The sequence below is a fragment of the Tamandua tetradactyla genome, chromosome 7 (assembly GCF_023851605.1).
Source record: "Tamandua tetradactyla isolate mTamTet1 chromosome 7, mTamTet1.pri, whole genome shotgun sequence".
Taxonomy (NCBI): domain Eukaryota; kingdom Metazoa; phylum Chordata; class Mammalia; order Pilosa; family Myrmecophagidae; genus Tamandua; species Tamandua tetradactyla.
The window spans coordinates 113,901,417-114,041,436 of record NC_135333.1 but is presented as its reverse complement, the minus strand read 5'-3'; the positions used below and the strand labels follow the sequence as shown (position 1 = coordinate 114,041,436).

Genomic DNA, 140,020 nt, shown 5'->3' with positions numbered 1-140,020 from the left:
ATGCATGCGTACAAACATACCCACCCCTCCAAAATGCTAGAAGGACGCGATTGTGCAGTGATATGTCTCATGAGGGAGTATGCTGAACTAAAAGCGTTTTGATTGCCTGTCAGAAGATCATTAGGCAACAGTGAGTACCATGCCAAAACCATCCTAGTCCTCATTGTTCCCAATTGGGAACAGGACCTGGATTACTCATTCCCTCAAGAGATGGTTGGTTTGGAAGCCCAAGGATGCTGCAGAGGGTTAGGGCAGAGTCTCAAACAGCAGTGCCATGGAGAAGGGGAGGGGAGAGAAGAGGAGCAGAGATGTGAGGGGCACCTTTTGGAGGAGTGCATGGAGCATGAACTGTGGGAAAGGAAGCAGGACAAGGCTCCACAGAGAGAGCAAAGTGGAGACGACCAAACTGCAGCTCTCCTGGTTCAGAAGCACCGAGCCATGGTCTTCTTAGACTCCCTTTCTTGTGCATACCTTGTATTCTACAGTAGAGACTTCCCACACAGGCCTGTGTTTTACTACTAGCAACCGCCACATTGCTGTTTGGAGCCAGCTGAGTTTAGAACTGGCTGCTCTCCACTGAGCTTTCAATTCTGTGTTTATATGCAAGTGCGGAAAGCAGATCAGGTGTCTAGGAATTCTCAGAATGAAAGTCTGTGGGTCTTTTCTTATCTCAGTGCCACTACTATCCATTAACTTTGACCAAGCGCTGCTCTCCAGGAAGGCTCATTGTAAGGCGTGCTGGGGACTTGTGCACCTGGATGCAAGCAAAACCTCCTCACTGAACTCTGTGCTCCAATCTCCCCTCCTCATAGTTAACTGAAGAAATATTTCCCAAACACTTGCCATGTGCTGGGAGTGGAAGACTCAAAAATAATGTAGACCTCCTGCCTTTGAAGTTCTCTGCAGTGGGATGGCATCCATACTGATGCTATATAAATTGATGGCATCCAATTTATATCCTTGAATTTGGCTCCTGGGCTGTCATACAACATGCTGGCTAGGATCCTGCACACTGCAGCCAGGCATCCTCACTTTAAATTCCAGCTATGCCACTTACCGTCCGTGTAAACTTGGGCAGGTTATTCAGTCTCTCTACCTAAACTGCCTCATTTTAAAAATGGGGATGATAATAGAATCTATCTCACAAAGTTGTGAGGATTAAATGAGTTAATGCCTGGAAAATATGGAGAACACTGCCTAGCATGCGGTCAGTTTTTAAATAAATGTTAGTTGTTAGTGTTCCTAGTATGCTTCCAGAAACAATTTAAACTTCTCAGATCAGGCTTTCCAGGCTCCTGTCATTGTCCTCCCTTCCAAATCTACTTCCTTCTTTCTGTAGAGTCCAATGTGAGGCTTGAACCATCAGATCACAAGTCTCACTTCCACACTCTTGCCTTACAAAATGTATCCAATAACTCCTCTCTGTTCATTTCACTCCTCCATATGCTTTTTCAACTGCTGTTTGCATAGTCCCCATTTGCACGTGTTTCAGTTGCTGGTGTGTCTGTCTTGCCTCTGGTGTCTGTGTCCCGGTGTCTGTCTCCTGCACTGGGCTATCTTTGAGGAAATGGAGCACCTGGGAAACTTGAAAAATAACACTGCTCTCTTGGGCCCTTTCAGAAAGCCTACCCATCCATCCTGCTCGTAGATATTCCTTCCTCCCCGGATATCAATGCAATATGTTTACAGAGATTACATGTCGAAAAAGCTGTCTTTTAGTTAGTTTTTTTTTTTTTTTTTAAATCTGTTAAAGCTCATACCTGTGTCAGGAGATGTGACTGGCTGAGATCTGGGGTGGTGAGGACAGATCTCCAAAAAGAAATGGCCCAGGGAGTTCCCTCTGAGATTCAAGAGTGAGAAATTGCACCTGCCATGCTTGAGTAGCGATTACAAGGGCATGGCAGGAATGGAAATGTACTTATCTCTGTGACAGGGGGTTATGAAATCCTACCAATAAGCACCAGGTAGTAGATGCAGGGTCCTACTTTTCCAGTTGCATGCTTGAAAAGAGATTGTGTCTGATAAAACGATTACCACATGAGCTGATCTTGTGTGCACAGCAATTTTAAGGGCCCATCCTGGGAGCTAGGCGTGTAGTGTTTATCATATTGTTGAGGCTCGTAAAAATCTTGTATGGCTGCAGGCAAGCCAAACCCTTGAGAGGCACTACGTCTGCGCTGACTCTGGAAGACCAAGCCCTACTTCTTCCCTATATAAAGGGAAGTCTCTGGGCCTGGGGTAGAGGAGTATTTGGCTCCTTCCCTCTCTCTCTCTACTTTGCTCCTACCTTTCTCCAGCAACATGAGTAGACAGTTTAGTTCCAGGTCCGGACACCTGAACCGAGTAGGCTTCAGCTCCGGCTCTGTTGGGGCAGTCAGCTACCAACGCAGGAGCACGTCCAGCTCTGTGAACCGTATTGGGGGAAGTGGTGGAAGATCTTCAGGCAGATTCTGTGGTGTTGCGAGTGGTGGTGGTGGTGGTTTTGGGAGCCAAAGTCTTTATAACCTGGGAGGCGGTAAACGCATCTCCTACAGTGTGGCTGGAGGTGGACGTAGCAGTTTTGGTGGTGGTTGTGGAGGTGGCTTTGGTGGTGGCGGATTTAGTGGTGGCAGCAGATTTGGTGGTGGCGGCTTTGGCGGTGGCAGCAGATTTGGCGGTGGCGGCTTTGGCGGTGGCAGCAGATTTGGCGGTGGTGGATTTGGTGGTGGTGGATTTGGCGGTGGCGGCTTTGGTGGCGGTTTTGGCTCTGGTGGTGGTGGCTTTCGCAGCGGAGGTGGTTTCGGTGGAGGTGGTTTTGGCCCTGGCTACCCTGGCGGTGGCATACACGAAGTCACGGTCAACCAGAGCCTCCTGCAGCCCCTCAATGTGGAGGTCGACCCAGAGATCCAAAAAGTAAAGGAAAAAGAGAGGGAGCAAATCAAGTCACTCAACAATCAATTTGCCTCCTTCATCGACAAGGTGAGTTTATTTGTTCAGCAGACTGAGAGTGCTGTACCAGATCCATCGGAGATTAGTGCAGTCAAGAAACATTTGGATGTCAAGCTTCAAGTTTTTTGTTGGGACGATGAAAAGAATGTTTTGCAGGATGGTCTTCTAGGACCCATGTTAGAACTTTGCTTATGAATAGGCTGTCTCTTGGAGAAGGAGACCTACAGGTGGAGTCAATTGCACATTTACCTTGAAGAGTTTTTTTTTATTCAGCTCTAGAACTGAACTGAGACTCACCTCTGTTGAACGAAGGTATTAGAAATGGAGTTCACTGAAACTTCTGGGGTGTAAATGAGAACCCTAGAAAAGGCTTCTTAGCCATAAAGCGGGAGTTGAGTATAAACGGAATTCATTGTGATATTGTAGCAGAAAGTATGCAGTAAGTCTGTACCAAACATCTTTTTGATGAACTCTACCCTCTGGGAATTTTACATTGGTAAAGGATCAGGTTGGACTTATTATTATTATTTTCTAAATACTTATATTTCTAAGCATCAGCTCTGGAATAACACATTGAACATTTATATAATTTTTGCTTAATCATCAATAATATCGATTCAAGGTTATCCATAATAAATTTGGAATCCAACTTAGGATTTTCCAACATGCTTTTGAGCTGTGAATGAAAGCCAATTTGTATGGTAATCTACTGAAAAATCAAATTGGAAAGCAAATCTCTTCAACATCATGTGTCTAGTTCAAACCATAACTGCAATAATTCTACATGCGCTTTGCTACTTGGTACTTGTGTAACCATTTCCTTTGAAAATTAAACCCTCTCTGAATTTAACAGGAGTTGGGTTTTGTTATGAAGATGATGCTAACTTGATCATCTTCTTCTTATTTCTCTGTAATAGCTAAGATAATATGAACTGAAATTCTTTTCAAATGAGGCATGCACCTTATTGTGTGGTGGTCCTTGGCACCCAGCAGCTGTGGGACTCCATTTCTGCACCAGGAGGTAATGAGGTCTTGTGTTCTTAGGTGAGGTTCCTAGAGCAGCAGAACAAGGTCCTGGAAACAAAATGGGATCTGCTGCAGCAGATAGATACCACCACGAGAACTCAGAGCTTAGAGCCACTCTTTGAACAATATATCAACAATCTCAGAAACACAATGGACCAACTAAAGAGAGAACGATCTCAGATGGATACAGAACTGAAAAACATTCAAGACCTGGTGGAGGAGTTCCGGAACAAGTAAGGAAGCCTGGCCGGGCAGTTGTTGACCCTTGTTCTAAAAGATTTCAAGAAAGTGACAAGCTAAGGCTAGGGAGCAGGATGTTGCAGCACATTTTCACAGGTTGGGGGCAATACAGATTGACTTTTGCAGACATTTTCGTCTTCTCAAAAGCTAGAAATAGTTTGCTGGTTTTAGTCCTTGGAAGAAAGGAATGGCCAAGATGTTCTAGGCTAGGAATAAGAAGCAATGGCAGGCAATGTCACTTGTAGTCTCGAATGTCTGGACTTTTGTGTCTCCTAATCACTTCTGCATTCCTGCAGGTATGAGGATGAGATCAACAAGCGCACAAATGCAGAGAATGAATTTGTGACCATCAAGAAGGTGAGCAAATTCTGTAGAATGGAACTCACCTCTGAAATAAATAATAAAGGAGGTTCTCTAAATACTAATCAGAAAGAAGCCATGATGCAGAGAACCAAGTAGTGGGCCCAATGAATAGCTGAAGCAGATTTTTTTTTCTCACATTATCATGGATCTGGACTTATGCAGAAGTACTCTGCTTCTCCAGATCTCTCAGCCCCTTATATAGAAAACAATGAGGCAAGTTCTCAGCAAATCAGACAGGCTCCCTTGATTATGATACCAAGGGGTGGGGCAATCCAAGAATTGTGATCTGTCTGGGGTAGAGAGATGCAGAGTAGACCCTAAACTCCTCTTTTATTTAGAAAATCCCCAGAAGGCTGGTGAGAGTGACCCACCCTAGAAAGGACATGGCTTCACATTGTTTGTTGTTCCTCTAGGACGTGGATAGCGCTTACCTGAACAAGGTGGAACTTCAGGCCAAAGTTGACCTGTTGCAGCAAGAAATTGACTTCACCACAACACTTAACCAGGCAGTAAGTCCTCTAATTTCAACCAAGTGTAGCTGTGGGGAGAGTCTTTGTGCCTAACCTCACCACTATCCAGAAGAATGCAGGTGTATCTTCCATCTCCTGATTCCTTCCTCTGCCTAAGCAATTTTTTTTTTGTCTTGCAGGAGCTGTCTCAGATGCATACTCACATCAGTGAAACCAATGTAACCCTCTCCATGGATAACAATCGCAACCTGAACCTGGATGGCATCATTTCTGAGATTAAAGCCCAGTATGAGGATGTTACCCAGAGAAGCAAGGCTGAAGCTGAGTCCATATACCAGAACAAGGTAAATGACTTAAATGCCTAGCTGGACTTCCTGAAACAACTTGTCTCGTCTTGCTATCCTGTGTATCACTTATATTTGTGTGCTTGAGCCATGGTGTGCTCTGCCCACATCTCACTCACCCGATTCACCATCTTTAGTATGAAGAGCTCCAGATCACAGCTAACAAACATGGGGACAATCTGAGAAACACAAAGATGGAGATTTCTGAGCTGAATCGAATGATCCAGAGACTTAGAAGTGAAATTGATAATATTAAGAAGCAGGTACTTGTTCTTTCTTCTAGTGCTTAGCTTATAGCTGGGGAAACTTCAGGTCGTTTTAGATAGCTTTTCTAGTTTTGAATCTTGCAATCCATACTGAGGTTACCTTATTATCCCGTTTCTGGGGTAGTTAAGCTGGTTTCCAGAATTCACCCATCGTGCTGGTTTTATCTAGAGAATTGTGTGAAAATGAAGTAGAGAAACAGATTTGGTGGCCAGTATGTATGAAGTAGCTCATGAGCCAAAGTGAGACATAAGAGGTGGTAAGAGGAGAGGCAGTCAGGAGGCTTTGGGTTAGGCATTTAGAGGAACATCGAATTTATAAGGACCAGAGGAACCTCGGCTCAGGGCCGAGAGGCTGTTGCATCGCCTTTAAGGGATCTTGAAGGTAGCTGACATGGTGATATGCTAGGTTGCTGATCTCCTGACATAGGTAGGAGGGTGCATGAGATATGATCCAGTGATTCTGTTGGATTCTGTGTATGAGCTTCACTGGGGTGGAAAGATCAATTTAGGAGGAGAAGGCAAAGGTGAGATCAGGTTATGGTGAGATCAGGTTATATGAGAGACAGGGTGTAATGTGCAGGACTCTCCTTTCTCAGAATGGTCAGATACAGCAGTCCATCAGCGAAGCTGAGGAACGTGGTGAGAAAGCCCTCAAAGATGCCCAGGAAAAGCTGCAGGATCTGGAGGATGCCCTACAGAAGGCCAAGGAGGACATGGCCCGCCTGCTGCTTGACTACCAGGAGCTGATGAACACCAAGCTGGCCCTGGATATGGAGATTGCCACCTATAAGACCCTCCTGGAAGGAGAGGAAGTCAGGTAAGGAAGGGACCCTGGGCATTTTGGTCATTGTTTATGGGTTTCCTTCCTTGCAAGCTGACTGTTGAAGGTGCAGCCATCTGACTGCAGCTTGTCATGGGCAGGGAGAAAGGAAAGGTTACATGGTGCAAGCGGATAGACTTGATTTCACTTTGGGAGCCAGAGGTCCAACTATAGTTTTAAGGAATGCAACATCTCCAAGAAGAACTTTGAGATGGAACAACTTATTCTTCATCTAGGCTGGGCTAGATGTCACCAGGCTTAAAGGCAAAGCCTTTTTATTTTTGGCCTGGGCAGGCTCTGGAAATCAAACCCGGGTCTCTGGCATGGCAGGCGAGAATTCTGCCACTGAGCCACCATTGCACCGCCCAAAGGCAATGTGTTTTTAGAAGTGCCCCCCTCATTAGCCACCCAGCTCTTGTCTAACTTAGATGGCGATTTCTCATGTTTGTACTCATGCTGTGAAAAATGACAGAGGTTTGGGAGGCCAAAGAGGACTGGAGTGGGTTTCAGATACAGTGGATTGGAGGAGCTCCAGATGGGGACCCAGCTTGCAGGGAAGGGTGTTTTCCAGATGGCTCAGAGGACAGGGGGAAGACATTTGTTGAGCTGGGAAAGTCATGAGAGCTTCTCTTTACTTTCTTCTACAGAATGTCTGGAGAGTGTCAACCGAACGTGAGTGTGTGTAAGTACAAGCCCATTTCTCCGGGGCATGCACAAATTTTGGGTTGGAAAGGGAGCCAGGTTGGAGATAATCGAGTCTCTCCTTGCAGCTGTGAGCACCAGCCACACTAGCATGAGTGGAAGTGCCAGCCGAGGAGGTGGTGGATATAGCTCCGGCGGCGGTGGTAGCTACAGCTCCGGAGGTGGCGGCTACAGCTCTGGAGGTGGCAGTCACGGCTCCGGAGGTGGAGGTGGCGGCAGTGGCAGCTACAGTTCCGGAGGCAGCCTAAGAGGTGGCTCTGGAAGGGGCAGCTCTGGCGGCCGAGTTTCTGGTGGCGGGAGCTCTGGAGTCAGCTACAGCACCTCCGGAGTTCACGAATCTAGCTCTGGCGGTGTCAAGACCTCTGGTGGCAGTTCCAGTGTGAAGTTTGTCTCCACCAGTTATTCACGAGGGTCCAGATAAAAAGGTGCTTTCTACCCTATTAGCTCTCTCTCCATCATTCCCAAAAAGGCTAGGCAAGACCAATGTCAATTGCCCCAACCTTCTTGGAGAAAAGAGCTATGGTTAGTTATATGTTCCCCAGCTCTTTCTTTTCTGCTCTGCTTACCAAAGAAGTTTTCAGATCAGTGGCAATCTCAGTCCCCTGCCTTCAACCTTGAAAGGTGCTTTGCCTGAGAAACAGTCCAGCAATTACCACTGCACACATCCAGCTTCAAAGCACGTCTTAAACCAGCCAAAGGAGGGCCAGTTAAACCCACAGCTTCTTTGCCATGCACCGAGTGCATGTCCTGGAGAGTGCCTCCTATTTCTTGCAGCAAGTTTTGTGCTGCTTTGGTTTTGTACATAAGGAGTAAACCAGTTATTTGCCTTCTGTGGAGAGGTCTTAAACTTCCTGTTTCTTTGTGTTGCTGCAATAAACTGCATTTGAAATTCTCTCTGAGTCTCAATCTCCTTTGTTCATGGTACGGCCTATCTCGAGTGGGTGATTTGTGGGAATGAAAGAGGAGTGGAAGAACACACTAAGGCCACATGGCATAGTGGGGAGTTGGGGCACACAAACGTGAACAAGACAGTGAGGCTGATCAGGCAGCATTTAATCAAGGTGGAATAGTAGCGGGCAAGTTTTTTTTCCCCAGGGGGTGGAGATGTCATGGACAAGCAGAGAGACTGGGGTGGCAGATTTCATCTGAGAAAGTTGTCTTGATAAGGGCAATGACCAAGTAGGTTGGGAGGGAGAGGTTTGACATTGAGAAGAGGGGAAAGTATTGCTTGGAAAAGTAATCACTTGTTTGGAGCAACTAATGATGGCAGGGGGGTGAGCAATGCGTAGGATCGGCAGCTATTGCAGCCAGAATACAGACTTTGGCCTGAGCAATTCAAGGAGAAAGAAGGGTAATGAAGAGTTGGATACTCAGTTTCCTCTCACATCCGGGCCACCACCCAAAGCTCTGCTTAATCTAAGAAGTTTCCTTCTTGACACATAGCATGTAATTGTGAAATATTACAAGAGGAAAGCATAGTGATTAGAAGCATGGATATTTGAGTTCGGGCACGCTTGTGTTTGACCTTATCACGCCCATTTACTAGATCTGTGGTAATGTACAAGTCACAGACCTCTCTGTACCTCAGTTTTATTATCTTAAAAATGGAGATAATAATATCTTCCTCATGGACATTATTATGAGAAATTGAAAAAGATAATGAATGGAAATGATGTGGCACATAGTAAGCACTCAGTAAGTGCCGATTTGAATGATCGATGTGTTGATGGTGATAATGATGATTAGGATGATGACCTGACCATTGTAACATTGCTTCCTGGTTCTCCAGACAGTTCAGCAGATGCTCGTCCCAAGGATTAAGTGAACCTCGCTTCCCAATGGTTCTGTGACCATGAAAAAGTCAATTAGCTTCTCTGAAGATTGATTTTCTTAGCTTCCAATTAGATAAAGTTTTTCTGGCTTCAGTGTCAACCAGGGCTAAGGGGAATAAAGAGGATTTAGATCAATGAGAGTATTGTTAAACACAACTTGGGTGAGCCCTAACCTTGCTTTACAATCATCCTTTCACCAGAGCTGTTGCCCACTTGGACTTATGTGAGTTTGAGAATCATTATGGTAGAATAGAAATAACAAGGGATTTTGATCCAGAGGACCTGGGTCTAAGCTGCTCTGATATTTAAAAGACAGGTAAAGCAAAATAATCCACAGCCTATGTGTGGATGTGTGGGTAATTGGACAAGTCACTTGACTATCTTGTCCATCCACCCAATCGTCTTGTAGGTGAAGTGTGGGTAACAATATTTGCCTCTAGATAAAAAAATATATAACGTCGGGATGAGGGATGGTGGAAGGGAAGTGTTTATTTGTAACAAGGAAAATATATAATGTGAAAATGCTTTGTGAACTGTGAAAGAACTATATGGAAGTAGTTGCAAAGGGAGTGACAAAGCAATGGAAGAAGGAGGCTGGCTTCTCAGGGCTATCAAAGAGAAAAGTAACTCGACAAGGTCAATGTGGTCCAATAACAACTCTGTAGGGACAGGAAGTTGATTTTGTTAATGCACCAAAGTTGAATCTGTGTGTAAGGATGGGTTTAAGTGAAACAAACACACACGTGATGGGTGTGTAAACCAGAATGTCCATGTATTAGCTTGTGGAAGAACATACATTTTCAGTAACTGTAATACCTGAACTCCCTCTCCTATTATTAAGGTACCTGGGAAGCTGAATTAGTCACAAAGGGTGGCTTGGTGTTTGTGGAATTAGAGCAGTGGGAATTGGGCGTCTTGGAGAGAGACGGTTTATCCTCCACGGGAGAGTGGACCTCTGGGGCCATCACGTACAATGCTTCTCTCCCAGGGACACTACTAAAATAATAGTGATTTATTCTTGTACTCTGATCCCCATTTCATAGGTTATTTCTTAGGTTACAACTTTCTTCAGTAGCATTTAAGTATTGGGGATAGCCCTGTTCATCTTGTTTTGACTTGGGTTTCTTGGTAGGTAAAGCATGAAACAGACCATTACAATACACAGTGAAAGTTACCAAGGTTTGTAAGGTCACAAGGACTAAACAAAAACTCTGTGTAAGTTAATATTAAGGAAGAACTAAATTGAGTAAGAGCAAATGCCCAAATGCATAAGAAAGGCAGTGAAGAAAAATCTGGACTCAGTTCTGTTCAACAAATATTTCCTGTACACTTAATATGTGTCAGGGACTGAGTCAAACATTTGGGGTACTGTAATGAGTAAGACACGGTTCTTGCCCTCAAAGAACTTAGGGACTTGGCAGTGGGGGCTTGTAAACATGTCATTACAATGCATGTGACCCACGCAATGGTGGAAACACAAGGCACAGAAATGGTACAGACAGAAGTGAGGGTAACTGTAAAGTGATGCCTAGGGGGTTTAAAGGATGAATAGGACTCTTTTAGTGAGACAAAGATATTCAAGGAAGAAGGACATTCAAGGCAGAGAAAGAATAAGGACATTCAAGGCAGAGAAGGACACTCGAAGCAGAGGGCATGATTTGGGTAAAGTCGTAGAACAGTAACATTGCATGAAGTAGTTGAGCATCCGAAGGAGCATGAAGTTAGTGACCAGAAATGAGGTTGAAGAATTAGATCCAATCAAGAATAGCTTTGTAGGTCATACTAAGGTGTCTGAACTTTAGTTTGTGGTTCAGAGGCTCTCAGATGGGGTTTTGGAACATACTGGCTTATTAAAACTTACTATATAGTACGCCTGTGGGAGAGAAAGGGGCTGTCTTACTGCTAGTGGAATAAGCATCAGGCATCAACCACAGCTTATCTTGTTCTTGAGTATTCCCCTCCCCTTTGCCTATGGGAGATACTTTTCAGGGAAAGGTCTTTTTTTTTCTCCCAGCTAAATTATAGCTGAAACAACTGTTTTGGCCATAAAGGGATTTATGTAATTTTAAAGGGATTTAATAAGAGAGTGATAGGTCAGATTGATGGTTATGAAGGTTCACTCAGATTGGAGGGATTAACTTGCTATGGGACAGGATAACTTGTTAGAAGATGATGGCAAAGGTATAGGCAAAGGATGCTCGGGGCTTTCACTTGAGTTCAAATCTTTAGAGGTGATAAAGTGGTTAAAAATGAGGGTGTACATTCCAGAGACAGGCAGGAGTCAAATTATTGGGGTTTGGTGATAGACTGGATGTGGCGTGGAGTGGAGGGAGACAAAGGGAAGAGTTGAGAATGGTTTCCAAGTTCCGGCTTGTGTACTAACATAGAATGTAGCAAGAGGCCCAGTGGGGAGAGGTGAGTTATTTTTTTTAAGGTGCCTCTGTTCTATCTATGTAAACTGAAGAATTATCAGCATCTGAAAGAGTAAACCATCATATAACTCAGGAAGAAGGGGTGGAGAGACAGGAGCAGAGAACCCACAGTAGGAAAACCAGGTATATGGTAGATACAGGAGATGCTTGCTCAAATGACGAAAGCTGAAAGGACATGAGACGAGCCAGAATCTTCAGGGGCTATCCGGCAACGATACTGAGGTTCCTTATGATCATCTATGATAACCTTCCACAATCTTAGACTCTGATATTTCAACCATACCTCGTCTTTGGGTAGGTGGAGAGTAGATTTGATACTTGGTGCTTATGTAAATAATACTATTCAGAAGGAGGGAAATTCACAACTACAATTGTGCTGCAGAATTCGACCCCTTACCAGTGTTCTCTTTCTCAGTGGCAATTACAGCCCTCAGTTTCCCGAGCGTCCTTCCAAAGATAGTCTATGCCTGTTCAAGCAAAATGTGTACATACACACATGCACACATTCTTCTTTTCCAGATATCCTGCCAACTCAACCTTCCTACCTCAGCAAATGTGACTCTTCTACTTGGGTGGGGCTTCAACTGGATGTTCTTCAGCAAATTAGCCTTTTGAAATTAGGTTGCGGCTTCTGCCCAGGTGCTACAGTTTATATCCCAACGTTTGCACGTTGCTCTTACCTTAAGATGTCAACAGACACCTCTTGCCCCTGAGTCTATATCCACATGTCTCTCCCATAGCATGGCAGCTGGAAGGACAGATGCTGCCCTCAGCCATGTGTCTCCCTCTGGGCCATTCTTCTTCCTTGAATGGCTATAATTCTGCAGACTTCAGTTCAGTGGCCCATTTTCCTTCCAAAATTGACAAAAATTTTACTCCACAACTGTATAGGTCTTATACAGCCACTTCCTTCATAGAGCACACTGGGATTCATCTAACTATAGAGTATATTGGATTTTCCACCTTCTCCCTAAACTGCACCCTCCCCCCACTGACTGATCCCTCTCCAGGCCTAAGACAATGATCTGGTGCTGCGAAAACAGCAGAATCCAAGAACTTAAATCTTAATTCAGCTCAGCTCAACCCTTCCATCCCTATTCTTCCTTTGGGGGAGGGTCTGCATGGGCCTCAGGGGTGCATTAGAACTTTACAAGCTAGAATTCCAGAAGATAATCTTGAACCAGAGCCTATGGATTTCTTGGAACCTAACCTCCCCAGGACAGACTTCACTGGATTGGGAATTGTGATGGTTGAAATCGTATGTCAACTTGGCCAGGTTTTGGTGTACAGTTGTTTGGTCAAATGTGCACTGACCTGATTGTTACTGTAAGGATATTTTGTGGACTTAATCAACTTATGCTGATTGCATCTATGGCTGAACACATCTACAGTCAGCTTGAGGGGATTGCCTTCAACAATGAGAGGATCAGTTAAAGGAGAGGTGATGATTTCAGCAGCCAGGAGGAAGAATTTCTCTCTCTACTTTAGCCAGCCTTCTGGGGAATTCATTGAAAACTTTCACTGGGCAGTGGCTTGCCCTATGGAATTTGGACTTGTCCATCCCCACAGTTGCATGGGTCAATTTTTATAATAAATCTCATAATATTTACATATATGTACATGTATATATATGTATATCCACACACATTATATATATATGTAATATCCTGTTGGTTCTATTTCCCTAGAGAACCCTGATTACTACAGGAGCCTTTTGTTGTACTCCTAGAGGGACCATGAAGAAGTTCCACATAACTGCTCATTTCAACCAAAAATAGGTGTGGAAATGCAACAGGACATTAAATTTATGGACATTGATAAAAGTTTCTTAGGAAAAAGAATATTCTCTCTTTAGGTCAATAATTCTAAAGGTATCCATCTCATTACCCTTGTTTTGTAAGAATAATTAAAGTGACACCCTTTTAACATCAGGAAAGTAAAAACATAGATAATATATCTTATGGTCACATGTAGTTTTTAAGAAGATCAATACAACGCCCTAACTGTAATGCAAAAAAGACACAAAAAGGAACCAGTGGCAATACTATCATACAGATTTCACTTTGGAAGTGTTCAGGCAAGACTGCACCAGAAGGTACAATGAAGCCGTCAGATGTCTGCACCCACAGGCATCACCATGGGTTCAACAAGCTACAATACAAGTTGATGCAGGTATGTTGAATAGGCAACTTAAATACTATGGGCAGTTTTGCCATTGATGATACAATTTTCCAAAAAGGCAAAAAATTCCTTTAAGCTTTCCTATGAAAAGAAAGTGCAGTCTTCCTTTGATTTACCCAAGAGTTGCATTCCTCAACAAATCAGTATATCTTAAAAATCACGCAAAAACACTATACATCTGTATGTGCTGGGGAGTTGGGTTCTGGGCTCAACAATTTAAATGGTAGGGAATTTAAAATTTGTGTAGGCGGTCTAGAATAATCTGGCCTCTGTTCATGAAATATCAGTAACCATTTTCCACATCATGGTGATAAGAAAAATGTGTCCCCAGAAATTTCCAAAAAGATTCCTAGGGAGGTACTGCTGCTTTAAGACATTGTTGAGGATATTATTGTGGCTGGGACATTTTTAGAGCATTCAGGGGAGAATGAGAGGCACGTATCATCAACTCTACTATTTTCTTTGCATGCATGTGCTTGAGGGGGAAGGGGCTGTAGAAAGACCATCTCTCCATCTCAGAGTATACTATGCAGACCCCTGAACTGTGTAAATGTATCCCTTGGTTCCGGTTTCTCTTGCCATTAAAGAAATTTATTATTATTTTTTTAAAGGCAGTGAAATAAGAACAGAACTCAGGGGCCACTTTGTCCAAACATCAGACAAAGAAAAAGAAATCAGTAAAGAGTGTAAAGGAGAAGTTCTTGAGGACGAGGAAGAGTGAGTGAGCATGGTATTATGCGAACCAATAGGGAAGCACATTTCAAGAAGCAGCCAGAAAGAGAGGTCAACATGAGCTGAAGGTCCACCCAGTTGCTAAGAGTTGAGAAATGTTGATTTGGGCAGTTGGTAGTGAGAAAGTGGGCACTACAGACCCCTCCTCTGGTGAGGAAGGCATAGGTAATCGGCAGATTACAGTTGGAGGTCAGAAGTGTGGTCTATAGAGTTGGTTCCTGGGGAGTCTCATGCCAGACAAAAGGGAGAATAAAGATGCCCATGAGATATTTGGGTGGCACCAGCAACTTTTAGTCCTTTGTTGAAAGGATGGATGCCTACGATGTTCTGGGCTACTATGTGCCACTGTGTTTGCCCCTCCCACATCTGCTGGAGGGAACATGGCACTCCCTGACAATCCATCATTGGAATGGCGCAGCCTTATTCAACTTGTGACCTTCCCAGGTTCATGTAGGGTTATCCCCTCCCCTCCCTCGTGCCCACACCCAGTTTCCAATCTGTCAATAGGTGCTGTTTGTTCTGTCTAGGCAGTATGGAGCATCCTCTGCTGGTACAAATGCTCATTTATACTTAATGATAGCACCTGTGTGGGATTACCATAAGGCAGTGGCTCTCAGAGATGGGAAGGATGAGAAAGTACATTATTTAGATATTTCAAAAATCTTTTTGGGAGCAATATGAAGTCAAAGACTTTTTCTGAATACTGTTCATTTGATCATAAATCCAAAAAGAAGCAGCTAAATCATTTTTGGTACAAAGAGTCCCTGATAGTAGGAGAAAGGTCTTATTCTTCAGAGTTGAGTACAGCCCTAAGCATTTTGAAACTCTGAGTGGCCCATTAAAAAGCTCATGTGGGCTCAGAAGCAAGAACTGAAGCAGATTAAGGACTTGAAAACAGATCACAGAAGAAGACTGAGGGTGAGACCTGATGCTCACTTCCACTGAAGATGACCCGTGCTATTGCTGTGAAGAAGAGGGTCGGGCTTGTGTTTGCTTGGAAGTTATAGGGGTTATTCTAAAACAGCACTCTCCCCCAGGTCCAGCCATCCAAGCCTCCGTCGTGAGCTGGTGACTTACTCTCCATTGAAGCTATGCAAGTAGAATGGCCTTTCCCCAGGCAGGGATGCTAGAGAGAAGATTCAAGGGCTGGCTGTGAAGTCGGATCACTTCCAAACCTGAGACCCCCATGGCTTACTCTTTTCCCTATAGTTTTCCTGAATCTCCCCTGTTCTTCTTCCTCTCCTTTTCTTCCCCATGTCTCAGATTCAAGTTCCAGAACATTTGATCAACTGTTTTAAAAAGCATAATGCTTGGAGCCAATTCGACAGGTATTTTGGAGAACATTTATGTTTGTTCACTTGAGAAAATGTTGGCATTCAATCATTGAACATGGTTTATTTACGGTTTGATTCAATTCTCTCAAGTTCCTGCTGCGCACCCATTAGGAACATTGAGTGCTGGCCCGTAGGGGCTTCAATGGAGGAAAGACCAGGCTGGGGACGCCCCTGCAGTCCTTTCCTCTCAACCATTCAGGTCTTTGTAGTTTTAGAATGTGGCAGGAATTCTGGTTAAAAAACTCACTGTGAAGGAGCTACAGGTATTTGCACTGCCATCTCTCAGCCACTCCATGAAGATATTTGAAAGGAAGGGGTAAGAAATACTTTGAATGAGATTCCTTGGATTTTTTGAAATCTTCATTTAAAAAAATTGCATAAACAGCAATTATTATTAGTAATAACACTAAAGAAAAGTAAAAATGAAAGGAAATTTCACCTCGCCTAAAAACTATTCTTTTCATTTTTATTCTAGATGTTGTTTGTATGTACATATGAATTGATGCAGCTGCAATCAGAAAGAGCTATACCTACTTTCCTACGGTCATTTCTGGGGATGCAGCTCGATTCCTCACTCACAGCATGGGGTGTTGGTCTTTACTAGGGAGATGGGCAAAAAGGCCATAGAGGCTTGGCCTCAGCTGTGGACAGTTACTGTTGGCTAAGTCCTTACGATGACCGGTCTTCGAGCTGAAAGATTTGGCATCCCCTCCTTTTCTTTAAGTCCCATCTTTGCAGGGTTCCACGTATGGAATGGTAATGATGAACTGTAGAGAAGAACATCTGACCGAACTCCTCTCTGGGATGCTACCTCATCAAGACAGCTGCCCCTCGATCAGACACCCAGAGGGTTCTCTCAGCACTGGGCCTTACAGGGGCCGGGCCCTGTTGGAGCGAGTTGTATGGAAGCAGGTTGCAGGTGGGAGCCAGGGTCATCACTGAAAACCTGTATGGAGCACCTCTGGTGGGGGTCCTACTGGTAGGGTCAATGCCAACTGGCTTCTCCCCCGGGGCCAGGCGTAGGAGAGGGGTGGTTGTTCTCCAAACACACCAAAGTTTTAGGTGCATTTATGCTAGTAAGTCTTGGCAAATATCAATCTTCCTGAATGTTTCTTCTTCTTCTTTTTTTTTTTTCCTTTTCTGTGCTAAACTCTCATTTATCCTTCAAAAGTCAGTTCCCTCCTTCTAGAAAGTCTCCTTTGATCCACTTTTCTATCTGTGCTTCCTTGGCTTCTGGAACCTACCTCCAGCCAGGTGCACGAGGCGGCTTGCACTGCGGGCGAAAGCCAATTGCTTGCCTCTCTTCCCAGCTCTGTATTCGGTAACATCTGTGTTTATAGCTTACACCACAGAAATCATCAAATCCTTTAAATCAGGGAACCTGAGAACCCGTTGCTCAACACCGACCAGCACATCACTGCCTTCCTCTGCTGCTGTGCAGTTGCTTAGCACCCTTGCTTACGAGTCTCTCTCCCTCTTTATGACAATGAGCTTCTCGAAGGTAGGGACTGTGTCTTCCACATCTTTTCATCCCATGGATGCAGCAGAGTGCATGTTCCACAGCAGGTGATTAGTTAATTCTTGTTCTTTAAATTGGAGGAACGACAAGCATAGGAAGTGTCGTCCGGAGGAGATGACATTGGAGCTGGGTCTTGGAGAATGAATGGGCTGATCATCATGGGAAAGGAGGGAGGTGGCAGGTAGTCTCCCTGGGGCTATCACCAATTCCGTGTAAGGGAATTCTTGTCTGGGGAGAAGATCCCAAGAGACAATCTCCACTGTCAGTTGCAGTCACTTGTCTGCATGCAGAAGTGTGCATGAGATAAAAGACTGAGGTGAAGCCATCTTGCCCCCTGCCCCAGCTCTAGGTCCTTAATTAGCCTTAAATAAATGGAAGATGGGAAAAGGTGTGCTGGGTACAGTTCTCTGAGTTAGTTTTCTAACGCAACAATGTCTCTGATCCTACTCTCCACATTCTTACTCTGCATGCAATGTGATAGTTGGTTAGTCCCTTTTATTATCAGCTTTGAGTTTCTCCTGTTGTCAGCACAGTTGATTTCATTTTGTTCTACGCCTGGTGGAGCTAGATGAACACTCTAGGCAAATGGAGAACATGACACAGTACCTCTGTGTCTCTGAAGGGTGAATGGGATGAGCCAGTGGTTGAAATCATCTATTATCAACAAACACTGATGAACATTTGAGTGTCTTCACTCACACTGTGCTATAACTGTTAGGGCATGTCTGCTTGAGATTAGAGAAACTTCTCTGGGTTCTAGGGGGTGTGCCCCATTTTTGGCTGCCTTCTGTTCAGTCATCCTCTCTCTTGGCTTGATAAATAGGGCTTAGCATGGTAAGGCTATCAGGCTTTGGGGCAAGGTGATATGGCAGGTCCCATTGGCATTGGGACCTGCCACCTACCACCATGGAGGGACATGTGCTGGCAGGACCAGGAGCTATGCAGTTGATCCCGTAGCAGGACAGTCACTAGCTTGGAGCAAGGGCTGGATTGTCTTGGCCCTGAACCCACCCTATTGGCCCCTTTCCTAGTCCACAGAGGTGTGAATAGGAAGTAGCACTGGGTCGACGCAAGACTGTCCAGGTGGTGTGGTGACCTGCCAAGTCACCAAAACTGTTTCTTCATCGTAAAAATTAAGGTATTGGCTGGGTGGTCGCTGGCATGTTTCTGAGCTGGCAATTACTGTGGGTGCTAGGCCGGGGTGGAGAGCCTTTCAGAGAGGCACAGTGCTCGGCTCACATCTCTCCGTTGTGAGCAGAGTTAGGTGGAAGAAGGAGGGGTGGGCGGAAGGGGGACTCACGGAAGACCTTGGATTCTGAGGACGTTGCTGCAAGTCCTGGGCTCGCCACAGTGCTCCCCTTGTGATCGTGGGCTGGACTCTTCACTCCCCCAGAGGCTCGGTCTGCAATTGTGTGAAACGGGGCTATTAGTAGTGCCCAGCCTTTTCCTGAAGGGGATGCCAGTGGAAGTACACGTGCGAGGGAAATCGGAAGAGTTACACGGACGGAACTATCCTCACTGCTGAAGGCACCCTCGACGACCTGGGGGAGCCCCCGTGTGTGTGTGTGGCAGAGCCAGTGAGCAGGCGCGCAGCCAGGCACACCCGCTGAGGGGGGTCCCACCCCTTATTCTTCCCTATCCTGTGGTCTTGAAGCATCCAAGATTCCTCCTTTTGAAAGAAATGCTCATTCATATGGGGAGGCCTCATGTCCTAAAACCATCACCTCTAGCTCTGTCCTCAATGGCCAGTTACTGCCTGAGCAGGGATGAGCTGATCATCGGTGGGGGGAAAGGGGGGAGCTTCAGGGAGAAGCAGGGACAGGACCCCCTTGCAGGGTCAGATGGCAAGATGCAGTCTGGGACACAATGCTGTTTTTATTTTATGACCACAGTGGCGGAATTTCTAGACACTTTCTACCTCTTCTGCAGACAATGGGTAAATAGAAACATTTGCTCTGTGCTGGAAACTGTGCTAAGTCCTGCCCATATGATTTTATTTATGTTCATATCAACTCTCTGAAGTAGGTCTACTTCCTTACTTCAGCACTCACTACCACTGTCCCCACTTTATGGATGAGAAAATGGAAGCCACGAAAGTGTAGGCAACCCTTCTAAGGTCCGGAAGCTAAGACATAGTGAGGACTGGGGTCCCTCTGGGTGTATCTGACACAATCCATGTCCTTAACTGGTGCACAGGTGGCCTTTGTTTATTACAAGGCACTGGGCAAGGGTGAGTCATCATTACAGCTTTTCTCCCCCTAAACAGAGAACCCCTCAGCACTTTTTCTCTCAGGACTCTGCTGTCAATTTTTACACTGTGAGAGATGGCAAGGAGAAGATCTAAATGTGGGAGGAGGTCCAAAAGTCCAGGTTTTGGAAGCCTGGGGGTTTTACCACCCCGTTTAGAGTAGGGCAGCTCAGCCTTGGAGCTGAAAGGGCCTCTGGGGAGAGGGGACTTCTCCCCTAAATGCCAGGCAGAGACCTAAGTGTCACTGCTGAACTTCCAGCGAGGTTACCTAGCCAGGCATCTCCCATCTTATCACCAGGCCCAACCTAAATCCTGCCTCCTGCCTTTGCCTGACATTTTCCTTTCCTCCAACTCTCGGGGTAACCAGGGGGAGAGTTCCCCACTCGGCAAATGGTTGTCCAGGTTTTAGGGCAAAGGAAACGTCCGCTTTCCCAAGCACATCGAGAAACAGAATCTAAACAGCCGGCCTGCTCTAGTAGATGTTCCCCAGTTTGATGTCTGGGAAGCAGGTGTCTCCAGGAAGGTCCAGTGTGGCAGGCAGTACCGCAGTGGTCCAGGTGAGGGACCGGGAGTGAAGGACATTTCTGCAGAAACAAGAATTGGGAAGATGCAGAGTAACCCTTGGGACCCAGCTGAGTGCAATCTCCCGGCTACGGAGGGAAGTGGAGGTGAAAGTCCAGAAGGAAGGTGCTGCTGAGGAAAAGCACAAACCCCAAGGATGCTGGAGCTGTTAAGCAACAGTGCACATGGCCCAGGACTTCAGCAACTCCCCCATCTACCCAGATGGAGATCAGGATCCCTCCCACCTCAGGGTGTCCCCCTGCACGAGCTGTTGGCCCTCAGGACACCAAGCTTTCCATCTCCCGGCCCCCCCAAGGCAGCTAAAACCCCCACCCCACGGAGGCTTTGGGGGCTTCTGTAAAATACTGATGGAATATCCACATCCAGCATCCTTGATTTACTCTTTACTTCCCACTACACTCAGCATGGGATTCTGGTTTCTTGGGCAGTGCAAGTGCCTCTCCTGCTAATACTTCCTGTTCATGGTGCACCATGGGTCAGTTCTGAGCATTGCTTTTGTGTCAGTGTCTGTGCCCCAAAGCGAGTGGGCCTCTTAAACTTGCTCTTAACAAGGTCCTTGGTTGTTCCCTGTGGTCTCCTGCAATGACGTCCCAAAGGGGCTGTGAGCTGAATTCACCCTTGGGATGAAGGGGAAGTGTTTCCCATCCTTTCTAGGTCATGACATGTGGCCTCCCTGGGACACACGGGTGAGAGGAGGGGGTCTGTCTTCTTCCTCAGTCCCCAGTTGATAATCCATCAGCCACCTTTCCCCTCCACCTGCCCCCCAGCATCCCTCTGGACCTACATCCGCAGCACACCTCCTCCCTCATCCCTGGGATGAACGGAACCAACACATCCTGGGCACAGGCCCTGGCTTTGCCGTTCTCACCTGTATAATTATAGTAAATCCTTTTGATGTACCTGTGCCTTGGTTTCCCCATCTGTAATGATTCTTATCTCATGGGATCATTAGCAGATTAAATGAGACCAGAAATGCAAAAATAAACAAATGCATACACACCTGGTAAAGGACAAAATGCTGTGCAAATGGGAGATATTTAAAGCCCTACCAAGGAGACCAAACAGAGGTGAACAAAGTTCTCCCATCCCTGGGAAGGGTCAGTAACTCAGAAGTTGCCAAGTTGGAGGAGGTCCCAAAGGAGACAAAAATCGACGCTTCTTTTTGCTTTCTGTGGATGAAAACACTTGTGCTCGGTTAGTGTCTACACAGAGCAGGGCCAAGGGAAATGTCAGCAGTGAGGGAATTTCCTGGATTGGCAGAGACAACTTTAAAACATTCCCAATCATACAACTCTGTTGTTATCGTCTCTCTCTCACCAGAGGAGCATTATTTCTGCCTAGTAGTGAATGGCTCAGGGTTACACCCTCAATAAAGAAAAGTGCGGCCATTACCCTGGCTTCTGGGGGCTCCCACAGCTAGGACAGTCCCCAACCCCACGGATGGGTTGATGGGTCTGCAGATGACAGGTCCTGACCTGAGGGTGTGGCTCCCTGAAAGGGGTGGTGGGGGCTCCCGGGAAACACTCAGCTATTGTACTCAGTGTTTAGGTGCTGGTTGGAAACCTGAGTGGGCAGATGGGTGGGGAAGGGGGCATTCCACAGGACCCAGCTCCCCCGAAGTCCCAAGGAACCCCTTTGAAAGGATCAATGTGATTTCCATCTGTGGGTTTTGCTCTGTGTGGAAGAGACACAACACAGAAACAGGCAAACCCACATGAAGCAGGGCATTTAGACAAATAGCAGAGACAGCAGAGGTATTTCTGCCCAAAGGAAGAGAGAAAATGTGGAGATTTGATACTCTCAGAAACGCCTGTCAGAAGAGGTGACGAGCTCTGCCTGTTCTCAGGCCTGCTTGTGAGCTCTGATGCCTAAGGAAAGAGAAAGAATAAAAAGAGACGCCACAGACCTGGAGTTTAGCTGCTTTGCTTGGCTTTTGGGGGTGGTGAAATATTTCAGACAGACAAATATTTATCAGTCAGTGGTATTTCTAGGCAACTTTGAGAAACAGAGACTTAAACCCTCAACCAGCTTCCAAATTGGAGAATCAAGACACGATGAAATCACACCTGTCAGATCCCACTTGCCCAATCCTGCAGGCGACTCTCAGTTCCTGCCTGACAGCAAAACTCTCTTTAACTTCAGCACTGTCTGATTCTCCCCCTTTCTCTCTGGCTTCTCTCTGCCTGCTTTGCTACCTTTTCTTCTCTTGTCCCTCAATGAGAAAATACACGAAAGAAGGGCCTGCGCCTATTGCTTTCCAAGTTCTCCCAGAGTTTGTTTCAGCTTCCAGGGCTTTAGCCACGAATGTCTTGTTGAGGAACAAACTGACATCTGAACTGGAGGGACCTTTAGGGATTTCGAGTCCAGTGCGTCCATCTTCCAGATGAGGAACCCAATGCCCGGGAAGGCCAAGAGGTGCCCTGAGGTTCCAGAGTTAGGCGGGCTCAGGGCTAAATAGAACGCAGCTCTCCCGACCCCTCATTTAATGTTCTTTGCATTCTTATCGGTTTCCAAACACAGGTGAGGAAAGGGAAGCCCAGCCACGGGGGTGAGGTGCCAAGTCACACAGTTGCTCCTGGCACGGGGACTCGACCTTTGCTCGTAAACATGCTCTTTCCAGTTTATCACCCAGCTCCCCCCATAAAAGCTCCACTAAACAGAGACAAATACACTGCTTTGAATACCCAATAGGCTCTGAAGTGTGTCTATAGGTTATAAAAATATAATTTGTGTCATAAACTTAACACATCGCAAATGAATGACTGTGCTAGCCCTATTAAACGTAAACCAATGGCTTAATGAGCAAAAATTTCACTTCCTTCTCTAGAATTTAAAGGCCTTTGAAGAAGGCTATGGCTTTTGGTGTGAAAAAAAATCTATTTAGATTTTTTTTTATTTCTTTCTTGATAAATATCCTTGTAGCAGGCAGGTCCTCCAGAACCAAGCCATTGACCATTTTTTCCAAAAGTGGACATCCCAGCACCAAAGGTCTGACGGGGCCTTTTTAAAAAATTTATTTATTAATTAAAAAAAAAATTTGACAAATGAACTAAAACATTAACATATATAATCAGTAATTCACAATATCATCACTTAGTTGCATATTCATCATTTCTTAGAACATTTGCATCAATTCAGAAAAAGAAATAAAAAGACAACAGAAAAAGAAATAAAATGAAAACAGAAAAAAAAGATTATACATACCATACCTCTTACTCCTCGCTTTCATTAACATTTCAAACTAAATTTATTTTAACATTTGTTCCCCCTATTATTTATTTTTATTCCGTATGTTCTACTCATCTGCTGACAAGGTAGATAAAAGGAGCATCAGACACAAGGTTTTCACAATCACACAGTCACATTGTGAAAGCTTTATCATTATTGAATCATCATCAAGAAACATGGCTACTGGAACACAGCTCTACATTTTCAGGCAGTTCCCTCCAGCCTCTCCATTACATCTTGAATAACAAGGTGATATCTACTTAATGCGTACGAATAACCTCCAAGATAACCTCTCGACTCTGTTTGGAATCTCTCAGCCATTGCCACTTTGTCTCATTTCCCTCTTCCCCCTTTTGGTCGAGAAGGTTTTCTCACTCCCTTGATACTGAGTCCCAGCTCATTCTAGGGTTTTTCTCAATCCCTTGATGCTGAATCTCAGCTCATTCTAGGATTTGTGTCCCACATTGCCAGGAAGCTGACGGGGCCTTTTGCAGCTTTGTTGCAAGACTTCGAGGAGCAGGAGTTTTCATGCTTATTCTTTGTTTATATTTCCCTACCTGTCTCTTCCTATCATTTTCCACTGCCGGTCAATACGGGAAGCCATGAAAGAAGTCTTAAGGGATGGGGAAGAGTAATGCGGTAGGTGGGGAGGGAGGATAGGGGTGGACTAAAACATCAGAGAGAATTTCCTCCGTCTGTGTGCTTGGCACAGGTGTCCAGATAGAGGCACTGCAGTGTGAATGAGAGTTGATGATGGCAGCGATGTAAAATAGAATTAGTAGAAAGTCTTCCCAGGATTGAGGGGTTGGGTTAGAAGGGGCAGCATTAAGTCTGGGAAGCCTGGAGGAGAGTCTGGACTGCTGGAAAGCCGTGAGTATTGTAATTGTGATGATATTATCTTCTGAAATCACAACCAGGATGGGAAGGAATATTTGATAACTGTGTTGACCTGCCATATTTGGATGATTATATTACTAATGGGCCAAAGTAAGAATATTGAGGCTAGAGGGTGGAGAGAACTTAGTCTAGGGAAAGAACTTGGCTGGAATGAGTTTTGGGGCTTGGGGCAGTAGCTTTTCATGGACTGCCCTTTTATGGTTCTCTCTGGGCATGGGAAGGCATGTGTGGTTGGAAACATATGCGTGTATCAGAGCAATCTCATTACTAGATAGCATTTTAGCAAATAAAGAGCATGCCCCATTTAGTTGTAGGCAGTCTAAAGCATGAAACAGTTAATTCAGCTGTAGGTCCCTTGAAGTACAAAGCTAGACTGTCTAACTTCCTATCTTCTGGGTCAAGTCTGCTGGGACAGATAGCAAATTGTAACTTAACAAGCTGTAACTTCGATGGCAATAGGAAAGGAAGCAAAAATTGTTAAGTGCCTATCATGTACAAGGCTCTATGATGGAGCCCTCATTCACTGGTATGTTTATCACTGCTTGATGAGTTGCTTGTTAGTGCTTTCTTTCCTTTTCATAAGGTTTCCCGAGGGGTGTTTTCCTTCTGCATCTCCAAAGGTCTCTGGCTGTGTGTGCTCTGCTTTCTCCAAAATGTTTCATCTTTTAGAGGACTCCAGTAAACTAATCAAGACCCACCTGGAATGAATTCTGTCACATCTCCATCTAATCAAAAGGTCACACCCACAATTGTGTGTGTTATATTTCCGTGGAGATAACATAATCAAAAGTTTCTGCCATACAATATTGAATCAGGATTAAAAGAAATGGCTCCTCCCACGAGGTTGGATCAGGATTAAAACCTGGCTTTTCTGGGGTACATAATGGCTTTAAATTAGCACACAGAGTCTCCTGCATCCTCTCAACAGAAAGTTGACCCAGAGACCCACAATGTGAAGTCTCAGGAGTGAGAGCAGATCAGAACTCTCAATAATGAATTTGCCTCTTTCATTGACAAGGTGAATCAAGAGAAGCTGGCTTCTTCTGATGCTCAAGATGCTGATAGGGCGGGCTATGGTGGCTCAGCAGGCATAGTTCTCGCCCTCCATGCTGAGTTTCTGGGTTGGATTCTGGGTGCCTGACCATGCAAAAAAAAAAAAAAAAAAAGAACAACAACAACAAAAAAAAACAATGAAATGACACAGATTCATTTTATTTAGGAGACATCAGTGTAGCCATAATAACCTGGGGTATGTGCGTCTTCCAAGGGAATAATGCTGACATTAGGGACTACATATTCCAAAATATAGTCTGCAATTGAGAATGTTTTGTCCCTTTGGCTTTCTTGTTTCAGTCCAAAAAGTAATAATAATAATTCTGAAAATCATAAAACTTTTATATAGGCCAGTTATGGACTGACTAGTTCATGCTGTGTGACAGCTGGTTTTAGAAGGGATTAGTAAGACATCTTCCTCTGAGATAGTCTTTCCTCCCCTAGAAGTTATTACTCTATTAAATTCCAAGAAGCTGAACCTGAAATATCTGCTTAGGAATGAACAAAATTCCAGCCTTCAAGAAACATGTTCTGAGTTTTGTGACCCATAAAGCCTTTATAGGTGTCGCTTGAGAGCATTATTGGATTTGCTTCTCTTTTACGACAGGTGAACCTGACTAAGGAATTTACAAGGCTCTTAAAAACCATGCCCTCTTATACTTGGCATCCCTAGGAGCAGTGCCAGCAAATGCCTGCTTTGGGTTTTCCCCAGAATTTCTGGGACCTCTGCCGGGAATTCAACTAAGATGGGGGAGGGAAATGGCCTGGAGTCTTGGGTGTAGTTGCAAGCAAAATAGTGGGCGGTGAAGTAGGAAAGAGAGTTCTTTGCATGGATAGGGCTAGATGTAGCATTAGGAATCAGGAGAACTCTCCAAAAGTGAAGGCAGGGAGATCAGCTAGTGAGGATGCAGGCTTGTCGACTTCTCTAAGTCCTGAAGCTGGACCCGAGCAGACCTTGGGGAGTGTGGTTTCCTGGGGATGTAGGGTATTCTGTGGAGCTCACGGGTTTTCTTTCTGGTCATGGCAGGTGTGGTTCCTGGAGCAGCAGAACCAGGTGCTGCAGAATACCTGGGAGCTGCTGCAGCAAATGGTTGTTGGCATCTGTACCACCAACCTGGATCCCATCTTCCAGGAGTGCATCGGCCAGCTAAAGCCCCAGGTGGGCAGGCTCGGTGCAGAAAACTCATGCCAAGAGTCAGAGCTGAAGTACATGCAGGACCTTGGTGAGGATTTTAGGAAAGAGTAGGTGGTCGAGTACACGAAGGGCACTAAACATTTGTGAGCTGGCAGATCATTATCTCCCAATTGCTTCTGTGGGACAAAGGGGAGAGGCATCCAAATTATTGTTAAATATTTGTGAAGAAGGTAGTTAAGGCTTTAGAAATCATATAGAGAGTTAACTTATAGAAAACCATCCTTATTTGGAATATAATAGTTTCAACTTAGACATTTGAAGACTGTTTAATATTCTCAGAGAATGGGGTATTTGGGGTAAATCCAGCAAGAAAAGCAAAAGTTAGAAAACTAAACAACAAAAACCAAACTAGGACTAATTCAATTATTATGTTCCCTAGGTCCCAACAGGTATGAGGATGAAATCAATAAGCATACAGTTGCTGAGAAGAATTTTGTGACACTTAAAAAGGTGAGCAAGAGAATGACATGGCTGGGGGTGCAAATGGGGGTGCTTCAGAACCCAGTGTGCCAAAACAGACAGGCTGGAAAACAACTGTGAGTGAAAGCTGCAGTAGCCAGAGAAAAGGATGAGATGTATCTATCTGTTGCTGGCTTTCTTGGAAACAAAGGTATCTCTGTAGTTCAAGCTCCTGGTGACAGTTTTCAAAGACGCTCTGTAAATTTTCTAGAATGTTTCTTCTTCAATAACCCACCTAAGGCTTGTAATGAATCATGAAAAATGCAAACCCGTAGGCACTTTATTCTTCAAAAGAGCGGAGGAGGAGTGGGACTTCCTTTAGAATGTCTGCTTAATGATGCTGTTGGTTGTGCTGATGAAGGTTTGAGTTTGAAGGCCAGAATCCTGGGTTCTCAGCCTGGTTCTTACAGAGGCTTTGGAGTACAATTCAAAGACATTCAGCAGAAGCTGTATGGACAGAGAGGAAGAGAGAGTTGAGGACTGTGCAACCCATTGACACTGCCGTTGATGGTGGCATTGATACAGCCATTGATACCAGTTACTAGAAAAACAGTGTCTCAATCAAGGGGAAGAGAATGATTGGAAAAGTCTGGTTCCACCAGAGCTCTGGTCCTGGGGGGTGTGATTAGTGAATGGAGCCCCTCAGCAGGGATACCTGGTGAACAACGTGACAGATGTGATCCCATGGAGATCTGGCTTACTTGGAGGTGCCTGGGATGTTGGAGAGCAGTTGACAGGGACTAGGGGTGGAGGAGGATGGCAGAGAGAGGGTGGTACTTTGGCAGGGACAATCTAGGGTGGGTGTGTGGGGTTGGTGTATCACCAGAGACCCTCAACCACTCTTGCAGAACACGGAAAATGCCTATGTAATTGAGGTGGAGCTTCAGGCTAAGGTGGATCTGATGAATCAAGAGCTCAAAATCCATGAAACTCCTCTGTGATGTGCTCAGGAGTCTGCCCCTGGACAGACCCTGCTCCCACCTCTCTCCCCAAAGAAGAGTCCTTTTCAGTTGGCGGTATGAATGGGATGTATGGACCAGTAAATTTCAACTGGCCATCATTCCAGGCCACTGGGGGTCTTCTAGCTCATAGGTCTTGTGGGAGAGGAACTTTCTTCTCTGATGTCATAGGAAATATGGCTCAGGAAACTCCAGAACAAATTCCCTTCACTCCATCCTGAAATGCCCAGCTTCCTTTAGGAAGAGACCTGCCCTGTTCCCCTCCTTATACCAATATACTTCAGAGGTTACCATGTATTATATCTAGCATCCTGTCCCCACCCCCTGGGCCTCTCCCTGCCATCATAGCCTCCATGTGTGTCCCCCATAGCGAGCCCTGGAGACTGAGGGGGCCGGGGGATGCTGAGTCATGTGCATGTGGAATGATGGTGGCGGGGTTTTGTTTACAACTCATTTCACTTCATTCATTCTTTTCATAACATCCTTCTGTCAAGGATTTTCCTCATGTGGGATCTTGCTTTGAAATCCACTATCTCACACCAACGCTAACAATCCATGAAACTGTTTGGATGGAAACTGACCTACTTTGTCAGGCTTTTAAGGTATGAGAACTTCCACAGGCAAAGGAGAGGGGCCATGGTTGGGGGGTAGGAGAATGGCCCTTCATACTCAGGATAGCCAGTATTTAATAGCAGCTTAGTGACGAGAAAATCGTGTTTAATAGAAGACATTTTAATATTCCAAAGTGGAGACTCAATCATAGTTTGCTTCTGGTGATTGCTAATCTTTTATGCTTATGGATTAAAATATTTAGAAATGCCTTACCAAAATATTGTTACTTTAGGAAATACAATATAATTTCTATGAAGCAGTTATAAACATTTTATGCAATCTATACAACTAATGGAAATATTTGATCTATTTGTCAATTTTGGAAATAATTACATCATAAAATTTTATTTTCCTGCTTTTTGTTTTGAGTAAGTGCAATTGTGAATATTTTAGCCACTTTAGTTTGCCCAGCAGAGGCATGGCTGGAAATATATAAGTGGATTCCTACTCCAGGACAATGAGCTTCATGAATGGTTATCTGGAAGCACAATAGCACAGTCATAAGGTATCACATTCTGGAAATAAAGTTTGACAGGCCAGGGTCTGTGCTAATTTCTAAAAACATGAATAATAGGCAGCACTTATTAGACCTAGAACATACAAAAGACTTTTAGAAAATGCTCAAATATGATCCTAAATATGCTCAAAATGCTAAAGGAAAACATTGACAAAAGACTAAAGGAAATCAGGGAAACAATAGATGAACTCAAATAGAATAACTAGAGAGATGGAAATCATGAAAAGGAACCAAACAGTACTGAAGACCACAGTAGCAGAAATTTGTAATTCCTGGAAGATTTCATTAGAAGATTAGGTCTGGAAGAACGATCAGAGAACTTGAAGGTAAGACAACTGAAATCGTCCAATCTGAGGAGAAGGAGAATGAAGAAAAGTGAACAGAGCTTGAAGAACCTGTGACACCACCAGGTGTATCAATACATGCATTGTGGGAGTCACAAGAAGAGAAGAAAGAAAGAGGAGGAGGATGTGGAAGGAAACAGTGACTGAAAGCTGCCTAAATTTAATGAAAGATATGAATATATACATCCAAGACACTCCAGCTCCAAACAGGACAAGCCCAAACAGATCCAGAACAGAGGATATTATAGTCAAACTACCGAATGCCAAAGATAGCGAATCCTGAAAGTCCCAAGAGTGGCACACCATGCCATGTCCAAGGGACCATCAATAAGATTAAGTGCCAGTTTTTCATAAGAGACAATGAAGGCAAGATGGCAGTAAAAAAACTGTTAGCCAAGAATTCTATATTCAGAGAAAACTGTTTTGCAAAATTGAGAGATAAGACTTTCCCAGATAAACAAAAACGAGGCTATGCCTACAAGAGATGCTAAAGAGAGTTCTGAAGGTTGAAAGGAAAGGAAATTAGACAGTAGATGAAGCCGCATGAAGAAATAAAGTTCTCCGGTGAGGGTAGCTACGTGAGTAAATATAAATGCCAGTGCTGTTGTCTTTTGGTTTGCAAATCAACTTTCTATTTCCTAGAGGATAAAATCAAATGCATACAATATGAGAAACAGTAGTTATATGCTCAAGAACTGCATAAAGGTGGGGGCATGGAAGGGATTAGAAATGTAGTTCGTTTATTCTATTGAAATTAAATTGGTATCAAAGCAAATGAGATTGTTAGATTTAGGATATCAAGGTTAAGTCCCATGATAACTATTAAATAGATATCAGAGAACACGCAAACTCACAGAGACAGAGTTTAAAAGTACAGTTGCCAGGGGCAGGGGGAGTTAACTCATAATGGATGTAGGGTTTCCGTTTGGGGAGATGGGAAAGTTTTAATAATGGAAGGTGGTGGGGGCACCCCCACATTGTGAATGTAATTCATCTCATTGAATAGTATGCTGGTTGGCTTGTATATGTATTCCCACAATTAAAAAAAGAGAGAGGGCGGGCCACAGTGGCTCAGCAGGTAGAGTTCTCACCTGCCATGCCGGAGACCTGGGTTCGATTCCCAGTGCCTGCCCATGCAAAAAAAAAAAAAAAAAAAAAGAGAGAGAGAAACTAAAGCAACAATGACATGGGTCCTGGAGGGGATCTACTAAGGGAGAAGAGAAGGCCAAAAGAACTTTTGGGGACATATGAGGAAACTGGAATGTAGACTGAAAGCTTTATATCAATGTTGAATTTCTTGAATTTGATAACTACAGTTATGGTGGTTACACAAATGAATATCCTTGTTCTTAGGAAATATACAGTATTAAGTGTTCAGAGAACATGAAGTATGCATCCTACATGCAAGTGTTCAGAAAATGGATTGAGAGAGAGACTAATATGGCAAAGGTGACAAAGTGATCTCAGCATGAGTTCTTTGTATGGGGTTGGTGTTATTTTTGTAACTATCCTGTAAGTTTGAAAGTATCTCAAAATGAAAGTTTAAAATTAAAAAACATATATTGTATCTGCTCCTCTCTCCCCCAAGCACATGCCCGTGATTTCTAAACCAGGGAGTAAGGTATAAGGTGTTTGCTTCTTCCTGGGGGCACTTAATTGGCACAGGTGGTGAAATCTGTTAACCAGAAGGCTCTGAAATACTAGACCCCCCCCCCCCCCCAATTCTCAGGACAGCCTTGGCCTGGGCCTGGGAATGGGTGGCTATCTCCTTAGTTATCCCACCCAGTCTAGGCTTGGTCTGGGGGCCTGTGTATTTCCCCTGCTTGCTGAGTTGCTGACCCACGTGCAGCAGTGTCACTGATGCACCATCCCGCCCCTGGACAGCAGCCCCTGCCTGGACCTGGACAGCATCATGGCTGAGGTCAAGGCCCAGGACGAGGAGACAGTCCTGAAGAGCAAGACTGAGGCTGAGGCTCTGTTCCTGAGCAAGGCAAGTCCTGGGAGTACAGCATGCCTCTCGGCTGTTTATATAACAAGTCAGTTTTCACCCCAGCCAGAAGGTGTACAGAAAGATGACTGGTGTTCTTTTTGTTGTTTCTCTTTTTGTTAGTTTTTAAATTTTCTAAAAAATATAACAACAAACACAAACATTCTTATGAGCATTCAGTTCTACCTATATAATCAGTAATTCACAATATCATCACATAGTTCTATATTCATCATCATGATCATTTCTTGTAACATTTGCACTGATTCAGAAAAAGAAATAAAAAGACAACAGAAAAAAATTCATACATACCATTCCCCTTACCCCTCCCTTTCACTGATCACTCGATTTCAACAAAATTTATTTTAACATTTGTTCCCCCTATTATTTATTTATTTTTTAAAATTTTTTATTAATTAAAAAAAAATTACAAGAAGCACAAATATTCCCAACACATACACTCAGCAATTCACAATATCATCACATAGTTGCATATTCATCATCATGATCATTTACCACACATTTGCATCAATTCAGAAAAAGACATAAAAAGACAACAGAAAAATAAAACTAAAACAGAAAAAAAATTTTTACATACCATACCCCTTACCCCTCACTTTCACTGATCTCTAGCATTTCAAACTAAATTTATTTTAACATTTGTTCCCCCTATTATTTATTTTTATTCCATATATTCTACTCATCTGTTGACAAGGTAGATAAAAGGAGCATCAGACACAAGGTTTTCACAATCACACAGTCACATCGTGGAAGCTATATCATTATACAATCATCCTCAAGAAACATGGCTACTGGAACACAGCTCTACATTTTCAGGCAGTTCCCTCCAGCCTCTCCATTACATCTTGAATAACAGGATGATATCTACTCGATGCATAAGAATAACCTCCAGGATAACCTCTCGACTCTGTTTGGAATCTCTCAGCCATTGCCACTTTGTCTCATTTCCCTCTTCCCCCTTTTGGTCAAGAAGGTTTTCTCAATCCCTTGATGCTAAGCCTCTGCTCATTCTAGGATTTTTCTTAATCCCTTGATGCTGAGTCTCCGTTCATTCCAAGATCTCTGTCCCACGTTGCCAGGAAGGTCCACACCCCTGGGAGTCATGTCCCACGCAGAGAGGGGGAGGGTGGTGAGACTGCTCGTTGTGTTGGCTGGAGAGAGGGGCCAAATCTGAGCAACAAAAGAGGCTCTCTTGGGGGTGACTCTTAGGCCTAAATTTCAAGTAGACTTGACCTATCTTTTGCGGGGTTAAGTTTCATAAGAACAAACCCCAAGACTGGGGGCTCTGCCTATAGCTTTGGTTGTCCATACTGCTTGTGAGAATATCAAGAATTCAACGTGGGGAAGTTGAATTTCTTCCCGTTCTCACCACTCCCTGAAGGGGGCTTTGCAGATACTTTTCCACTCACTGATCAAATCACTCTGGGATTCATCGGGGCATCACTCTGGACGAACCAGCAAAATCTCATGTCCTACCTGAGATTCCAAGTACTTATGACATTCAATCAAACTATCTACATAAGTTATATTAGGAAATGCACTAGTCAAAATATTAATTTTGTAACAAATAAACATTTGTTGCTTTAGTCTCACACAGAAGGTGACATTTAAAAATATTAATTACCATCTATTTTCATTACCCTGCAATAATGACACTCCTTTGTTCTTCCTCATGCAAAAACATTTTTAAAATTGTACCTTGTACATTTCACTGCTATTATACACTCTAGGCATTCCTAGATTATACCATCTCAATCTTTAACATCTATCTTTCTGATTTCAATATGTCCCCAGCCCTCCTCCCTCTATCGTTCTCACCTGCAACTTCATTCAGTGTTTTAACATAATTATGTTACAGTTAGGTAGTATTGTGCTGTCCATTTCTGAATTTTTGTATCCAGTCCTGTTGCACAGTCTGTATCCCTTCAGCTCCAATTACCCAATATCTTACCCTATTTCTATCTCCTGATGGTCTCTGTTATGAACAAAATATTCCAAGTTTATTCACTAATGTCGGTTCATATCAATGAGACCATACAGTTATTTGTCCTTTAGTTTTTGGCTAGTCTCACTCAGCATAATGTTCTCAAGGTCCATCCATGTTGTTACATACTTCATAAGTTTATTCTGTCTTAAAGCTGCATAATATTCCATCGTATGTATATACCACAGTTTGTTTAGTCACTCATCTGTTGATGGACATTTTAGCTGTTTCCATCTCCTTGCAATTGTAAATAATGCTGCTATAAACATTGGTGTGAAAATGTCCATTTGTGTCTTTGCCCTTACATGACTGGTGTTCTTGTCTAATGAAAGTTAGGCATCATTTCAGGGAAAGTGTGTCCATTGTTTCCAAAATGTTCCCAGACAAGTCCTTCTGGGGACATGAGCTGATTTTTCTACCTCCTAGGAACGCAGCCACGACATTCAGCTTGGCCCAGTTAGTTACCAGCCTTTCCTTGGCTCGGGTTAAAGCATCCCCTTAGCTGAAACTCCCCTGTGAACTGTCTTCCTTCTCCCATGTCAGTATGAAGAGCTGCAGGTTACTGCTATGAAACATGGAGACTGGAAGGGGTCAAGGAGGAGATTGGTGAGCTAAGTCCCTTGATCCAAGACTGCAAGGGGAGATTGCCCACGTGCAGAGGAGGGGAGGCCCTGCCCTTCAGTTGGCCCAGTTCAAGTGGTTGAGTGGGCTGGAGTGGTGGTGTGAGAGGTTGCACATATGTGTGTGTTAGTGTGTGTGGGTGTGTGTGAGAGAGAAGCAACTTGAGAAGTTTTAATCTAGTATATACTGATCTCCAACACCTTGCACTTAATACAATTTAAGGCTTATAACAATTTTTAGGGTGGGCTAAGAGCCATCCTAATGTTTTAAGGAAAGAACTCCCCTCATTTTTTGACTGTTCACATGAGTGAAAGGGAATATTAACAAATAAAGCAAAAATTACCTTGACTTGCTGGGCATCGCCATCTTAATTTCCCATTTATGCATGGCACAGGCTCTAAGCACTAGCCAACTGGGTACTGGAGGGGGTGGGTGTGTTGGAGTTGGCTTGGGGTTGGACAGTAGCTTTGGAATAGATAACGTGGGGGAAGAGAGTTGACTCCATAAGCAACAGTATTTCTGCCAAGGAGCCAACATGGAATGTTTCCATTTGCATCTGGAAAATGGGATAATGGTTGTGGACCTGCGTCGTGATGATGATGGGGAAAGCGTAAGGGTCTAGTCCATGGTGACGTGCGAAGAGGATGCCCCAGAGACAGCACCGAGCCTTAGCACAGAGGCTTGTGACTTGCCTTAACTCCGAGGAGGACCCAACGCTTCCAGGTCAGTGCTCCTGGCTTCCTACACCCTGAGTAGGGTCTCTGCTCCCTCTCCTCTGCTGGCCACACAGACTCAACTCTCTGAGCACTTGGAAACCTTCCCTCTGTCCCATAGTGTAAGACCACGCGAGACACCATCAGATGCTGAGCAGAGGGGTGAGTACACCACCAAAGATGCCAGGAACAAGCTTTCAGAACTAGAGGAGGACCTGCCACAGGCCCAGGGGAGTACCGTGTAGCTGCTACAAGGACCAGGAGCTGACGAGCCTGAAGCTGGCCCTGGACTTGAGGCTCGCGCCTACCACAAGCTGCTGCTGGGCAGGGAGGACAGGGGAGGGGCCCCGGAAGGGGAGAAGCCTGGCATCCTGGTCCACCCTCACTTTTCTCCTAGAAGCAGGGCTGGAGTCCAAGGCGGGGAAAGCAGAGGCTGGGGCAGGCCCTCCTCATAGCAGAGCGCTCACCTTCACTGCATTCCCCAAGCAGGGATTCAGCACACAGAGCATTATTGTGGAGTTGTAGGTTTATCAATATGGAAAGCCTAACAAGGCAATTAAACTAAATTAAGTAGTAACTTCAAGAGCTTGGTCTTTTCTGAAAGAAAGAACAATTGATGTGAAAGCAGGTTAGTCCTAGACATTCTGAGACATTGGTCTCGAGGCCTCAGGGTGGGGGCCTCCCCTCCCTCCTCTGTGGGACCGGAATGGAGGGCAGGTCACACCTGGAATGTGCTGATTGGCTGAGGCTTGCTCACCTGCAGCAGGAGCCAGACCTGGTTCTCAGCAGGTTTTTACAGCAGTACACGGAACCATTCACTAACCCTTTCAAAGAGGGTGTCTAAGACCTTTGTCAGTGTGATCAGCCTCCCCAGTGACTTAATCTGGCTGAAGCACCTGAAAGAGGGAAAAGCCATCAGCAAGCGGAGATGCTGGCTGCTGCTCAGAAGTGAGTCCAGTCCCAGAGGAGGCAGTGGAGGAGGCTACCTCTGAGAACATTTTGGGGGAAAGATGCCCATATACAATTTGTAAAATATCTTCTCTCTAAACAAGTTAGAGCCAGTTGACACCCAGTGTCCTTCCAGGGGAAGAATCTTCATTGTCTAAGTCATGCAGCATTGCCATGTCTTTTGTTTGTTTGTTTGTATGCTGTATGGCGGGGTCACATTTCATTCTTTTTCCATGTAGGTAACCCATTATTGCAGCAACGTTTGTTGAATTTTTGTTTGTTTGTTTTTGGGAAGTGCATGGGCCAGGAATTGAACCCGGGTTTTCCACATGGCAGGCAAGAATTCTACCACCGAACTACCCTCGCACCCCTTTGCCATGGTTTTAACATTCTTTGTGCTTGCGGCTATGTGCCTACTCCCTGCCCCTCCTGGCCTCCCTGCATCACCTATTTGGTGATCCTTTCCCTGAGAGGTGTTCCATTGAGGATGCACGGCAGCCTGTTGATTCTATCTCCAAGCATGCACATTTCCACTGGGAGTGTCCCAAGAGAAGCATGTTTCTTGTGTACCTAGCTTCTCTTGTTGACTTTGCATCTAAAATCCTGGGGTCTTGCTGTCTACACAATAAGATTTGATTCAGGATAAAAAGGAATGAAGTACTGATATAAAGTTATAACATGTAAAAACATTATGCTAAGTGAAAGAGACCAGATACAAAAGGCTACATATCATGATTCCATTTATATGAAATATCCAGAATAAGCAAATCCACAGAGGCAGAAAGCAGATTAATGGTTGCTAGGGACTGGCAGGAGGGGAGAATGGGAGGCAATTGCTTAATGGGTATGGGGTTTCCTTTAGGTAATGAAAATATTGGGGAACTAGATGGTGGTGATAGTTGTACAACATTATAAATGTGCTAAATGCCACTGAATTGTGCAAGTTAAAGTAGCTAAAATGGTAAACTTTATCTTAAGTGTATTTTAACACAATAAAAATAAATAAGACAAAAAAGATCCTTTTTTCCCATTTATTGGGAAAACTCTGATGCTGCTATTTTTTTTTTAAATGCCTGGGGACCTTCTGCATGCCCTCCCCTCTCAGTAAGTGAGACTGGGGGGACCTCTGTGAGATCTTCCTTCTCTATAACTGAGACCACTGGGAACTTCTGTGTGCCCTCATTTCGCAATAAGTTAGACAACCTGGGGATCTGTTGGTGCCTTCCACTGTCAACACCTGAGAGCACATGGGACTTTTGTGGAGGACCCCTCTCCATATATGAGACCACCTAGGGACCACCTAGGGACCACCTGCTTGCCCTCCCCTAGTAATAACTGAGATCAACTTTGTTTTTGAAATGGTAACTTCAGGTCCTTGAGCCATGTTTGGCAGCCAAGCTAGTGTCATTATTCCTAATTAAAGGGTAATAGTGTTATTGTCATTAATGTTATGAAGAATATTATCAAGTAAATGGCCAGGGTGTGTGGAGCGAGAAGCAGCAGCCTTGAGAGCTCAGGTTTCAAGGCCAGCTATGCCATTTTGTCTCCTGCTTTGTCCCACGTGGAATTCCCAGGCTAGCACTGGCCCTGCAGTCCAGTGGTACTGAATTGGGAAGGGGGTCTCATCGCTTCTCTGTTTGAGCTCTGTTCTGAGCACTTAGGAGAAGGAAGATGGCCAGCGATAGGAGGAGCTGAGCTTTTGAGCAATGCCTGGGCTTCTGGGGAGGCAGATTCATTCATTCAACTGTCATTTACTGAGCATCTACCATGTGCTAGACTTTGTCCTCTATGGTGCTACAGAAAGGTGACCAAGACCAACATTTGCTGCTTTCTGTCTATTTGGAAGACAGACAAGTAAATATGGAATTTGAGTAGAGTGAGATAAGTGCTATTTTAGGGGAGCACATCAGAACAAGGGAACCAGGCTAGGAGGATAGAGGAGACTTCCTTGATGAAGAGCCCTCTAAACTTGAGATAGCCAGGGGGTGGGGATGTTCTAGGTAGAAATGCTATAACCCCTATGACCAGAGCCATGCTTGGCATATAGTAGGTGCAAAAAGTAATTACTGAATGAATAAAAAGGAAATTGTCAAGAACTTGGCTTTGTGAGCTTTTCTGAAGGACGTGAAGTCTGGCTGGAGCTTTGGAGAGCAATGTGGCAGGGAGGGGTGGGAGAGGGGCCTTCTGGACAGGTTGACCAGTGGGTTCCATTCCTGACTTCTGTGGAGATGGCTGATTGGCTCCGTAAGTCATATGCCTAATCTTTTTAACCAACAGTTGTCCAGCCACACCTTTGGCCCTATTTCCAGAGCACGCTATCTAGACAGCCTAAGAATTCTTCAAATCATCAAGTGTTGATTGCTTTTTGCCAAACAGTTCATTCCTCAATGTATCTCTTTCCTCTCATATTTTACTATGAGCAGCAAGGATAATCCAGGTTACATCTTCTACACCTCCACACTTGGAAATCGCAGCTGCATATCCAAGCTCATAGCTTACAAGTTCTATTTTCCACCCCTCAATGCTAAACACAATTCAGCTACGTCTTGTGCTGCTTTATAGCAAGGACTGCTTTTCTCCTGCTGTCCAATAACATAGTCATAATTTCCCTCTAAGTCCTCACCAGAAGCCCCTTTAACATCGTATTTCTACCCACAATCTCTTTAATATACTCTAAGCTCTATTTTCTGTCCTCAACATTCTTCCAGCCTCTACTCTTTACCGAATTCCAAAGCCACTACTTTCATATTTTTAGGTATTTGTTACAGGAACTCCTAACTTTCTGATAGCAAAACTGTAAGTTTCTTAGAGCTGCCATGACAAAATACCTACTGGGTGACTTAAAATAACTGATATTTATTCTCTGACAGTTCTGGAGGCTGGAAGTCTGAAATCAGGGTTGAAGTTTTAGCTCTCTTCTGACATTGCTCTAGTACGGGAAGGGGTGAGGGTGCAGCCTTGTTACAGTCACGTGGGGGTAAAAGTCCAGGCTCCCCACTTGGCCTCAACTGACAGCTGAGGCAGGGAGGTTCTCGTTTCTGTTGGAAGGGGGAGTCTGGGCTCCCCACGAGGCTGCCCGGGATTCCTCCCTGGCTGGGCAGGGTACGAGTGGATCCTCACTGCTCCTCTATGGCCTGTAGTAACATCCCGGGGAGGAGGTGGCCTTCTTACTGCTGGGCAGTGTTGACGTCCTGACTCTCCACTACCCCTCTTCTGAGGTCACCCCCGTGGCAGGGGGGAGGGTGACTTGTTATTGCCGGGTGGATGTGGGTGTCGGGGCCCCCCATGTGGTCTCCACCGATGCCAGCTGGGTCTGGGGCTTGCAATCACCTGCTGGGATGACATTCTCGGCCCCCTGCTTGGCCTTCCCTGACCCCACCCCAGTCAGGAGTCGGGGGACAATTGGGTCAGCTCATCAAAGTCTGGAAGCGTGGAAGTCCACGCCCCCCTCAGCCTTTGCTGGCGTGGGTGGGGATAGGACCAGGTCTTTTTCCTGTGGCTTTTAGCTTGGATAGAGTGGTTATTGTCTAAAGGCTTTCTGTCTTTCTAGAGTACCCCTTTTGGGTCCTTTGACTAGACATCTGTGCCCAGTGCTGGCTTCTTCGGCTTCAAGCGTGGAACATATGAAGCAAAAAGAAAAGCCTGGGAGCCCGAGGGCCCTAGCTGGTGTAACACCGTCTCTCCTTTCAGAGTCTTCTTATGTTTGTTTTGTATATAATGTCCAGGTTTTCACTTGTAATGAGTGTGAAAAATAGGGGAAAGTATGTCTACTTGTTTTTCCCTGGATGCGAAAGTACTAAATTTTTTTTTACGCTATGACTTTATTGCCCCTGGAGGGGATTTCCTGCCTCCATTGTGCTGAAAAAAGTCAGAAATGCCTGGATGGAGTCCAGGACAGGGCCTCTGTGCGAGCTGGGACTGACCTAGTGATTGGGTGAAGAGAAGGTAGGTGCCCAGTCGAGTTTCCCGTGTGGGCAGTGCTGGGCTGTGAAATGGAAGACGCCCGCTATTTAAAAACCCACTTCAAGGACTTTTAAAGACAGGTGCTAGGGGTCTTGGGGAATGATTTCAAGATTTTTGCTACCTCCTTGGTTCCCAGTTGAGCCCCTCACTCCTGTCGCTCTGGGGAGTGGGTAGAGAGGACCCAGAGGGAACATGGGACCTGGGCTCCCCCAGGAAATGTCCTGGCTGTTCGGGAAGAAAGGTACACGCACACCCTGGACGTGGCTGGGGACACGGAAGTAGGGCAGGCGGTTGCGGTGAGGCGCTTGTGAAACGGAAGCGTCCGGCGGGAGGCTGGCCTGAGAGGAGAGCCTGGACTGGGGTGAATGACCAGAAAAGGTTTCCCAGGCGCACCTTGGTAGGGAATCCGCAGGAGGAAGGCCAGGCCTGGGAGACGGGAGGTGACAACCCCATGGAGTGAGGGGCTGGCTTCTCCTTAGCACCTCCCACCACACTGCAGACCCCTTAGGAGCGATCACAACGCCACAGTTTGTAGTTTTGCTGAGACGTGGGTCTGAATCACGTGTGCCTGATGCTGGTTTGCCGGGAGGAGTCGTTAGGGAGCGAATCTGGAGGAACACTTGGCTGCTTCGTCTCAGTGCGTTTTTGTTGGACTCCATTCATTGTGCCTTACGAAGAAGGAACTTAGAGAAAATCTGGTTTTTTTTTTTGTGAAAAAAGATTGAAAAGATTGCCAGGTGTCATTGCTGGTAATGAATATTCTCAGAGGGTCTGAGAATATTATTATTCCTACCAGAAAATAGCTGTTTTGTATAAAAAAGACAGGACGTTGCCTGGCACAACAGTATTAGGGGCACACCTTATCCTCTGCATAGATATAGGAAAGAGGGGTTGGCAAACCGGTCACTCAAGCACTCTGATTAGCAAAATAATTGCATTTTTATAGAAGAAATTATATACTATGATAGATTTGTGATTTGGGAATTGGGAGCCTTCAGGGACACATCCTTTGGTAACATCAAGGGTCTAATGAAATTCAAGTGTCTGCCCTCCTCCATAGGCATGTGAGTTAGGTTTCTTTCTCACTGATTTATGACCCCAGAACCTAGCCCAGTACCTGGGGCAGTCAGCCCTCCACAGAAGTTTGTTAAATGAATGAGTGAATGGGTGAATGAATGAATGAGCAGATGGTTGGGTGGTAAGATGACGTATGGACTACATGTCCGACCTAACTCTGCACGTGGGGTCAGAAGAACAGCCGAGCACGGTCCTCAAGGCTGGGGTGTGTGTTTTGTTGGGCATTTAGTCAAAGAAGGGATTCATTAAACGTTTGCTAAAGAGATGACATCATCAGCTCTCTGAACCTCAGTTTCCTCATTTGTGAAATGCAGATCATCACAGTTCCTTGCCAGGTGTGCTAAAGATTAAGTGAGATTCCATGTGTAGAGAATTCTTTCAACACTGTAAAGAGCTGCACCAGCATTAGCCATCATGAGTGGTGGCAGTAACTATTATTTCAGAGTCACAGGTCAGGGGTCAGTGGAGGGAATAGGAAGAGATAAGTCAGTGTGTGTGGGTGATGTTGAGCGGGGAAGCCTGGCTGGTGCAAAGGGCCACCCAGACTGCCTGTGAGGGCACAGACGAGGCTAGCAGTCAGAGGCAGGTCCCTGGAGGCTGGGCCTGGATTCCTACTGGATTCATCTCCCATGGCCCTGCCCAGCCTGAGAACTCTCTGCGTGAGCCCTGGGAAGCCAGGCCATCAGAGTCTCTTCCTAATCACATAAAAGCAGCTCATCCAGGGCCCCCGAGCAGCCCATCTGATGCTGGCGCCGTGGTAAGATCTCTCACAGATGGTGCTGTAAATTAAAGGGCTCCCCTATGCACCCCCACGATCCCAGTCCCAACCACTCCCTGGGGAAGGGCAATTGAGACCATGACAAACTTTTCCAGCCAAGATCTTTCTAGGGATAATTTGGCCAGGCGAATTACCCCATAACAGTTATTAATTATATAAGCCCCAAATTACATGAGCAGGGCTTGCAAGCCCAGCACTTTGGGATTTTTGTAATTATTTACCTGGTGTCTCTGATTTTCCTGGGAGAAAATGATTTCTTGCTCACAGGCAAACAAAACCCACAAATTAGGGCAATGGCTCCCTCCAAACCCTATAAAGGGAGAGCCTGAGATTGCAGGTTGGAGAACTGCATCTCAGCTAAGAGTTAGGATAAAGACCATCTCAGCTCTCTGGCCACCCTAACATGAACCGCCAATTCACCTGCAAGCCTGGGGCTGGCACCAAGGGAGGCTTCAGTGGCTGCTCAACTGTGCTCTCTGGGGGCAGCTCGTCCTCCTACCGGGCAGGGGGCAAAGGGCTCAGTGGGGGCTTCAGCAGTCGGAGCCTCTATGGCCTGGGGTGTGGCCGGAGCATCTCCCTCCATGCGGCCGGTGGCAGTGGGCGGGCAGGGGGCTACGGGTTTGGCAGGGGCTGGGCCAGCAGCTTTGCTGGCAGCCTGTTTGGCAGCATGGCTCTGGGACCCATGTCCTCACCTATATGCCCGCCAGGGGGCATCCACCAAGTCATCATCAACAAGAACCTCTTGGCCCCCCTTAACGTGGAGCTGAACCCCGAGATCCAGAAAGTGCGCGCCCAGGAGCGGGAGCAGATCAGGGCTCTGAACAACAAGTTCGCCTCCTTCATCGACAAGGTGGGACTTTCTGGGAAACAGCCAAGGGCAGGCCCCCTTCCTCCCTCCACCTTCATTACCCTTGGGGAGGTTTCCCATCTAATGCAGAGGAAAGCAGGCACCTTCCCAGGATGTTGGCACATCCGCGGACTGAACAGGGAAGAACTGGATAAAACTCTGGACATGAGTGCTGAGGAATGGGGAGTTAGTGAGAAGAGCTAGGAAGTTTCCAGAAGGCAGAGAAAGTGGCCTCAGGGTAGAGAAGTGAAACTTAGAAGCCAGGCAAAGGGGAGGTCCGTGACTGGCTTTCATGTCTAGAAAGCCATGGGCCTCAGCGCCTGCCCTGGGGAGCTCAGATCCATGGCCTATAAGGGAGGCCATGCTCAGAGGCACGCTAAAGCAGTGGCTCTCGGAAGTGGTCCCTGACCCAGCAGCATCAGCATCACCTGGCACTCGTTGAAAATGGACATTCTCAAGTGTCATGCTAGACCAACTGCATCAGACACTCTGGGGTGGGGCCCAGCAACCTGTGTTTTTAATAAGCCCTCCAGGTGATTCTGATGCACACTCAAATTGGAGAACCACCAAGGAACAAAGAGATTGGAGGGTCTTGGAAGTAATTTTCTGAGTTTGGGAGAGAAGGGAAAGCTTACTAGGGGTGACTGTTAGGTAGGGTGATGAAGAATGCATAGGAATTTGCCAGATAGAGGTATTGAAAAGGCAATCCAGGGAGAGGAAGTAGTTGTGTCCAGCATGATAGGAGTTGTCTGGAGAATGGGGAGGCCCTGGGGATTGCTTGAGTGTTGGGTGAATATGGAGGAGGGGCAGGAGGGACTGGGGCACCCTGTGCAAGGCATAAGCAGGAATTTGTACTTAATCTTGAAGGTGATGTGGAACCACCAGAGGGTTTTCAGAAAGGTAATAATATGATAAAAAGATTGCAGCTTGAGAATATTTGTTCTCCCTTAGGGGAATATGCTCTGATTTAAACCATGGCTATTCAGACATGAAAACAACATAGGAGGGTGTCAGATCCCAGAACAGCTGAGCCCCTGCCTTCTTTTTTGGGCTAGAAAAGGCTCTAACCAAGGGGACAGAGAGTAGGCAGAGGTTAGGTCAGGCCACCAGCCCTTAGGCAGAGGGGCCCAAGAGTGTGCAGGACACTATAGACTGGCTTATATGTCTCAGTTTTCACCTTAGAGAGGCAGCCCCAGACTGAACACAGAAATTGGTCCAGGCAGGTTTGGATGGGTGCAAAGGTGACTAAGCTAGACTAGATCATGGAGGAACATGAAGATGTTGGGTCCTTCCTGATCTTAGGAGCTGCCCCCAGAAAGAGATCCCTAGCCAGACAGAGGGCCTCAGCCAGCCTGTGGAGGGATATGAATGATAGACATGTTCTAGGGGCTGAGGCTCACTCTTTTAGGCTAATGTGTAGGAAAGGAAACTCTGCAGATGTCTCCCCATTTATTGAGAATCTGTGGAGTTGCTTCCAGCTGTCTGTTGTCTGAGGTTCCAGGTGCGGTTCCTGGAGCAGCAGAACCAGGTGCTGGAGACCAAGTGGAACCTGCTGCAGCAGTTGGACCTGAACAGCTGCAAGAACAACCTGGAGCCCATCCTTGAGGGCTACATCAGCAACCTGCAGAAGCAGCTGGAGATGCTGTCTGGGGACAGGGTGCGGCTGGAGTCAGAGCTGAGGACAATGCGGGACGCTGTGGAGGACTACAAGAAGAGGCGAGCAGGGAGGCTGCACCCAGGAGGACCTGCCTCCAGGGCTGGGCTTTCCCAACAGACACTGGGACAGTTTGCCTTTGGCCTCAGGGGTACTGAAGACAGCGGAGAGCCAAGTTCTCAGGCAGGGGCAACGCTGCCCTGGCAGGCGGCCCCCTCCCTAGTAGGCCCCCTCCCGCTCCCCACTGGAGAAGTCCAGTGGACTCCCCAGCTGGAGTGTCCACACCCCAAGCTTCTCAGCTCCTCAGCTTGCTCATTGTGCCCTCGAGTTCCAAGGAAGCCCTCACAGCAGTTTAGGGAGTCCAATTTGTTGTTGGGCTCCCCCTCCGGTTTCCCTCAGTCCTGGACATTTGGGCCATGCTCCTTTTTCCTGTCCTGGAGGGACGGTTTGGGCTTCTTCAGGTCTCATGCCTAGGGACAGGGCAGAGTTGTCTATAGGGGTACTAGGCTACCAGAATGACACAGGAAGCATGGCTGGAAGGGGCAGCCTGTATGCTCCTGGGTTTCAGATACTGAGGAGGAAAAATCTAGTCACTCCCGAAGCAGCAGAGGGAATCCGGACCCCAGCCATCAGGTCACCAGGCCCGGGAGGGGGTTACTTCAAACCCTGTCTGCAGCTCTGGCCAAATAGGCCTAATGAGCAGGACGGACTTGCAAAGATGTAGGATGATACTGGTTAGAAGACACACAGTATGGACTTCTCCTTACAGCCTGCTCACGGTGCCACCTTTCCTGTAGGTATGAGGAGGAAGTAAACAAGCGCACAACCGCAGAGAATGAGTTTGTGGTGCTTAAGAAGGTGAGGGGGGGGTGCATAGCTCTCAGCCATGCAGGGAGTGGAGTGTTGGGGTTGGGGTGGGACCTCGGAACTGAGCTAGGTGACTGAGAAGATGGGGGGATGTGCTATGGGGACATCTTGGAACAGTTGGGTGTTTATCTAGCACATACTGCTTTGTCAGCTCCTATTTTTTTGTGTAAATGGAAAGGAGTCCAGACGTGGACAGTTAATCCTCAGGTCATGTCCATTTTGGCTTGGGGAACAGGACCTGGTTTGGGCAGAGCTGCAGGCTTACCTCTACCTCCACTGTCCCTGGCAAATCAATTTGGCCGTCATCAGCTCACCCCACCTGCTGAGTGGCAGTTTGGGGATAGGCCTCCCAAACTCTCTATGAGAAAAAGAAGGCAGTAAAAAGGATGCCATCTTTGGATGGGTCCAGAATGGCAAAGGTATCTTGCCCAAGGTCTCCCAGTGACTCTCGAGTGGATCAGTTTCCTGCCCCTGGGTTGTGACTCCAACCCTGGAGCAACTAGCCACAAGATTGGGGACTGGGTGATGGTTCCCAGGGGAGGCCTGACTGGGTTTAAATGAAGGTGATATCAGGGTTCTTTGGATTCTCCTTAGGATGTGGACACAGCCTACATGAACAAGGTAGAGCTGCAGGCCAAGGTTGATGCTCTGGATGGAGAAATCAAATTCCTCAAGTGCCTATACGAGGGGGTAAGGCTTCTCCCACCTGGTGCTCTTGCCTCCCCAGTTCTGTCTTCTGAAAGAAGAGAAACATGAATGAATGGCTACTTACTCTCAATAACTCTATGAGTCTAGGGGATCTCCAGCATTTGGATGCTGAGAGTTGTATGGACCAAAGACAGGAGTAAATCTCCCCAGGTACCCCCAAATGATGGGTGCCATCAGTTCTGGAGGCCATGAGTCCTTAAGGGGTTCTCACTGATCTCCAGCCAAGCATATTTCCATTCCTGTCTATCTTCTCTCTCTGCTGCCTGGCATGTTTCCTGGGGCCTTGGGGAGGAGACCCCAGGGATGGAGGTTGGGAACCACAGACCCTTTCTACCTCCTTCATGCCCATCTGGCTTCAAGTTTCAGCCCATTGACGCATATCTATGGGCTCCTGTGTCTTAGTGTCCCCCGTGTGGTGGCCAGGCTGCTTCCCCTCTACCTTCTCCACTTCTGCTCTGTCTCAGTCTTACAGACATTTGGGGTGTTTTCTTCTTGGACTGCTTCATACCCATTCTGCAGTTTTCAGATGTGATACTGAAGTCTCTGGGCCAGAGTCCCATTCTTACTAGCTTTGGGGAATGCAGCTTTTATCCAGTCCATCACCTCGGCATCTTCCTCTGATCACGAAAGGTAATTCATGCTCCCTTGTTTTTCCCTTGCAGGAGATTGCTGAGCTCCAATCCCACATCAGTGACACATCCGTGGTCCTCTCCATGGACAACAACCGGGACCTGGACCTGGATGGCATCATCGCCGAGGTCAAGGCCCAGTATGAGGAGACCACCCTGAAGAGCAAGGCTGAGGCTGAGGCCCTGTATCACAGCAAGGTGGGCTGCACCCTATCCCCCAGCCATGGGTGCAGGGCCCTCTGCTTCAGCCCACCATGGCCCCCAACCTTGCTACGAGCCCGATTCTGTCCAGGGCACTGAGGGAAGCCCTATGGGAGGATGCAGGCCTCTCCTTGGGGTCCATTTAGATGGATGACAGCTGTCAGAGGACCCACACAGTGACTGCAAATGAATGTGAGCAAACAGAGTGCGAGAAGTCTGGAAAGAGAGAGAGAGTAGGGAACTAAGACCAGGCAGGGCAGGTCAGGACAAGTTCCTGGAGGCAGAGAGTTTTGAACTCAGTCTGGGAGGGAGAGAAGACATGGATAGTTAGCATCTCAACTCTCTGGTTAATTATAATGAATTAGGGGTCCAATTCCAGGAATAAAGGGGGAGTTTGAGTCACTTAGACCTTAACTTCTGTAATGGGCTATGGGTGGGGAAGTGATTCGTCAGATAATTTGGATTCTCAGATCAAGATGGCAGCTTCCTTATTGTTCTTGTTAATCAGGCTCTCTCTCTCAAGGGAAAGCCATACTCTTGAAAGAACTTACCTGGATCCTCCCTCTGCTCCTTGCTACTCTAGGTGCCAAGAGATTTGGCCTGCAGGGGTGGGGAGAAGGATGCTTTCAAGGCCAAGGAGGGAACACAGGCCAGAGCTTCCTGATAAAGTTCAAGCTTAAGTCCTCAGTCCCCAAATCTGTCCACATTAAGATGAGTCAAGGATGGCCAGGGGGACCAACCACTTGGTGGTTGTCAGTGACCAGGCTTAACCCCAGGCTGTTTCCCTTACACCCCCTTCCAGAGGGGCAGGTCTACACACACACGATTTTTGGAACATTTGCTATTTGGTGTTATCCACACCTTCACTTCTCTAGCTGGGGGTAAGAACTTACTGAGAAGAATTTTCCTGATACAGTCCTAACACATATATTATGAGGGCTTATTATTACTTTAAAAATGAAGAAGCTGAGGTGCAGGGAATTTAAGTAACTTGCCAAGGGCACTTAACTGGTAGGTGGTGGAGCTGGATCTGAATCTAGGGGACTGATTGCAAATTCTAGTGTTTAGGCAGAAAAGCAGTAGATGAATCTGGTCAGGGAGCATCTATAATAAGGGCATTGTGAGAGCTGAGACCTGAATTGCAGGAGGATGCTTGCAATGAGCATCTCTGGATGCTAACCTGAGAACGAGGTAGAACCTCCATCCCTATCAGTGCTGGAGGGCTGTCCTGCTTGTACAGCCTCGCAGAGAAGCAAGAAAGGATACCTATCCTAAGGTTAGAACCAAAGATAAAACACAAGGAGGGTAAAGAGAAGCCCCTGCCTTTCAGAGGATGTAGGCTCTTTAGGAAGGATCCTGAAGTGAGGGCCATGCTGGGGCCAGATATGAGACCGAGCATCCAAGGACAAGGATGAAGCAGTGCCAGCCACCAGAATTCTGAATGTCACACATGTTTTGTATTTCCCTTAAGCCAGATTCTAGAGTAGAACTGAAGTCTTTTCTGTTGATTAATCAAGTCGGAAGTCACAGAAAACTTGGATGGACAGCTTCACTGGCTCCCTGCTTTATTCATTCATTCTTTCATCTATCAGACCTTTTTTGAGTAGCAGCCAAGGACTGTGCTAAGCACTGGAAATTCAGAAGTAAAGGAAGTGGTCCCTGCCATCCAGTCATTCTGAGTCTCATGGGAAAGATGAAGAAATATGTGCTCATGGTACAGCATGCTAAGATCTATGGAGTTTGGTGCTCCAAACTGGAGGATCAGGGAAGTCCTCTTGGAGGAAGAGACTCTGTCCTAGATGAGTGGGGTTAGCTAGGGAAATAGGGCAGATGGACAGGAAGGGTTTTCCAAGTGGAGGGAGAAGCTTGAGCAAAGAGTAAGAGAACTTAGAGCTGTTTGTCACAGCTGGACAGCCATGTGGGAGAGGGACAGGAGAGGTGGGAAATGAGGCTGGAGAGGCTGGTGGATACCAGACCTCAAAGCACCTTGCTTAAAAGTTTGGACTTGACCTTGAAGGTGATGATGAGCTTTGGAGAGCTATAGGCAGGGGAGCGTCATCATTGGAGTTGTATGTTACAAAGTTGGTATGTGCAGAGCTCAGAGAGGGGCAGTCCCCTCCATTGACAAATGTAGCTATCAACGAGATGAGCTATGCTTGAGGCAAACAAATTCAGCAAACAGAAGGTTGAATGGGAGACTTTTGACAGGCCTGGGAAAGCTGGGGAACCCTACCCGCCTCTGTCCCACTCCCCTGGGAAAGGCACAGTGTCTGTGCCAGGCTTAGATCAGCCAGGACCTGAGTCAATGACCCTTTCCCCCTAGTTCCAGGAGCTGCAGATGGCAGCTGGCCAGCATGGAGATGACCTCAAACACACCAAGAACGAGATCTCAGAGCTGACCCGAGTGATCCAGAGGATGCGCTCAGAAATCGAGTGTGTGAAGAAGCAGGTGAAGAGAGTTTGGGGGGCCCTGAATCACTCCCAAAGGAGGGTTGACTGCCCAGCACACTCCCCCTGTCTCTCTCCTACTTTCCATCCTCCATCTCAGAACCTATTCCTTCTCTCATCCACCACACCTACTCCCAGCAGAGGCCTGGAACAGGTGGAAGGCTCTTTTCATAAAGCCATGGGGCACAGGATAACAAGTTCCTAGTCCCAGGTTGACAGATCCTTATCATCAAAGATGTGGCTGTCTCTGTTGTAGGAAGTAGGACACGACAGAGGAAGGTCCTCTGTGAGCAGGTGGGGGTGGGGGTGAAGGGACGCCTGAATGCCTTAGGACTCAGGGGGAAATGCTGCCTCCTGGCCCTCAGTGCTCAAACCTAGATATAGACATCGCTGGTGCTGAGCAGCAGGGTGACCGTGCCCTAAAAGATGCCCGGGCCAAGCTGGTGGAGCTGGAGGGCGCCCTGCACCAGGCCAAGGAGGAGCTGGCCCGGATGCTGCGCGAGTACCAGGAGCTGCTGAGCCTGAAGCTGGCCCTGGACGTGGAGATCGCCACCTACCGCAAGCTGCTGGAGGGCGAGGAGTGCAGGTGAGGGTGGGAGGAGTCCCAGGACTGTAGGGTCTTCGGACCCAGAGCTGGACTCTTGGGGCATCCTCTGATTCTGAGTTCCCTAGAGCGTGTGGGATAGGCCACCTAGAGGGTTGCACATCCTCTTTAGGTCACTCACAGACACACCTGAGGCAACCCATGAGCTAATGAGGCAGTAATGTCCTTTTCAGTTCCTCCTCAACCCTTCAGATTATGTCGAGGTTTCTCAGTTTGGTGCTGTTGTGTCTTTAACACTCTCTTGACACTTGCAAGTCTTTTTTTTCCCAATTTTTAAAAAACATTTTTAATTGTGAAATATAGCATAGGCAGACGAGTAGTAAATTTCAAAGTACATTTGAACAAGTAGTTATAGAGCAAATTTCAAAGTATGGTATGGGTTACAGTTCCACAATTTCGAGTACTTCCTTCTAGTTGCTCTAATACACTGGATACTAAAAAGATATATTAATATAATGATTCAGTAGTCACACTCCTTTGTTAAGTCCTGTTCTCTCTGTTACAACTCCTACGTCTCATTTGATCCTTCGCCCAATCTTTTGGGATATTTGGGTAATGACTATTCTAACTTCTTCATGTTGAAAAAGGGGTGTTGACATTATGGGGTAGGGGGATGCAACTGGTGTCTCTGGGTTTCAGGGCTTATCTGGCATAGGACAAATCTCCCTTTAATAAAGAGAGGTAGATTTACCTCAGGTTTGGAGTTTCTGTGCAGACAGTGATATCAAGCCAAAAATTTTTAAATTTTGTTTTCATTACATTTATTTTTACAGCTATATATATATATTTTTTTTGCAAGGAGTACTTACTTTCTATGTTCCCTAAGATATAAAATTTCCTTTTAAGATAAATGAATTTTTGTTATACAAGGCAGAGCAAATAAAAAATACTAACTCTATAATAGTATGGGTCATACATGGTCATAGCAACAATTGGGAAGGTGGTATGTGAAGCACTGATATTTAAGAAACCTGTTCTAACCTAACACTGTTTTACAGACCCAGAGAGAAGTTGCAAAGTTATAAAGTTAAAATCTTATATTTAGTGCATTAGTCCAAGTCCTGGTCCTGATTTTTCCACACCTGGTTTTATTCAGGAAGCAGCAGCGTAGGAATAAGGAAACGGGCTCAGGAGAAACCCAGCAAGAGGGACCCTCAGAGCGGTGGGGGTGGGTGCAAGCCTTCCTGCTCTTAAAGCAGGAAGGGTAGTTTGAAGCAGGGGTGCTGAAGTGGCGGGAGGGTGCCCAGGGACACACAGGTGCAGTTACTGCTGTTTGACCAGCTGGAGGAACTCACGGAGATAGAGTCTGATGATTTGTGGGGTAGTATTTGGACTGCGCTGAGGGTAACTGTTATGGGGTGGAGATTCACCTGTGCTTTTCTCTCTGTGCAGGATGTCCGGAGAGTACACCAACTCCGTGAGCATTTGTGAGTATCCTGTGCTCTGAGGGACTATTTTTAGTCCTTCAACAAACACAGAGTGAGTGGATGCCCACCAGCAGAGCCTTGGTAGGACAACCTGGCTCTCTGCCATATACACACGACCCTCTCTGAGACCTGAGACCTGGTGCCTCCTCTGCAGAGTGGCTTCTTCCTCAGTGGATGGGTTCCCTGTCATGTTCTGACATTTCATATTAGCTCTTTCCCCAGAAATCTCACCCAAACTGGGATGAAACTCTTTCTGCCCCCGCTCCCCCACCATCCCCAGCCCAGGCTTTCCTGAATGAAGGGAACTCACAAACATGAAGTAAGCCACCTCCTCTCTGAGAATAGAGACCACTGCACCATAGACATGCATGGAGTAGATTACACCCCTGGTGTGGATTAGCAGATGTCATCAGTTTTAATGCTGGCCCCTCAGGGTCCAGCTTCGTCTTCTTTGGAGAGCTAGGTCAACAAATGTTTCCTTAAATCAAACAATCAGGACATTTTTTGAAAAGAAAAAAATTAAGGATGTATTCTAAAGTTAAGTGCAAGAATATGTTAGCTTATCTGATGCTAGGGCATCTGCTCTTTGGGGGAAGTATATATCACCGCTGCTACTCTTGCTTGTTCAAAGAATGAGTAGGTGCCAGGCTTGGGGTTCCTATGGGATCTTGGTTGTTCTTCCAAGAATTGGGATTGGGATGTTCAGAAATTGAGGGTGTGCCACTGAACCCAAGTCCATAGTTGAAATGAGGTGTCTGCTGGAGGTAGCTGGAAGGGTGGATGGGAACTTGGGACCCACCGTTTTCTGGGACATACACTGACCATTCCTCCCTCCATCCTACACAGCAGTCATCAGTGGCTCCACAGCTGGGACCATGGGCACAGGGCCCAGCTTTGGATTCAGCGGTGCCAGCACCTATGGCTACTGGCCCAGCTCTGTCGGTGGAGGCTATGGCATGCTGTCTGGCGGCTGCATCACTGGCACTGGAAACTGCAGCCCCCGTGGGGAGACCAGGACCAGGCTGGGGAGTGCCAGTGAATTCAAGGACCCCCTGGGGAAGGCATCAGCTCTAAGCTCACCCACAAAGAAAACCATAAGATAAAATGAAAGACAGCCCATTTTCAGGCTGTTTGCCTTGCCCTGGTTTCCTCTGGGCTCCCTTCCCCAGGAAATTTCTTTGACGCATTCACCATCATCTCTTTCTTGCATCTCTTTGTTTCTGATCTCTCCTTGCTCTCTTCACCCTCTCTGCTCTAGTCTTTCTTAATGCAGAATCAGGATTTTAGAACTAGAGTAATATTGTCCATCCTTCTGCCTCCACATAAAGAGACCTCTTAACTTACCCTCCCCTTCCTGAAACATTGCCAAAGCTGAAGACTTGACACCTGCTCTGGCCCACATGTCCCCTTGCAGAAGCAAGGTTTCTCTCTCGAGGGTAACTTAAATCTCCTGCTGCCCCTTCCATGCCTGACTCATGAGCTCTGTGGGCACATGAAGTTTTAAGTCTGCTGGTAGACCTGCAAAAACTGACTCCTGTCTACAGTTCATGTTAGAACACCACCTCAGGTCAAATACCTTGTTATCAGCTGTATCTTGCATGGTCACTGCAAAGTATATAGCTGGGAGTACCCCTTGAGGCTGGCCCTAAAAACAAAGGGGTTTGTGCTCTTATATGTGAATCCTTGTCCTTGTTCATTCCTCATGTCCTTGCTTTTTACCAATAAACTATAAAATTCATGCAGGGCCAGGCTGCTTTTCTCTCTCAAAGGAATCCTCATCTCAGGCCTTTATCTCTTCGACACATGGGATAGTCAATGGCCTGCAACCTTGGCATCTGAAGTTTTGTCTGTAGAGCCCCTAAGTATTTGTTGATCCAAATGAAAGAGATTTGTTGAATGAACAGCCACATAAATTGGAGGATCCCACTCCACATTGGTCCACATTCTCTTGGTCCTAAGTGGAGCTTCCACTGGGTTAATTACACAAGCATATATATGTAGGTATGAGTTTGTGTATGCATGAATGCATATGTGTTGTGTGTGTGTAAAAGTATGGGGCCATCTCCTTACACACACCACTCAGTTTCCTAAACACCCACGTGCTCAGAGATTCCTCATAGGTCCCACCTCATGATGCTGCAGACAGGATGCAATAGAATTAAAAAAGCTTGCTAGAGGCTGGCTTGCATTCAGACTGAGGTTCACAGGGAGCGATTGTGGGTTCAGAGAGAGTCCTCAAAGTCAAGTCCAATTAGACCTAGATTCATATTCAGGCTCTGCAACTAACTGGTGATCATGCGTAAAGCTCTCAACCTCTTTGAGACTCCTTTCTCCAGCTGTAAAATAGGTAGAATAATCCCCTTAGACTATTGTTAGGTTGAAATGAGACAGCATGAGGACGTCTTATGTAGTTTCTGCCACAAAGTTCACACTTAATGTGCCAGCAGAAACAGAATCTTGACTTCAATTTTGTGGGTTCAAAAGCTTGACTTGATTAGCTTCCTGAAAGGGGTATTTAGATACTGGTAAAGTAGTTCACAAAATCCAAACTTTAAGGAAAACCGTCTTATAAGCTATGATGACCATATACTGCCCAAAATGGCTGGTTGGCAGAATAACTAGTCTCAGAGCCTACACTTTTGGTGATAGGGCCAGTGAGGAGATTATGATCAGTAGGTGTCTGGCAAGTTTTAGGGATGGGGATACAGTGATGAATAAAACTGGTTCATGCTCTTAATGAAGACATAACTATAAAAGATGCAACTGCAACATAGTGAGATGCTGGCAAATAAAGTAGTGTATACAAGACAGAGGCATCATAGAGGGGAATGAAGAACCTTAGGGAGATCAAGGAAGGTTTACAGAGAGTGCAATATGTTCAGAGTTTAAAGGATGGATAAGCGCCTACTAGGTAGACAGGAGGATGGAGTAGGCATTATAGCTAGAGGGACTACCGTGTTGAAAACAGGTTATTATTGCTAGAGCATGATGTGTAAGGCTGGATGGGAGTATGCAGTGGCACCTGAAACTTGGAGGCAGGCATCAGCCAGATCAGAGAGCCTCTTCTGTACCTGCTAAGGAGCCAATATTGTATCCTGCAGATTAAGATGAGGGAAAGAGTAGTTTAAAAATTGGAGAGGCATGCAGTCAGATTTGAGTCTTGTGTAGATCCCATTCATGGATATGTGGAAAATAGAGTGTAGGTGGAAAAAGCTGGAAGCTGGGAGAGCAGTGAGGAAGTTGTTTCAGTGGGCTGGGAGAGATACGCAAAGGACTGAACTTGGGCAGTGTCAGGAGGATGGAGTGGAGAGCCAGAATTCATGACACATCGAAGAAGAATCAGTAAGAGGCCATAAATGACTAAATGTTGAAGTGGGGGTATTAGCAAGAGAGAGACCACCTAAGATAACTCTCTAGACTCTAGTTCCTCTGAAAGTGAGTGGTGGTGCCATTTGGCGGAAGAAGGGGCAGGGCTCCAAGAGAAGTACAGCTTTTAGAGGGTGGAGGAGGAGTGGTCTTGGCTGAAGTTGTAGATATGGGAGTCCTCACCATGGTGGCCTTTAAAGCAATAGCCAAGTTGATGGGATCAGGTGGGGAGAAGGTGGGCAGTGAAAAGAGAGGAAGTAGAGAGAGGATCCAAGAAGGAGATTAGGGTGGATTAGTTAGATAGACAAGGAGAAAAAGAATTTCAAGGAGAAGGAATTGGCCAACAGAATCTGTAAAGCCAAGCCAGAAAAGAATTGAAATGGTACTCCTTACCTGAAAATTAGGGAGGGATCAGTCACTTCAGTGGAGAGTTTGAGGGGGAAAGATTTTGAGGGTGGAGGTGGAGGGGATAGTATAGAAGTTAGAGGAGGGGGGTTGGAGTGTGGGTGGGGGATGAGCAAGTGTAGAAAGTGAGACAGTAGAATTTGTGGGTATCACTCTGGGTATCAGATGAACCTGGATTTGAGTTCTGCTCTGCCATTCATTGACTGTAATTTAGTCAAGATACTTAAGCTCTACAAGCCTCGGTTTCCTCAACTGTAAAAACGGGTCAATAATAGTAGATATTTCATAAACTTGTCATGACAATGAAATCTAATGAAATAATGTATGAGAATTAATTTGGTGCCTGGTACAGAGTAAGTGCTCAGCAATTGGTTGGTATTAAGCCACTGTTGTTACTGCTCTGAATATTACCAGGTGCGGACTATTGTCTCAGGAAGCTTAGATGAGACAGGAAGTAGAGAGGGTCTAAGAGAGATCAGAAGCTTGTTCGATAAGCATGAATTTATAGAAGGATTAAGTGCATGGGCTACTGAGGGGTATTTCTATCATCCAGCTTCCATGCTTGGATTCAGATAACCCTGCTCCTTCAGTGGATGAACCCCGAAACGGTTTAACACTCAGAAAAGTTTATCTCTCACATTCCAGTGCAGTCTGAACAGTGCCCTTACACAGTTCCACCAGTGCGGGTCTCCAGGACATTGGCTTTTCTGTCTTGGAGCTTTACTGCACGGAACACACGGCCTCCAAGGTCAGGGAAACAGGGAAGGAGAGAGATGGAGGAGGTGTGCTGTCTGCTAACCGCCTCGCCCAGAAGTGACACACATCGCTGCCACTCTCATGCCATTGACCAACATGAGTCACATGGTCTCAAGCCCCAACTGAAGGGCAAGGCAGGCTGGGAAGCGAGAAGGAGAGCAAGGATATTTGGTAACCATCAGCAGGCTCTAGCACAACCTTCCTCAATCTAGATACTCATCGTCGGTTACCAGGCTGAGAATTTCTTCTCCCTTGAGCAATGCTGGAATTATCTACACGACATATTGCCATAAAAAAAAAATATATATATATATATATATCATGCTGCAAGTTACATTTATTATATTTAGGTTTTATTTATGGTAATCTTTAACCTCATACATGTTGCAGAATTCAAGCAAGCAATCTCCCTTGGGTTATGACAGTATCTTCCACGACATATTGCCATAAAAAATATATATATATCATGCTGCAAGTTACATTTATTATATTTAGATTTTCTTCCTGTTTGGGGGTGACAGAGTGATTCTGCTTGAATTTAGGAAATTTAAGATCACTTAATGGTCCAGATATTGTTTGATGCTTCCTAAAATCTATTCCTTGAAACCTTGATTCTCTTAGGATGTTTGGCCAATGAGAAGGCTCTCTGGCCAAAAAAAGGTTGGAGAACACTGAGTTTTGAATCACCCTTTTGGAGCAGCATAAAGCACTAATTACATTAATGGATCTAAGAAGTCCGGCAATCAGATGCATGCTTAATTTTTTTGAACCCAGCATGTACTCCCTTTCCCCTGCCTACTTATTTATTTATTTTTATTAGAAAAGTTGTAGGTTTACAGAACAATCATGTGTAAAATATGGGATTCCCATCTCCCACACTATCTATTATTAACACCTTGCATTGGTGAGGAACATTTGTTACAATTGACGACAGCACGTTTTTATAATTATACTATTAACTACAGTCCATGGTTTAACTTAGGTTCACTGTTTAAGGTAGTTTCATGGATTTTTAAAAAATTCGTATTCTGTAACCATATGTACATTCTAACATTTCTCCTTTTAATCACATTCAGATGTATATATTAGTGCTGCTTAACTACATTCACAATGTTGTGTTACCATCACTGCCACCCATTACCAAATCATTTCTATCATTCCAAATTGGAGCCCTGTACATTTTTTAAAACTTTTTAATTGTATAGTATAACATATATTCAAAGCAAAGAAATAAAAAAAAGCAATAGTTTTCAAAGTACTCTTCAACAAGTAGTTACGGGACAGAACCCAGAGTTTGTCATGGGTTACCATACGATCCTCTCACATTTTTCCTTCTAGCTGCTCCAGCATATAAGAGACTAGAAGCCTTAAATATATTTTTTTATTATCACAGTCAACATTTTTTACTTTTTTTTGGTGAAAAATAGCCTATGTACAAAAAGAAATAAATTTCAAAGCACAGCACCACAATTAGTTGTAGAACTTATTTCAGAGTTTGACATGGGTTACAACGCCACAATTTTAGGTTTTTACTTCTAGCTGCTTTAAAATACTGGAGACAAAAAGAAGTATCAATTTAATGATTCAGCAATCATATTCATTTGTTAAAGCCTATCTTCACTGTACAACTTTACTATCACTTCTGATCTTTCCATCCCTCTCTTTAGGGATGTTTGGGTTATGGCCATTCTAATTTTTTCATATTGGAAGGGTCTGTCACTAATATAGGGTAGGGAGATGAAACTATCTGATTGGAGTCCTGTACATTTTAAGCTTTAATTTACTATTCCCTATTTCTGTTGCCCCAACCGCATTCCCTGGTAACCCATATCTAGATTATGACCCTATCAGTTTGCTTATTCTAATTACTTCAAAACAGTGAGACCAATACAATACTTGTTCTTTTGTGTCTGGCTTCTCTCACTCATCATGGTGTCTTTAAGCATCATCCATGTAGTCACAGGGATCAGGACTTCATTCCCTTTTTCCTAAAATTACCAAAACTTTTATTAAATAAAAGGGAAGAAGAAAATCAACAAACATGATAAAGTCTACAACAGACATCGTATGTTAGCATGTGAGTTATGATCTCTACTTAACTGAATTGCTAAGAAAAATTCCACTGCTTCCTGCTCCATGCAGGCTAGCAATGACAAACTGCAGAGTATATATCTTATATGAATACGGTAAGCAGATTTATCATAGCATCACTAATTATCACACACTCTGTGGCTGGCACACAATTCAATGACATATCCCAGAAAAATGTAACACATATTGGCTGAAAGGAAGATGAGTTTATTAAGAGACTGTAAATAAAGTTGCAATCTAATAGAACTTTATAGGTAAAATGGAGAGGCACTGAAATATAGATGATTTTCCATTCCTAACCAGATGCTATTTTGTCTTTTTTTTTAGTTAAGAATCCTTTTTGGCCACCTAGAAATTATTTCCTTTGCATCTTACCAGATGATCCAAATCTTCCTTAAATGGATCATAACCTTGTTCCTTTAAACAATGTAGTGCCCAGAAAAACTGGTCCAATGAAAGAAATTTGTCCCAGGGAACCCATTCTCAATTTTCATTTTTTTCAGGGTCTACATTCTTTGATTCTGATTCACATGAGTCAAGCCCATGTCTCCTTTCATGAATATAGTGACATAATGCTAATTCTCTTTCTCAACAATTCACAACAGAGGAAAAAACGAACATTTTTCAGGTGAAGAACAGCTTCTTCCCAACTTCCACTGAACTCCAAATGACCCCCCAGGAAGTTGGTAACTGCCAACTCTGAAGGGCCCTCCTCCCCAGGGGGATGCGATGAGGATGCCTGTGGCTCGTCACCACGACTCCCACCCTGATGGTGGGACGCCATGCTCTGCCCTCCACCGTCAGGACCCACCCATCACCGACTTCATTTATTTTCACAGCTCAAAAATATTCCACGGTATGCATATGTCACATTTCGTTTATCCATTCATTGGTTGATGGACGCTTGAGTTGCTTCTGTCTTTTGACACGTGTGAATAACGCCGCTATGAACATCAATGTGCAAACATCTCTTTGAGTCCCTGCTTTCAATTCTTTTGGGGATCTACTTATATGTGGGATTTCTAGGTCACATATGGTCGTTCTGTACTTAGTTTTCTGCGGAACTGCCAAACTGTCTTCCACAGATGGTCCACTTATTTTTTAATGGTATCTATTAATTTCTTAAGAACTAGTGTTCCAGACAGACCTGTTTGAGCAAAAGAAACCCAGCTTAATCAGTGATGCATTTGCAGATCTGCACTCCAGAGTGGCCTCCACAGGAGGCCAATCTCATCCATGTTTGGTTGAGCGCTGGTTTCAAAGGGTGATGTTTCCGTCCTTGTCTACTTGTCTAGGGGTGGCTTCAACCTGTGAACTAATGGCAGAGGTGGCCACCAGGGCCTGGGGTGACCCTGTGAGCTGCTGTAAAGGCAAGTGCAATGAGAACCCCTCCTCCTAGGCCTCAGCCACACCTTTGGGTCCGTCACTGTCTCCCACATATCTGATGTCTCTGAAGACTGATGTGTCACTTCTGTCTCTTCATAATAGGTAAGAAAGGAGATCCCGGAGGTTGAGGAATTCCTGATTCATCCAACCTGTCAATTCGCCATGAGAAGATAAGAAAAGGCCATCCTACATGTTTCTAACTCTGGGAAGAAATGTCCCAGTTCCCAGAGGGATGGGTGTGTTGCCTTCTTAGGAAATTTCCAGAAAAAGGTGATTCCAAAGGCTCCTTTGTAAGCCAATCCTATGTCAGTTTCCCCTGTTTCAATTTAATTCTTATTCTTTTCTCAATGATCAGAATTAATAAGCTATTTCTTAGGCTCATGGAATAAAAAGGCTATAATTGTGGGGGCAGGGAATCTCATGGAATCACGAGAAACTTAACCATGAGTTTCAAGAAGGGCTTGCTTGTCATGCAGTCACACTACCACTGCCCTGAACAATAGCCCTGCCCAGAGAGCCAACCCTCTTCATCATCTGGGACACTACCAGCTCCACTATCTGCCCATCTGTGGCTGGCGCCATCCCCGCCACTTACCCATGGCCCCACAACTTCTCTTCCTATGGAGTAAACACCTTGGCAGTTATTATGCCCTGTGATTGGCTCAGGGAGGTTGTGTCAGCCAGTTTCGCCCAGGAACCATCTGTGCACCCTATAAGGGCTGCAAGGGGTGCCCAGGCTTCCCAGTTTAACTAAGGACACAACAAGAAGCCTCATCTGAGCCGCCAGTCTGCTTTACATTTACCCTGACTGTCCCTGATCCTTGGCTAGACTGAGCACTGGGAGAGCAGGGGAAGGAAGGGTTAATCTGGAGGGATCTGACGGGGAAATGGGACAGAGATCTAAATGTAATCAACTACAATGCTTCCTGGGTGCCAGAGGAGCAGTATGGGATGACGGTGTCTCTAAGACAAGACTTCAGAGCAGCTTATGTTGAAGAAGAGGAAATCAGGTTAGACCCGAGTTTACAAAGGGTGAACTTCTGGAATTTAGTTCTTGATTAGCCCTTCTTGAGTTGGTCCTAAGAACTGACTACATTCCAGTCCTGACTCAGAGGTTCCTTGGATTGGATGAAAGACCCTCTTCAACTTAACAGAAAAAAAAAAAAAATAGAAAAGAAACAGAAAATATCCACCACCAAAAACCTTCGGGAAAGACCACCCCCGAAACCATGCCTAAAAGCCTTTCTGTGTCCTATTTCCCCAGGTCTTCTTCCCTCCTTCCCAGCAAGTATTTTTCCCACTTTCACTCCAGAAACGCTTTTGGGGAGAAACTTTTTAGTTCTGGCCCAAAGTCAGTCCCCAGTACTTGTGTCCAAAGGCGTGAAATCTTCCCTGGTGTCTCTGTGCCTCGCGTCCCCCAGCAGAGTGAGAGATCCGGGCAGATGCTGGGTAGAAATCTTCCTCCTTATCTTCCTCACACTCAGGCCTGAGCTGGCCTCCACCAGAAGCCGGGGCAAGCAGGAGTGCTCGGCTAAGGGTGGTTCTCTAGAACATTCCTAACCTGTTCGTGTCCCTCTGAAAACAATCTGTCTGGACACCCACTCCCCACCCCCTACCCCAGAGGGGTCAGACCCACTGGGAGCTTCTGCTAGAGATCTCAGCTGTGATAACCCCAGTAACTGGAGGGCATTGAGTGGAGATAAGTTAGCCCAATTATTATAATACAGGATAGAAGCAAAGCAAAATGCAGGGTTCTGGGCCATTTTACGGGGGACTCATGAGGAGCTCAGGGTGGAAGAGACACAAATCTCTGAGAGGGGATGGTAATTTCCCAAATGAAGAAGCCCAGAGGCCCCATGCGACCTAAAAACTTGTTCCCGACCTACAAATTAGGCGGACCGGAGTTCCCCGCCAGCCCCGCACTCCAGCTATTTAAGGGACGAGCCAGCGTTGGGGGTCGAGCAGCCCTGTGCGCGCCGGTCCCCTCGCCTCCCTGCACCTCCGGGGCGCCGCGGACCTCGCCAGCCATGGGCCGCCAGTTTAACCAGCATCCCGCGGGGGAGCGCCTGGGCTTCAGCGGCTGCTCGGCCATCCTCTCCAGCCGGGTCTGCAGCAGCTCGGCCTCACTCAGGGCCGGTGCCAAGGGCTCCGCGGCCTTCGGCAGCAAGAGCCTGTTCAGCCAGGGGCCCAGCCGGCGCGCCTCCCTCGGCCTCTCGGCGGCCCGCCGCGGCCGCTTCGCGCTGGGCCCGGGCGCGGGCGTGGGCGGCGGCCGCGTGGGCGGCTTCGTGGGCCCGGTCTTCGGCAGCGCGGGGCTGGGGCCCGCCGTCCCCTCTGTGTGCCCGCCCGGGGGCATCCCTCAGGTCACCGTCAACAAGGGACTGCTGGCCCCCCTCAACGTGGAGCTGGACCCCGAGATCCAGAAAGTGCGCGCCCAGGAGCGGGAGCAGATCAAGGCTCTGAACAACAAGTTCGCCTCCTTCATCGACAAGGTGGGTGGGCGGGTATGGGCCCGCCCCCGCCTTGGGCATCCCAGGGTGCGCGGTGGTGCCCAGCAATGCCGCTGATGGGCCGTGTGGCTGGGTGAATTATTCAACCTCTCTGAGCCCTCCTTTCCTCTTCTGTAAAACCAGCGCAATGAAGGTTCCTACCTCAGAGGGTATAAGGAAGATTAAAGGAGATGCTTTCCAAAGGCTTAGACAGCGCCTGTCCAGACTCCCAATAAAGGAGTGCTTCCTTCCTTCCTTGTCTGGGGCAAGACCCTGGCAGGGGGCTGGGGATGTGGCTCTAGCGGCAGGAGACACATGGAATGGATCCTCTGAGGGCCCCTAATATTGGATGAGGAGATGAAACACACATCTAGGAGAGGGGCACGAGAGGGACACTGTCAGAGAACATCAGAGGACATGATGCTTGACTGGTGAGGAAGGACTTGGAAGGAAGGAAGCAGGGTGTAGGTATAAGCTAGGAAGATTTCAGACTTGAAGGATGAACCGAAGGAGATTGAAAGCATGTCATGCTGTATGTTTGTGTTGAAACAGGTGATCCCAAGGTGGGGTAATGGAAATGATGTCTCTGGACACTCAGAGACACTGATCCCTGGGAATGGGATGGAGACAAGGAGAGGCTTCCCTTGTCTGCACCTGGGGAGTCTTAGGAGACATAATAGCAGCAACCGCTATATTCACGGTGCCTGGTGCTGTCTGCAGAGATTCTCATTTATTGAAGTCCAGCCCAGAATAATAACCCATTACTATTCTGCCTTGCTGAGGAGAAAACTAAGACATAGGAAGGCCAGGAAATGTGCCCAAGCTGATTGAACAGTCAATGGTGGAATGGAAGAGGAAGTGAGGTGGTTTGAGAGAAGGCTTGAGTGGGAGAAACAGAACTTCTGGTTCAGAGGACATTTTCCTCCTCTTTCAAGTCTGTCCTTTCCTAGCATGTTTCTTCTCCCCTTTAAGCTCAAGAGATAGGTGAGAAGAGGACTGCTGTGAGTAGAAGAGGGCCAGAAGTTATTTAGTCCAAAAATGGGAAACATTTGTCAAGAGTGAAGGGATTTGTAAAGCTTAACTTACTTGGGAAAAAACAAAACAAAACAAGTGAACAAACAAAATGAGCAATGTGGGCTATACAGGAAAAGAATATGGAGTATTCTGTCTGCCAGAGTGCTTTCTGATGTCTTTTCCCAGTTGTCATTTCTCCCTTGCTGCCCATTTCCCTTCCCTCAAAAAACACTGGCATTTACCAAAAGCAGGTACCTCAATTACATGAAAACTCATGAAAGCAGGTGATACCATTTCTTAAACCAATTTCCTGATTTCTTTTAGACAAGATCTTGTTTCTTGCCTTGAAACCCCAAGTTTCATCAGCGTCTTCCCTTTGATAAAACGTGGATCCCTCCTGCCCCCTGAGAATGACTGCCTCTGATTTCTGGCCCTCTCCCCACTTTTGAGAAGAAATGAGATGGGGATTCTGGGCCATGACCAACTCTGGGTTCCAGGTGCGGTTCTTGGAGCAGCAGCACCAGGTGTTGGAAACCAAGTGGAGTCTGCTGCAGCAGCAGGAGCTGAACAGCTGCAGGAAAAACATGGATCTGATTTACGAGGGTTACATCAGTAAGCTGCAGAAACAGCTGGACACACAGTCAGGGGACAGGGTAAGGCTGGACTCAGAGCTGAGGACCATGCAGGATTTGGTGGAGGACTACAAGAAGAGGTGAGTAGAGAGGCAGAGAGTATTCTATTGGAGCATCTTAGTGACATATGAGGCTTCAATTTGGTGCCAGCATTTTTTTCTTTGATTCTTTGTTGATACCATTGCAATTCCCTTTCCCACAGGGAAGGGAGAGAGCTCCAGACTTAGGGAGAGAATAGTTCTACCAAAAATTTGCTTTGAATTGTTTAGGAAATGATGTGCTCAATTTGTAGCGTTGGAAGAGGAAATGGAAAGATAAATTGTATCAGAACTCGATGGATAACCCATGGTTTTGTAGCTCCTCTTGAGTGAGGTTTCCAGGGTAGTTCCCAGAACATGAGACATCCCTGCCAATCCCAGAACAATTCTTAAAGCCAAGCAAAAATGAATGAGTTTTAAAGATTATTTCATATTGAGGCATATCTGTGCTGCTGACTCTCACCATTAAAGAGAATACTTGAGAATGTATTTGGAACAAGAGATTGTTTCTCCCTCTGAGTTGAACCATGTCTAGGATCAGCATGACCTAAAGTTTTGTTTTGGAAGCTTGCTTCTAGGTGCTAGGATTTCTAGGGATTCTAGGGACTTCTTGTGAAATTCAAGGTGGATGGAGGTGGGCTCTTTTTCATGTCCCATGTTCAGTCTGCCCATCCCTCTCCATTCTGAAGTCCCTCCCACCCCCAAAGTGGAGACCTGGTCTGAGCCCTGAATGGAGATCCTGAGGGAGGAGGTGGCATGGCCCTGTCCCTGCCCTCTGAGAACACCCCGGCTGTAGGGGCAGGCTTAAAGAACACTTTCAGATGGCCATCAGCAAATGGAAATGAATGCACTGTGAACAAGAGTGGAATTGAGAAGGGAATTGAGAAGGGAGCCTGAGTAAAGATTTGAGTAGGGTCTGGAGAAAGGGGGGACTGCCAGTCAGAGGTACCCAGGGCCTAGGGGTACATGGACTCCCCCTGGGAGACTGCTCACCTGGCACACAGGTGAACACTGACTCAGCAAGGGTTTGCAGAAATGAAGGATCTCAATGGTAATGCTGTCTCCTCTCTCTTACCCTATGCAGGTACGAGGTGGAGATTAATAGACGCACAACTGCTGAGAATGAGTTTGTGATGCTCAAGAAGGTAAAAGGGATCAAGAAGGGCCAGAATATTTCCAGAGGCCTTCTTGGCCACACAGCACAGTGGTGTTGATTGGATGAGGAAAGGGACTTGTAGGTCATCAAGACTCTTGGGCATGGGTAACTTGGCTTCTAACTGCCCAGCTCCTCCTTCAGATTCCTTGTCTGGGATGTGCGCTGCTCCCAGAATTTGCCAGCTTAAAATCCAGGCATCTTGCTACACTTCTGGAGCATCCAAGTGCACTGGACATGTTCGTTGGATTGCTTGATGGTTCTCTCAAGGAGTGGGCCCTCCCCTCTGAGGCCTGGGGTGGGAGAATGAAGACAGCTAGAGAAATCAAGTCTCCTTGTGGCAGGATGGAGAGTAAGGAAGGGTAGCTGGCACCTCTCAGGGCCACTTGACTGTCATGTGTCTCCCAGGACGTAGATGCTGCCTACATACAAAAGGTTGAGCTCCAGGCCAAGGTGGACTCCTTGACAGATGAGATCAAGGTCTTCAAGTGCCTCTATGAAGAGGTAAGATCTCTTTTGTGTGGTCTGCTCCTTGTACAAGTGGCTCTGGACCTCGGGTTGGTAGGAAGAGACTCTTAAATTCAGTGCAGCTGGTATGTGTTGAGGCCCTACTGTGTGTGGAGCAATTAGCTAGGCTTTTTGAGGAGACCGTGTCCGGAGAAAGAAAGATTCCTCTCCTCAAGGAGTTCATGGTCTGATAGGGAAAATAATATAAATGAGCTTTAGGACAACAGAGGAAAGGAAATGGTAAATTCTACCAGCACTGTCAGGAAAGGTTCCTAGAGGAAGATGAGTAAGATTTCAGAGGGTGCTGTGAAGGGTTTGACGTGCCGGACTGAAGCAGCAGCACAGGCGAACAGTCAGAAACCTCATAGGTGCTAATGCATAAGGGGTGTAACGAGGTAGAGACTTGAGGTGGGCAAGGTTATCTACAGCCTGCTGAAGAGCTCTGAATGCCAGGCAAGGGGTTCAAACTTGCTTCTGAGGGTAAAGGGGAGCCACTGGGGGGATTTTTAGGAAGAGGGTGGGGCAGTCCTGAGTGCATGATGGAAAGGTAAAGTCCATCACTTGTAGCTGAAAGTCCAAGGTGTTCAGTCCAAAATCCCAGAAGGGCCTATTGAAATCAGAATTCAGTTGCTGAAAAAGGAGCAGTGCAGATTTTCCTTAAGGAGGATCAAGAGAGGTGGTCCTCTCAAGGGGACTTTCTAACTGGTCTTCCTCTCCCAACTGTCCTCCAGGAGATCGCTCAGCTGCAGTCCCACATCAGTGACATGTCTGTCATCCTGTCCATGGACAACAACCGGGACCTGGACCTGGGCAGCATCATTGATGAGGTCCATGCCCACTATGAAGAGATCGCCCTGAAGAGCAAGGCTGAGGCTGAGATGCTGTACCAGAGCAAGGTGAGGCCAGGGCCAGGTGTGCCAGGGCACAAAGACCACGGCTGCTGCCTCCTCACTGTGCATGTATGTGTGTATGTGTGTGTGTGTGTGTGTGTGTGTGTGTGTGTATCCATGCACCTAGATTGGGCCGAGACCCCCTTTGTCTTAGAGCTGGGCCTTGTGGAAATGCCTCCCCATGGCCCAGAGAGTTCCACCATAGTCTCAGCATGTTTGGGGGACACATATGGGGCTAGTCTGTTCCCTGCCATGGTCCTTGACTGACAGCTGAGACCACACCAGCCATAACCTTGGTGGGACTCCAACACAGTTCCCATGGGTAATCTACATATCTCTACATTTTCTTTTTCTCTTCAACTTTGGTATTTTGAGGACAGGAAATCCAAACTCTACCAGGCCGAGGTTCTCTTGCTTGAAAATATGAGGAGCCTGCTGAACTGGAGCAGGGGCCTTCATTCCAAGAAGGAAAGGATATTCTTACCCCCTCCACTCTCCTCCCATCACTTTCTCCCTCTCTCCTTCCCTTCCTCCTTCACTTGGGCCTGCAATGCTTGACTGTTGAGAAGAACAGCATGTGGCCTTTCTCCCCCTTCCCAGGCTGAAAACCCTTAAGCTTGGTGAATTCTCGTCTGTCCTGGGTTCCTCTTTCTCTTGCTACCCCACCTCAGATCCAGGAGCTCCAGGTGATGGCTGGCCGACATGGAGATGACCTCAAACTCACCAAGACTGAGATCTCAGAGCTCAACAAGCTGATTCAGAGGATCCGCTCAGAGATAGGGAATGTGAAAAAGCAGGTGGGTTCTATGGTATCAACTCATAAGAGTTTACTGTGCACCGGTGTGTACAAGACAGAATGTGGAAACAGGGTAGGGCACAATGCCCTCCTTGGGAAGCCTATAATTAGTTTATAATTAAATTATAATTTAATTATAATTATAATTAAACAGAAGTGCACAGACACGTGTAGAATGATAAAGCCTTCCACAAACTCTGCAGCACATTCTAGATATGCTGTAGGAGTTCAGAGAGGCTGGAGGTTCCTGAGTGCCAGAGTGATACTTTTTGCAGGGGTGGGTTTATGCTGGGATGGGGGACAGAAAGGAGAGGGAAGGTGTGCAGGTGAAGGAGCCAGTGTAAGCAGGGATCAGAGGTAGGGCTATGCCTGGCACATGTGCAGGGAGGTTCACCTCCTTGGAGCAGAAGGTCCGTGGTGGGGCTGGGAGATAGCAGAGGATACCACTGGGGAGGGATGGTGGATGATGAGCAGCCTTCACAACCAGGCAGGGGAGTTTGGACTTGATGCAGTAGCTATAAGTGAATGATTTGTAACTTTCACAAGACTCATGTTTGAGGAAGGAGAACCTGGTAGTGGATTTTCCAACAGAGTGAGGGAGAAGCCTCCTGCTCTGGACTCGGCTCAGGCTTTGCACCGAGCTTGGTCTTCCTTGTGCTCGTGGCGGTGGGGAGGGCATTGCACTGAGGATGCCATCTCGGGAAGTGCAGTATTGGGACATACCAGTGGTTCTTGATAAACGTGAACCTGTCTCTTACCCTCTGATGAATGTGGTTTCCCAGCGTGGCTGAAACTGGCAAATCCATGAATTTCCTAACTTTTGTGGAGGTCAGTGCAAGAATTCAAGTCTGTCAGCCTCCCAGGCAAGTCAAATTGCCCCCATCTCCTTGACCTCCACTTCTCTGTCCCCTTCCCCTGCCCTGTACCCACGGTGGGGTGAGTTCTCCTCTGTGCAGTGGGCTCATGGCGGTGGAAAGAAGGACCAGCATTCAATAAAACTTATGGTGTTTTTAAAAATCAAGACCAGCTTAAATATAGGGAAAACATGAGGTGCTAAAAAAAATGACCCTCAGCATTCCATTATGGTGTTTGATAAAATACTATGGTTGGGTGAGCTTATTCCCAGAAAGTGACATTTTGTGATGAGAATGACACTGTGCTTTAGGAGTCAGGGAAGATGTCCTCCATCGTCAACAAGTGGGGATCACTTGCCATGCTTGGTTTCCATTGCAATTCCTCTTGAAGGCCCTCGACCAAGGCACTTTTCTGTCCTTTGTCCTCAAACCCCAAAGAAGAAGCCCAGTTTCACTGGCAGAGTCTTTTGGCATTTGAAAGCCAAGGAATCCATTTGAGTATTTATCTCGGTGGAGGACAAAATTTTATCTCCTCACTCAGACCATGTGCATTCATGAGGTCAAGGCTCTGGGAACCCCCCAGGTCCATCTTGGAACTTGGTCAGTGAAAAAGAACAGAGGATGGTTTGATTGAATTCAGATCACAGAGTTCATAGCCATCTCTCTGAATGATTAGATCTCCACAGTCCTGAGGAGGGGACATGGCCAAATGTGTCTGGGCAACTGGGTCTTAGGTGTGTCCTCTGAGCTGTGGGCCACTCACCCCAAACATTGTGGGTGCTTATATCTGGCAGGGGAGGGTGGTGTCAGATGGATATCTGGCCTCAGGATCAGCTGCTTTCCTAGGGATGAGATGAACTTGACTGCACAATAAGGGGACACCCTAGAAAGAGAAGCCAGATGCTTGGCTCTCACTAAAACCTTGGCCGAGTGACCGGAACACAGCCAACACCAAAAGACTTAAGAAATTCACATGGGGGCTTTCACATAAATGTGAACCCAGGGCCCAGTTTCCTCTAGCAAGTTATATGTGTCCACTTCTCAGCAGATGTTTTTAGACTTGTAAGACCTGTTAGTTATGAAAAAAATATCTTTTAAGCCTGTTGCCTTTTAGTATGTTTCTCTGTGAAATTCAGAAGGCCAGGATTATCAGATAAATATTTTATTAATAGGAACTTGATTAACCTAGAATTTTCTCATCATTTATGGTAACTCCCAAGACAACCTTTATCCTATGGGGCTGAATCAAGACTGACCACCCAGAGATTTTCATCAGGCTTGGTGTTAGGATCTTACAGCTAATATTACAGGCCTAGAGGGAGAGGGCATGGGCCCCAGGGCTGGGTAGCCCACCTTCTCAGTGCCCTTCTCCTCTTCTCTCCCAACGTGAGGACTTTCCACCTTCAACGTGCTCCTGCGTGAATGGGGGTGAAAGCATGCCTGAGACAGGTAGAAGGACAAAGTCACCTCTGGTGATGTCCAAAATTGGATAAATCAGGAGGGTCTCAAAGCATTGACTTTCAGTCAGGACAGATGAGAGCAGGTTGCTGAGTAGGGTCTCAGAACTGGGCTATGACTTAAAATGTTAAATCCACTTGTCCCCTCAGTGCTCCAACCTGGAGACGGCCATCATGGGTGCCGAGCAGCAGGGGCACAACGCTCTCAAGGACGCCCAGGCCAAGCTGGACGGGCTGGAGGGCGCCCTGCACCAGGCCAAGGAGGAGCTGGCCCGGATGCTGCGCGAGTACCAGGAGCTGCTGAGCCTGAAGCTGGCCCTGGATGTGGAGATCGCCACCTACCGCAAGCTGCTGGAGGGCGAGGAGTGCAGGTGGGGGCCTGGATACCTTTTACCTGGGGAAGCTATTGCTCTGCTTTAGTAGAAAGACCAAAGGTCAACCATGTTTCTGTTCAAGTCCTACTGGGGAAAACCATGTAGAATGGGCTTGTCATGCAGTAGGGAAGCTCAAAGTTAGGCAACGAGAAGGACTAAACTGTAAAAATACCAAAATGGTGGTTGGAGAGGAAATACTAACGTTGGTACTGTTTGAGAAGCAGATTACCCTGTGGTCCTTCTCAGGTGGGTGGGGAAAAGCCAGAGGGCCTCCAAGAGTCATCCAAGTTCAAGGTTCTTCTGTCAAATCCTGGGTCCCAGTGAGGACGTGAGCTCATTCCTCTTCATTGTCTAAGAACAGTGGCGCAACTGGAGGGGAGCAGAGGCACAATTATCCCACGCAACACATAATCCCAAAGTCACTTTGATGGAGAGTTGATTTCTCGTAGCAGATTTTTCATTTCTTGAGAGGTCCCACTGGGGTGTATGGGAAGAAAGGGTCCTGGGATGGGGGTGGTGGCGGCATGTTCTGAGAGTAGAGGCTAATTTGCAGAGATGACCCCTGGAAAAGATGGGGTGATTGTTTTTGGAGGATTGATCTGTTTTTCTTCTCCCTCTTCAGGATGTCTGGTGAATATCCAAATTCCGTGAGCATCTGTAAGTACCTGCCGGACTCAGTTCTGCCCTCGGTCACCCTATCAGAAGTCTGATTTCCATCAGTTTCATGACATGAAAGAGTAGTCAGGATAACAGAAAGGGTTCAAGGGAGATTTAACGATACAAAGAGGGATTTCAGGAACCAAGGGGAGAGATTGGAATGGAGAAAAATAATAGCGCAAAATACTAAAGTCCCAACAGTATATTAACCCGAAGACTGCTATAAGAATGGTGCTCAATGGCTATATTCTGTCTCTGGTGCAGCAGAGTCGAAATAAAGGCTCTAGACTGCAGTACGAGGGGTTGAGGGGAGCCTAATGGACTAAATGATGAAAAGAGTTAGCTGAAGCAGCCTCCTTCAGGTTTGAAAGCTAGAGCGAGTGCGCGTGAAGTGCTATGTTACTAAGAGGCTGGGTCACTCCCAGCAGCCCCTTTCTCCATCGTTGGAAGGGAAGGCAGCAGCGTCACGGGGGCCGCAGTGATGTGCCTTTTTGCACTAGTCCTACCTGTGGGCAGTTCACGGACTGAGCCCTGTCCCATGGCAGCTTAAGGTCTGATATTGATAGACTGACATAGACTGATGAGGACCAAATGTGTGGTGCCGAGTCCATGAAAAATGAATCCATGCATAGTCAGCACTAGAAAACTCTCCTTGTAAAATGCACAACAGAGAGAATCAATTTCAATGCGAAGCCACCGCAGGGCAGAGGATTAAGGGCATGGGCAGGGTATGGGGCTGGCTGGGGCTGAGGTCTTCTCTCACCCATCGCAGCCGTCATCAGCAGCACCAACTCCAGGGCAGGAGGGGCTGGCTTCAGCATGGGCTTTGGCGCCTCCAGCAGTTACTGCTACAAACCTGGGGCCACGGACGTCAAAACCAAAGGCAGCTGTGGCAGCGAATTCAGAGATCCCCTTGCCACAACCTCAGGCAGCAGCTGTGCAGCGAAAAAGGCCCCTAAATGAAGGACAGGTGGTCGGCTCTGGGAGCAACCACCCTCCCCCCGTATCAGGTCCCATTTCCAAGTCAGTAAGGGCTTCCTACTGCAACCTCAATCCCAATCCCGCCTTCTCTCCCTGTTGTCCTCTGCTGACCCATGCTCTGTTAGTCACGAGCTCTCTGGGTGACCACTTTGCTTTCATCTTCTTTCATTGGGTCACTGCTCCAAAGGGCAGAGATAACACCCATGTCTAAGGTGTTTCCTTATGGCCAGGTACAGTCCCCTTCACCTCGATGCCTTTCTTGGGTTTTCACTACCAAGGGGCTCTCTTTGTCCTTTGATTGGGATCTTGTCCACTTCTCTGCTTCTGTTTCAATAAATGATTAGTGCCATTTGATTCTCAGTGTGCAGTCTTTTGTCCAGGATGTTGACATCTGCATTGCCCTTGGATCTTTGCCATTTGGTTCTGGCTAAGTAGGCACTGGGTGTCAGCTGATCTTAGCAAACAGCTGAGTTTTATTAACTTGTTCCACTCAAGGACCCTGTGAGACAGGCCTTATCCCCCATGGTGGAGAGGCTCACACAGCTAGGAGCTAGGAGCTGAGTTCCACCAGGACCGACTGATTAGCGCTTCAGCATGGCTTCTCACTTAGGTCTTCAAAAGTGCCACGATTTGCCATGCTAGCTGCTGAGTGAGACTGGACTGATCATTCCTTATTTTCCCACACTTCTCCTGCCAACCCACTCCCCAGTCCCACTCCGTTAAATTGTTCCTGCTTTTCTCTCTTCTAGCCAATTTCTGTTCCACCCTAAAGTTGAAGCCTGTGTGTACACATGCATAGGATGCATCTGTGTCTATTGTGTGTTTCCAACAGTCATTCATTCAGCACATATGTAGTGGGCCCCTCCTGGGCCAAGCGTGGTTCAGGCACTGGGGGTCCCAGGCACAGACTCTGCCCTCAGAGAGCATATGTTCTAGTGGGGGGAGTAAAAATAGACAACTAACAAAGGCCTGCATAATATGATGTCAAGTTGTGATAACTGCGATGAAGAAACGTGGAGTAAGAGGCCAGAGAGATGAGGGGTGGGTGGGGTGCTTTTTAAGGCATGTATGCATTTCTGCAAAGGTGTTTGTTTTCTAGGATAGGCTTGCATAGTTGGTTAGAGCAAGGCACTAAAGAGCCAGGGTCCTCGAGGGTGAGCCCCCCTTTCAAGGAGTTGTTGCATTTGAGAGTGGCATTCAGGGTGCCCACGACCCCTTCACCTTCCACATTTTCCCTACCCTCACACTCCAGCCTGTCCCCAAGCATGCTGTGAATCCTCACACCCAGGGGCCTTTGCTGATAAAATTTCCTCAACTGCAGGCGCCCATTCCCCATTTACTGAGATCCCCGTCCTTCTTTGTGGCCTGGCTGGAATGGCACCTCCCTCTTCTTGTGTTTTCTGGCCCTTCCAGGGATGAATCCATCAAATCACCAAACATTAGATGAGAAGGAACATTAGAGCTACCTGGCCCAATATCCACGCCCCCTGCTCCCATTTTATAGGTGAACAAACTGAGGCCCAGATGGATAAGCGGCCTGCCCATGTTCAGAGTGCTGGTGGGCAGCAGGGCCTGGACTGCCGCCGTCTGCACAACCCCTGTGCTGTGCCTGGCCCTGTCCTGCAGCTGGGGCTTTATTTCCCTGGTGTCACATTAGCTGCTCACGTGTTTGCCCCTCATTCACCCCTGCCGTCCTCTTGTTCTAGGGTCCCCAAGTCTGGCTCACAGTAGGCACTCGATACACACTTGCCGATGGAATGGCCGGCTCAGTCTAGCCCACCTTCGCTGTGGGAGAAAGGACTCAAAGCAGACATGCGTGTCCTGATGACCCACTCCCAGAATGCAACTGATGAAACATTTGTGTTAATAAATGTGTGTTTTGTATGCATTGGCGTGTAGGTCATTTACATAATTTTTATTCTGCCGCTTTTATTCTGGACAAATGTTACCGCGGATCCTAGGACAGCGGGCATAAGCCTGGATTGTCTCAGGCAAATGGTTCCCCTGGGTCTAGCACACTGGCTGACTAGTCATGTCCCCTGGCTTCAAATTCTGGCTCTTCCAGTGGGTGATTGTGGCCTAGATGAGATTTTGCCCTTGTGAAATAGAATTAATAACAAGCTAGCATTTATCGAGTGCTTTCTATATACTAGGTGTTGTTTTCAACACTAATGGTTCTAAGCACTTTATGTAGGGCAACTCAACAGATTTTCCCAACCACCTGATATGTACTATTGCCATCAGGTGCATTATTATTTTCATGTCCATTTCACTAATGAGGATAATGAGGCTCAGAGGGGCTAAATAACCCATTTAGTGTCCCCCGGCTAGTAAATGGCAGAGTTGCTCAAAAGTATGACACCCTATTACCTCTCAAAGCATTCCCCTTAGAGGAAAGCTGAGAATATCAAAAGACGTTATGGGAGTAAAAAAAACAGCACAGTGCCTGGAACACGGTTTGCAGCTAGCAGCTGTTAGCTACTGTGATGACTATTAGTGCACATGGTTAGGCCTTCTGTGTTCACTGGCCACGGGTTCATGACGGAGGGCTGTGAACTGGCAGCAGGACCTGTCTGGATGGGGTGAGCTAAGCAAGGGGCAGAGGGCATTGGTTCTATTCATTAAAGCACATCCCTATCCAGTCACTGGCTGCTAATTTGCAAACAAGAGGGAAAACCAAACGAAACTCCTCGTGCTTCTATTTTGTGGACACACTGCCCTCTGCCATCAGCCCTGGATATTGCACCTTGCCTCCTGCGGCCCTGGAGGAGACTCCTGCCTACAACTGAGAGGCTATGGGGTGATCTTGGACAGGCTCTGTGCCCACCGTGGAGCTGCCAGCTGGCGGCGATGCTGTTTCTCTTGCTAGCGTGCCCAGGCTTCCCCCGGCCTCTGCGGGGCCCAAGCCCTGGCAGCTGTCTGCCCTCCTCTCTGACCTCTCTTCTCACAGGAGAGAAGAGGGAAAGGCTGCTGCTGCCGTTGCTCAAACCTCCTCCTCTCTAGGAGCAGAACCAGGGGCCTTGGCAGCTCTTCCCCAGTGTATGTCTGATTCTCGGTACTGATCCGCAGGTCCTGGAGACAGAGCCTCTGTCGCTCGGCAGAGCCCACCTACACTGTGTGCCCACTGAGGTCTCTCTCTTCCTGGTGGAGCAGGTGACGCAGGCAAGGAGGTTCTGGCAAAGCACAGCCAAGCAGTTCCGGACAAAGGAAGGGGACAGAGCTGAACGCAGGTCATCTAGGGAGGCTCTCTGGAAGAGACGAAAAGGACAGGAATTGTTGGAGAGGGGGAGCTTCTTAAAGACTTTTAAGGTCCCACTTGGCAGCTGCTCTGGGCTTTGAGCTGCCCTTTGCCAGCTGCCTCTGATCTCTTTTCTGCTGCCTCCCCCGCTTCTGCTACCTTCAGGTGACAGCTGCATGTAGGACAATCTTGTGTGGGGTACCCTCCCTCAACCCTTACATTTACATTCCACACACGCCGCCAGGACCACCGCAGGGGCTGAGGGGCTGCTGTGCTCCTGCAAACCACTTGCTGTCGCCCTGCCGTGTCCCTCCTCCCTGGAGGGTCATCCATGCCACATCCCTGCTTGGCAGCAGACCCCTCTTTGGAGGCTTAGCACTTAAATCACTCCTTCTTGTCATCCCGTCCATGCCTAGGACGGCTGAGCTATTCCTTTTATGCTCAGCTCTCAGGGATTCCAGATCACTCTTGCTGGAACTCCAGAAGCAGCACCAAGTTCCCGGTTAAAACTGCTCCTGACCCTTGACCCACATCACAGGACAGCAGATCCGGAGTCGAAAGGAACCCTGGAAATCATCCAGCCTGGGAGAACACACACTCTGCTGTTGGCCAGGGGTGGGTCGGAATCCTGTGTGGTTTTTATTGTCACTTACTGTGGCTTGGGCAACTCCGTCTCCCTGCTCCTTTGTTTCCTCATTTGTGGAGTGGAAAAAATAAGAATGTGTATCTCTTAGGCCGAGTGTGAAGCCAAAATGAGTTAAAAATGTACAGTTTAACTTCTCCCAAAGCAACTAGGGCATAGCAAGCCCTCAACAGATGACCACGCCACGGGTCGGAGGCAAAACTTCCAGGGAGCTCCCCACCTGCCTTCAACCCCGGGCCAGCAGCGCTTCCTCGTCTGCAGTCTGCTTGGCCTGTCCACACTTCCAGAAGGTTCTATCCCTCAACTGCTGGTCCGTCCCAGCAGGTGTCGGACCTTTCAGACGTCTCTTTGGTTCTCTGTTATAACATGCAGCCCCCATCATGTTGCATGCTGCCCATGTATTCACTTTTTTACCCCAGACCCCTGTGTTCTCTGGCTCATATTTCCAGACCTTTTTTTCTGAAATGTGTGTCATTTTTTCCTGAAATGTGTGTCATTTTCTTCCACCCTCTGGCCTGCAGGCTCCCGGCTCATTTCATACCCAGCCTCCTGAGCCCACAGCTGTGTGCCCTACCTGGGTAGCACAACCACAAAGACCCCCTTCCCTCAGTAGGGGGCACATAAGACTGGGGTGATGGGACTTGGGTTTTAGGTAGCAATGCTTCCTGCCTCTTTCTCAGGGGAAAGTGGATGGAACTCTTCTGGGGGCTTGCCTATGGTCCCCGCCCCAAATTGGGAAGCTTACTCTCTCACCCTGAACCTCAGGCATCAGCATCAAGCCTCTCCTAAGCCCACCTGCCCGAGTCTCTAAGATGTGGCAGGCTGGATCCATGCAGGTGGAGCTTATCCTCATCCCCACGGCATTGAGAAGGTGCCGTTTCCAGCAGGCAACTCATCCCTTCCACCCCACACAGTGGCTTGATGAAAATGTTTTTCACGGAACTGCGAAGGGCTTCATTTAACCCCCTGGCTCCAGCCTTGGTGTCCACCCTCCACCCCTGTGAGGTTTTAGCCTCTCCCCTCAGTACCAACCCCTCTCTCCACTGACCCAGCTCTCTTTTCCAAAAACTACGCACTTCTTCTTTCTTTCTTGGCTTCCTAGTCTTTCATTTTTCCTCCCAGGTCTCTCCCTGCTTCTGCCCTACCCGGAGTGTTTTTTGCCTTCCCCCATGTCCTCCCTTACCAGGCCCCAGCGGGCTTAGTTACAGGGTGGGCCCAGGGGTGGGGACTGGCCATCCGACCCGCATCGGAGGCCTGGAGTCACCCCTGGTCTGGCACTTTACTCCAGCTTCTCCCTAAGGGACAGACTCGGGTGGAGGGAGGGGATTCTCCTTCCTGTTTGGACAGCGATGTGCAGAGCTCTGATGGGAGACAGAAAGCACATCGTTAGCGATGATTATGGGCATAATTACAACCTGCCAAGCAGCCGGGCTTGTTTGCTTTGGGGATGGGCAGAAGAAGAGGCAGATCAAGTGTCAAACTTCATAGCCACGATCAGAAGATAGAGGCGTTTCTCCCCCCAGCCTCTTGATTCCCTTTCAAAAAAAGAATCAGGCATAAAGGGGGTTGGGGGTCAGAAAACACCTCACAAACCTCTTTCAGAATTGACCGGGGTGGACTGAGGTGAGGAGATAGATGAAATGATACATTAACAGGGGATTGGGGGTGGAATGAGTGGCTGGAAGAAAAGGTATACATCCCAGAGCACGATGCAAAGCCATGCAAGCCGGTGCCTGTCTTTAACATACCTCTGTGCATTTGAGCTGAGAGTAAAGCTCCCTGTGATGACTGGGATGATAGGTGGGCGGTGGAGCAGAGTTGTAAAAAAAAAAAAAAAAGAGGAAAGAAAGAACTAAAGAGTGTTTGATCTAGAATAAATGGAGACTCAGGGACCTGTCCAGTCATAAAAGCTTTAGGAGCAAGAATGGAGGAGCTCAGTGAGACAGAATCCAGGATGTGCTGAAGGTAAAACGATACCCAGGCTGGGAAGGTGAAAGCTGGTGTGCAGACCCCAAAGCCAGAGGGAAACCTGGCAGAGTTCACAGTGGACAGAGCCCTGGAGACATCCACGAGGTGGCGGCTAGGAGGCCATTGCTTCCCTCCAGGGGCTCAGAGAGGAAAAGACCCATGGGACCAGAAGAACAGCTCAGCCAGCCCTGGAGAAGCAGGTGTGAGCTCAGGGAGAGGCGAGGGGACTCGAAGGACCCTCCCTTTGGGCGGAAGAGAGGATTCTGACCAGAGGCTCTAATTCTGAGCCTAGCCCTGAGATTTGGCGAGGCCACCCAGGCCTGCCCTAGAGAGATGTGTAGATTGTGTTTCACACGAGGGTGCCCGGCGAGGGGGCGAGTGGGAGCCGGAATCCAGCTGTCTGCCTGGCGTGGGGCTGCATCCACGGGCAGGAAGGGGCATCTTCTCCTAATGGGCTCAGAGTCTCCGTAGGGGCCGATGACAGCCCTGGAGCCGCTCAGTTAAACTGCCCTGATGTGTGTCTCTAGGCAGTATCAGACTCGCCCCTCCTGAGCTGGGCTACAGGCGAGAGAAGGAAGGAGGTCCTCCTGCTGAGAAGAGCCAGTGGGGAAGTCCTATGCTCATGATCAGTGTTCGTGGAAAGAGAGCTCCCCAACTTTTACCCTTAGAAACGCAGTAGAAAGTTCTATGAGACTGGCAGTGACTAAGAGAGACACCACCAGGTGTCAGGCCACCAAACATACTTTGCCAGGTGTTTAAATTAAGTAAGGGCTCATGACTTAATGTCTACTCCGCTAGTGTGGCACAGAGAAATGGGAATTTTGACCGCGTTGCCTGCCCTTCTGGGAGTTTGCTCAGCACAGTACCCACAGAGTAGGTGTTTAGTAAATGGGGGTGGAAGTGAATTTAAACTGATGCCATTCAGCCGCGTGTTTTTCTTTTAATCTGGGGAATTCAAGTCAACATGTGTGTGCCTGTCTTGGAAAGCCCCTCTGCCCCGGGCAAAATGGGACAGTTGGTCACCCTACAAAAGGACCTTTAGCTGCTCCCAGTCATCTCCCCTAAGGTCCTTTCCCTCATCTTCTCTGCCCAGAATTATCCCTCCTGCTCCTTACTAACACAGAGCTTTCTGCTTCAGTCTCCTCATCCTCTTCCACCGCTCTGCCAGCCCTGAGTCTAGAATTCTGGACATGGGTGCACGCTCCATCTGCAGACAGACTTGAAACTCCCAGGACCCAGCAAGTTTCATGACTTCCTGTCAGGGAGGTGATGCGTGTTGGTCTGTGGTGGGAGGGGAGCACGGTGGGGGAAGGGAGCATGGAGAGAATGGGTGAAAAGCTGATGAACTATTTTTTTGAGCTAGCTAATCTTGGACAAAGACTGAAAACTAAACTCCTTTAAAACTGGTTCAGACAGGCTGGTGGTGTTAGGTTTCCACCACAGCGCTCATTTCCAAAGGGAAATCAAAGAACTCAGCCTCAGGTCCTTTTGAGCCATACGTGTTGTGATTTGTCCCGCAGTCTGGTCACCCCCAAGATAGCCCCCCAAATCCTCACACTTTTCTCTCTCCATTCGTGACCTTGACCTACAGAGTGCTGGTTCCCTCAGCTGTCATTCTGTACCCAGGAACAGTTAAAAGAACAATGGGAAAATGTCCTTCATTATCCATTCTCAAACCAAACAGACATGACTTGGGCTCATGGCACTGCTTTCTATTTACCTCTGGTGTGCTGCGCTCTGCAAAGTAGGGGCCTCACCCTCCAGGAAAACCCTTAACTAAAATGGTGAGAGATTATGAGGCAAATGAACTCAGCTCTTTTGGGGCTCCCTGGGGTGCCTGTCTTCCCCCACACTTCTTGTGCAATGCAGAGCCTGCTCTTTAACTTAAAGCCTTGACTCCTGTCAGGACACTTGCATGATGCCGTACTGTCTGCAGGGAGAAAGAAATCATCTTGGTCTGCTCCACCATCTTTCTCTTATTCACCTCTGCTTCCCAACTTAAGCCTACCCCAGCCAAAGCTCCCCGTGGGCTGCACATTGCCTCTGGAATGCACTGTGCAACTGCCCCAGGCTGGTCCACCTTCAAGTCCCACCACAAGTCCCCAATCCCTATGTCACATATTTTATTATTATTATTTTTAAGATTGGAATTTCAAAAAGAGCTTGGCTGAGGTGCTCTTTTAAAAATTTAATCGAATACAGGCATATGGAATTAAAGCTACAGCAATAACAGCAGCACAACCACGTTCATGTGCTTATATTTTGTTTTCCCCAGTTCGATATTACCCTGCTAGAGGGGAAGGAGAATATTTGAGACATCCCTCTCAATGTCTAGCATAGAGTAGTATCCACAGTAAGTGTTCAATTTCATACTTATTAGATGAACCAATCTCTTCAGCCTTTGGAGCACTCATTAATCGAATGAAGTCAAAGACTGGGGTGTGGCGTGTCATGAAAGATTAAATGGTAGCCAACACAGGAGACATTGGAAGTGTCAGAGATCCTACTGCATAAGCCAAAGACAGTTCCCCTGCAATTAAATTCCTAGGAATCAATTAGGCAGGGCACTGCATGTAGCCACGTTCATAACACTGATATCAGGAAATTCCCCTCTGCCTCCCCTTCTTCCTTCTCCATTACAGTCACCACCACCACCATCAGACCACCATCACCTACAGAGTGGCCTACAGAGTGGTCCACCACCACCACCACCAGCACCAGCACCAGCACCGCCACTGCCACCGCCACCGCCACCACCATCACCACCACCACCATCACCACCACCACCATCACCATCACCACCACCACCACCATCACCATCACCACCACCATCACCACCATCACCACGACCACCATCACCACCACCATCACCACCACCACCACCACCATCACCACTACCATCATTAGACTGTTACTGACTAGCCTCCAGCACAGGGCCTAGCACATAGTAGACAATCATTAAATGCTTGTGGAATGACTACAAAGAGTTCTGCGACCCCTCTGCCCATCGCTTCAGTGCATGGATGGACTCAGTTAATTCTGCAGCCTTGAAGAATTTCAAATTAAAGGTGCCAGCCTAGCACCTTTCCCATTTTGTAAATGCCCTTCTGTTGAGGCACCCCAGGCAGTGGTGGTGTAGAACTTGCCTCAGAAGTCTTATGATAACAAGAAACATGTTTATTTCCCCTTTGGAGAACCTCCATGCAGATCTAGTATGGAGGATTCTAGATTAAAATATCCCCATGCGAGGGAGCTTTTCCCTTCCCTTTGCCCACCTCCATTTTGGCTGATTTTCTTTCTGAATCTTAGAGTGATGCCTAATTTTGAGCAATCACCTTACCCATGCCCCGAGTTTAGTGGAAACCTCCACTCCTCCTCATGTCAAAAATTTATCTCTCAGGTGAACCCTCTGTGGATAAAGCCAAGCATTTCCTCTGCAACCTGATGAGCGATAAGGGGGAAGGAGGCAGCACTGGAAAAATAAAGCTAGGAGATCTCTGAAGAGGATAACTGTCCAAGTCCCTAATTAAGGAGCACAGATTAACTCCAAATTAGAGCACCCCAGTTTGCAAGGGCAGCACATTCAGCTTGCTATCAGAAAGGCTTTGTTGCTGCAAAGGATTTGGCGATCTCTGTTCTACAGATTGCCTATGGCCTCTGGCCCTTCAGCAGGAGGAAAGAAGATAGCAGAGAAACACCCTTTTTTTGATGTCCCGGACTGGACAGGGATAAAAGGAGTCAAGCCTGAGAGCCCCGTCAGTATGTTCTCCATCCTGTTGTTGGCTACCTTTCTCTAGCTCTGTCAATTCCATCTGGCCCACCATGAGTTGGCAACTGAACATCAGGTCTGGTGGTAGCAAGGGTGACTTCAGTGGTTACTCAGCAGTGGTGCCAAGGAAGGCTGTGGGCAGTGTGGCTTCCTACCGTGCAGCTGGCAAACGGGCTGGCTTCGGCAGTCAGAGCCTCTACAGTTTTAGAGGGAATCCGCGTATTTCCCTCAACATGTCCAGTTCTGGTGTTCAGACTGGGGGCTACAGCTTTAGGCATGGTTCTGGGCACGCAGGGAGCCGGCCCAGCGGCTTTGCTGGCAGCATCTTTGGCAGCGTAGCCCTGGGACCCGTGTGCCGATCCATGTGCCCACCAAGAGGCATCCATCAGGTCACTGTCAACAAGAGCCTGTTGGCCCCCCTCAACGTGGAGCTGGACCCTGAGATCCAGAAAGTGCGTGCGCAGGAACGGGAGCAGATCAAGGCTCTGAACAACAAGTTTGCTTCCTTCATTGACAAGGTGGGTCTCATAAGCAGAGAAGGCAGTCCAGGAGTAACTTCTCAGCTACCTGGGAATGGACTGGGCGTTGTGGATGGAAAGGTTGTAGCCAGACCTCAGGAGGGAGCTTCCTGATCATAATGCAAGGAGGACAGAGCTGTAAACTTGTCTGCTTAGGAAACTTTGCAGAAAAGAGTGGGTAAAGGGTAGCCCTGCTTTGAGAAAGAAAGGATGGGATTCTGGAGACAGCTAGATAGATCTCTAGCTCTTTAAGAGCATGAAAGGCCAATGAGATCAGCACTATTTTAGAGGGAAGGGCTCAGAGTACAGGAAAAAAAAATTAGCTGAGACATAAGGAAGAACATCTTCTGGGTCCTGGGTCAAGCAACAGAAGACAGCTGTGGAATCTTTCTCTTCCATGAGTTTTCTGGGATTAGTTGTCCAGAAGGCTATGGGAGGAGAACTTGTTAAGGGTTTAGTTTACATAGGATACTGTAGGTGGAGAGTCAAAAGTTAAGGAAAATGACTTTATGAAAATCAATATAACCTTGGGAGTCAATGATACATGCCTATGAGATATGGTAATTATCTATTGTGATTCCAGGTGTCTGTTGTTTTGGGTTCCAGGTGCGGTTCCTGGAGCAGCAGAACCAGGTACTGGAGACCAAGTGGAACCTGCTGCAGCAGCTGGACCTGAACAGCTGCAAGAAGAACCTGGAACCCTTCTTTGAGGGCTACATCAGCAACCTGCAGAAGCAGCTGGAGATGCTGTCTGGGGACAGGGTGCGGCTGGACTCAGAACTAAGGACCACACGTGACCTGGTGGAAGACTACAAGAAGAAGTGAGGAGGCCCCACCAAAGGGTGATGGGTTATGTTCCCAGAGGCTCCTGGGGTCATCTAATCTATGTACCACTTTTTTAGGGAGGGAGGAAGCAAGCACTTCTTGGGGAAAGCCTTCCCTTGTGCATGAGAATTTCCTACCTGGCTGATAAGAAGGAATTCCTATGCTTATGGATCCACTGAATGGTGCCATTCATTCAGTGGCTAATAAACACCTGAGTATTTTCCTAGGATCCAGGGAGTGGAATGAAGTGAGGTAACTCAGGGACTCGTACTCTCACAACCAGCCTCCGCAGCTTCTTCTGCGGAATGCTCCTGGGCCTCTGCATCTTGAGCATTTGCCTGGCCAGTGGGAAGAGGAGGTTACTTGGCCCTGGCTGAGTGACTAAGACCTCTGCTATCTTCTCTCCCTGCCCACAGATATGAGGTGGAGATTAATAAGCGCACAGCTGCTGAGAATGAGTTTGTGGTACTTAAGAAGGTAAGGGAGAAAAAAGCCTAGTCTCTTTTGCACACTGATAAAAATTCTACTCATGACTTCAGCTCAGGCTGCTTGGGAAGTGGGCTGGTGCCTGGATGAGGGCAGCCTACATAGAGTGGGAGAGGAAGGGCACATACCCAGGAAGTAGTGTTAGAGACAGAGAGAAGAGAATTCTGGTCTGAGTCAGGAAACTCTAGTCTTACTTGGCCTTCCTGCTTCTCTGGGCTTTGTTTTCTTCAGGTATAACAGAGGGAGGATGATCCCCCATTCTTTTTTCCCTATTTCCTAAAGATTCAGTGAGTCTGGGAGAAAACTAATTCCATTCATTGATGCGTTGCCTTTGTGGGCAAAACAGAGGATAAGCAGAGGGCTTTAGGGACAGGGGCAGGGCAGCTGAGGGGACGAGGATTGCATTGACTGACAGCTGTGGGTGACCTCTTGGCAGGATGCAGATGCTGCTTACACGGCCAAGGTGGAGCTACAAGCCAAAGTGGACTCTTTGGATAAGGACATGAAGTTCCTCAAGTGTCTGTATGATGCGGTGAGAACACTCCTGTACTCCCTTGCCTCTTTCCAGCTGAGGGCTTCGCCTGGCCCTTCCAGAGAGAGGCCAATAGGAGGATTTTGGATAAACAGAATGAAGGATGTTTTGAAGGGAAGGCGTTAAACCCTACAATGGGAAACCTTGGAAGTTTAGTATCTTGATCCTTCGAGACCATATGCACAGGAAACAATGTCATCTGGGCCACAATGGTGCCTTGCCCACAGGCAGGAAAAAATGGATTAAAATGACCCCATGAGGTTCTACTAAACCACAGACTCTTAGATTCTGTGAAATGTGTTCTTCCACTGGATGTACATGCTGTGAACCAGCGTCCCTCTGCTCTATCAGACAGCTCTCCTGCAGGCACCTCTTCCCTCCATTTTAGCCCTGTGCATCCTAGCGACTCATTCTTCCAGGCCCAGGCAGGGCAGAGGCAGGAAACCAAGGGGAATCCTGACCGTCCTCTTCTTCCAACACAGGAGCTCACCCAGATCCAGACCCACGTCAGCGACACCTCCATCATCCTGTCCATGGACAACAACCGGGACCTGGACCTGGACGGCATCATCGCCGAGGTCAAGGCCCAGTACGAGGACATCGCCCAGAGGAGCAAGGCCGAGGCCGAGGCCCTGTACCAGAGCAAGGTGAGGCTTGGGTGGGCGGCCCTCCTCCATAGCCTCTCCTTTTCTGGGGAGGGACATCTCCAGTAGTGAGGGAGATACCGCTGTAGGTGTGCCGAATGAAAGAATGGTTGCGAATCAATGATTTTAACACAGTTCTACCCAAAAAGAAGCAGACACTCTTATCAAAGATAAATCAGAAAACTGTTGTGGATGGAAATATCCAACAGAGAGGAACAGGCAGTCCTCTGATAGAGGAAAGAAAATGAGATGCTCCTGTTACAAAACAAGTGCATTAACAGGAATTGGAGCATGTGAGTCATGGAATAGAAGGAGAGTGACAAATATGTTGTGACAAATATGGATGAACTGGGATGGAGAGTGAGAGAAGAGGGAACTATGAGCTGTTTTCTGATCAGCATGGGAAGGCTCCCAAGAGGAAGAAGTGGAATTGCAGGAATTTTCTGAGTAATGGGAGTTATGTTTGTAGGTAAAACACTTCAGAGTTGTCACTGGAGAAAACCATTCACCTGGGCTTCCCATCTTCCCTTGTTCCATTGCTCCTTTTCAAAGTTGTTAAATCCCAGCAACAACTGGGATCATAGGCATGGTTGACCTTGACTCTGGTATCTTCTTGTTCCTTGATTCCTATCATGTCCAGGTCATTCCCTCTACCCTGTAGGACTGGGCAAGGTGAGAGGGAAAGTTTGGAAGCAAAGGTCATAGTCCAACAAGCCCACCAATCCTACCTGTGACCCACCACCTCCAGGGGAGATGCCACCCTTGGCTTCTCTGCCCCTCTAACTCCATTACCAGGAAAGGGTTCAGGGAAATGAAAGCCAAGGGGTCTCACCTAAGCTCACGTAGCACCTTTGCTGTATCCCCAGCACCTGGAAGAGAATCTTTCCTTTAAAACGTGCCTCTATAAATATATGTTAAACGAATGAAGGATAGGGTTGGACTCTTGCACTTAGGAAGTGCTCAATGAATGTGAACTGCAGCTTTCCCTTCTCAAGCACAGGAAAAAGACTGCAGGCAAGGTGAAAAGAAATAGGAATAGGCCCAGAAAATTGGTTCTACTTAGAGAGGAGGGTGGACTTCTTGGTCAGAATCACCACCAAAGAGCTGGAAGGAGGCCCAGGTCCTGGCTCTATCCCCTCTTGCTCCAAAGCCGCCTCCCCTGTTTCCTTCCAGTGGCAGTGTTTACACAGGACCCCCTGGCCCCTACTCGAAGGCCCTAGAGGTGGCCTTCCTTCCCCAACCTTTCAGGGCTGGTGGGGTGGGGGGCAGCGCACAGTTCTTTCTTATCACCAACTTCCTAAATCTTGGAAAACAGATCCAGGAGCTGCAGCTTGCAGCTGGCCGGCATGGTGACGACCTCAAAGACACCAAGAACGAGATATCAGAGCTGAACCGGCTCATCCAGAGGATCCGGAGTGAGATTGGCAACGTGAAGAAGCAGGTGGGCAGCCACCCCACAAAGAACCCCAATGTCCACATTCATCCTTTGTGATGGGGAAATTGGAGTCTTGCCAGTGTCCCCCGGCTATTAACAGAGCAGTGCCCCTCTGTGGGTGCGTTAAGTTCCTACCCCTGAGTGGAGGGTGGTCCTGGTGATGGAATGAGGACAGCTGCAGGTGAAGCCTTACACCACAGTACCATTTCCATTTTACCTTGGGTTCTTGTCTTACCCGAAAGCATCATCTCTAACCTCTGTGCCCGTGGGAGATGATTTTAGGAGGGAAGCAGGATCCTTCCTGTGACCTCCCTGAAGAACCAGGTCAACTCTGCTAGTGGCAACTTTGCTGAATTAAACCATCAGAACTTGCACCGCTTCCCCCCACCCCAGTCCTCCACACCAGCTGTGTGGGAAACCCAGGTTCAACTTTCCCCTCTCCCGATGGAGAGCTCACAACCCCATGAAGACCTTTTCTCCACGTTACTACTTGGCATCACAATGCCCCTAGATGTTCACCAGAGTCCAGTTTCTGAGGCTGTGGCTGTCATTTCAGGCTCTTACCCTCCTGCTCTAAGGGAAGTCTCCTCCCCCGATGCAGGCCAAATGGGGGGAGCATTTAGACAGGCTCTCCCTGCAGAGTGCTGGAAGAATGCAGGCATGCTCCTTCTTGGTGATAACAGGTAGGAAGTCTTCCCTCTGGGGAGACGCCCTGCAGGCAGGGGTCAGGTCACATTGGGGCTCTTACAAGGGTCCTGGCTGGGGGTCTCACTTCACTTATAGCCATTACTGGTTTCCAACCCAGACACTCGACCATTTTGCAAACATGAAAGTTTTGTTCCTGCATTCCTGAAATACAACTGCTCTCACAGCTTTCATAACTCCTTTAAACATCGGTCACAATAGAAAATAGAGGAGACTGAGGTTCTGGTGTTGGCTCTGCAACTACTACTCACTGTCATATTGGTCCTTAACTTCTTCATCTGCAAAATGAGGGATTTATGCTGTTTAACATATAAGATCTAAAATTACTTTGTGCTTTGATGGCCTCTCATCTATTGCCCCTTAGTGCTCCAACCTGGAGACGGCCATCGTGGATGCTGAGCAGCGGGGTGACAACGCCCTCAAGGACGCCCGGGCCAAGCTGGACGGGCTGGAGGGCGCCCTGCACCAGGCCAAGGAGGAGCTGGCCCGGATGCTGCGCGAGTACCAGGAGCTGCTGAGCCTGAAGTTGGCCCTGGACGTGGAGATCGCCACCTACCGCAAGCTGCTGGAGGGCGAGGAGTGCAGGTGAGAGGGTGGAGAGGATACCCGGGGAGGAGGGGCTTGGGTGGCCCCACCTGGTCAAGGGGCCATGGGAGATGAGAGACAGCGGCGCTGGTGATGACATGAGGGAGAGGGAGGTAATGGTTTGACTGGTGAACTCAGCTGCAGCTTCCTGCAAGGGAGTGTCAGACTTGAACCATTAGCCCCAGGCCATGGTGTGGGGTGACAAAAAGAGCCACTGGGTCAGGCAAACCTGGCTTAATGACTGCCTCTGCCACATATTAGCTGAGGGTCCTGATAAATCAGGTAATGTTTCTGAGTCTCAATTTCCTCATCTGTAAAAGGGACATTATAATATCACTTCACTTGTTTGTTGTAAGGATGAATTAAATGATATAAAAGCAGACGCCCATTAAAGCTTAGCCAAATCCGAATCTAGACCCTTCCTTGAGGTTTTATTCTTCCCTAACTTTGCCTTCCAGGATGTCTGGTGAGACACCATCCCCTGTGAGCATCTGTGAGTATCCCCAGGAGATGTGTTGGGTTGAGGTTTCTGTCTAGTTGGGAATCTGGGGCCCCCAAGGTCAGGTAATCCCACCTCCAATCATTACCCAAAAGTTTGTGTTACTGTCTTGTGAAAGTTCTTCTGGCTTTAAAGGAAACCTATTCCTTTTTTGTCTATGAAAACGGGGTCTGATAGCCCACCCATCCATTTTCCTTCCTTTCTCACCTATGACACAGTGCATCTAGAGAAAGTGTTGAACATTTTGGCCTTTGGAGCCACACAGCCCCAGAATATCCAGGAGGGCAGGGATTGTGTTTCTCCTATGTGGCCCTTGCCTTACTCAAAGCCTGGCACATAAAAGGTTCAGTTCATATTTGTTGTACTTCTTGACTAGTGAGGTTGTTGTGGGATTAAGTGGAAAAGACTGTACAGCCCTTGAGGACAGCAGTCACTGTGGTTGTCATCTCCTGCTGATGGGCAACTCTCCCCTTACTTTTCTTCCTTCTCAGCCGTCATCAGCAGCAGCAGTGGGAGCAGCTACGGCTACCACCCCAGCACCATAAGGGTTGACCCGGGGGCCAACAGAGCGGCTGGCAGCTCCCCCAGTGCCCGAAGTGGGGAGTCCAAGACCAAAGGGGCACAGATGGGGGACGCCAAGGATTCCCAAGGCAAAAGCACCCCAGTTGGGACCCCAGTCAGGAAAGCCACCCGATAAGCCCCTTGGCCCCATTCACTCAGCTACTGGAAGAAAAGACGACTCTGTCACAGCCCGAAGACGCCCACCACATCCAAGTCCCACTGATTCCTGAGTTTTAGGACTGTCTGTAGTGCACGCAACTGTCCCCATGGTGGCTTATCTTACTTTCAAGTTCTGATCGACACAATCACCTCTGCTGTTTCATTCATTAGGTCTGACCTCATTTTCCTTGCTGCCTTTAGATAGCAGGAGGCTTTGAAGGACCAAACCACAATAACTTCTTGGCTCTAGGAAGCTATGACCATGTTCAGAGAGAGGAGTGGAAAGAGAGAGAGAAAGATACAGGGAGAGAGAGAGAAAGAGAGAGAGACAGAGAGAGAGAGAGAGACAGAGAGAGAGAGAGAGACAGAAAGAGAGAGAGAGAAGAGGGGAGGGGGCAGAGGAGGGGAGAGGGGCGAATGATTATATTCTGAAGTGAGTAGATATCTCAGAGGTTTCCTCTCCCTTCCAGCATGGAGAGCTGAGTGGAGATGACCAACCAGGAGGTAAGAAGTTAAACAGCTCTTACCTGCTGCCCAGTCAGGGCTTTACAGAGCAACTTCATTACTTAGGAGAAAATGTATACATCTAAGAATCACTAGCTGCCCCCATATTCACAAAGTCAAGGAAACTGGGGATTTTCTAGGACCTTGTGTCACTCACCAATTATCAGTAACAGCTACTGCGTGCCAGGTACCCACCTGCATTGCCTCTTTTTCTCGCCCAATCCTATAGGGAAGTGGCAATCAGCTTTTGGGACAGACAAGAAGCCTGGTCCTCTGAGAGACTGCATAACTTGCCCCAAGTCCCCACCTAATTGCCAGAGTCAGGAGGTGACCCCAGGCCTGCTGACTCCAGGGTCTATGATCGTCCCATGGCCTGTTCCTGCCTCTTTAACCAAAGGAATGCCCAAGTAAGGATTATTTTCTATGATGGCAGCAAAATTACATCACCTTTTGGCTCTTAGGGATATGCTTTATCCTCTGGTCCTCCCTCTGGGCTCTCTCCTACAGTTGCTTCTGACTCTCGATTCCTGTTGCCATGAGTTGTGTCATTTCTCTCCGGGTGGTACCGTCTAGCTCAGAAGTCGTGGCTCTTGATGTAAATACCCCCAAGGATGGTGACGCCTTGTCCCAGCTTTGCTGATTTAAGGATCCGGGATTTCTGCTGTATATTCAATAAACTGCCCTAAAAAATGTCAGAAGTGCACTTCTGTCCGTGTGTCAGTCTTTCCAAATTGTCTACCCTCTAATGATGATATTTCCGGCTCCACCAGAGTGAGCCCCACAAAGCTTACGGGAAGGAGGATGACTCTGTCACAGCCCGAAGACGCCCGCCACATCCAAGTCCCACTGATCCCTGAGTTTTAGGACTGTCTGTAGTGCACGCAACTGTCCCCACGGTGGCTTATCTTACTTTCAAGTTCTGATCGACACAATCACCTCTGCTGTTTCGTTCATTAGGTCTGACCTCATTTTCCTTGCTGCCTTTGGATAGCAGGAGGCTTTGAAGGACCAAATCACAATAACTTCTTGGCTCTAGGAAGCTATAACCATGTTCAGAGAGAGGAGTGGAAAGAGAGAGAGAAAGATAGATACAAGGAGAGAGATAAAAGGGGCTTAGGGGCTGCTCGGGAGGTGGTCTCAGGCTGTGGAAGTGGTGGACTCACATTCAAAGGCAAGCACCTGGACAAATTAAGGAAGGCTGGACTAGTGCAGCAATGCCAAGAGGGCCCTGGGACAGAAAGGCTAACTGAGCAAGGAAAGCTTCCTTGAGAAGCAAGTTATTAATCAAGTAACCAGAAAAATGGGCATATAGATTCTTGGGGAAAGCATTTAAATCCACCATAAAAATAGGTTTAGATTTAGATTTTGTTTATGTTGATAGGAGGTATCAGATTTTCTGAAGTGGGTGATAGGGTTGGATGATTTCCAACTTCTTCAGTTTTGGCCTGCAGAATCAGTTTTCCAATTGGTATTGAATTACCAGGGTGTGGGAGACGTTCATTCCTATGGCCCCCAGGGAAAGTGGATGGGTCTTGGCAGGGGGTGGGGGGCGGTGCTCAGGCACCCAGTAGACTCCTTCATATTATCCCACTGAGAGACCCTCTCCTGTGTGGGCCAGGATGCAGTAAACTTTGGAAAGCCAAAGAACTCAGGAGTCTGGGATTGCCATCTGGTGGGCTTTCTGTCTGGTTCGTGGACCCCAGGTTGAGAACCCACGGACCAGATGACCCCTGAAATCCTTCCCAGAACCGATGCTTTGCTTTGCTTTCCCAAGAGACCAAGCAATTTCCCAGTAACCCAGAAGGGAGAGGCTGGGTGAGAGGGTGAGTGGGATCCTCAGACTGGAACTGCCATTGGAGAAATACATACTCCATCCATGAAATTGCCTCCCCCAAGGTGTCTGTGCAGCATGTCTCAATGCCGGGTCTCCTGCCCCGGTGTTCCCAGCCATGAGGCCCAAGTGTTGTGTCCAGCCTTGGATATCTGAGAGGCCCTGAAGCCAAGTGGATATGACACTAGGGGATGGAGATAGCATGTCTTCTGTTGGGGTAACTGAGGAAGGAAGAAGTGGCAGCCAAGCGTTCATCCTGATGTCAACCCACCCTGCCCATGGCTTCATCTGAGAAATGGGGAGAGTCTTTGTCATCTGGGCTTAAATAAGATTCTGAGAAGTGCACCGGGTGACCATGCTCTTGCTTTAGGACTCAGTTTGGAGATTCCTTTGAAGACCAAGAGGGGAAATCATGGAGTCAGTGCCAAAGGTGACTACTAACTTCAATTCCCCAGGTCAGGTTTCAGTAGCAGGACAAAGACAGCAGAATGTGCCAATTGAGTGCGAGGGGAAGATCCATCTCATGGAGAAAGGCAGTTTTGGTTGAAGAGCAGTGAGGGAGCATCCACACTGTCAAGGAGGAAAAGGATCTAGTTCAACAGCTCTGCGAGGACCCCAAGTGATGATCACTTTAGGGGCAGCACCACTTGGTTCATGATGTCCACGGTACTGTAATCACTCCGCGTGATTGTCATTCGCATCCTTCCTCAACTGGATAACTTCAGATCTTCATTTGAGATTCCATTCAGGAAATCCTAAACACTTCCTGAACCCCCAGGCTGGCTGAAGGCCTGTCCTCTGGGTCCCAGCAGTAACCCATGCTCACCTGTACCGTGTTCCCAGCTGGTGCTGAAATGGTCTTTCTGGGGACCTGATTCCATCACCACCAGACTTGGTCTCCCCAAAGGCAAGGTCTGGGCTTAGCAGTCAGTGGACACTTAAGGAATGTTCATCTAAGAAAGATACCCAGAGGATGATGTTTCTAGGATTTCTATCAAGCACAAACGTGCTTAAAAGCTGGGTTTTTTGGGGTTTTTTTAATTTTTTATTTTGGTGAACCTCTCCAGTAGAGAAGAGGCTAGAGAAACCATGCCTTTGGACTTCACCCTCAGCCTTTCTATACCATGAGACATAGCAACCTGGTGTAAAGATAGGCAAAGTGCTAGGGCTCGCAGGGGGACAAAATAAAGTAGCCTCCATTCCACTCAAATGAAAGCAGCCTCAGGCTCACTCGGCCAGATAAGTGCTTGTTTAACTAACTTCCTGTGTCTCAGGCTTTGGTCATGGAAAACAATTCATAGTCTTGTGTGTCTGTCATAGTCTTTGATAAATGTTTGTTGAGTTGAAGCAATGGAAACCAACAAACTGCAACCATCCCTTCGCTTGCCTGGGTGTGGCCTCTGCACGGTGGCTTGGATCAGGGTTTGAGTGTCCATCTTGTTGAGGTTCCCAAGCCTGTGCTGTCCTGCCCCACCAGCTAAAGAAGGCAAAAAACCCAACTGCTATTGGAACCACTTGCAATTGCATGAAAGATATGAACATGTCTGTTCTTCGTGACTCAAAGTTTTCACTGCTCTGTGCATGCCCACAAATGACTGCAAAAGGGCTATGAGTATTGATTTGGGGGTTACAAATGAATTTCAGCAAGTAGGTGAATTTTCAAATAGAACAATGAATATTGACCATATATCAAAAATATGTGTAAATGGACCATAAGCTCTCTCTTGTGTGCCACTAATGCAGAAGAATGGAGACTTGGAAGTCTGAAAGTGACAACTAATTTCAAAGATGGGTCTCCTTTTCAGGTGGGCCATCATCTGAAACCCATGTACACATGCTCAGACATCATGCATCCATGCTCACAGGCTTATGTCTAAGGGAGATAGTCAAAATATTTAACAACTGGCAATGCCAGGCACCAGCCTATCAGAGTAGATGTTAGCCAGGGACAGTTGGGTGGACACCTGTTCTGCTCAGTCTGTGCTCACAGTCACCTGTGCCCGGATGTGCACCAAGGCACATCCTCTCACACATATTAGGACACATCTGTCAGCTGGCAAGCAAAACACAATTCATGCAACAAGCCCTGGAACCTGGGGGCCACAGAAGCAGAGGGCATCCCTCGGCTTTGGAGGGACCTGTTAGATTTTCCTGTGGAGGGATGCAGATTGCACCTGGTCAGCAGGCGAGTGTGTGGGGACAGACACAGCCTGACCCTGACAGGGAGGAGGTGGAAATGTGGGAAAACTGGGAAAGGCTTAGGGGAGGCTTCTTGAAGGACATGCATCTTGCTTGGTTTGTCTTAAAGGCTATGGGAAGCCTACCTTGGAGGACAGAGGATGGGGGAACAGACTGAAGCAGGAAGAAGCCAGATGTGTGTGTGTGAAACAAGTAACTGTCTATATTGCATCCCTACTCCATTCTCACCTAAGTCCTGAAATTACGTTTATTTTCATCAAAAAAAGTTAGGGGTCTGGAGTGGAAGGAAAGAACGTGTGAAAGTCCATCCTGGAAACACTGAACTTTCAGGTTGAGCTGGAGGGTTCAGTTGAGGGTGGAAAGAGCACAGAAGAACTGTCCAAGAGACTATTGCCCAAATGCCCAAGGGACAGAGGATGAGACCCAGGCTGGGCCATGGCAGTGTGATAGATGCAGGTGAGCTGTGAGAGAGGGCAGGTGACTTCTTGGAGGTGGGGACATCTGGAAGAATGTGGGGCCAGCATGGGCTGTCATGGGGTGGGAGAGCTCCTTTGAGAGAATAGATGGTGTGCTCAATTCTTGGATGTCCGAGGTTCAGGTGTCCAGGGACAACTGAGAATAGAAACCAGAGCTTATGGGGTGAGAGTCGGTCACATGCAACCGGAGCAGCACAGGTGCCTGCTTTAGAGGAAAGTCAGTGCAGAGCACAAGCTGCAGTCCAGTTGCCTGGGTTTGAATCCTGCCCAAATCCTGGCTCAACTTTTTACTAGCTGTGCAACTTTGGGCAAGTTACTTGACGTCCTGTGCATAAGTATCCTCTGCAAGATGGGGATAATAATAGCACCTGCCTCACGAGACTGTTGTGAGAATTAAATGACTTAATATATGTAAAATGCTTAGAACAGTGCTTGGCATAGAGTTAACACTCTGTAAGTGGCAGCTGCTATTATTATTATTATCGTAATTATAAGTATTTGCAATGTGCCTCCCATCCACCTCGGGGAGTAGGTGCGGAAACAGAAGCTTAGGTTGTTCACGAGACCTGCCCAGGGTCACACGGTTTCTGACAGGCCAAGGTGGGACCAGGACCTGTCCCTCCAAGTCCCAAAGTCTACACACTTCTCCAGAGGCTTCGGGTAGGGCTGGAGGAGGGAGATGGCCAGCAAAGCTTGAAGGGGATGCTCCAGCCACAGTTGAGTGAGGAGGAAGCAAGGGGGCCAGGGGCTGCCCGGAAGGCACATCTCTGGCGGGGGTATGGCAGGATGGGAGAGTGTGAGTGCCCAGGAGGAAAGACCCCCATCCTTTATACCCCAGCCCCTCTGGGTTGAGCTCACCGTCGGCCAGCCAGCTGCAAACCTACTGAACACTATTGCCCCCCAGATGAGGGAGGGGAATGGTGCCCCACCCAGTGGACTCTGGGCTGAGCTCCCTGCCTTCCTGGAGCTGCAGGAGGAAGGGATGGAGAAGGAAGATCCCTTCATTTACTGGGTCCACCTGCCGAGGTGGGCTCTCAGGACCTGGGCTGATGTCATTCAAATAGCCCAGATCATTCTTTCTAATTTTGGAGACAATTATTTTTTTGCTCAGAGAACCACCTGCCCTTATCTCGGTGTCTCTAGCCTCACTCCATCTCCATTAATTCCGTGCACACAGCAGCTGGATTCTACTTCCGCAGCACTTAATGTTCAGGCCCTCCCTGGCTCAAGAGCCCACAGTGGCTCTCTATCACTCACCCTATCACATGCACAGCCTGGGACCTGGGGTCCCTCTGTCCATGGGCACCCTTCACTTGTGATTGCTTGAGCTTGGTCTCTGCTTCCTTCTTTGCAAATGAGATGCCTCCTGCAGCCTGGGCTCTTCTCCCTGTTCCTCACTGCCAGTCCATCCAAGTCTTCCAACCTTAAAAGGTTGGAGACAAAACCTCCTCCTCCAGGCAGCCCTTGTAGATTCAGTGTCCCCAGTTCTTGCTTCTCCTCTGTGCATTTTCCCTCCCTCCCATTCAGCAATCACACTCTTGGGTTGTACAAAATTCTCTTGCCCTTCTTTCTCTGAGGTCTTTTCCAGGGAGGCTTATCAGAGCAATGAGAGAGGAGAGTAAATACACAAACTGGGGCCATGGCATTACAAACAAACCTATCAACTGATCATCACAGATGTAGAAACAAAAACACAAACAAAGCTCGAAATTATTCATATAAACCAAATAAAATATTTTGGCTATAAATCCAAGAGTTGTACAAATGCAACGAATTTAATAAGCAATTTCATATTTCCCTGAATGTCCGAGCCAGATGGTCCTGATACCTCGGGGGCTTGAGTCTGCAATCTGACACACACACGCACACACACACACACTGCCACCATTCCACAGGTGTGTAAATGGTGGCTCTGAGACATCAGTGCCTTGTCAAGCACGCCCAGCAAGAAAGCTGGGCGATCGGATCCTGTAAAGGAGGGGAAGGGAAGAAGCTGAGACGTGGAAGCTCCCAACCTGCTTCCTTCCGCAGCCCCAGAAGTTTCCCAAAGCAGGGGACACTGTCTCCTCTGGCCCTGGAATCTCTCCCAGACCTCAATCAAAGCGGGGCAGAGCCTTAACCTCACTGAACTGTGGCCCCATCTGTTTTTGTTTTTTTTTTCTGTTTAGTTTTTTTCCAGTTAGGGTCCCTCCCTCCTTTTTTCCCTTCTTCTGGCAAAAGGCAGAGCCTCAAGTGAGCCCACCCTTCCTGTGGGTGGCCCAGAACTCTCCTCCCTCCTCCTCTATCATCCTTCTTCATCAACACTGGGTGTTTCGTTCTAATAGGCAGCATCTGATTAGCTAATTCCTGCTAAGGTGTAATGACTTGTTAATAACTTGATGAGACGCTTCTCCCAGGGACGTCTGCATTTGGAGAGATCCAGAGACTACTGTGAATTGCTTAAAGGCAGGAAACCTTGTTTGTGCCCCCTCAGTACTTGGTAGGGGCCCAATAAATATTCGATACATGGATCAATAGCAATGGATTTACATAAGATGATCTTTGCAAAGCATTTCCTACTGGTCCTTGTACTTGGTCAGTACTGATTATTTCATAGCTATTATTTTTATTCTTTCTAATGGTGAATTTTCCAACATCAGGGATAGTCAGAGGGGAGAGATTTTTGGGAACTGGGATATTTGGCAATACCACTGGCTTCCTCTTCTCTATCCCCTACTGTATGGGAATGTATTGGTCTAAACAACTCAGGATGGAGAAAAGAGAGAGGTGAGGGAAAGAGAAGAGGACAGGCTAATTCTTTCATTCCACTTTGCTTAATAATTTTAGTGATCAATAACCTTTACTGAACCTTAAATATATATCAAGCTCTTACTGAGTGCTTTACACAGATTAACACATGTTATCATCATGACCATCCATCAGGTGTCTATTTTCCCATTTGTAGTTGGGGAGGCTGAGGCTTAGAGAGGGTAAGTAAAATTGTAGTATTAAATGGTGGGGTAGAATTCAGATTCCTGGAGCCCTAACTCCTACCTGGTACCATCTTAGGTAGAAGCAAGCCCAGAAGATTCCTTAAGACAAGCCATCTCTGCTCTGTTTGGTTGATGCTCCCAAGGACTGTCCCTCTGTCTTCCCAGGGCTTGGGTTCAGAAGCTGGTCCTAGGCCCTGAGAAGGGAACAGAGGGAGAGATTGGCTGGGGGACATGGGACCTTCACCCAGAACCCGTACCCTAGGAAGCACAGCAACAAGTGTCAGTGGGCAGAGGAGCTCAGGGCATAGAGGAGAGGAGATGAGGCTCAACAGAGGGTTTGGATAGAGAAGAGAGATTTGGATCCGAAGAGAGCTGGGGATAGTGTGTGCCAGGCTGAATTGAAACCGTTTGGTGAAATTTTCGAGGTAGTTGAAAATGAGGCCTGTCGGTGAGATGTCTTTGGCTGGAGCCTGAGCAGCTAGGAAGGAGGTTGTGGGATGGGCCAGGAGTGGTGACAGCTGCTGTAGGAAGGCTGAAGGCTAGGCTAGAGCATTGCCGTGGACAGGAAACGTGCAGCCAGCAAAGCCATCAATGGAGAACCCCTGTGTGAGGGTTCAGTTATGAAAGACCTGCAAGGCCTCACTCTTATACGACAAGTTCCCTGTGCTGTCACACTGAGCACCATGCCTGACTCATAGGAGACTCTCAACAGAGGTTTACTGAAGAGGGGAAGGAAGGAGCGAAGGAGGAAGGAAAAGAATATACAAGTTCTGCAGAAGTTTCTACTTTCCTTACAAAAGAAAACTAAAATGGCGTTGCCTTCAGAGGAACCCCATGGGAGCTGCCATAGAGTCACTGCCCTCCAGCACATACCTAGAATGTGCTAAGGGCTAAGGGAGGTTAGAGGAGCTCAGAGCTGGGCCATGCTGCTTCAGGAAGACTTCCTGGAGGAAACTAGGATGGGGAAGCAATAGAACAAGAGATGGGGGTGGGAAAGGGAGAGGGATGGATGGAAGATGAAGCGAGAATCAGGAGAAATGGAATGAGAGAAGATAGGAAAGAAAGAAGGGCAAGAGAGAAATACTGATGGTTTAGCAAGGATAAAGGCTGAACAGTGGGTAGGGGGTGGGGATGGATTCCAAACCAATTGCCTAAAACAAGTGAGAGTGAGCTCCAAACCAACCTAGCTCCAAATTCCCCTCCTGCCTGCTGTGTACCTACCTAGCCAAAAGCCACAACTCACCCCTGACGCCCTAGCAGGGATGGGACCAGGTAGTGGAGATTTGGGGGCAAAAGACAATTCCAGGAACAGAGCTCACTGTGCAACCCTCTTGGGTCTTTCCAACCTGAAACTGCCCTGAGGCCTGGACTGTATAGAGGCCCCCAGGTCTTCCTTCTTGGTTTGCATGCACCTGGAGAGATGCATCAGGAATGATGTGGCACATTGAGAGCAGCTTCTTTATTTGAACTTAAACAGATGATTCCTATCCTCAAGTTGCCTCTAGTCTTATTAGCAGGCACACATTGGAAGAGTCAGAAATCAGGAAATGGACCACACAGGGATCTTTGACTCAATCCTTGAGGTTATGGCCGAGCGTCTCTTGATCTTCTCTATAACCCGTTCCAGTTGAGTCCCTGAATTTCTCAGCCAACTGCACCAAATCCATCCTCCTTTTCTCTTCCCCATTATCTCCAGCCCTCTCCAGCCTGCCTTACTGTGGGAATTTGGGAAGTGGTCAAGTGGGGAGATCCTATTCCAGCTCCCTCAGCCCATGGTTGATTCTGCCTTGGGAGCTGGAAGAAGAGACAATCAGTGGGGTATGTCTTCTGGATGTCCAGGGAAGGGGTGGCTGCCTGAATGATCTGCCCCTCTCTGGGAAGGAGGGGACACAGCTATGGTTGGAGTTACCAGCTATACCCTAGGGGTCTTCCCTGTCCAGGGAAATCCACCTACCTCCATCCCTTCCCTGTCCCCTAAGCCCACAAGGGGAAACCAACAACCAGAGAAGATTCTTCAGGTTGGGGTCAATGAGGTGACAGTGACATCCCCCTGGAGAGGCTGGGGCCTGAAGCAAATTACCCTCTAACAGCAGGTTAATTAGATAAGACCCAAATTACATGAGCAAGGCTTGCAAGCCCAGCAATTTGAAGGTTTCATGTTGTTTCAGAAATGGGGAGGGCTTGATCTCTAGCTCAGCATAGAGAAAATGACTTCTTGCTCCCAGGCAAACCAAACCCACGAATTAAGCTCTTGACTGCCCAGCCATGAGCCCTAACAGCTAGCACATATAAGGGGACCTGTCAGTCCTCACCGCAACAAGCAGAACCTGTGTGGGATTTTGCCTTCCTCTTTTCCGCCTCTGAGTTCCATCTCAACCAGCAACATGAGCCGCCAATTCACCTACAAGTCCGGAGCTGCCACCAAGGGAGGCTTCAGTGGCTGCTCGGCCGTGCTCTCCGGGGGCAGCTCGTCCTCCTACCGGGCAGGGGGCAAAGGGCTCGGCGGGGGCTTCGGCAGCCGGAGCCTCTACAGCCTGGGGTGCGGCCGGAGCATCTCCCTCAACGTGGCCAGTGGCAGTGGGAAGAGTGGAGGTTACGGATTTGGCCGGGGCCGGGCCAGCGGCTTTGCTGGCAGCATGTTTGGCAGCGTGGCCCTGGGGCCCGTGTGCCCGGCGGTGTGCCCACCTGGAGGCATCCACCAGGTCACGGTCAACGAGAGCCTGCTGGCCCCCCTCAACGTGGAGCTGGACCCCGAGATCCAGAAAGTGCGCGCCCAGGAGCGGGAGCAGATCAAGGCTCTGAACAACAAGTTCGCCTCCTTCATCGACAAGGTGGGTCTGCTAGGACCTGGGGAACCTGTGAACTGCCCTTTTCTTTTCCTCTTAGAATATGAGATTTTGTGATAGCAAGAGGAATTGGGGTTAGCTCTGAGAAGGCACTTACTGTGAACAAGACAGATACTTTCCATAGTTAGAGTGACTTGTATAGGCCTTTCTGTGAAATCTTCCGGAGAGAGGACAGAGGTAAGTCGATCTCTACCAGCAGGAGCTTATCAGAGGCTCCAGCAGGAGAGCCACAGGGAAGAGACCCAGTCCTTACTGTAAAGGGGCAGCTTGGTGCCATTGCTAAGCCCGGGTACCTTGCAGTCTGTGTGCAAAACCAGAGACCAGTGATGCTTGTCCCCCTCCCGTGGTGGGCTGATGTTGTCCATTAGTCATTTAACTGCTGGACCAGGACCATCGGGGTGCAGCCGTTCTGAGCCCTTCAGCTTCGTGCGTCTGGGCCACGGGCATCCATTTCAGCAGGTTGAGGACTCCCTGGAGAGGCAGGGCAGTGCAGTGGGGAATGGGTCTTTGCAGGGCTCTGAAGTTAGCCCCGGCTCCAACCCTGGCCCCATCACTTACCAGCTGGGTGGCTTTGGGGACGTGACTCATCCCATCTGTGCCTCCATTTCCTCATCTCTAAAATGGAGCTAATAAGCTACCTCTCGGAGTTGTTGTCAGGTTTACAAAGGAAAATGTATGTGAAGATCTGGGCATGATGCCCAGTACATCCTAAGTACTTTAAAAATGGTGTTGCTGCTATTATCATTTTCATCTCCAGAGGCCTGGGGAAGGAGTACTGGGGAGGAGAGGAGAGGTCTGGAAGGGACCTCAAAGGATCAGCCCGTCCAGAAAGGCCCTTGCCTTTTGGTTAGATAAGAGATGTTTATCCCATTTACAGACGAGTCAGCACAGGCATGGAGGAAAGGAAAGGTGAGGTTGGCTACTTAGTCTCCCATCTTCAGACCCATGTGACTGGTGGGCACCCAGGGCTGGTCAACCCAAGAGAAAGCTCATGGCAGAGATGGCCACATGGCCACCCCGGGTGTAGACACCCTCAGCTCCTTCTGCTTAGAGGATTCCCTGCTGCCCCCTGCTCCGCCTTGGGCGCTATGAAGGTCTCTATGCCTTCTTGATCTTCTACACCATTTAAGATCCGGAAGAGCAAGGCATCCTTGGGGTTGGGGTCTGGGGGGTGGGAGTGAAATGACCCTCGGCTGGACAGCTCAAACCTATGGATGGGTAAAGTCTGGAGACTCAGAAAGAAAGATGTACTCAGTCGCCTTTGAATCTTCTTTTTAATAAAGGTGGTCTGCCCGGGGGTAGGGGGAAAGAGGTTAAAAGCCCTGGAAAGTTCCCAGATAATTTTAGTTTCTAGAAGAGTGCAATCCCCTGACCTCAGGCAGCCAGAGGAAATAGGTAATTACCCTCGGCAATTCAGATGTGTCCAGTAGGACAGGTGTGTGTTCTTGTGTCTTAGACTATACAGGGCTTACTCTCTGGTTAAGATTCAACTATATGGAAATGCATCAAAAATTTCAGATTTGTTAGACCAAACCAAATTCTGGATCTTGTGCTGGGGAAGCTACTTGGTGGATAATCCCATCTCAACCCTGAATCCCAGGGATTTTCCCATGTCCCATGTTGCTGACTTTAGGGAACACAACCTCATTTAGCTGTGCTCATGTAGATGAAAGGAAGTCCGATTTTAAACATTTTTCTCCAAAAAAACAAATTAGAAAGGTGCATGCAGCCCTCCTCTTGTCAGTTTCCACATCCAAGGAGGGGCAGCCCTGGTTTGCCCATCTCTCTCCACATGCCACACTGGCCCTCAGAAGATGGCTCTGAACAGCAGGACGAAGGTGAGAGGGTACAGCTACGAGCACAAAGGGAGTTGGGCCAGATGCAAGAATTTAAAATACCCAGAAGTCCTTGGCCCAAGCCTCATTTGAGCTTTGACATGCTATAAAAATGAAGAGCAGACCCCCTTTCCAGAGAGATGGACCCAACCTGACTTCTGTCCTGGTATTTTCAGGTACTCCCATGTCCTGAGCAGGTTTGACCAGGGTGGATTCTGAATTAGAGGCATGGGTGATGGGGACACACGTCTGGGCTCGGTTCTGTACTCTACTACTTTTCAAACGGTCAGACCTTGGAGAGTTGCTGAATTTCTCTGTGCCTCAATTTCCTTTCTGTAAAATAGGGTTACTGATTCATGCAGCCGTGGTGAGGGGTAAAGAAGAAAATGCATGTAGGGTGCTTTTCCCCTGTGTATGGTAGCTGTGACTTTCCACTGGGGTCTCAACCATTTCTTTGGGCTTTGGGTTCCAGGTGCGGTTCCTAGAGCAGCAGAACCAGGTGCTGGAGACCAAGTGGAACCTGCTGCAGCAGCTGGACCTGAACAACTGCAAGAACAACCTGGAGCCCATCCTCGAGGGCTACATCAGCAACCTGCAGAAGCAGCTGGAGACTCAGTCTGGGGACAAAGTGAGGCTGGACTCAGAACTGAGGAACGTACGGGATGTGGTGGAGGACTACAAGAAGAAGTGAGTGGGAAGAGCCCTCTGGAGCTGGGGACACCTTCACCAGTCCCCTGAGTTTATGCTGTGGGAGTGGGCTCCTCAGGACCCTGGGCACTTATCCCAGTTTCTGCAGGAGGAGGAACTTTCTGGAAGTAGGGGACAGTGTACCTGGTCACACTGAGTAGAGTGGCCCCAACCAAACTCTGGAACTTGTTCCCTGGCTCCCCTAGCCTCTGGCCTGGCACCTAGGACAAGTATCCAGGCAGCTGGGCAGTGGTCAAAGCATTATCTTCTCTGATTCTGGGGTGAGGGAAACCTTTCATGAGCTTCTGGGTCATCATCAATAAAATGGAGGCAAGTACATCTCCCTCCCAGATCAGTTGTGAGGCATAACTGAGGAAATGCATGCAATTCGTAAGGTTTTATTTAGAATTTGGGGATGCAGCTTGCTTTTTGCTCCCTCCAAGATTTCCCACAGGGCATTGGCTCCATATGCTCCTTCCTCATCTTCCAAGCTGTATCTCCAACAATCCCCTTCTTCCAAACTTGGTTACCATGTCCCCTCCTACAGGAAGCCTTCCTTGCCTGGTTGGCCCACCCCATGGTCCCATATTCTGCAGCCCCTCGGCACCTCTACCCTTGCACCAACAGGGTGCTCTCTGCTCAGACTCTTTCCTGGAAAGTAAAGGTTTTCAGTAAGACATATTCGTTGACCAAACCCCAATATCCTTGCAGGTATGAGGAGGAAATCAACAGGCGGACGGCTGCAGAGAATGAGTTTGTACTGCTCAAGAAGGTGAGAGGGCACGCATGCCCTGATCTCCAGGGGCTACCCGGGGACCTTGCAGACCTGAGCCTGCCACTATGCTCTGCTGTCAGTCAGAAAATGAGCAGATTTGGAAATAATTAGGGCGAAGGGAGAGGAAGTCACAATGAAGGACCCACCAGAAAAGAGAATCAAAGGCAGGGAGGCTGATGGTGGAGGATGTGGGTCTGGTTTGTCCATAAAGAATATCAGAGAAGCTCCCTTTCCTCCAAGGATATTAAGAAGGGGTTTTGACTGCAGCTGGGAGGATCTGGCTCAGACAGCAGAGGAATAACTCTGACAGCTGTCCTGGCTGGGAACCCCTTCCTTAGAGGAGTACCCCATCCTGCCTGAGGGAGCAGATCCTCAGGGAGGGGTGAGGCAGGCCTTCAGTTTCTTCATCTCCTTTCCCATAGGCCACACAAAGAGGCCTGGCTATATAACCTGGGCAAGGCACCCAGGCTGGAGTTGGGCCTGGCCTTCTTGGTAGTGATGGGGGATGCTTTTTGGGTGTCTTTCAGGATGTAGATGCAGCTTATGCCAATAAAGTGGAGCTGCAAGCCAAGGTGGACTCCATGGACCAGGAGATCAAGTTCCTCAGATGTCTCTTTGAAGCCGTAAGTCTGTCTCTACACTCCCTCCATCTGGGGCCTGAAGGAGGGGCACAAAGGAGAGGGCCTGTTGTTAGCCACTCAACTCTTATCTCAGCCCTGAGAGGCTCCTCAACCTTTGCCCTCTGCTTGGGAAGGAAACGGTCCAAGGTTATCTCTCCATGGCAGCAGGAATCTGTCTGGGCCCCTGGAGGGAAATCGCTTTGCCCAGGGAGGCCACAGCCTTGGGTTTTAAGCACTTGTGTTGGCATCATGGGGATCTGCTTGCCTTGCTTGGGGGAGGTTGCCTGAGCCCGGCCTTGCTCAGTGGTTGAACCCCAGGACCACCTTCATTGTCCCCTCCAGGAGATCGCCCAGATCCAGTCTCACATCAGCGACATGTCTGTCATCCTGTCCATGGACAACAACAGGGACCTGAACTTGGACAGCATCATTGATGAGATCCGTGCTCATTATGAGGAGATTGCACTAAAGAGCAAAACTGAGGCCGAGGCCCTGTACCAGACCAAGGTGAGACGGGGCCGAGCTGGGCTGGGGAGGGTGAGCCCAGCAGGCACCTGGGCTGGGTCTGCTCCTTCCCAGAGCAGAGGCCAAGTCTAGTCCGTTGTCCAACATGCCCTGCCCATCCCTGAGACACTACATTCTCCCATGACCTGCCCATCAGGCTGGTTCATGGCTCTGTGCTCTGGGGTTCTCAGTTCCAGGAATTGCAGCTGGCAGCTGGCCGACATGGGGATGACCTCAAAAATACCAAGAATGAGATCTCAGAGCTCACCCGGCTCATCCAGAGGATACACTCAGAGATTGAGAACGTGAAGAAGCAGGTAAGGGGACTAGTTGGCTGTGCTGGATGAATTGGCCAGGTGGTCAGCCTCCCAGTCTCTGCCCATGAGAAAGGAGGAGGCCAGTGAGGACACTGTCTCCAACAAATAAAACGGGTCATCCCCGGAGGTACTTCATCTCCTACTGCCCTCACCCACAGATCTCGGCTTCGAAGCCCCCTGCCCAGGAAGCCTTCTCTGATCCCCAGGCTGGGTTAGGACCTTATTTCCCTGCCCTGACGCCAGCAATGTGCTCTCCTGGCAACTGCACTTTCCTTGTACTTATCACAGTATCGGTAATTGCCCAACACAACACCTGCTCCCTCCCTCTCTCCCTGACACATGCTAGACTGAAAGGTCTTTGGAGGCAGGATGCTGGCTGCTCTGTTCACCATGGTTTTCCTGGCATCCAGTGCAGTACCTAGTACAGTAGCAGTTTAATAAATATTTGTTGCTTTAATGATTGAGGAGGAGAAACAAGCTCAGGGAGCACCCCTCAAAGTGCATTCTGCAAATATTTTGCCTCTCCCTCCCAGGAACATAGAATGCAGACTCAGCTTTAGTAGGAGTGGAGGCAAGATGAAATATGTAATATTACATCCATATAATAATATATATATAACATATCTAATAACAATATAATATATATGTATATATATATAATCACAATAGCAGTGATCCATTATTTTGTCACATTTGCTTCTCCCAATGACCCTGAGAGTCAGGAGTTACAGATGAGTTACAGATGAGGAAACTGAGGGTCGGAGAGGTTAAGTAGGTTACACAGTGGTAAGTAGCACAGCTGTGAGCCGAACCAAGGTCTCCTGGCTCCTAGTCCAGTGCTCTTTCCACTACCCCATGGGCTTTAACACTTACTAGCCATGTGGCCTTGGACAAGCTTCTGGACCTCATGTCAGAGGCTATTGTAACGACCACACGAGCTAAGGTGGTGAAGCACCGAGCGTGGTGCTGGGCCTATAACGGGTGCTCAGTAAATAGTAATTGCTTCCCGGGAATCACCCTCACCATGGCTCCTCTGTGCTTCCGTGCACCTGCATAGCCACTGTCGCTGCTCTGCCAGATGGCAGTAATCTCTCCTCCCAGACTCCGAACAACTTAAGAGCAGAAAGGCAATCTTGCTCTTATTCATTTTGCATCCTTAGCCCAGCATCATGAAGTAAATGTCTTTGCACTGAACTGAAGCACCGAGTTGGCTATTGTCTTGGGAGGGCACACAGCCGCAGCCATCTAAGCACAGGGAGGGTGACCGAGCTGAGGGAGGACTCTCCAGCCCCAGAGAGGGCTTACCACGGTAGCAGGGAAGCATGACGGTGTAGGGCTGGAGGTGGGCATCTTGGCCCTGGGATCTTAAAGAACCAGAGATACTTGGATGTGGATGGCGCCAACGACCCCTTCTAGTTTCCTGACTTCTCCAATTCCGCATTTAAGACCTCCAACCTGGAGACGGCCATTGCCGATGCTGAGCAGCGGGGCGACAATGCCCTCAAGGACGCCCGGGCCAAGCTGGTGGAGCTGGAGGGCGCCCTGTACCAGGCCAAGGAGGAGCTGGCCCGGATGCTGCGCGAGTACCAGGAGCTGCTGAGCCTGAAGCTGGCCCTGGACATGGAGATCGCCACCTACCGCAAGCTGCTGGAGGGCGAGGAGTGCAGGTGGGGGCGCGTGTGCTTTGGCAGGAAGTTCCCAAGGGTTGGGGAGAAAGCCCAACATTCCCTAATCCAGAAAAGAATAATAGTAGTAGTTAGTAACACCCATCAAGGCTTGAGTGCTGACTTCATTCCCAGCACATAACTACTTGACAGGGATTGCCTCATTAAGTCCTCCCAATTTCCCTGGGGGCACCTGGGAACCTCCCTCCCACCCCCTCAAAAAAAAAAAAAAAACATGAAAGAAAACCCACATTGCTCTATTAAGTCTCCTTGTTCCATCTTCCTTCCTGTTCACACTCAGTGTGAGCTTGTCAGAGACACCCTGGGGCACCCACTCCACTTGCCCAGTGTCCTGTGTGGGGGACCCTGGCCGTTGGGGGCTGTGCACAAGGCTCGTCCATTGTGTTGCTGCCTGGTTACCCCAAAGATCCAGCGGTTGCCCCTCCAGAGCTTCTCAGGCTCTGCTTGTGTAAGAGGAACCCTGGAGTCCCTACACCCACCCCAGGCCAGGGGGGTCACAAGCTCTGAGGTCTTCCCTGCAGCCTCCAGGTGACTGTCTCTCCTGTTTCATTTCTCTCCTTAACAGGATGTCAGGAGAATTTTCTTCCCCTGTCAGCATCTGTAAGTGCTTGTGTGCTTTGTCCTTAAATTGTAGAATCTGGGGTCTGTGTGTGTAGATGAGGCATCTGAGAATGGGGGAGGGAAAGGCCTAAGGTCCCTCAGCAGCCACCTGGCAGAGGCCGGACCAGAACTCAGGTGTCCTGACTCCCAGCTGAGGGCTCTTTCCTCCTTATCACTCTCTCTGTTTCCAGGGGCGGGCAGCTCTGGACGGCCATGGCTGGGGGAGGTGGGACACAAGGGACATGTGGCAAGAAAATGATTTATGGGTCTGTATGAGACCTGGGGAGTCAAGTTTGTAGGATAAAAATTGGATCTGGGCCAGGGAACCAGAGGGGGCTGAGGGAATCGGTGGATGGGGCAGGGGGGTTGGAGGTTAAGCTGACAGTTTTGAATCTCAGGGTTTCTCAGCAGGACTGAGAGAGTTAAACCTGAGCTTCCCCAAAATGCCATCTGTGGGACAGCCAGTGGGAGCGAGAGGTTGGAGGCTGGAAAGTTTAGCTAAGAGATCAATAGAAGGGGTGGTAGGTGGGTGTCCAGGCACCCATGTGAGTGCACTGGTACCTGGACCGAGGAGATGAGCCTCTGAGATTTAACGGAGCAAGAATCAGTCAGACTGAGTATAAGCTGAGTGAGCCAAAGTCAGGATGTGGGAGAAGCAGTCTTTGGGGTAATTTCTGTGCACTGTGACCCACCCAGTGCTCTGAGCAGGGCCTCACTCATCCTGGGGACGGGAGACCTCCTCTGGTCCAGCCCCGAGCTGTGCCCGAGTGGGGTTTCACCCGGCTCTCACCCTGCAGCCATCATCAGCAGCACCAGTGGCAGCAGTGGCTACGGCTTCCGGCCCAGCTCTGTCAGTGGCGGCTATGTGGCCAACAGCAGCAGCTGCATCTCTGGAGTGTGCAGTGTCCGCGGAGGGGAGAGCAGGAGCCGGGGCAGTGCCAGCGATTATAAGGAGGTGCTGGGGAAAGGCGCCAGCCCAAGCACCCCCACCAAGAAAGCCAGCCGGTAGACAGGGCCACCTGTGCCCTACTACCACCCCATGACCCCCGACTCTGGCCCCACCGCCGCCACCTCGCCAACCCCCTGTGTTCTCCACCCCCGCCCTGCTGGCCCCCTCTGGTGCTCTGGCAATGCCCTTGGCATCCACCTTTCCCAGCCTGTGTCTTCCTGAGCCTGGACAGGTCTGGACCACTAAGCTTGGCTGAAGTCTTCCAGCAGATGCCCAGGATTCACCATTTTGGCTGTGGTTACTCAGCCCTGCCCCCAGCTCAGCTCCTGGCTCCCCACCTTTACTCCTCTCTCCAGCCTCTGGCTTGGTCTCTAACTACTGTGACTGGTTCTCCAAACAGCTGGGGTCTCAGTCATAGCTCTTGTCTCTGCCGGGAGCTGGCTCTGTGTTCAGGAAAAGGAGGACTGAAGGACAGACCACCACGGATGACCCAGGATGCACCCACCCTGGCTTGTCTGAGGGCTCATTCTGAGTGGGACTCAGTACAATCTGGGGTCTCTTTCTTCACTCTCCCAGCTCCAGAAACAGAGCAGAGGAGGTACCTTACTCTTCTACCTTGTTCTTAATGTTCCCCCTCCCCCCCCATTGCATTCTCAATAAACAGCACAACAAACAGCACTATTGGTCTCCGAGTGTTTAGTGTGTATGTGTACCTCAGCCCAACTGCACACACCACACACACGCAGAGACACACTGGACCTGTACATGAGCACGGGCACAGCACAGATGTGGACACACACAAATATGCCACTGTGTATGGCCTATGCACCCCACTTTTCTAGAGACTTGACATAGGGATGGCCATATAGGTTCGACCCTTTCCTTGCTGCTCAGAGGCCTGGCCTCCTGGGGGCTCCCATAGGAAGGGTGGAGCTGGTGGGAACCCCACACTCTGGGCCTTTCTACTGGAAAGATAAGTCGAGTAACACATGCTTGGAAACTTAGGCTGGGAGTGCAGTGAGCTGGAGATAGGCCAGGCTGTGACTCTCAGTGCTTTTGCAGTGGCCATCTCCCACACCACTGTTCTGCCAGGAAACCACCGTGAGGGCCAGTTCTCCCCTGTGGCAGGGGAAGGACATAAAGGTGGATGGACAGATTCTCCAGACCCACAGCATGAGAGGGAAAACCTTGGCCAGGAAGTCCTTGGGTGCCTAAGGGGCTTCCAAAGAGCATCAGCTCTCACTCCCAGGCAGGCTGAGGGTACAGCTGTATTTCTGCAGGAGGAGGGGGTGCAAGGGTGCAGGTGGGGCCAGGCATTTGTGGAAAGAAAGGCTCCAAAGTCTCTAAAATTGGCAGTACCAGTTCGTTAGCAGGTAACCACACTCAGCAAAGGGAAGGGGCGAGGGCAGAGGGTTTTCATGTGGTAGAGAAGCAGGGGTTCCTGGCATTAGGGCTGCACTGTGCATTCAGAAGAGGAGGACAAAGAGAAAGTGCCATCCCACTTCCTCTCTTTGTCCCACTTTCTCTCTTTGTGGGACAAAGAGAGGAAGTGGGATGGCAACTTGAGGTGGAGGGTTTGGAGGAAAGGATGAAAGGCTGGGCTGCTGGTTAGAATTTTCAGAATGGTAGCTAGAGCTTAGGGCAGGGCCCACAGCTAGAACCCCCTCCCACCCAGTAGGCTGCCCTCAACCTGGGCATCAACCTCATCCTCCAGCAGGTGCAAGTAGAGTGTGAGCAGAACAAGACCCAGCAAATTTGCCTCCTTCATTGACAAGCGGAGGCGTGTGTGTGTGTGTGTGTGTGTGTGTGTGTGTGTGTGTGTGTGTGTGTGTGTGTGTGTGTGTGTGTGCGTGCATGTGTGTGTTTTCCCAGAACTTGGTAAGGACATTGCCTTTTTTTTCAGTATAGGAAGAAGCCTACATGCATGCTGCCTGTGCTTTGCAGCTACCCTGCTCCCTTTGCAGCAGTAAGAACTGAGGTGGGATAGCAGAAGGAAACTTCCAGCTGAGGGAGTTAGAAGAAATAGTTAGATTCTCAAGTTTGGTGGTGAAGGTTTTCAGCTTATGACCCATGTTCAGGGAGGGAGTGAAGAACTCTCCCGATGTCCGTTTATGTCCCAGGGCTCACAGGGGTCTCCTGAGCGCTGAGTCTGTTTTCCAGAGCAACAGAACAAGTTGCTGGAGGCTCAGGAAAGTGGGGTTGAGGTGAGCAGTGGGTGCAGGGCTGCGGCTCCTGAGTCTGGACAGGAATTTGTCCTTAGGTGTGCTGACACCTGCCTGCCTGCTCCTTCCACCTGGCAGGTGCCAGGTCAGCCACAGGGTAAGTGGAAAAGGACCCAGCACCACCGGCATGTGGTAGCAGGGAAGAGTCCCATGGCCCTTCCTCCTAACCAGGTTGTGGAGGGGCCTTCAGCAGGAGGTTGGAGCCAGAGGTCAGATGGAGGGCGGCACAGGAGACCAGCTTCCTGGGGGTACTCAGGGTCCCTGGGGAAGAATTGAGGCTGCCCTTCGCTATTGCCCCAGGAGTTGGAGTTGCAGCTGAGCTGGTCCTAGTCTTTCCAAGGAGGGGCAGGGACCTTGGATGCCCTTTCAGTCTGCATTGCTCCTGGTCCCACAGGCAAGAGGAGTCACTGAGGGAGGACACAGGTGGAGGAAAAACTGGTGCAAATGAACAAAGAATGAGATATACTTGTAGAAGCTGAAGCCAGAGCAGGAATCATAAGGGCCTATGGAGCACAGAGCTGTTTCCTGCCTTAACTGAAGGGACAGGGCCAGGGTTCAGGACACTTTAAGTAGGCTCCCACAGTAGGAGCAGGGCTGCCTAGGGGTCAGGCTGACACCTCCCACCCAACCTCTGACTCCTCAAAGAGAAACTGAAACGTCATAGACCAGCTGCCAGGTGTGGTGGAGATGCTGGGGCATGTGTTGAGCTGAAGACAGAGACTGGTCCAAGACAGCTCTAGAAGTTGCTAGACCACAGTACTGGGCAGTGATAGCCTGTGTAAGAGAGTGCCTGGAATGGGGCCGAGGGTCCAGGGCAGGCCAGGAATGCATCCAAGGGTTCGAGGGGGCTGTTGTTGACCATGACTATAAGAAAAGAGAAGAAAGGGCAGGAGAGATGAGTCATAGTTTGTTCATTGCAGAAAGGTATTTTCCTCAAATACAAAGAATGGAGTCCCATGATACAGAGCAAGTGCTCTTTCCCTCTGAGAGCCCACTTGTCTAGTCCTTTCCCATCCCACCCGACTAATCCTTTCCACTATCTCTCCCATACTGTGCCCAGGGACTGTGTCTTATTCACCTTTGTATTCCCAGGAGGTGACTGGCACTCAGTTTGCATTCCGTCAAGGCCGCCATTGTGGATTTTACTGGAAACTGACCCTTGGCATGCTCAGTTAGAGAGTGTCCCACAGCAGGCTGAGCCTGACATAGGAGCCCAGCTAGGAGACCACCTGCTGGGCAAGCTGCCTTAGACTTGAGATTGGCACCCCCAGGACATCTCTGGAGGACAAGGAGAGCAGAAGGGGTTCTACATGGATCTGGGGTGGGTGGCTGAGGGTCTCTTCACCATGACCACTGTTCGGCTCCTCTTCTTCATCTTCTTCATCCACCTCTTTCACAAGAAACCAGGGCTTGAGGGATGCAAAAGCAGGTCTGGGGTCTACAAGCCTCATCCCCTGGCCCTTTCTCATACATCAGACCCAGAGTACCAAGCGGGCTCCAAGAGGAAGGAATGGACAGTGATGCTCATGGAACACTACTGCAGTCAGGCTCTCCCTAGGCTGGGCACCTGTGTCAGCTCTCTGAGGTGGGTGTCATTCCTAAGACAGAGACAGATGGAATCGAGGGCCACCAACCAGCAAATGGCAGAGCTGGATTCAGTGAGGTCTGTCTCTCCAAAGCCCACACTGTTTCCACATCACCCCCTGGTATGGGAAGAGTCTTTCTGTCCAACCAGTTGCTGTACATTCCCATCCTACACTGAAGTCCTGCAGGCTCACTCCCCATTTTCCATGGGCACTTCTTTCTTATTCCATCAGTCAAAGCCTTATGTCTCTGGGTCCCAGGGCAGTGTCCCGTTTGTTCCTGGTTTCCCTACAGCAGCCTGGCTGCAGAGACTGTGGCCCATTTAATGCCTATAAGTCACAGATGTTAAGCCCTCAATATTGGAGGGAGATAATACCTAGACATCAGATCTGCTTTTGCATCCCTCAAGCCCTGGTCTCTTCTGACAGAGGTGGCGATAGCAGATGAGGCAGTGGAGATGGTGCTAGCCCTGGAGCAAAGTCATGAGGTGGGGTGCTGAAGAGTGGAGCTGGTGGGGAGTGGGTGGGCTGACTCTTGGAAGGAGAAGTACTGAAGCAGGTTGGGGAGCATTTCATCCTGAGAAGCTGCCTGGGGTCTGGGAGCAGATGCAGCAGAATTAAATCCAAGAACAACAAGAAGAATCTGGAGAAGCATGAAAGAGAAGGCCCAATCACAGGACAAGGCTCCTCTGGGGACTGATCTTTCTTCAGTCATTGGCGTGGTTGTCAATCCAGCCAGCTGAAGATGACTGTCACCTCTGCAACCACCCTTGACATGGTCATCTCCTCTTTTCTTGATCGCCTGAGGAGACTCAAGAGTCCTCATGTCTTTCAGTTGGCGAAAGGGTAACTGTCTCATTCCCTGACTTCCACCCTGACCCGTTCTTCTAATGGTGATCACTCATTCTCAGAAACAGAATACCAAGGAGGAACAAGAGGGTCCCCACCTGTGGAGCCCCCCCACGCCCCCACCCCAAGGCAGTCCATGGCAGGTGCACAAGGCAGAGCCAGGCAAGGGGCACCACCTCTGTCCCACTTGCTTCTGGGCTGGCATAAATTAAGCTTCATTCCCCAATCTGTGGTGCTTAGTTACTATCTGTACCTGTACAACCCTCCATTCATGCTAGGCCTTTCTGGGAAATCCAATCTGTTGGACGCCAGAAGATCTTTTATTCTCCACCTTTTCTTTCCCACAGGCTCCTTACCACAGGAATGCAGAGGGGATCAGTTGGGAGACAGGGCTTTGAATTCACAAACCAGGCTCTTGTGAATTGAAAGGGAAAGTGCTCCAGAAGGTGGAAACAACCACAGTACCCATGGGCAGCTGGATGGGTAAAGAAAGTACTGCATATCCATACAATGGAATATTATTTAGCCCTAAACAGTGAAAGAAGCTCTGATGCATGGATTAACCTTAAAGACATTAGGTTAAGTGAAATAAGCCAGATGCAGGGAAGGGCAAATATTATATGATCACACTTACATGAAATAGCTAGAATAAGCAAATTCATAGAGAAAAATAGTAGACTACAGGTCACCAGGGGCTGGGGCTGGGGGGTGGAGAAGGAAATGGAAAGTGATAGTTAAATGACTACAGACTTCCTATTAGGGGGTGATGGAAAAGTTTTGGTAATGGATGGTAGTGAGAGAAGCACGATATTGTATATGTCATTAATGCCACTGATAGTACATTTATGAACTGTTAAAGTAGCACATTTTCTGTTATGTATATGTTGCCACAACGGAATTTTAAAAATAAAATAAATTTTAAAAAAAGAGTCCTCATGTCTCACAACCCTTCTTAGGAAAGTTCTGCTTTGTGTCTGACCTGCACCTGTACAACTACACTGGATCTTCATTCCTATCACTCGTGCATGACAATATCCAGCAATGAGGACCTTTTCTTATTCAGTTCACTTGTCCCTTGGCCTTCCCAGGGATGTAGAACGCTAGATCTCATAGCCTGACCCCAGTGGTGGGACTCTCTAATATTCCCCCATTTGCCTGTCACCTTAGCAAGACATAGGTTTGAGGAGAGAAGCTTTTTTTTTCCAAGCCCAAATTTCTCCCTTTCTCTGCCTTAGCTATTTTTTGGTCCCCACTTCTCGGCTGGAATACAATCAGTATCCCTTGCTGGGGAAGGAAAGCCATAAGTAATCCAAAATGAAGGATTACCATAGGTAATCCAAAAATGAAGGACAGGTCATAAAACAGATAATTCAAAGCATAGATGGATGACCCAAAGATTATTTATAAGAAGTAGAAAACATTAATTCTCTAAAAACCACCTCCCTTCACTTGTCCTGATTTTTTCCTGGTTTGAATAAATCCTCGATGGTCTCAGAATCCAGCCAGATAGAGCAAGAGGGGCCTCTGGGTTGGGGTGGAAAGTGCTCTAAACAAACAAAAGCTTGATGAAGCATGACATATATTTGACAGCCCTGGGGATGGATGGGACATGGAGTGGGTGGTGGGAAGATTTGTGCTCGTCTCTCCCAAGCAAGAAAATGGAGCAGGTTGAGGCAGGTTTCAAAAAGACAGGTGGTAGGGATGCTCCCCACTCTGAAGTCAGAAAGCCTGGTGTTCCCTCTGCAGAGCCTCAGAAGGCAAATCCAGCCTGGCCCCTGGGTTTTCTCTGGACCCCTTCCTCCTTGGTTTGGGTAGTGGAGGATGTCTTCCCCACTTGCTGGGGGGCAGCATGGGCAGTAGTCTTTGCGTGTCCTTCCTGTTTTCTGAGTGGCTCAGGTGCACCTGTGTAAATGCCCCACCTGGAAGAAGTGTGCAGAGAGAGCTCTGAGCAAGCTCCAGGCAGCCGAAGCAATGGGGCTGGAGAATCCAGTAAGATGTCAAAGCAGATGGTTTGCTTTGACTGACCCAGGCTGACCCAGGGCTCCCGACCTCTTATTTCGTCAAGATGGCCTTTAAAACAAGCACGCACAACAAAACAAAAACCTTATCATATACTACCTTGATCATTTTCATTTCATGAAAGAAAGAGGCAACTTAACAGTAGGAAGGACGCTGTCTCAGAATAAATGCAGTCCTGTAGATTGGAAATTAAGTTAGCTGCCCGAAAAACTTACTGCACTGTACTCATTTTGCTCGATTAGCTACAGATGAGTAAAAATCTCATCCAACGTGGGCCCCGTCACGGCATTTATTGCGCAACCTCTTTGTACTGCAATACCCTCGTCTAAACCGTGGGAATAAAACCACCCTGCCACTGCACAATGGTTAGACAATTACCAAAACGGATAATGAAGGAGGAGGCATGTAGCAAACAAGAAGAACAGAATGCGAGGAGTGATGGTGACACTGATGAAAATCCTGCCAGGCAGTGCCCAGCGGGGGTGAAAGGTCGGGGCTCCGGTTCTTGACAGCTGGCAGGGCTGCACTCCCCAGCAAGTTCTTTACCCTGTGTCTGTTTCCTCTTCTGCAAAAATGGGACAATAATAATCATAATCATGGTACTAATAACTACTTCTACATAAAATGCTTATAACAGTGCCAGGCCCATAGTAAGAGCTCAATAAATGTCAGCTATTATTGCCATTATCATTATCTCATTATTTTACCATTGTTATTAGAGACAAAGATAGCTGCTCAAGAAACCATGGGTAATTTTTAAGTCTTTATCAGGGAATCTCGCCCTAAGTCAATTTCTCAGCAGCAAGAGTGCTTGTCTTCTGTCTTCTTCCTGTTGCTCAGCCCGATGGATTTTAGGTTTTGTTCCCAAAACATAGCCTCCTCCAGGAAACTAATCCAGGTTTTCAGAGCCCATGACTTCCTTCTTGGTCTCTGCCTGCATAATGGAGCTTTCATCCCTGTACTTGCCCTGGAAGCTCCTCCTAGAACAGAGCCTTGCTCTGACATATATATATATGTTGCTAGGAGTTTGTGGCTTAGTATCAAAGGAATTCCTGGTTTTACCCCCACAACCGCCCCACACCCCTTCCTAGTCTCAGTCATGTGCCATCTCCTCCTGGTGATCCCTCAGGGGCGGGGCCTGGGGGCATAATGTTTTCTCATGCGGTATTCAGAGAGGAATAGCTACAAGCAGAATTCAGTGGTTTTGGCGGTGGGAGTACAAGGAAACTATGGAGCCCTGCGTCCAGTGCTCTGAGCACCACTCACCAGCACAGATGCCTCTCGATCACGCCTGGCCATCCCTCTGACTCGATGGGACTGAGAATGGCTGGCAGGCAGGCCTGAAAGCCCAGTCACCATCCAACAGTCCCGAGGGCCAGCTAAGTTAGCAGTCACTGTCAAAACTGGCTTCTAGCAGCAAGGATCTCAGGGTAAGAGCAGGCATACCGGGCTGGGCTAAGGGCCAAAGGAGGGAACAGAATCTCCATGGCACTGTGAGTGACTATCTGGGGAGATGTCTAAAAACTGGAATGAGTGTTAGAGCAGGTGAGAAGGGCATGGACTGGGAAAAGGCATCCTGTAAGGAACAAAGGGGAGACGGGAGAAAGGGAGGCAGAGGGGTCTTTGTCCACGTCTCTGAGGCCCTGCAGATTTGGAAGTGAAAGCCGGGGAGGGACAGTCTGCTAAAGCCACATAGGGCAGGGTCTCAGGAGTAGGCTGAGGAGTAGCAAAGAGGTCAGAGAGTGGTGGGCTGGTACATGTTTAACATGAGACAGGGAGAGCATCTACGTTGTGCTGGTTAGTTCATGTGGCAGCTTGGCTTGTTTTGTCAAGTAAGTACTGGCCTGATTACTACTGTGATGATATTTCATGGATTTAAATCATCAGTCAATTGATTCCTTCTGTGTTAATAATTAACTAAAGAGATTGTCTTCAACAAGAAGAGAAGACTCGTCCAATCAATTGAAGGTCTTAAAAGAAAAACTGATGATTTCAGCAAACAGAAGGGAATTTCTGTCTCTATTGCAGCAAGCCGGGCTACTCACAATATGATGGCTACAGATACAATATGTTTTTAAGTTTAATCTGTATCATTAATGTTTTGTCCATTACTTTCTTAAATCTAGGGCTGTCCAATAGAATGCAATGCAAGCTACCTAGGCAATTTCAATTTTTCTAGTAGTCACACTTAACAAAAAGTTGAAATTAATTCTAATACTATATTTAACCCAATGTATACAAATATTATGTCAACATGTAAACAACATAATAATTATTAATGATATATTTTACAACCTTTTTTAATACTAGGTATTCAAAATCCAGTATGTATTTTTCATTTACCAATACACTTAAATTAGGAGTACTCAAATTTCAAATGTTCAAGAGCCATCTGTAGTTAGTGGCAACAACTTTGGAGAGTGGAGTGCCAGACGATGAACAGAACAATAAAGTGAGCTCTGATTTGCAATGGCTGCTGATTCCTTTGGCTCGTGAGAAGTCCCAGACATACAGAGCCCGGCCCACTGCGTTCTTCTTCAGGGGCTCCCCTGAGGCCTCAGCTGTGGCTGAGAATTGGGAGCAGGGCAGGGCTCACAACAGCCAGCTTGCATTCTTAGCACCCAGAAGAGAGGCCTCCTGACCAGTCCCTGCCCTAGGCAAGGCAGGAAGCAAGGGGTGCAGCCGGGGGCAGAAGTCCCAGTTCCTGCTCACACGGGGCCTGGGACAAGAGCACAAATGGAGGCCCACATACTACTTAAAAGTTATAAATTAAGCTTGCAAACTGTTACATGAACTGTGACAATTAAACCCTCCTAATGACCTGGTAAGTGAGGTCCAAACAAGGTATTCTTGGACTTCTCAGAGTCCCACATCGTAGTGGCAGCCCATGGTCTCTCCTTCTCCCATGATGACATGTTGGACAGGGGAGAGAGGACATTTTACTGTCTCCCTCTTGTGTCTTAGGTTCTGCACCTGAAAACCCATAACCAAGCTTTAGCAGCAAAGGCCCTTAGGGTTTCCAGAGAAGTTGGGGACACTCTGGGGATAACAATAAGTGGCTGGGAGGGTAAGGGTGAGGCTGAGACAGCATATGGATGGGCAGGGACAGCCCGAGACCGTCAAGGCCATGTATGGGTTAAATGCCCACGTGGTCAGGGCCGTCCTGCGAGGGTGGCCGGTGTGGCCATTGTCATGAGCCCAGAGCCCTGTTGAAGGGCAAATGTCTTGAGGGAAGAAGGCTTCTGGCAGTTTCTCTTGGGTCCTGCCTGAAATTCTGGAGAGCGTTTCCAAACATTGGCAGGTAGGCACCACCTGTCACCGGTGGGGTGGGATCTATCTACCCGCACATACCTGGGCCCGGCCTCCTGCATCCCTGGTTGTTTTGACTGCTTGGAGGTTGCTGTTTGCTACACTCACCTTCTCACCCTCCAAGGACTATAATTTGACTTTTTAAGGGCTCATTTGTGGTTTTCACACACTTGATCCTATAATTACAGAAATTGACTCGCCACCTCTCTGACTCCGGACCCGGTGTACCTGCTTGTCCACATTCACAGCTGGATGTTCTGAAGATGGGAAGCGACCCAGACACTGACCGTTGTCCCACCCCTTTCCTCAGTCTCCCTGCAGCAAGGAGCTCCTTATGTACTGGGAGATGAGGTCTAAAATGAGAGAATGAGTGCAAAGGCCTGTCCTCTTGAGCTGGTGAATTAATGCAGGGACCAGGAAACAGAAGGGGGGGTTGTATTCCAGCTAGCCCCTTTAAGCCGTGTTAAGAAGGAATCTGGGGACCAAAGCTCCGAAGAGGGACGGGGTCAGTGGGGAGGGGCCGAGGAAGTGAGCTTCCTTCCTTCCAAAGTGCTCCCAAAGCAGAGACAGCATCCCATGGCTGTCACCCCCAATCATGCAGGCTGTGGGTCACAAGTTTGTTTTACAGTCATGGCATTATTTTAGTGTGTGTCAGAACAAATATGTAATTCAGTAGTGAACAGTGTCCTTATAAAATAAATATACTAGGTAAAAATATAGGCTGCTTGTGGGTATGGGCAAAATCATGGTGGTATTTAAATAACTGTAGTTGGGGAACTAGTTAAGGAGTCAGAGGAATATTAGAGAGGGACAAAGAAGCCCTGGCTGGAGGAGTCAGAAAACCCAGCCCGGGTTTGTGTTGTATACAACGGCTGTAGACAGCTCCCGAGGGCCATGAGGAGGGAAGGGCTGGAGATGCTGTTGTGGTGCAGGGATACAATCACACTATTTCCCTAGATACAGTGTGTTCGGAGCCAGAGGAGAAGGGAGAGGGGGCTAAGACGTGCCTCAAAATATAGAAAAGTTTGTTGAAGGCAAAGACAGATTGACCCTCTTCTGGGAAGCGCCATAAAGTTCTCTGGTGCCTCCCAACAAGAGAAGTGTGATTCTGTGACAAGGGAGACAAGAGCCCATCATGCTCTCAAAGGCGGGCTGAGCAGCACGGGACCAGGTGGGCTTGTTGGCCGATATCCGTCCCCAGGTGCCCAGCCAGGCACCTGATGGGAGAAGCCCCAGAGGTTGGTTGAGAGTCAGTTCTGTCGCTGGGAGCAGGACGAATGAGAGCGGGGAGAATGCAGGTTCTGTGAAACTGAAGAGAAGATGCTCCTTTCTTCAGTCCTCAGCAGATTTTCATGCACAGACCCTGCCTTGGACATCCCATGAAGATGCCTGTGGGAAACGGCTGCAGCCCAGAGCAGGTGAGAAGGAAGAGCATGCCCAGCCTGCTGCCCAGCCTGAGGCTGCACTTGAATCCTGGGACCAAACCGAGGCGGGTAATTACCTGGTGGTGCTGGAGGGCTTGACAACTGACTCACGAGGTGCGGCCCAATATGTTAATCCGAACCCAGTGCTTAGGTGTAGAATAGCCACGCTGGATTGGATTCTGCAGGGAGCCAACACAAGATAGCACATGGGCCACATCTTCCGTTTGCATCTGAGTTCTCCGCCACTGGTGCAAGAACCATAACCTACATATGCTTATTTCCCTGGAGGACATGGAGAGGAGGCAGGTCATATACGGGAATCCTGGAGAGGGTGTAGGGTGAAGGGGAGGGCAGAATTCCTGCACAGCCCATAGCTCTTTTCAGGTGAAGGACTTTTCCTTTAACTTGTGCTCCCAGCTGAGGTCATTATGAGATAAACCTACTAGGTATGCTCTTATTCTCCTCTATCAAAATTCTAACGCAAAGGGCACTGTCTATTCTCCGCCAGCCATCTATGGGGCTTGGGAGATGGATGGAGCCCAATCCTTTCATCCAGGGATAAGCCCTCTGGTTACTGTGTGGGGGAAAGGATGGGGCTGGTTTCCACTGCCTCCCCTGCAAGGGGCTGGGCCACTGGGTAAATGTCCCCATTTGTCCACCAGACCAATGTCCTCAGGGCGAGACCAATGGTGGTGGCCTGTTCCAGGGTAGGCACCTTTTCACCAGTTGGCAGAGACTCTTCCTAAAAACTGCCATTTGCTTTTCTTGGTCTCAGCAGCATAAGAACCTTAGCTGGTGGCAGGTGATGGTGGGAAAAACCCAAGGTGGACAGAGGCAGCAGTGGGCAGAGGCAGCTGGCCAGGAGATGAGGCCACTGAGCCAAGAGACCAATCCCTTCGGAAAACCAGAATGAAACATGGCAAGGTGGGTGCTCTTCACCTGGCAGACTGGGACCCCCTAAGAGACAAAGCCCCAGGGTGGAGCAGTCATGGCCTGGTGGCTCACTCCCATTAAGAGCTAGCCACACCGGAGATCGACTTTCAGCCCCCTCAGCCACAGAGTGAAGGCAGTTTTTTGTAGGGGAGCTGTGAGGAGCAGAATTCGGGAGGAAGAAGAGGTAGGCAGAGCTGGATAGAGGCAGAGAAAGGTGTCTTGCAAGTGGGAGAGGGTGAACAGAGTGGAGGAGCAGAGTCTGCATGGAGATGGTCAATTCATCTCCTATGGCTGCTGCAACAAATGACCACAAACTGAGTGGCTTAAAACAACACAAACATTATTTTACAGTTTGAAATAGGTCTCACTGGGCCTCAGCCAAGGTGTTGGCTGGGCTGCACTCCTGAAGGCTCTAGGAGGGATTCTATTTCCTTGCCTTTTCCAGGTTCCAGAGGCCACCCACATTCCTTGGCTTGGGCCCCTCTCTTTCTCTTGTTCAAGGCCTGCAACAGCAGGTCAATTTCTTCTCACCTGGCATCACTCTAACTCCTTTCTCTGCTTCCCTTTTTCACATTTAAGGGCCTTTATGATTGCACTGAGCCCATCTAGACAGTCCAGGATAATCTCTCTATATTAAGGTTGGCTGGTTCATGACCTTAATTCTATCTGCAAACTTATTTCCAGTTTGCCATGTAATGTAACATATCTACAGGTTCTGGGGACCAGGACATGGACATCTTTAGGGGACGATCATCCTGCCTACAACAGATGGTAAGGGAGAAGGCATGGTGAGGAAGAGACACAGAAGAATGGGAGCTGAATATAAGACCAATAGGAAGCTACTGTGTGTTCTTGAACAAAGGAGGGGCAAGCTGTACCAAGAGCCTGGGGTTAACCTCAGTTCTCAGGGTTGGTGTGAGATAATTTTCTGGACGCAGAACAATAGAGCCATGTTTTGTCTGAGGTCTTGCAGACCATAACATGTTATTGTTGTCTGCTGAGGGCAGTGTGCCAACCTGCAGGAGGCCAACACTGACGCCAGAGTGAGGGGGCCTAACCCTCAGGGATGCCCAGGGCAGCCAGCAGCTGGAGATTGCCCAAGAGGGTTGGACAGGTCATGACTCTCTGGCTGCAAGGCATTGAGAGCTACTGAGTGTCTCCCAGCCCTGGCCACTGAAGCTGTCCCTTCCAGAGCATCTTGGAGGATGAGGAGACTGATGGGTAGGGAGAGCCCTTGGGACAGCCTCAGAAACCGGTGGGACTTCTGGGTGACTGAGGATGGAAGCAGACATGGAGAGGTTGGGGGGAGGTTATCATGAATAAGAGCTTTTGTTCACTTCTTGGCACACACACTGACTAGGGAGGCTGCTGGGTAAGTGGAGAGCACTCGGGCCTAATAGATCTAGAGAGTTGGGGCATTCCATCTTGCAGGAGGCATGTCGATGTGGATGGCACTCGTGGTATCTGCATGGGTAGGGCTTGGGGTTTCAGGGTGGCCATCTGGTTAGCAGAAGGTGGTGATTTGCAGAGAAGCACACGGTTTTTGCTTCAGTGGTCCATTTATTGGAGATGGCTTTGCTGTTTGGAGGTGCCGATGGAGATTATGGGGGTGCTGGGCGCTTCAAGAGCCCCTTAGCACCACCACTGTGAATTAGTTGAGAGCACAGACTCTAGGAACAGCCAGACCTGGGATTAAATTCCAATTTTGACACTTATTAGCTGTATGACCTCAGATAAGATGTATTTCCTTTCTGAGGTTCAGAAAGTGGAGAAATTGTGGTGTTTTTCACCATTGAGTTATGTGAATGGTAAATAAGACAATGAATGCAGTGTTAACCTGATGTCAGGCACATATTGTAGGCACTCAATAGCCAGGTGTTTCAAAGAAGGACTTTAGGAAACGAAGTCCAGGGTCACCAAAAGAAATGATCCTACATATGTGAACAAAATGGGGTTAATATCTTCTGAGTTGGGTAACTTCATGTAGGGGCTGGTCTAATCCCTAGGAGGCCAGTGGCTAGCCTGGCCCATGCCAGAGGATCAAAAATGCCAAATAACTTTCAGGCTGGGATTATTCCACTCCATTCTCCCTCATCTTGAACAAAGTTCTGTAGGGCTGGTCTGGATGTCTTGATCTTAGGTATTTGTGGGTTGGGAGAGATGAGAAATAAAAGGAAGAACTAAGGATTGAACCAGAATAGGAGGCCACACCTGGAGGTGTTATAGGAAACAACTGTCAGACTCCTCTCAGCCATTTGGAAGAGACTGACCAGTATTCATCTGTGTCTCTGCCCCAAGTCTGGTGCCGGGGAAGGGACAGGTGAGTGGAAGTAGGTGGTCCCCAGCTTCACCCTCAAGCACAATGTAGAGGATGACTCCAATCCACTGAGTTGGGTCCCAGAGTCCTGGCTGCCCCATCCAGGGTTCAAAGAGGGAAGGTTCTCCTAATGGTCCATTCCCCTTCTCTATTCAAGGTAGAGCTTGCTCTTTTTCCCGGGAGTTGGGGGATGCTGAGATGCATTGACTGCCTAGAGGTGCCTGAGGCCCTCTGTGTCTGCTGCCCTCACAGGCTGGCTGGAGACCAGAGGTGCTGCTGAGACGGGTCCTCTTCAGAGTCAAATCATGGCCATGGGTCTACAACCTGAGGGTCAAGGAGCAGGAAAGGTGGAGCACTTGGGCTCTTGAAGCCACATGTGGCTTTTAGGTTCATACCTAAGCTCTGTCTCTTACCAGCTGGGTGGCCTTGAATGAGCTGCTTACCCTCTCTGGGCCTCAGTTTCTTCATCTATAAAATAAGGGTGATAATAAACCCACCTCATGGGGTTCTGAGGATTAAGTGAGTTAAATATCCAGAACCGTGCCTGGCACACATGGCTGTTGGCTGTTGTTCTTATCTTTAGTTGTACCACAAAGCACACCCTGGGCACTGAATCACCCCATATTTTGAGCTATTTGGGGATTATAGAAAGTCCAGAGATTCAGAGAGATGCCAAGTCTAGCAACTGGCATGCATGTCTCACCCACTTGGAAGAGATGGCTTGGGTCTTTGCCTCAAGTTCTGTACCAGGGAAGTCAAGTCTAGAGATGAAGCCAAGACTAAAGCCAAAGCCAGCACTCAGCAGAGCTAGTAGCCCCTCTTAGCATGAAAGCAAGGAAATGGGTAGGCATCAGGTGGGGGTATGAATGGATTTTACCTGGCTGCAGATTAGAGTGGAGGCTAAAAGGCCATGGTAACCTGGGGGTTTATGGATGGAAGAGATGGGAGCCTTTGAAAGCCGTCTCCGGGGATACAGATTTGATTAGAGTGCCAGCCAAGTGGCTGATGGGATTCTGAACACAGGCAGGGTTGGGTCACATGTGAATTCTTACTCCTTGTGCCAGTTGGTGACAGGAGGGGGTGGGGAAAGCAGCAGGGCAGGAAGGAATTTCCATCACTTCATTCATTTCCCATGGGGACAGTCAGTGCCCACAGAGTGATGGGACCCAAGGCAGCCTGGCTCGGGCAAACACCCTGGAGGAAAGGACCTAGATGCTGACATCAGCTCCAAGGCCAGTCTTCTCCCTGGGGAGACCCAAGTCAATGACAGTTCTCAGGACTCTAGACAGATTGGAGCTCACCCAAAAGAGAAGGAAAAGCCAGATAGAAACAAGGCACTCTGTCCCCTTGTCCCTTGCCCTGCCATCCTCAGGACTAGGAAGCTGTGAGCCAAAGAGAAGCCCTGAGAGAGGGCAGCTCCAGTCTCTACCTCGATCTGAAGTGAGACTTTGCATCCCTGGTTGTGGCTCCTGTGGAGGGAATAGTAAGGAGAAAGGAGAAAAAGAAACACGAGGGGCAGGTTAGGACCGTAAATCAGCTTTTTCCCATGCCTCTGATCCCATTTCTGTTCAAGTCTAAATGCATTATGTCACTGCCTCTCCATTGTAGAAAATGGCTGGATAAACCCCCAGAGTACCAGGTGCATTCATGACCACACGTAAGGACCAAAGCAAATACCAAAAGGTAAAGTCCTTTGTTCACTATTTTAGATTTATATGTGCAAAGCTTATACGACAGTGCCCAGCACCTGGTAAACCTTATATAAGTAAGTGTTCATTATGTTAATAAAACCTCCTTCTATGAGAAAGCAAAGCACAGAGGTTTTGCTGTGTATATTCTTTAGTCCCCCTAACTAATTAAAGTATTTGTTAATTTCTAACCCATAGTCTCAATCAACGAAGGGGGATTTTCTAAGCCTTTGGTATGCCCTTGGCAAAGCACCCTTCAAATGAGGGAAGAGCATTCCCAAGACTTGCAGGGACCTGTCGGAGGGAAGCTGAGTGCTCAGTTCTGCAGCCCTAGCCTGGCAAGTGCCAGTTGTTTGCTGGATCTGAGGGATGGGGGCCCAGGCTGTCCCCGCAGCCCCCTGCATGTTTACCCCACCCTTCCTGCCTAAGCCCCAGCCAGCTCACATTGCCCGTCCAAAGAGCCCAGACCTCTTTGCTTCTGCATCTGCAGATGGGACTTGCCTACTAGTACCAACAGGGAAACTTACAGAGAGGTGGCTGGGCAACATGTCCAGTGTTCCAGAATATTTCCAGGGCTGGATTAGAACCAAGGTATGGTCTAGTGTGGAGCCACATGCCCCAGTGCTGTAACCCACAATTTGCATGAATGTTTGCACAAGAAAACCTAACTCCAAGGGGTCAGGACCCCATGTCACCATGACCCCAGCAGGGAATGGCAGCAGGCAGCACCCTCCCACCCCCACCCCTCTAAGGCCCACGTGAGGCAAGGCAGTCTGGTTGCTTAATTGTGGACACTGGCCTTTCTACCCAGGTCTGTTTTCAGAATTGGCGTAGGTTCGCAGAGCCCTAGAGGGGCAGGATGGTCTTCCCAGCATCACCCGAAAGCCTCATCTAGATTGACTGTGCTAGGGAGGGGTGGTGGATCCAGCCCCACAGATCCTCAGACGGAAAGGCCCCTCCATACCCCCACAAACCTGAGAATACAGCTGAGATCAAAGCTGGGACCCAGCATTGGGGTGGGGGCAGGATTGCTGCCTGCTTTGGGTGGAGGCAGGAAAATTCTTCCCTCCATTCCTCCCCGAGGCTAGGACTTTGTGAGGCTGGCGCTGCTCCATCTGCCCTTCCCCATCCTGCTGGCTCCGGGTTCCCAGATGAGGCTGCCAACCAAAGCCCAATGAACAGAGTGATTCATGCCTCAGCTATTGCTCCCCAACTTTTGTGCTGAACCTTCATGGGATGGAAGGTCTGCAGAGACAAGGCTACTACAGCTTTCTTTTTCTCCTGCAGGGGTTCTGGGTGCTGGATCAGGGCCTGGGGGCTGCGTGGTTGTGAGCTCCTGCAGGTACAGAAAAGGCCCAGGAACAACTAAGGGGCTCAGGTAGAGCGCTCTCAGGGCTAGTGGGGAAAAGAGGAGTGGAGGGAAGTGCAAGGAATGAGGTCTTGAGCTCTGAAGAGGAGAAGAGACACCCTCTGGACAGGGACTCAGAGACAGTAGCAGGTGCATAGGACTCAAGGACTCAACCCAGGGCTGGGGAGAGCTTCACACAAAGATCTGGGAAAGAAGTGGCGAGAGATGACCTTATGTTACAATTATTTCAAAATGTTTGCTGAGCACCTCCTGCATGCAATGCTGGGTTGAATGTGTGGGAAATGCAAAGGTGAGGCAGGTGTGTTCCCCAGTCTCGGGGAGTGTGATATCTTGTGAGACCTAGAGGACACATGCAAAACCAGATGTATATTCTAATAAAGGCATATGATTGCTCTGAGGAGGCTCCAAGGAAGGGGACTATTGCAGGTTTGGTCTAATCCTTGCCTCATAGACGCATGGCCGTTACCTGGTTTCTGTGAAGTGCTTCCCTGTTTATAAAATGCTGCTCAATCTCTACATCCTTTGCACAGCTCTAGGAGGGAGGTCAGACCAGCGATATTACGGCTGCAACTTCTCTGATAGGGAGAGCAGAAGGGCCAGCCACGAGCAATCACTTAGTCCTGCCCGTGTCTTTTGCTGATGAGGAAAATGCTGTCTGGAAAAACTAAGTAACATGTCCTACCAAGTTTCGGTAACTCCCTCTGTGGGGTGCCCAGCAGGAAAGCTCTGTGAGCTCAGTGTAATCCCTCTCTTCCTGCCACAGTGAAATTCCAGGCTGGGGTGGGACTTTCTCACAATGCAACGGTACTGGTGTCTGGTTCCCTGCAGGGGTCGACTCCAATATTTATACCTGTCCAGGCCTGGGGGAGGGCTTGCCCTGCCTGCTTGCAGGAGGATTCCCACAAAGCTCAGACGGAAGAGCTCTGGACCGGCCCCTGTGAGTGAGGCACCACATAATCTTGGCCACAGTTATTTGCCCCTCACCCACTTTGGGTCCCTGGCATCTGAATCCCAAGCTTGGCAAACTCTAATTGTTCTGGGACTGGCCAGAATGCATTCCTTTTCTGCCAAGCCTTCTCCTTCCACACACAGCTAGGGGGAGGACGACTGGGCGGTCAGAGTGTCCCTGTGACTCAGAGAGGGCGGGCCTTCCCTGAGGGCAGTGGGATGTGTACTGGGGCGGGGGCGGGGCATGTGGGCATCAGGGGGCGGGGAGGGTGGGCACATGCCACCTTCAGTGGAGAGGGAGAACTAATGCTAGGAGTCCCCAGACACTTGTTTCAAGATTGGACCTGTTCTAGAAGGGCCTGAGGGTCTCCCAGTACGTGCAGTGCCCCCAAGACACTCACAGCTGTTCCCCAAAAGGCAAAAAATGAGGGAAATTGGTGAACACAGTAAAATTCATCACTGAGAGTCTCAGAAATTCTCCAGGGAGGCAACCTGAACCTCACTGCTCAAGACAGGTACTGCCTGCTCTGGCTGTGGGTCTGTCTGCTCGGCTTAGTCTGTCAGCTGCCATCTCATCACAGGCCTCCGGCGAGCAGTCGCCAGCTCGGCAGGCCCGCAGCTCATCACCGATTCATTTTCCCACAGCCTTGGCTTCCTTAGGGCCAACTGAAGGCAAAGCCCTGACTAGGGATTCCTGAGCCTGGGTGCATGCAGAGAAGGTCACTCCTGAGAACGCAGCCTCCTTTAACCCAAGGCTTAATGCCCACCCCACCCCTACCTCCAGCCCAGCTCAGGAGTAACCCCCACAACTCTTAGGGCTGTTCTGCCCAGGAGTCCTCGCTCTGTTGTGGGAGGGGCAGAAGAAATGGCCCCACTCAGGTCTGCAGCCAACAAGGACAGATTATCACTAAAACCTAACCAGGACCATCTAGTCCCGCAGCCCACCCAAACCAGCCCTGCACAGGGTGTCTCCCCGGGGTCCTCTCTGAAGCAATGGCGTCAGGTTGTTATGCCAGCTGCCTGCGCGCCCAAATGTGCCCCCAAATGTGCTCTGTCTTGTCTCTCTGGCAGGACGATCAATCCATAGACTTAGAATTCCATTTGCCATTCCCTTGGCCCTGAAGGACACTTTGGGCTGGAGTTTAAAGGAAGCACAGCAATTCCTACTGCTTGGAAGGGGGCGGCTTGGAAGGGGGTGGCTTGGAAGGGGGCGGCTTGAAAGGGGGAGGCTTGGAAGGGGGAAGATTGCCGCTTGCCGTTATAACAGGCCTGCAGATTCTCAACATGTTACTGATGAGATTAGAAACTCCTGCAGGTATGTGTTTGCCACCGCCTGCAGCCTGTATCAACAGATACAATGATTCATTTCTTCCCTAGCGGAATAACTGAGGGCTTGCTGGAACATACCTGGGTGGGGGGGCTGGAGGAAGGGGGGCAAAGCAGCTTCCCCTGAAGAGAGACGTGACTGTGAGACTGAGTCTCAGGACATTTTGTAAGGGAACACACAGAATCCCTGTGTTTGCCAAGTCTCTGTGAGGCCCCCAGGCCTAGGCTGAGTGCAAAGAAAAAGGCCAAAAGCCACAGAAAATGCTGTATTTTAAAGAGGAGCTGTGGAAGGATAAGCCTGCTTCTGCAGAGAGTTAAGTGGTATATACATACCAGTGGCTGAGGGTTTCCCACATTCTCTGATTTTGAAGCTTGGGGAGAATAAGCCTACTAGTAGAATCTGCTCAGTGGGCTCAGGGATTATTTTGCCTCCCCCTGAGAAAGGAAATTCCTCAGAAAAGAACTGAACTCTATTTTTCCCTCTGGCACATAGCCCAGACAGACATCAGGCCACAGGTTGCCTTTCCAAAAGCTGAAATCCCTGCAGTAACCTGCCTGGGAAAGAGTTAGGAGTGCAGCTCACTGCCTCGTGGGGGTTTGCTGCCCACTGAAAGAGAGTGTCCCCTAAATTGGAAGTGTGGATTGGACAAATGCGCACTTATACTGCACTGGGATGGCCAACAATACCCCTGTTTTTTTAAGGATTCCCCAGGACACTGACCAAATGTCCCCATGCTGCCCGGCCACAGCCCCCAGCCCCTGCGGAGAAGAGAAACTTGCCGGCAGTAGTGCTGACTCGCTGCCAATTGTTCAGTACTGCGAGGCAAGGTTATTTGTAAGTGAGCAGGACCTGCCAGGAAGAAAGTGTTTGCACCCCACACCACTGTGCAGGTGTGACGGTGAGCTCACGGCTGCCCCCCAGGCATGCCCAGCCCTTTTAATCATTCACATCTCGACAGCTCTCAGGCCCAACCCAGTTCTGGAGGCAATAAAAGTGGGGGCTGCAGTTCCTGGGTAACAGAGCCATCGGCTGCCTCCTCCTGAGCTCTGTTCTTTCCAGCACTTCCCATCGCCCTCGGTGCCCAGACCTCTTGCTCCGCCAGGAACAAGCCATCATGTCTCGCCAATCGAGTGTGTCCTTCCGGACTGGGGGCAGCCGTGGCTTCAGCGCTGCCTCAGCCATCACCCCGTCTGTCTCCCGCACCAGTTTCAGCTCTGTGTCCCGGTCTGGGGGTGGCGGTGGTGGCTTTGCCAGGGTCAGCCTTGGTGGAGCAGGTGGCTTTGGCAGTCGGAGCCTCCACAACATGGGGGGCTCCAGAAGGATCACCATCAGCAGTGGTGGCGGTGGCTTCAGGAATCGATTTGCTGTAGGTGCTGGAGGCGGCTACGGCTTTGGAGGTGGAGCCGGGAGCGGATTTGGTTTTGGCGGTGGAGCTGGTAGTGGCTTTGGGCTCGGTGGCGGAGCTGGCTTTGGAGGTGGCTTCGGTGGCCCTGGCTTCCCTGTCTGCCCCCCTGGAGGCATCCAAGAGGTCACCGTCAACCAGAGCCTCTTGACTCCCCTCAACCTGCAAATCGACCCCACCATCCAGCGGGTGAGGACCGAGGAGCGGGAGCAGATCAAGACCCTCAACAACAAGTTCGCCTCTTTCATCGACAAGGTGAGACATGACCCCTTGAACGAAACCACTGTGAGTCTGGAAGAAATGCCAAAGAAAGGGGGAAGAGGGAAGATACTTCTACCTTTATGCAAATCGTAGGTGTTTTGCCGTTATTTGTTTCCATTTGTTTCTGTGTCCTAGACCCATGGCCCACACTCTTAATTAGACGGGGAGCTTGGAAGGGAGGGTCTTATTTCTTCCAAGTTTGGAGATTACGGTGTTAGGGCTCCTTGATTACTGCTGAGCAGAGACATTAATTCTGCGCATCATGTAACGGGCCAATTGCATAGAAAGGAAGATGAGCTCAGTGGGCAGCAGCCTGAGGGACTTGGCTGCCACCCCTCCAACCAGCTGTCCCCAGGGCTCTCTGTGCTTGGATACGTTTCCTGTCTCCCCTGGATGAGTGGATGAGTGGTAGGTGCCTCCCCCCGGACCAGGCACTTCACATGAGATGGTTTAGGTGAACAGCCTGAGATGAGAAGGAAAAGGGGTGAATGAAACATTGAATCATGATGTCTAAGTCTTCTCCATCTTCAAACTCTCTGCTTCTCTCCAGGTGCGCTTCCTGGAGCAGCAGAACAAGGTTCTGGACACCAAATGGACCCTGCTCCAGGAGCAAGGCACCAAGACTGTGAAGCAGAGCCTAGACCCTCTGTTTGAGCAGTACATCAACAACCTCAGGAGGCATCTGGATACTATCTTGGGGGAGAGAGGCCGCCTGGACTCAGAGCTGAGGAACATGCAGGACCTGGTAGAGGACTTCAAGAACAAGTGAGCTGGGAGCATGCTGGTGGGGGTGGGGGGTGAGCAGTGTCTCCTTGGCTGCAGATAGGCTTCACAACCAGAGTACCTCCTAATGCCTTTGCCACGGGTTGGAAGCATAAATCTTCTGTGGACACGTAAAGTACTAAGAAATAAAATAAAATCCGGGACTGTGTTTAGAAAATTCCAGCCCCAGGCTCTGCCCCTCTGCAAGGCACCGAGCCAATTGCCAGAGCAAGGAGGCCCACACCTGGTGAAATGTGCAATTATGTCATCCTTGCTTTTTGGGGTGTTTCTCCCCAGTATACTCAAAGCCCACACAAAGGCTTTTTGAAGGCTTCTCTCCCAAAGCAGGAACCAATGAAATAACCCAGCTTAAGTGGCTCTTATATTTTCTTTAGTCCTAGCCCAACTACTAGATTTTGTTTGTCTGATTTTCTTAATGCTCTGAGAGCTGGGAAAAGCACTAGAGAAATTGGCTAGACATGGAGATGGAGAAGAAACCACAGCTTTCCTATAGGAATATTCTTGAAGCAACTAAATTATAGCAACAATAGAAATGATTATCTATCTGGTGGATGGTGACAGAGAAAAAAGTGCTCTAAATCTGTCCAGGGGCTCACACTTTCCAGTGCCCCCTTTCTTGGTCTGTCAGATGTGAGAAGTTCCTCCCCAGCGGGGAAGCAGACCCACGGCTGATTTTGTGCAATTAAGACTCCAGGCCTCACTTGTCCCTTGGCCTCTGATCCGTGCTTCCTGTTCCTTTAACCATCAGGTATGAAGAGGAAATCAACAAGCGCACTACTGCTGAGAATGAGTTTGTGATGCTGAAGAAGGTACGTGGGGATAGAAGCGAACCTATAGGCTGTGGTTGTGCTCCCTAGAGGGGAGTAGTTCATTTTTAAGTCAGGATGGGGATCTGGTCCAGCGCCAATCATCCCTGTTTCTCTAGGACGTGGACGCCGCCTACATGAACAAGGTGGAGCTGGAGGCCAAGGCTGATGCACTGATGGATGAGATCAACTTCCTGAAGATGTTCTTTGAGGCGGTAAGGAATGCCATCTGCTTAGGACCCAGAGAGATGGACACTGGGAGCACTGTCAGAAATGGGGGTCCTGGGTGGCTGGAGCTCCCCAGCATTAAGTGAATTTTGGTGCTTCCTAAGCTCTGGAGCTTGGTCTTTCCTACCCCTTTAGTATTGCTTGTAAGGAATAATAAGACTAATCTTGAAAAAAAAAGTCATATGGAAAGCAGAAGACCCCCTTCAACCATCATTTAGCAGAGTGAAGTTTAGAGTGAGTTATTAGAGGCCCAATTACATCTTCTTTGGCCGTCTTCCATTCCTGGGATCCCATCTCCTCTATGTTTCCTCCCGGCATGGTAGGCTATAAAAACAGATTCATTGAAAATAGGTTATAACCTAAGATCACTTGAGTCTGCAGGGTTCCATGGCAGAGGTTTCTTGGAGACTCAAAATTGTGAAAGTAGATTAAGTGATTGTTTGGATTTTCAACCAATTTATCTGATGTTCTGATGGGAATGGCTATTTTTTTCTCAAGTTGACACCCACATGAGAGGAAAGTTGAATGGAAATGACATGCACTAACAGTCAGATGACTGGCTTCAAATCTCCCTGCAGGAGCTGTCCCAGATGCAGACTCACATCTCGGACACATCCGTGGTCCTGTCCATGGACAACAACCGCTCCTTGGACCTGGACAGCATCATCGCCGAGGTCAAGGCCCAGTATGAGGAGATAGCCAACCGTAGCCGGACGGAAGCCGAATCCTGGTACCAGACCAAGGTGGGTGCTGAGGAGAACGTCCTGAGGGAGGGGATGGCCATATGCCTGGAATGGGAACTCCTGAAACCTGGTGATGCCACTTGGGATAAGTTTTGGGAACAGCCATGTATATATACTTCTACAGAAATCCAAGAAGCTTGATGAGACTCTCACTCTGAATCTCACACCAGTGTCTCTAGGGAACCAAAGGCACTAAAGAGAAAATTGTCTAAGACCAGGTCCACCTTAACAAAGCCTAAACCAGTCCCAGACTTCCAGATAACTACATTGCTTGCCACTTCTTGGTGAACTCACTGCCTGTGAACTCTGGGAAAGTGCCATCTATCTTGATATAAGCTGAATCTTTCCCCTTTTCTCGGGGCATCAGTACGAGGAGCTGCAGCAGACAGCTGGCCGGCATGGAGACGACCTCCGCAACACCAAGCATGAGATCTCTGAGATGAACCGGATGATCCAGAGGCTGAGAGCCGAGATCGACAGTGTCAAGAAGCAGGTAGGGTGAGGTTGAAAGGACGCCAGGAAGGGGTCCGAAATCTAAAAGAGAAACCTGTTTTGTTCTGTTTTGCTTAATTTTTATTACATATCTACATCCACACACTCTGAGCTGAAACTAATGCTAGTGCTTCAAGGTTCCGCTATCCACAATGTCCAAGACAAATGTAGTAGGTTCTATCTGGAGCTCCATGTAGTCTGGTTTCCTGGACCCAAAATTTCAGAAAAAAGCCCTCAGACCTAGCTCAGCTGCCACAGTGTCCCTACTCTTCCCTCCTTTGCCCGTCTAGTGCACCAACCTGCAGTCAGCCATCGCTGAGGCTGAGCAGAGGGGGGAGCTGGCCCTCAAGGACGCCAGGCACAAGCTGGCGGAGCTGGAGGACGCCCTGCAGAAGGCCAAGCAGGACATGGCCCGGCTGCTGAAGGAGTACCAGGAGCTGATGAACACCAAGCTGGCCCTGGACGTGGAAATCGCCACCTACCGCAAGCTGCTGGAGGGCGAGGAGTGCAGGTGGGTCACACATGGCTGACACCACGAGCCCAGGAAGGCTCTCATTTCATAAAATGGAGCCTCTTCCCCACTACAGGGGGTTAAACATATATACAAGTGACCTTTACTTTGTGCATGATGACTGTCCATCTGGTTTGAGTCTTACTCATGAGCTGATCCCCTACAATTTGGCCCCAGCTCACTTTTCTGGCCTCAGCCCTCACCACCAGTATTCTTAGCTGCTGCCTCTCTTTCAAACAATTAAGCAACTCAACAAATGTGTCCAGAACTTTGTCCCCTTTCCGCTTTCGCTCATGTTCTTCTCTCAACCTTGGTACCCTTGTCACATCCATTTCCACTCTACTTCTCTTCGTTATTGAAGTACTTCTTCCTGTAAGAAGCCTTTCATGACTCCAGCTGAGTTGAACTCACCCACCTTCGGATTCTCAAACTATTCCTTTTGTGTCAATCTTCTGACACTGACCACTGTCTACTTTCTATTAGAAGTATAACTGTCCATGCCGAGCGCTCTCATAGAATTTCTCCTACAGGGCAAGGACCACGTTAGGCATTTTCATATTTCCCACAGCTTCTCACTCATGCTTTCCATAGAATGGTTGTAGGACAATCTTCCCCTGCCAACCTGTTTCTGGGTCAAGCCCTATTCATTGGAAAGTCTCTCTGGATATCCATCTTTTCCTCTATTTAAGCAATTTGGGGGCATGCCAGCTTTTGGCTTATAGAATGAGCTTTAATAATGACCATGGAGTTAATCAGATGCTGCCTTTTTTGGAGTTTTCAACTTTTATTTCAATTTTTCTTCCCATCAGACTCACTGGAGAAGGAGTTGGACCAGTCAACATCTGTAAGTAACTCTGAACAGAAAGTAACAATGATGATATTATGGAGTATTTGGTGCCAACTCAGAATTGTGCTGTTTCTAGATATCTGATAATAGCATCCCAATATGTGGATATTTTTAATATGCTTAGTGAAAAGCAGGTTCTAGAAGGTAAAGAACACAAATTGAGATAAGAAGCAACTTGGCTCATGTTCTTATCTCTTAAAGGGCACACCCCAGTACCTGATACATCTCGAACCCTGTCCCCCTCCTTTGCCCCTCCCATCCCACCCCTCTCTAGTACCTGGGCCCATGCCTTGCTACTATGGTCTCCAATGTTCTGTTAGGGACTTAACTGACCATTCTTCTAGGCCTCATTGGTTTTCATTCTGTAAAAGGGGCTAGGTAGAGTTCTAGAACTATGGCAGTATCTAATAGGTTGGATATGTACAGTCAATTGGACAGACCGGCCTCACCAAGTTCTCTCTCCTTTCTCTGCAGCTGTCGTCACAAACAGCATCTCCTCTGCCTATGGTGGAGGCAGTGGCTTTGGTGGTGCCCTTGCTGGTGGCGGCGGGCTCGGCGGCGGGCTCGGCGGCGGGCTCGCCGGCGGGCTCGGCGGTGGTCTTGGTGGAGGCAGCGGTGGGAGTTACTATTCCAGCAGCAGTGGGGGCGTTGGCCTAAGTGGTGGGCTCAGCGCTGGGGGCTCTGGCTTCAGTGCAGGCAGTGGCCGCGGTGTGGGAGTGGGCTTTGGCAGTGGCGGAGGCAGCAGCTCCAGCGTCAAATTTGTCTCCACCACCTCCTCCTCCCGGAAGAGCTTCAAGAACTAAGAGCCCAGCAACAAGTCACTGCCTCCCAAGGGGAGCTACCAGCCCATGGTGACTGCCTCTTAGGTGGTTGCCTCAGCCAAGTTTTCTTTTTTTCTGGAGAGTAGCCTAAACCGAGTCTATTGCACAACCACATCCTTTGGGTCCACTTAAGGCTCCAATCCCCGGTTTCTAGTCTCCCATGTCACAATTCTATGTTCTACTTCAAATTAGCCTTTAGGTCCTTATAACATGGACCTTGATGACAGAAGAATCCGTTCGTTGCTTTCCAGGGTCTAAACCATTAAAACAGAATCCCTACCCCAACCCCACAGTTTGTTCTGGTTCTGATTTACCTCCAGGGTGTGTTCAATAAAATGCTTTTATAATATAAACTGTTGTGCAGAATTGTTTTTTCAAGGTCTACAGCTACCCAGAGACATCCATCCAGATGTGATTGCTTCCTTTGATGATTCATAGGGAGAAAGGAATGACCTTGAAGGGAATTTGCCAACAGGGGTGGTTCAGAGACTCCCAGAGGCATGAATCGAGGCTGCTGAAGCCTCTGCAATGAAGGAGTCTGGGGGTGGGGCACTCCCAGGAGTGTTGGTTGTATTGCAATTGGAGAGATTCTAGAACTCTTTGTTGGAGGGGGACACTATTCAAAGTGGGCCAATTTGCAAGTAACAGCATAAATAGGCTAAGCAAAATTTGTAAATGGGGAAAATGTTACCTCCAGAACCCAAAAGAGCCTAGAGATCTTGGATTTTTTCCAAGATTGTGGGTGCTGAGGAGTTCTTTTTTTGAGAGTGCCAGGGATGGAGTAGCCCTTGGTTTACCAAATACTTTTCAGGAATTTAACTGAGGTGGCGGGACCTTGCACTATGTATAAGCAATGGCCCATTCTCTTTTAGTGAGCTACTTTTTACTTACACATCCTGGATGAGCATGTCAAATGAATTTCTTTGGAAGAGGATGTCATCAATATAATGTCACACCTATGCTCCTGGAGGAAGTCAGATGCAGTTAAGATCTTGCCTGCAGAGAAGGGCAATAGTAAGGCTGTTGAGGTACCCCATGAACAGCTGGAGAAAGATGTTTTATGCCCCTTTAGAGGTGAAGGTAAACTGAACAGAATTAGCCAAATCTATAACAAAAAAAAAAAAATATTTTCCAGTTTCTGATTAAATGGAGTCAGTACTTTCAATAATATTGTGTAAGGGTCCTTAACAGGTGGGACCAGACCACCAAGGTTGTGACATTGTGAAGCACCATTCTTTCCAAATAAGCCATACATATTTGTCCTCTATTTTATTTTATTCTTGGAAAGGATCAAAAACAGGTCAAACTTGATTACTAACTGGAGAAGCAGTTGGGACAATCAGCATCTCTAAGGAGGTCTTGTATGATGGGTTTCAATTCCTGAAGGCTGTGTTTTAACTTACATTGGACCACATTAATTATTTTAACTGGAGAGAAGGTTCATAGGGGCTCTGATTTTGTCAAGTCAATTTGTAGGTGCCAAAGACTTAATTTAATTTTAAAGTATTCTTCGTTGGATCAGAGTATCCATAACTACTATGGGATATTTTATAGTAATGGATGGAGAATTTAGGTAAGGCAATACTTCTGATAATTAAAGTAAGCCATACATATTTGTCCTCTATTTTATATTCAGTAACTTCCTCAAAATTATAAGAAACCCCTTTTTAAATATAATGAGATCCCCAGTATAAATGTATTTTGAGCTCCCTGAAAGTGCTGAAAACCCAATTAATGTGTTTCAGCAGCTGTTGCAATGAATTTGGAACCTATGGTTGTAGTGACAACATCAGCACCCTTTTGTTTTTTTGTTGTATAAATTGTTTTCATAAATTTTGGATTTCCAAATGAGTCAATTGTGGACCTCTGTCTGAGGTATTTGTTTCCTTCCCCCATAACCAAGTTTCTTCTTTCCTTCCTTCCTTCCTTCCTCCCTCCATCCCTCCCTCCCTCCCTCCCTCTCTCCCTTTCCCTCCTCTTTCCTACCTTTCTGTGGTTACTCATACACTTGAGTTGGGAGGTTCTCTTTACCCTGCTCATATTTATAAACTTCATCTTCCAGAGACCCTCAAATCAGTATTAGCAAGATTAAGGGCCTCACCAGTGGAAATAGCTGAATTAATACTTTGGCTGTGCCACAGAGGTGCTGTGATACTTTGCAAGTTGCAGAATGCGATATACCAGAACTGGAACGGCTTTTAAAAAGGGGAATTTAATAAGTTACAAGTTTACTGTTCTAAGGAAGTGAAAGTGTCCAAATTAAGGCACTAACAAGAGGTTACCTTCACTCAAGAAAGGCCGATGGGTCAGGAACACCTCTGTCAGCTGGGTACTTACGTGGCTGGCATCTGCTGGTCCCTTGCTCCTGGGGTCTGTTGCTTTCAGCCTCTGTTCCTGTGGGTATTCCTTACTTTGCTTCTCTGGGGATCGCCTTCATTTCTTGGCTTCCCTTGGCTCTATTCAGGTTCTGGCTTGCTTAACATCTCATGGTGATGTCTGCTGGGCTCCAAGCATCTCCAAACATCCATGTCTCTTTCTCTGGAGCAACTGTTCTCCAAACATCTACATCTGTTCTCTCTGTTGGCTCTGAGGCTCCTGTCACTTTTGTCAGTGCAGATTCTCCCCTAAACGTTTCCTCTTTTAAAAGGATTCCAGTAAACTAAGCAAGACCCACCTGGAGTGGGTGGTCCCATCTCCATCTAACGAAAAGGTCACACCCACAATTGGGTGTACCACATCACTGTGGAGACAAGCTAATCAAAAGATTCCAACATACATTGCTGAATCAGGATTAAAAGAAATGGCTGCACCCCACAAGATTAGGTCAGGATTAAAAGAAGACTTTTCTAGAGTACATAATAGTTTGAAACCACACAGGTGCTGTGGCTGTTTTCCCATATAATCCATAGATCAGGATCTTTTTTTTGCAACAGTCTTAGGCAGCAGCAGCCGCAAAGGCATTTTGTAAGGGCCTAGTGAGCCTTGCTTTTAGGAGTATGAGCTCAGCATGTCACATAGCAACTATTCTTTCTCCACATGAGTGTCACCCAAAAGAACCACAGATTGCACAGGTTATCAACCTTCCTCCAGCCAGTTTATAGGATGGGGCCAACACCTTCTTGAGACACACAACCATAGTAAGAACTGTTCCCCTGAACCTAATGTAAGTCACGGTTTACAGTGGATTAAGACACATGGTTTAATTTGGACCAAAAGATAGATCTGGGCTGAGATCTATCTATCAGAACACCTTAAGGAGGACCCTAATTCACTCTGTTCCTAAAGACCAATTATTGAAACTTCTGACTTAGGTCGGTGAAATCTACAGCAGAGGCTCAGTAGAACTCAGCAAATGCAGCAACATAGCTCAGAGAGCACACACTCACCAGCCAGCAGAAGCTCAGAGTGAATACTTTCCTCAAGCAGAAGTGCCAGATAAGCAAGCCAAAGCCAGAAAAGAAAGCAGTAGTGGCCGTGCCCATCATCTGCACATCCTGCTCATAGCACCAATTGCTGGGACCACCTCTTAGAGGCAGGACTGACCTCCACCCAGAATTCAGTTCCGATTTTGAGCCTGATGATACTATATACACACCAACGGGGTATGGAAAATCTATTCCTAATGTACCAAGGTTTTCTGGCGAGATCAAGGCAGGCCTCCCAAGATGATCTGGAAAAAAAAAAAATGGCTTAGGACAGCAGAAAAAGGAGAGTGGCTGCATTTTTTAAAAAATAGTGGTTAGGGGGTGGGGCAAGACTGAAGGCTCCCACACCCGGTTTGAACTTCCTACTAGTACAAAAGAGGAGCACCCAAGCATTCTTAGCAATTTTCCATGATGCAAGCAGAAGGGGAAGAGGGAGAGGTGGAGCTTAGAAGCTATTGGCTGTCAGAAAGCATTACAGTAAGAGTGGTTTAACATTCAAAAGACATAACACCCAATACTAACAGAAAAATGAGAAAAATCATATGATCATTTTGAGAGAGCTGAAAGGCATTGGATAAAATTCAACACTCTTTCAAGATTTTTAAAAAACCAGCAACAACTCATAGCAAAACAGAAATAGAAGAGGACTTTCATCTGATAAGGAACATATACCAAAAAAATAGACAGCAAATGTACTTCATAGTGAATGATTAAAAACTTTTCCCTTGAGATCAGAAGTGAGGAAAGGATGTTATTATCACCACAATCATTCAACATTATGCTAGAGATAAGACCCAGTGCAAAAAGGCACAACAAAGAAAAAGACATCTTAAAGATTAGAAAGAAAGAAATAAAACTGCAATTATTGACTTCCAGTTTATGATCTGACACATAAAGAGATTGGCAATTGTCACTCCCATCCTCACTATAAGTAAAAGGCTGAGCAAACCTAAATGAACAATTCTTCTTAGATCCATCAGTGAATTGAGGTCACAGGGCAAACCCCAGCCTGAAAACTTGAATGTCAAGTATATTCAGGGAATCAAAGCTTATTGGGAACAGAAGGCAGAGCTGGAGTTTGGAGGTACAGTTAAAGGGTATTGACTAATTGCTGGAGATTGAGTTTAGACTAGCTTGAGGGATAAAAGCTCCTGGGGCCCTCACACTTTTGTGAATTTTATCTCCTGGAGCCACAGAGGTTCTCAGGATGAAGACTAAAGAAAAATATTCTTGTGGTTCAGGCAGAGGTAGGAGAAAGGTAACCAGCTTGAAATAAGTCAAGAGCACTCCATTCTCCTTAACAAAGCCCTGCTCTCAAGGGAATCTATTTCACCAAAACCTAATTTACCTGTGGGAAGGAAATATCCAAAGCCAGCCCCATTTAGCCTTTCTTTCTCACCTAAAGGAGCAGCAGGAAACTGGGAAGCATTTGTAAAAGTCACCACTCAAGGGACATAGGATCACTAAAAGACTGAGACCTATTCGTAGGATACATGAACATCTCTCCTCTCCTCGTATCTTACTGCCACATCAATTTAGGGTCCCTCCATAATAATGGGATTACTGATTAAAAGAACTGCAAGCCTCAGGCACTATTTAAGAAGGAGTTCATAGGGAAACTCAAAGACAAGACAACAGAGGAGGCCAAAACAAAGACACTAGAGGAAATTTTGGCCTCTAACACCACAACCATACCAAATGGCAAATTCAACCTCACGCTTAGCCAGATAAACATAAAACTTCACACTAAAGACCTATTTACCTCAGTTCCCTTTACCTAAGACTTCATGCCCAGCTTTCAACAAAAAATTTTAAGGCATGATGTATTAGTCAGGGTTCTCTAGGGAAATAGAACCAACAGAAAATATTTGTAAATATTGTGAGATTTTACAAAACTGTGAGAATGCAGAGTCTAAATTGCATAGGGCAGGCTGCAAGCTGGCAACTCCAATGGGTTTGTTTTTGATGGATTCCCTAGGAGAAGATGGTTGGCTGAAATACAGATAAAAATCCTCTCTTCTGTCTGCTGAAGTCATCACTTCTCCCTTGAAGGTCTTCAACTGATTGGATGAAATGACTCTCATTGATGAAGACACTCTTCTTAGTTGATTGTAGATGTAATCAACCATAAGTGCAATCCACTTACTGTTTACTTAAGTCCATGAAATGTCATTGTAGTAACAGTCAGGCCAATGCTTTCCTGACTAGACAATTGGGCACCATTACCTGGCCAAATTCTCATGTGAACCTAACCATCATTCGGAGTATAAGATAAAAAACACAGTCTGAAGAGACAAGCAAGCATCAGGATCAGCCTCAGATATAGAAGAGATTTTGGAATTATCAGACCAGGAATTTACTACAACTATAATTAATATGCTAGATCTCTAATGGAAAAAATAGACAACATGCAAGAACAGATGGGTAATATAAGCTGATAGAAATTCTAAGAAAGAATCTAAAGGGAGTGATAGAAAGCAAAAACAATGTAACAGAAATGAATTCCTTTGATGGGAACATGGTAGGCTGGACACAGCTGAGGAAAGAATCGATGAACTTGAAGATATGACAACAGAAACTTTTCAAGCTGAAAAGCAAAAAAAAAAAAAAAAAGGATGGAAAAAAAGGAACTAATATTCAAGAGCTATGGGACACCTATGAAAGGTATAACATACACATAACAGGAAGGCCAGAAGGAGAAGAAAGAGAAATAGGAACAGAAGAAATATTTGAAGATGGATCATAGACCCAAATGTGAAAGTCACAATTACAAAGATTCTGGCAGAAAATCTAGGAGAATATCTCTGTGATCCAGTTGGCAAATATATCATAGTCAGGACACAGAGATCACTAACCATTAAAGAAAAAATTGATCAACTGGACTTAAGCAAGATTAAAATCTCCTATTTACCAAATGGTACTATTACAAAAGTACATAGGAAAGTCATGGACTGGGACAAAATACTCACAACACAATTATCTGATAAAGAACTTTTATCCAGAATATAATAAGAACTCCTATAACTTCCCTTCAGATATCATGCAATCAAGAAGAGAGTGGAGCGAAATATTTAAATTATTGAAAGAAAAAAAATGCCATGTATTTGGTGAAATTATCTTTCAAAAGTGAAAGAGAAATAAGGACTTTCTCAGACAAACAAAAATTGACAGACTTTGTCACTAGTAAACTGCTGTGGTAGTTAGATTCAGTTGTCAAATTGGCCAGGTGAAGGCACTTAGTTCTGTTGCTGTGGACATGCGCAAATGGTACATGAACCTCATGTGTTCCTAATTACATCCACAGTCGGATGTACATCCGCAAGCCTGCTGCAATGACTGACGTTTGACTTAATTGGCTGGTGCTTAAATGAGAGAGTGCAACATAGCACAGCCCAAGCAGCTCAGCATACCTCATCTCAGCACTTGCAGCTCAGCCCAGGCCTTTGGAGATGTGGAAATAAAACACCCTGGGGAAAGTTGTTGGAACCCAGAGGCCTGGGGAGAAGACCAGCAGAGACCATCCTGTGCCTTCCATGTAAGAAAGAACCTCAGTGGAAAGTTAGCTGCCTTTCCTCTGAAGAACTAACAAAATAAATCCCCTTTCATTAAAAGCCAATCTGTCTCTGGTGTGTTGCATTCAGGCAGCTAGCAAACTAGAACAACTGCCTTGCAAGAGAAGAAAAAAATAGAGTTCTGAGAGAAGGAAAATGATATAGATCAGAAAGTTGTATCTACATAAAGAA

General features: G+C 48.0%; 6 protein-coding genes, 1 long non-coding RNA gene and 1 pseudogene across 7 annotated transcripts; 6 read left to right on the top strand and 2 right to left on the bottom strand.

Moving 5' to 3' along the window:
- The first annotated feature begins 2,254 nt into the window (after window positions 1-2,254).
- KRT1 (keratin 1) lies at window positions 2,255-8,034 on the top strand. The gene is made up of 9 exons (XM_077167991.1): window positions 2,255-2,958; window positions 3,973-4,187; window positions 4,491-4,551; window positions 4,971-5,066; window positions 5,207-5,371; window positions 5,509-5,634; window positions 6,234-6,454; window positions 7,105-7,139; window positions 7,228-8,034. The coding sequence occupies exons 1-9, from the start codon at window positions 2,302-2,304 to the stop codon at window positions 7,578-7,580; spliced, it is 1,929 nt and encodes a 642-aa protein (XP_077024106.1). The 5' UTR covers window positions 2,255-2,301; the 3' UTR covers window positions 7,581-8,034.
- A 33,744-nt stretch (window positions 8,035-41,778) lies between these two features.
- LOC143689970 (keratin, type II cytoskeletal 73-like) lies at window positions 41,779-51,863 on the top strand. Its single transcript, XM_077167989.1, has 9 exons — window positions 41,779-42,225; window positions 43,724-43,938; window positions 44,674-44,734; window positions 45,338-45,433; window positions 46,114-46,278; window positions 48,605-48,730; window positions 49,095-49,315; window positions 50,726-50,760; window positions 51,607-51,863. The coding sequence occupies exons 1-9, from the start codon at window positions 41,779-41,781 to the stop codon at window positions 51,861-51,863; spliced, it is 1,623 nt and encodes a 540-aa protein (XP_077024104.1).
- Window positions 51,864-57,705: 5,842 nt separating this feature from the next.
- On the bottom strand, window positions 57,706-60,793 carry LOC143690585 (nucleotide triphosphate diphosphatase NUDT15 pseudogene; annotated as a pseudogene).
- LOC143642418 (keratin, type II cytoskeletal 72-like) lies at window positions 60,792-70,945 on the top strand. The gene is made up of 9 exons (XM_077110776.1): window positions 60,792-61,253; window positions 62,762-62,976; window positions 64,019-64,079; window positions 64,496-64,591; window positions 65,326-65,490; window positions 66,156-66,281; window positions 68,742-68,962; window positions 69,588-69,622; window positions 70,395-70,945. The coding sequence occupies exons 1-9, from the start codon at window positions 60,792-60,794 to the stop codon at window positions 70,583-70,585; spliced, it is 1,572 nt and encodes a 523-aa protein (XP_076966891.1). The 3' UTR covers window positions 70,586-70,945.
- Window positions 70,946-80,150: 9,205 nt separating this feature from the next.
- KRT74 (keratin 74) lies at window positions 80,151-88,351 on the top strand. The gene is made up of 10 exons (XM_077110777.1): window positions 80,151-80,739; window positions 81,346-81,560; window positions 81,981-82,041; window positions 82,487-82,582; window positions 83,065-83,229; window positions 84,542-84,667; window positions 85,731-85,951; window positions 86,410-86,444; window positions 86,942-87,341; window positions 87,904-88,351. The coding sequence occupies exons 1-9, from the start codon at window positions 80,275-80,277 to the stop codon at window positions 87,145-87,147; spliced, it is 1,590 nt and encodes a 529-aa protein (XP_076966892.1). The 5' UTR covers window positions 80,151-80,274; the 3' UTR covers window positions 87,148-87,341; window positions 87,904-88,351.
- On the bottom strand, window positions 83,519-85,097 carry LOC143642421 (uncharacterized). The gene is made up of 3 exons (XR_013155655.1): window positions 84,897-85,097; window positions 84,059-84,095; window positions 83,519-83,889 (listed from the first exon to the last, which is right to left on the bottom strand). It is a non-coding gene; the product is annotated as an uncharacterized LOC143642421 (long non-coding RNA).
- A 9,185-nt stretch (window positions 88,352-97,536) lies between the features above and the next one.
- LOC143642420 (keratin, type II cytoskeletal 71) lies at window positions 97,537-106,030 on the top strand. The gene is made up of 9 exons (XM_077110778.1): window positions 97,537-97,983; window positions 100,306-100,520; window positions 101,232-101,292; window positions 101,823-101,918; window positions 102,258-102,422; window positions 102,611-102,736; window positions 104,183-104,403; window positions 104,987-105,021; window positions 105,819-106,030. The coding sequence occupies exons 1-9, from the start codon at window positions 97,537-97,539 to the stop codon at window positions 106,028-106,030; spliced, it is 1,578 nt and encodes a 525-aa protein (XP_076966893.1).
- A 20,886-nt stretch (window positions 106,031-126,916) lies between these two features.
- On the top strand, window positions 126,917-133,205 carry KRT5 (keratin 5). Its single transcript, XM_077110775.1, has 9 exons — window positions 126,917-127,615; window positions 128,172-128,386; window positions 129,153-129,213; window positions 129,330-129,425; window positions 130,017-130,181; window positions 130,549-130,674; window positions 130,964-131,184; window positions 131,994-132,028; window positions 132,506-133,205. The coding sequence occupies exons 1-9, from the start codon at window positions 127,073-127,075 to the stop codon at window positions 132,832-132,834; spliced, it is 1,791 nt and encodes a 596-aa protein (XP_076966890.1). The 5' UTR covers window positions 126,917-127,072; the 3' UTR covers window positions 132,835-133,205.
- The last annotated feature ends 6,815 nt before the right edge of the window (window positions 133,206-140,020 follow it).

What these genes read in the sequence shown, in the direction of transcription:
- KRT1 (XM_077167991.1), top strand. Translation starts at nt 2,302, where the DNA reads ATGAGTAGACAGTTTAGTTCCAGGTCCGGACACCTGAACCGAGTAGGC. An exon ending in AATTTGTGACCATCAAGAAG is followed by an intron (nt 4,552 to 4,970) that starts GTGAGCAAATTC and finishes TTGTTCCTCTAG; the next exon opens with GACGTGGATAGCGCTTACCT. An exon ending in CCACAACACTTAACCAGGCA is followed by an intron (nt 5,067 to 5,206) that starts GTAAGTCCTCTA and finishes TTTGTCTTGCAG; the next exon opens with GAGCTGTCTCAGATGCATAC.
- LOC143689970 (XM_077167989.1), top strand. Translation starts at nt 41,779, where the DNA reads ATGAACCGCCAATTCACCTGCAAGCCTGGGGCTGGCACCAAGGGAGGC. An exon ending in TCGCCTCCTTCATCGACAAG is followed by an intron (nt 42,226 to 43,723) that starts GTGGGACTTTCT and finishes CTGAGGTTCCAG; the next exon opens with GTGCGGTTCCTGGAGCAGCA. An exon ending in TCAAGTGCCTATACGAGGGG is followed by an intron (nt 45,434 to 46,113) that starts GTAAGGCTTCTC and finishes TTTCCCTTGCAG; the next exon opens with GAGATTGCTGAGCTCCAATC.
- LOC143642418 (XM_077110776.1), top strand. Translation starts at nt 60,792, where the DNA reads ATGGGCCGCCAGTTTAACCAGCATCCCGCGGGGGAGCGCCTGGGCTTC. An exon ending in AGATGCTGTACCAGAGCAAG is followed by an intron (nt 65,491 to 66,155) that starts GTGAGGCCAGGG and finishes ACCCCACCTCAG; the next exon opens with ATCCAGGAGCTCCAGGTGAT. An exon ending in CTGGAGGGCGAGGAGTGCAG is followed by an intron (nt 68,963 to 69,587) that starts GTGGGGGCCTGG and finishes CTCCCTCTTCAG; the next exon opens with GATGTCTGGTGAATATCCAA.
- KRT74 (XM_077110777.1), top strand. Translation starts at nt 80,275, where the DNA reads ATGAGTTGGCAACTGAACATCAGGTCTGGTGGTAGCAAGGGTGACTTC. An exon ending in TCAAGTGTCTGTATGATGCG is followed by an intron (nt 82,583 to 83,064) that starts GTGAGAACACTC and finishes CTTCCAACACAG; the next exon opens with GAGCTCACCCAGATCCAGAC. An exon ending in TTGGCAACGTGAAGAAGCAG is followed by an intron (nt 84,668 to 85,730) that starts GTGGGCAGCCAC and finishes ATTGCCCCTTAG; the next exon opens with TGCTCCAACCTGGAGACGGC.
- LOC143642420 (XM_077110778.1), top strand. Translation starts at nt 97,537, where the DNA reads ATGAGCCGCCAATTCACCTACAAGTCCGGAGCTGCCACCAAGGGAGGC. An exon ending in TCAGATGTCTCTTTGAAGCC is followed by an intron (nt 101,919 to 102,257) that starts GTAAGTCTGTCT and finishes TGTCCCCTCCAG; the next exon opens with GAGATCGCCCAGATCCAGTC. An exon ending in TTGAGAACGTGAAGAAGCAG is followed by an intron (nt 102,737 to 104,182) that starts GTAAGGGGACTA and finishes TCCGCATTTAAG; the next exon opens with ACCTCCAACCTGGAGACGGC.
- KRT5 (XM_077110775.1), top strand. Translation starts at nt 127,073, where the DNA reads ATGTCTCGCCAATCGAGTGTGTCCTTCCGGACTGGGGGCAGCCGTGGC. An exon ending in GTAGAGGACTTCAAGAACAA is followed by an intron (nt 128,387 to 129,152) that starts GTGAGCTGGGAG and finishes TTTAACCATCAG; the next exon opens with GTATGAAGAGGAAATCAACA. An exon ending in TGAAGATGTTCTTTGAGGCG is followed by an intron (nt 129,426 to 130,016) that starts GTAAGGAATGCC and finishes ATCTCCCTGCAG; the next exon opens with GAGCTGTCCCAGATGCAGAC.